Genomic DNA, 104,559 nt, shown 5'->3' with positions numbered 1-104,559 from the left:
TTCCCTTTAGGTTCTCCCTGTTTTTGCTCTCTTTCCAGAGTCTTCAGGAGGTTTTTTTGTTTGCTTGTTTGTTTGTTTTGTTCAGAGCTCATAATTTTTACCAGTATGAAAATTGATCTGTTAGGAGCTACTCTGCCATTATTACAAGCAGAACATCTCCTTTTTCGTTTTGTTTTTCTCTTTTCTCACTTTGTTTTGGATTATTGAATTTGCCTTTCTTCTCATACTCCTTTCTTTCCTTTTCCATTTGTTTGGAAGTTACATATTACATGTCTATTCTTTTTTATTTCTCTTTTGAGACAGGGTCTCACTCTGTTGCCCAGGTTGCAGTGCAGCCTCAACTCCACCTCCTCCCACCTCAGCCTCCCAAGTAGCTGGGATTATAGGTGCACACCATCATGTCTGGCTAATTTTTAAAAATTTTTTTGTAGAGACAAGGTTTCACCACGTTGCCCAGGCTGGTCTCAAACTCTTGAGCCCAAGCAATCCTCCCACCTCAGCCTCCGAAAGTGCTAAAATTACAAGCATGCACCACTGCATCTGGCCTGTATACATCTATTCTTAACATCCAAATTTTAGTTAGCAAAGTCCAAAATTAATTAATACTGCTACCCTCCTTCAAGAAACAAATTAAAAAATGGGCTGAGCACAGCGGTTCACACCTGTAATCCCAGCACTTTGGGAGATCCAAGGCAGGAGGATCACTTACCTCCAAAAACAAAAGAAAAACACAGGGACTGGCCAGGCACGGTGGCTCACGCCTGTAATCCCAGCACTTTAGCAGGCCAAGGTGGGCAGATCACTCGAAGTCAGGAGTTTGAGACCAGCCTGGCCAACATGGTGAAACCCTATCTCTACTAAAAATATAAAAAGTAGCTGGGCCTGGTGGCACACACCTGTAATCCCAGCTACTTAGGAGGCTGAGACACAAGAATTGCTTGAACCCGGGAGGCCGAGGTTGCAGTGAGCCGAGATTGCATCACTGCAGCCCACTCCAGCCTGGGCAACAGAGCGAGGCTATCTCAAAAAAAAGAGTTTCTTAGTAGTAAACTCCTTTAGTTTTGTTTGCCAAAAAATTATAATTATCATTCTCGAAACATTTTTACTGTATGTAGGAGCCTAGAGTGGTATCTTATTTTAGTACATCAAAGCTAATGTTCCACTGCCTTCTGGCTTCTGTGGATTCTGTCGAGAAGTTAGTCTGCCACCTTTTTGGTGATCAATCTATTCGTGCCCAGCCCGACTCTATTTTTTCTGGCCGCTTCTAAGATCTTTTACTTTGGGCGAGATGCAGCAGCTCATGCCTGTAATCCTAGCGCTTTAGGATGCCATGGTGGGAGGATAGCTTGAAGCCAGGAGTTCAAGACCAGCCTGGGCAGCATGGAGAGACCCCAATTCTGTTTCAATTTTTTTTAATTTTAATAAAAAATAAATAAGATCTTTTACTTTGGTGTTCTACAATCATATTATGCCACATATAGGTATAGACTTTTTTTCTATTTGGAATATTTGGTATTGATCAGAAATTTTGAAAAATTTTCTAGAAATTTCTTTTTTCCCATTCTTTCTCTGCCCTGTGTAACTCTGATGAGTTACACACTAAGCCTTCCATCTTTCTTTCTTTTTTTTTTTTTTTTTTTTTTTTAAGGTAAGAGTCTCACTCTCTCGCCCAGGCTGGAATGCAGTGGCACGATCTCTGCTCACTGCAACCTCTGCCTCCTGGGTTCAACCAATTCTCCTGCCTCAGCCTCCCAAGCAGCTGTGATTACAGGCACCTACCACCATACCTGGCTAAATTTTGTATTTTTAGTAGAGAGAGATGGAGTTTCGCCATGTTGGCCAGACTGGTCTCAAACTCCTGACCTCAGGTGATCTGTCCTCCTTGGCCTCCCAAAGTGCTGGGATTATAGGCGTGAGCCACCACACCTGGCCTAAAGCTGTTTGTTTGTTTGTTTGTTTGTTTGTTTGTTTGTTTTGAGACAGAGTCTCACTCTATTGCCCAGGCTGGAGTGCAGTGGCATGATCTCAGCTCACTGCAGCCTCCGCCTCCCATGTTCAAGCAATTCTGGTGCCTCAGCTTCCTGAGTAGCTGAAATCACAGGGTCGTGCCACCAGGCCTGGATAATTTTCATATTTTTAGTAGAGAAGGGGTTTCACCATGTTGGCCAGGCTGGTCTCAAACTCCTAAACTCAAATGATCCACCAGCCTCGGCCTCCCAAAGTTCTGGGATTATAGGTGTGAGCCACCACACCTGGCTTGTTTTTTTTATTTCTTTAAACATATTAAACAGGCTGGGTGTGGTAATTCATGCCTTAATCCCAGCCCTTAATCCCTCCCCTCTGGGGAGGCCTAGGCAGGAGGATAGATTGAGTCCATGAGTTCAAGACCAGCCTGGCAACATAGTGACACCCTATCTCCACACACACAAAAATTAGCCAGGCATGGTGGTGCACAGCTGTAGTCCTAGCTACTTGGGAGGCTGTGGCGGGAGAATCGCTTGAGCCCAGGAGTTCAAGGCTGCAATGAGCCATGATCGCATCATTGCACTCTAGCCTGGATGACAGAGCAAGACACTGTCTCAAAAAAATCAAAAAACAGGCTGGGCACGGGGGTTCATGCCTGTAGTCCCAGTCCTTTGGGAGACTGAGGCGGGTGGATCACGAGGTCAGGAGATTGAGGCCACCCTGGCTAACATGATGAAACTCCATCTCTACTAAAAATACAAAAAATTAGGTGGACGTGGTGGCATGTGTCTGTAGTCCCAGTTACTCAGGAGGCTGAGGCAGGAGAATTGCTTGAACCTGGGAGGCAGAGGTTGCAATGAGCCGAGATCGCGCCACTGCACTCCAGACTGGGCAACAGAGAGAGACTCCATCTCAAAAACAAAAAACAAAAAAACCATGTTATTTTGCTTTTGATAATTTTGTATTCTGAACAAAATTGTGGGTCTGATTCTGCTGTTTACATTGTCTCTTGGTTTTCACCCATGGTGCCTTATTTTCTTATGACTTTTGGGATTGTTGACTGGGAACCGCTTATTTTCCCTGAAACTTTGTCTCAGAATTCCTTAAGGCCGCCGGGCGCCGGTCAGGAGTTCGAGACCATCCTGGCTAACACGGTGAAACCCCATCTCTACTAAAAAATACAAAAAAAATCTAGCCGGGCGAGGTGGCGGGCGCCTGTAGTCCCAGCTACTTAGGAGGCTGAGGCAGGAGAATGGCGTAAACCCGGGAGGCGGAGCTTGCAGTGAGCTGAGATCCGGCCACTGCACTCCAGCCTGGGTGACAGAGCAAGACTCCGTCTCAAAAAAAAAAAAAAAAATTCCTTAAGGCCTGGAGTAAAGCTATGCTCTTTTTTTTTTTTTTTTTTTTTTTTTTTTTTTTTTTTTGAGACAGTCTTGCTCTGTTGCCCAGGCTGGAGTGCAGGGGTGCAATGTTGGCTCATTGCAACCCCTACCTCCTGGGTTCAAGTGATTCTCTTCCCTCAGCCTCCCAAGTAGCTGGGATCACAGGCATGAGCCACCACACCCCGGTAATTTTGTATTTTTAGTAGAGACGGGGTTTCGTCATATTGCCCAGGCTGGTCTCGAATGCCTGACCTTGAGTGATCTGCCCGCCTTGGCCTCCCCAAGTGCTGGGATTACAGGTGTGCGCCACTGCGCCCAGCCTCTATGTTCCTCTGGAGAAAACTTGTTTTTGCTTATAGTAGTTATCTTGGGACACCACCACCATGAAACTACTTTAAATAAAATTCCACCGTTTAGAGTGTTGAGACCACCTAAGCAGTACAAATTAGGACCAAATAGCTGTGTGAGGGCCAGTTTGTGGTCATTAATTTTTAAAGGAATTTTTTTTTTCTCCTACAACATGATAGTGTCAAAATAGGCAAATGGGTTTCTTTCTTTCTTTTCTTTTTTTTTTTTTTAGAGATGGGGTTTTGCTCTGTTGCCCAGGATAGAGTACAGTGGCACCATCCTCCCACCTCCTGGGTAGCTGGGACTATCGGCATGCACCACCACGTCTCGCTAATTTATTTTTTTATTTTGTAGAGACGAGATCCCCCTGCATTGCCCAGGCTGGTCTCGAACTCCTGGGCTCAAGCAATCCTCCCACCTCAGCCTCCCAAAGTGCTGGGATTACAGGTGTGAACCACCAGTTCTAAAAATGACAGCTCCATATCTGAAACGTTGGAGTCTCTGAACCACCCCTGGTTTCATCTCCCCTATGACACGTCATGGTGTGGAAGTGGGGAGAGTATCAGAGTAACCCACATAACACAGCCTGAGGCACACACTTCCCTCGGCCATTTGCTGTTCTGAGCAATGCAGTGTGGGAAGTCCTGTGGCTCTTCGGGGGTGCAGGGGTGGGTAGTGCTAAACAGGACAGCCTGGATGCAGAGGCAGTCAGGCCTCCAGGAGTCATTTCTCAACTCCAGCCTCCAGCCACCTCCCAAATGCAAAGCTGAGTGTGGCGCTCCTTGCTTATTCCATGGGTAAGGGCTCCCCCACCCCTCCAGGTTGAAGCCAAATTCTTCATCAGGGTGACCCAACCCTCCAGGGATCCCCAGTCTCATCTCTCTCCCACTCTGTTTCCCCCCATTTCCCACCTGGTGCTCCAGCCACACTGCTCACACTCCCAAACAGGCTCTTCTCCCTCATGCCTGGGCCCTCTCCCACACACACTCCCTTTGTCTGGAAGGTCTTCCCTAGCCCCCGTCCCTGATGGTTCTCTGAGTCAGCCAAGCCTCTTCTGAAAGCCCCCCGGCCCACCCAGGAGTTTGGGGTTTCTAAACTGTGTTTTCTCCATCCTGCATGTCCCAACCTGGGCCTACTGCCACTTTCCATGTCTGACATCCTTACAGGCTATAAGCCTGCTCTGTGTTTTTGATGTGCACCAACTCTATTAATAAAATAGCTGTTTCACATCTGAAATGCTGGAGCCTCCTGACAGCCCCTGCTTTCTTCTCTCCCACAGTATGCCATGGGAGGGATCTCCAGAGCCTAGCACAGTGCCTGGCACAGAATGTGTGCTCAGTAACTTGTTTAGTGATTTATAACCCAACGAGAAGTATCACAGATAATGGAGGAGTCTTTGCAGCTTGGAGTCGGTTCCAAGGCTGTTCTTCCTGCCAAAAACCAGAGCCAGATGAAGTCTCTTTCCTCCCAGACAGTCTGCAGAGCTCTTCGGAGCCAAGAGAGGTGGCGAAGCTCCGCGCCTAAGAGCTCGGCTCCCCGGCTTCTTTCCCAGGGACGATAAGTGACACACGGCCGGTGGAGTAGGAATGACGGGGCACGGGCATCCCTTTCTGCTGCAAACTGACTCTGGCTCCCTTCTGTGAAAAAGGGGCATAAAAATGTCTTCCTTGGCTGGGTACGATGGCTCACGCCTATAATCCCAGCACTTTGGGAGGCTGAGGCAGGTGGATCATTTGAGCTCAGGAGTTCGAGACCGGCCTAGCCAACATGGTCAAACCCCGTCTCTACTAAAAATACAAAAGTTAGCTGAGCATGGTGGTGCGTGCCTGTAATCCCAGCTACCTGGAGACTGAGGCAGGAAAATCGCTTGAACCCAGGGGGCAGAGGTCGCAGTGAGCCAAGATCGTGCCACTGCACTCCAGCCTGGCCAACAGAGCGAGACTCTGCCAAAAAAAAAAAAAAACAGGAATGCCTCCCTCATAAGTGTGTCACGAACACTGAATGAGCAGCAGCTCCAAAATGAGGATGGTTTGTGCGGGGGGTGCCCTCATGAACTGTAAGAACTAAGTTCTTGATTTTTCTTTCAAAAACAGATTTGTCCAGCATTACTGTTAAATATTCTTGCCAAAATAAGTGACTGTCCCATTGTAAATGGGTGTGAATAAGAAGGGACAAGTAGATGGATAAAATCAGGCAGACAGGCCCACAGTCAGCCTGACCTGCATTTGAACTTAACACTGAGGTGACTTGGGACAAGTCTCGACCTCTCCAAGCCTTGATTTCTTTGCCTGCAACATGGGGACATGAGAGTCATTTGGCAGTGTTGTGTGACACGTGGATGAAATTAAAATGTGGGACACTTTGTAGGAAATCACAAATAATATTATTAATAAAAGCAGAAAAAATGCAAGCCAGACTAGGTGAGACTTATCAGTATGGGGCTTGGGGACAACCCTGGAGTCACATTGTATAATTCTGGTGGTTTGGTGTTCCTCCAGACTTTTTTTCTTTTCTTTTCTTTTCTTTTTTTTGAAACAGGGTCTCACTCTGTCGCTCAGGCTGGAGGTCAATGGTGCAATCTCGGCTCATTGCAACCTCCACCTCCCAGGTTCGAGCGATTCTCCTGCATCAGCCTCCCGAGTAGCTGAGATTACAGGCTCGTGCCACTATGCCCAGCTAATTTTTGTATTTTAGTAGAAACAGGGTCTCACTGTATTGGCCAAGCTAGTCTTGAACTCCTGACCTCAAGTGATTCGCCCGCCTCAGCCTCCCAAAGTGCTGGGATTATGGGTTTGAGCCACCCTGCCGGCCTTTTCTTTTTTCTTTTTTTTATGGCCAGCTCTTACACAGAAATTTCCTCTAGACTTTAACTATAGAGTAAAGCATATGTGGTTGTTACTCAAGATGTAGCTTCTGTCATTCTGTTAGCTTTTTGCGGCTGTCATAATATTCCAGTTAACACACCCTTCCATGCCTTATTACAGAAGGGATCTGGGTGAGGCCCAATTACCATGTAGATTCTGGAATCCGGAGTGGGTGGCCTGAGAAGGCAGCCCCCCTAAGAAAGGGGACTCACAAGACATGTTCCTGCTTGTCTACAGCCCCCTTACTGTCTCCTGAGAAGATCCCACAGCACTGACCCTGCTCCATTCCAGCCAGCAGTCCTGACACCCCACCAGGGCCTGGCTCCTGGCAGCTGCTGAGTTTGTTGAGTTGATTTGGAGAATGAACCAGAAGCCCAGAGAGACTAGATCTCCCTTTCTCCAGAGGCTCCAAGAACCGAGAATTGAGCTTGGGCTCCAGGGCCAGCTCTGCCTCGGGTGGCCCATCACAGCCACATTTCCCAATGTACAGTGGTGGGGAGCGGGTCTTCAGTGGGGTCCTGTCCATCTAGCAGCCCACAGCTTGGGTCTCTTTGGATCCCTGTAGGCATACCACACATGCCCCAACCAGCCAACAGAAACTGCCTATCCCAAACCTCTCCCTCACTGTCCCCCTTCACCACATCACCTCCCAACCATCATCCCCAGACTCACCACTCACAATGCCCACCGTTCCCCACATCCTGTGGAATAGCACCCCCTGAGCACCAGGTCCTCCTGCTCCCATCCTCACTTTGTCCCAGGGCCTCTCCCTCCCGTACCTTCATCCTCTCTGGTCTTTCCTGGCCCCTCTAAACAGGCTCTGCTCTGACCTCTGCCCTCCCCACTGATCCAGGGAAACGGTCCTGGCCAGCATCAGGGGCCTTGCTGTCCTTATTGGGCTCCATTTCCCGGCCTGGCTAACCACTCCTTTCTTCTTGACCTTTCCATTGACACCCCCCACCGCCCTCTGCTGTCCGCTCTCCTCTACTGATGCCTCTTCCTCCACCTGTCCTCCTGTCGGTGGTCCCCAGAAGTCAGCCTCTGTCCCTTTCTCTCTTTGCTTTGGCCAGAAAATGATGCTCATGCCCTTGTCTTTGGCCCTGATCTCAGTCCTGAGCCCACAGCCTCTATATCCAGTTCTCTCCTTGGGGAGGCTGAGGCAGGAAAATCAACTCAGGAATGATCCACGACAAGCCCCATGACCAAAATCCCTCCCGCCCTGCCCTCCACCCTCAGTCCCTGACGTCTGGCCACCTGGACATCACTCTAGACACCCTTTCACACACACAATCAAAGCCACCAAGTGCCCTGCTCTGCCTCGGGTGGCCTATCACAGCCTCACAGTCTGGATCTCTCCGTGAGCCCCAGCATGTAGACGCTGAAGTCTCCGTACAGGTTACAGGTGATTCTTGGACTCATTTAAATTCTGGGGTCCTCAGAATAGGGGCAGCCTCTAACTCACTTCCCATACCAGGGCCCCCAGAACTCCCTCTACCTGCATGAAGTGGTGACTCAGTCCCTTCCCCGTGGACTCGCTGCCCCAGAACCGGCCTGCGGTAACCCATGCCAGCATGCCAGGACTACCAATTTATATCCCAGGTAGATAATCTATTAGCCATAATCTCAGATGAAAGGAAGATTTTGCCCCTTATGCAGATCTAATCTGTCTTTGTCACCACCCTTGCCTGATAATACAGGATTCCCTGAGGGCAGGGCAGAAAGCCTGGAGTTAGAAAGGGAAGAACAGAATGTTCGAGATCACCCAGTCTAGTGTCTCCTTTTACACAGAAGGAAATGAGGCCCAGAGAGGGGCAGACACTTGCTCCAGGACTCCAGAAAAGCAACAGGGGCTGGGATTGGTCTCCTGATTCCCAGGCAGGGGCAGACAGCCAGGGGTCGGGGCTTGGTTCAGCATTCTCTGCTGCCTCTTACTGTGCTCAAAGGTCATTTTAGGGATGGCAGACTTTCTGGTTAGCCTGTTAAGATCCTGGGAGGGTGTGGGAAAGAGGAGTGGGGTGGGGAGGGAGGAGGGGCTTCAGGGGTTATCTCCAGTCAGAGATATTACAGGGCTGCAGAGTGGACCAGACCTGGTGGAGAATTAGGTGCTGCTGGGAGCTCCTGCCTTCCACAGCATCCCAGCTGCAGGGAGCCTCAGGGACTCTGGGCCGTGCAGAGTTGGGGGCATTCCCCAGACAGCATCGCCATGGCCTGGAGGGAGCAGTTATCAAAGAATCAGGTCAATTGGGTGTTTGCTGGCATTACCTGTGTGTCTGTGGTGGTCATTGCCACGACAGTCCTTGCCATCACCCTGCGGCGGCCAGGTAGGTGCCTCCCCCCATCCCATCCTAAGTGGCTTCCCGCATCACTCACTCCTTATCCCCACTTCTGACTTACAGCTCTGACCAGCTTTCCATTTTTTTTTGTTTTTGCTTTTGTTTTTGAGACGGAGTTTCGCTCTTGTTGCCCCAGGCTGGAGTGCAATGGCGCGATTCTCGGCTCATTCCAACCTCCACCTCCCGGGTTCAAGCGATTCTCCTGCCTCAGCCTCCCAAGTAGCTGGGATTACAGGCACGCCCAGCTAATTTTTTGTATTTTTAGTGGAGATGGGGTTTCACCATGTTGGCCAGGCTGGTCGTGAACTCCTGACCTCAGGTGATCCACCCACCTCAGCCTCTCAAAGTGCTGGGATTACAGGTGTGAGCCATCACGCCAGGCCAACCAGCTCTTCTTGAGCCCTCGTCCCTACCAAGCCTCATTCCCCACCCGCAGTTTTTTCTCTCTTCCATCCCCCAACCCTACGTGACTTCATCCCCAGCAGAAAGTCCCGTTGACTTCATCTCCAGCAGAAAGTCCCGTTGACTTCATCCCCAGCAGAAAGTCCCGTTAACTTTTTTTTTTTTTTTTTTTTTTTTTTTTTTTGAGACAGAGTTTTCACTCTTGTCCCCCAGGCTGGAGTGCAATGGTGCAATCTCAACTCACTGCAACCTCCGCCTCCCGGATCCAAGCGATTCTCCTGCCTCAGCACTGCAAGTAGCTGGGATCACAGGCATGTGCAACCATACGGCTAATTTTTTGTGGGGTTTTTTTCGTTTGTTTTGTTTTTGAAATGGAGTCTCACTCTGTCGCCAGGCTGGAGTGCAGTGATGAGATCTCGGCTCACTGCAACCTCCACCTCCCAGGTTCAAGCGATTCTCCTGCTTCAGCCTCTCAAGTAGCTGGGATGACAGGCGTGCTCTGCCACACTCAGCTAATTTTTGTATTTTTAGTAGAGACGGGGTTTCACCATGTTGGCCAGGTTGGTCTTGATCTCTTGACCTCCTGATCTGCCCGTCTTGGCCTCCCAAAGTTCTGGGATTACAGGCATGAGCCACCATACCCGGTCCTTTTTTTCTTCTTTTTTTTTGAGACAGAGTCTCACTCTGTCACCCAAGCTAGAGTGCAGTGGCATGATATCGGCTCACCGCAACCTCCACCTCCTGGGTTCAAGCGATTCTCCCGCCTCAGCCTCCCAAGTAGCTGGGATTACAGGTGGGCACCACCACACCAGACTAATTTTTTTTTATTTTCACTAGAGACAGGGTTTCGCCATGTTGGCCAAGCTGCTCAAACTGCTGACCTCAGGTGATCCGCCTGCCTCAGCCTCCCAAAGTGCTGGGACTGTAGGCATGAGCCACTGGGCTGGGCCAATTTTTTTTTTGGTATTTTTAGTAGAAACAGGATTTTACCATGTTGGCCAGGTTGGTCTCAAACTCCTGACCTCAGGTGATCTGCCTTCTTGGCCTCCCAAAGTGCTGGGATTACAGGCATGAGCCACTGTGCCTGGCCCCCTCTAACTTTTTTTTCTTCAGTTGCCTGAAGACCATCAGATCTTGGCTTTCAGCCCAGATCTTCCTCCTGTGCCCTTCTTAGGAGTCACACAAGCAACCTCAAACTCAGCAGGCTGGGCTGAGCTCATCTCTAAGCCCCAACAGATGCTCACCCCTGCAGCCTCTCAGTGAAGGGCTCCTCCGTTCACACAGGTACCTGGAGTAGCCACCATGCCCCCACCTCATGCCTGTGCTCCTCAGTCCTGAGCCTCGAGGGCTCTGCCTTTCCACCCTCTGTCCTCCATCCCTCCGGCCCTGCCCTCTGAGAAGCTTCAAAGTCTCCTCCTGGACCCCTCTTACAAGGTCCCTCTGCCTGCTTTTGTCAGCTCATATTAGCTCTGCAACCCAGATCTTTCCAAGCAACCCTCGCTCGCTGCCCTCAGCACACACCAACTCCTTTGCTAAAGTTCAAGGCCATTCACAACCTGATCCCAACCTTCTTCCAATCTTACAATTTTTTTTTTTTTTGGGACAGAGTCTTGCTCTGTCGCCCAGACTGGAGTGCAGTGGCATGATCTGGGCTCAATGCACCCTCCGCCTCCCAGGTTCAAGCAATTCTTTTGCCTCAGTCTCCCCAGTAGCTGGGATTACAGGCATGGACCACCATGCCCAGCTAATTTTTGTATTTTTAGTAGAGATGGGGTTTCACGATGTTGGCCAGGCTGATCGTGAACTCCTGAACTCAGGTGATCTGCCTGCCTCCGTCTCCCAAAGTGCTGGGATTACAGGCCTCAGCCGCTGAGAAGAGTTGTTTGTTTGTTTGTTTGTTTTTGAGACAGTGCCTCACTCTGTCACCCAGGCTGGAGTGCAACCAGGCAGTGGCATGATCTCCGGCTCACTGCAACCTCTGTCTCCTAGGTTCAAGTGATTCTCCGCCTTGGCCTCCCCAGTAGTTGGGATTACAGGCACATGCCACCAAGCCCATCTAATTTTTGTATTTTTAGTAGAGATGGGGTTTCACCATTTTGCCCAGGCTAGTCTTGAACTCGGCCTCCCAAAGTGCTAGGATTACAGGTGTGAGCCACCAAACTCAGCCTTTTTTTTTTTTTTTTTTTTTTTTTTTTTTTGACAGTCTCTGTCATCCAGGCTGGAGTACAGTGGTGCGATTTTGGCTCACTGCAACCTCCACCTCCTGGGTTCAAGTGATTCTCCTGCCTCAGCCTCTCGAGTAGCTGGGATTACAGGCTCCTGCCACCACAGCCGTCCAGCTAATTTTTGTATGTGGTTACACCACATACAAAATGGTTTCACCGTGTTGGCCAGGCTGGTCTCCAACTCCTGACCTCAGGTGATCCACCTGCCTCAGCCTCCCAAAGTGCTGGGATTACAGGCGTGAGCCACCACCACGCCCGGCCCCCTCTTCCAATCTTTCCACATTCCACTTTTATGTTCCATCTCTACCAGGTCAATGGCTCTTCCTTCAGGCAACGGCACTCTCCTGAAGCCAAGCCTTTGCTTTCTCTCTGTCTGGAATAACCTATTCTTCCTTTTTTTTCTGTGAAATTTACACCCATCCTTCAAGTCTTCCTTAAGTGTTCCCTCCTCTGTGAACCTACCCCCCTTTCCTGACTGCCAGCCTGGTACTGAGGCCTCCATGGGCCCCAGGAGCCCGTTCATTTCCCTCTATTGCAGTACCAGTGAGTCTGAGCCTCACCGTCCCTCTGCCAGATGGGGTATTGGACACAGTGGGAGCCCAGGGAGGGTCATGGGATGAACATGAGTCTTGGGCTGGCGTGAGGACAGACGCTAACAGCCCCTTGGGATTCCTTCCAGGCTGTGAGCTGGAGGCCTGCAGCCCCGATGCCGACATGCTGGACTACCTGCTGAGCCTGGGCCAGATCAGCCGCCGAGATGCCCTGGAGGTCACCTGGTACCATGCAGCCAACAGCAAGGAAGCCATGACAGCTGCCCTGAACAGTAAGTCCAGCTGCCAAGACTGAGGCAGGCCAGGGCAGGGGATGGAGAAGACAGAGGGAGAGAAGCGAAGATCAGCCACTGGTCACTGTGGTGGCATGATGGCTGTTTACATGTCTCTCCACACAAGGAAATAGGGGCTCAGAGGGGTTAAGTGGCCAGCTCAAGGTTGTGCAGCTGACAAACTCTGAGTTTAGATTTAAACCACATGTCTGACTCCGAAGTCATGACTATATTGCCCTCTCTCCCAGCTACCCTTTCCTCGACCTGTCAGGGACCGACCTGTAAGGAAGCCTTTGCCTTCAAAGCCTCAAGAAGCCAGAAATCTGCACTTCAAAAATGGTTATAGTAACCAGTTGGCCAAGGCTCACGGTATGCACATTTCACACAGGTTCTCCTGGAACTACCATGCAACCTGTTTCATGGGTACCATTTCACAGGAGAAAAACAGAGTCTCAGAAAAGTTAGGTGAAGGCCGGGCGCGGTGGCTCAAGCCTGTAATCCCAGCACTTTGGGAGGCCGAGACGGGCGGATCATGAGGTCAGGAGATCGAGACCATCCTGGCTAACCCGGTGAAACCCCATCTCTAGTAAAAAAATACAAAAAAAAAAATAGCTGGGCGAGGGGGCGAGTGTCTGTAGTCCCAGCTACTCGGGAGGCTGAGGCAGGAGAATGGCGTAAACCCGGGAGGCGGAACTTGCAGTGAGCCGAGATCCGGCCACTGCACTCCAGGCTGGGCGACAGAGCGAGACTCCGTCTCAAAAAAAAAAAAAAAAAAAAAAAAAAAAAAAAAAAAAAGTTAAGTGACTTAGCCAAGGTTACACTCTCTGAAAGCAGTTAAGCGAACATTGGAGCGCAGAGTGGTCAGCCCCAGAGTGCACACTCCAAGCCACTGACCCCCACCCCCTCCTTCAGGGCTGTTGGGAAGCTCAGTAGATAACGTTCATGAACGTGCTAGTGAACTTTAAAGCAGTAGCTATAAAAGATGAAGGGAACAGTCCTCAAACCAGGACACGTTTCAGAAGACACAGGCTGCTGGCCCCACCCCCAAGTGATGCTGAGGCTGCTGGTCCCGAGATCACACTTTGAGAATCACTGCTCAAGCAAACTCCTTCCATTTCAGACAAGGAAACTGGGGTCTGAGGGCTGGTAGAATGACCAAATCAACCAAAGCAGGGATCTTTTGAGGTCATTATTAATAATTATGCTGAAGCAACAGAAATACACCAGACGGCCCCTTATACTAGTTAAGCAAGCAACTCCATATAAATAATTAACACTTAGTGAATGCCTAACCAGGGATATTTTATTGTTTAATTCTTGTAGACGAGGAAACAGGCACAAAAAGGTCAAACAACCTTCCCAAGATCACACTGCTGGAAAGCATTAGGGTGGGGACTGGAAGCCAGCAGTGTCAATTCACAGTCCGCACACAGCCACCATGCTCTCCTGCAGATGGGTAAAGCTGGCACGAGGAAGGCTAGTGACTGCATGTCCCCTTCCCTCCTGACTATGTGGCTCCCTGAGGACCAGGGCTGCTGCTATGGCCATAGGAAACCAATCCTTTCCTCTCATCTCTTGCTCCTTCTTCACTTCCCAGCCTCAAGCAAGTCAGCCCCCAGGTTCAGCCTCTGGAAGGCAAGTCACAACGTTTAAGGTGAAGAGAGTGTTTGTTTGTTTGTTTGTTTGTTTTGAGACAGGATCTCTCTCTGTCATCCAGGCTGGAGTGCAGTGGCATGATATTCACTCACTGCAACCCCCGCCTCCCAGGTTCAAGTGATTCTTCCTGCCTCAGCCTCCCAAGTAGATGGGATTACAGGAGCCCACCACCACGACTGGCTAATCTTTGTATTTTTAGTAGAGACAGGGTTTCACCATGTTGACCAGGATAGTCTTGAACTCCTAACCTCAAGTGATCTGTCCACCTCAGACTCCCAAAGTGCTGGGATTACAGGGGTGAGCCATCACGCCCGGCTGAGGAAGTTTTTTTTTGAAGCCAACACTAAAGGATGAGCAGGAGGTGCCGCAGTAAAGTTGAGAGAAGAGTGTTGCCAGGCAACAGCCCAGAGATGGGGAGGACAAAACAAATTAAAGCCTTGCTACCCAACATGTGGTCCGTGGACCAGCAGCACGCGCACCCCTGGGGAGTATGTTAAAAAGGCAGAATCTCGGGCTCATGCCTGTAATTCCAGCACTTTGGGAGGCTGAGGCGGGTGGATCACATGAGGTCAGGAGTTCGAGAACAGCCTGACTGATATGGCAAAACCGCATCTCCGCTAAAAGTACAAAAATTAGCCGTGCATGATGGTGGTGCATACCTGTAGTCCCAGCTACTCAGGAGGCTGAGATAGGAGAATCGCTTGAACCCAGCAGGCAGAGGTTGCAGTGAGCTGTGATCGTGCCACTGCACTCCAGCCTGGGCAACAGAGTGAGACTTCATCTAAAAAAAAAAAAAAAAAGAAGGCCAGGCACAGTGGCTCACGCCTGTAATCCCAGCACTTTGGGAGGCCAAGGCCGGCAGATCACGATGTCAGGAGATTGAAACCATCCTGGCCAACATGGTGAAACCCTGTCTCTACTAAAACACAAAAAATTAGCCAGGCGTGGTGGTGGGCGCCTGTAGTCCCGGCTACTTGGGAGGCTGAGGCAGGAGAACGGCGTGAACCCGGAAGGCAGAGGTTGCAGTGAACCCAGATCGTGCCACTGCACTCCAGCCTGGGCGACAGAGCAAGACTCCATCTCAAAAAAAAGAAAGCCGGGCACAGTGGCTCATGCCTGTAATCCCAGCACTTTGGGAGGCCAAGGCGGGTGGATCACGAGGTCAGGAAATCAAGACTATCCTGGCTAACATGGTGAAATCTCGTCTCTACTAAAAATACAAAAAAATTAGCTGGGCGTGGTGGCGGGTGCCTGTAGTCCCAGCTACTCGGGAGGCTGAGGTAGGAGAATGGCGTGAACCCGGTAGGCAGAGCTTGCAGTGAGCCGAGATTGCACCACTGCACTCCAGCCTGGGCGACAGAGCGAGACTCCGTCTCAAAAAAAAAAAGACAAAGCAGAATCTCAGGCCGTGCCGCAGACCTAGTGATCAGAACATGCATTTTTACAGTCGCTGGGGGATGTATGTGCACATTAAAGTTGGAGAAGCTGGGTGCCTGGAACTCAGAGAATGAAGGAGAGTGGAACGTGAGATGAAATTGGAAAATCTGGCAGGCCCTGATTGTACAGACCTCAAAGACTATAGTAAAGAGTTTGGGCTTCATGTTCAGAGCAATGGGGAGGTTTTCTGGCCTTTTGTAACAGGAAGTGACATGATCAGGTACATGTTTAGGACACTCACTCTGGTGGCTCTATAGAGAATAGACTTGCAGGGAAGCAGTGCTAGAGGTGAGAAGAATGGTCAGGAGTCGGGGAGAAAGCAGGAGAAAAGGCCCCTTCTGGCATCAGTTGTCTGTAATGCCGCAAGGGCCAAAAGCGACCCCTCTCCCCTCCACTACACTCTTCAAGTGTGAGTGCCCCTTGCATGGTTTTCTAGAGACTGCTTCCCATTAGAAAGGTCTGCGCTCCCTACAAGACTGAATTCTCGAAGGCAGGAGTCAGATGTCCGCCCGATTGAGTTAACTGTGTGAAGCTAAAAGATAATTCTGTATTGGTGATGATGTGCTGAGATGGGCAGCCTTGTGTACTACAGGTGAGGACAGGAATCAGAACAACTTTTCTGGAAAATAGTTTGATAACATGAGCTTTAAAAATGACCCCGTGGGCTGGGCACTGAGGCTCACACCTGTAATCTCAACACTTTGGGAGGCCAAAGTGGGAGGATTGCTTAAGCCCAGGAGTTCAAGACCAGACAGGGCAACACAGCAAGACTAATAGCAAAAATCAGAAACTACCAAAGCATCTCAGGAATGGGGGATGATCAGCTACATGGTAGTGAACACCATCAACCAGGGCTTTTGAAGCTTTTTGTTTCTTTGCCTTGTTTGCTCCAATGAGATGTATAAAAAAAGATCTGGAAATGTGTGATAATGTTGGAAAAAAACATAAAAAAATTATAAATGCAGTGGAATCTCAACTGTGTAAAAACTATGCATAGGGCCGGGAGCAGTGGCTCACACCTGTAATCCCAGCACTTTGGGAGGCTGAGGTGGGCGGATCATTTGAGGTCAGGAGTTCTGAGAGCAGCCTGGCCAATACGGTAAAACCCCGTCTCCACTAAAAATACAAAAATTAGCCAGGCGTGGTGGCACACCCCTATTGGGAGGCTGAGGCAGAAGAATTTCAAGAACTATTTGAAACTGGGAGGTGGAGGTTGTAGTGAGCCAAGATCGCACCACTGCACTCCAGCCTGGGCGATAGAGCAAGACTCTGTATCCAAAAAAACCTATGCATAGAAAAAAATGGAAGGAAAATCCATCAGAATGTGAAACTATGATGGAAGTGTGGGTGAATATTTTTCTCTTCTTCTGCTTTTCTGTATTTCTCAAATGTTCTGTAATTTGTAATGCTTTCATGATGAGAAAAAAAAGTTTTCTTTTTTTAAAAAAAGGAACTGAGTTTTTGCCTCTTCCACAGGCAACATCACGGTCCTGGAGGCTGACGTCAATGTAGAAGGGCTCGGCACAGCCAATGAGACAGGAGTTCCCATCATGGCACACCCCCCGGCTATCTACAGCGACAATACACTGGAGCAGTGGCTGGATGCTGTGCTGGGCTCTTCCCAAAAGGGTAAGGGTCTCTCTGGAAACCCTCCCCGGCCCCCAGCCCTCTGGCCCTGGGGCAGCATGTGCAGAGATCCCTCCCTGGGAAGCAAGTCCAGCCCTGACACGAGGTGCTCACTGCCTTGGCTTTCTCATCACAATGTTACAGATGCCCAGGCTCAGTGAGGACTAGGCGAGATGGGGAGCGTGTCAGTGCAGGTCCTGGTGTTCTCTCCTGGACACACAGGGGAGACAGCGGGCAGTACAGTGTGAACTGCAAAGTGTCACGCATGCTCAGAGTGCTTCCCCCTGTATCCACAGAACTGGACATAACATGTTCAAAGCCCAGCCCCACCCTTCCCCTCTGCGCCCCTTTACCAGTCACAGTCAGAATCCAGGCGTCACCATAATGCCTCCCTCTCCCTCATCCTCACGGCCACTCAATTGCTGCATCCACCAATCCTAACCCCTAACCCTGCCCCCATCTAGTCACAGCCACATTGTATCTCTCCAGGACCTCCCTCCTCATCGGCTTCCTGCCCCAAATTCAGCCCCTCCAGGCTTCCCTTGACTACCATGACCACACATACACACCTGAGGGATCTTTTCAAAACACCACTTTTGTCACGCCACACCTCTGTTTTAACCCTCCATGGCTCCCCATTGTCCTCAGGAAAAAGTATGATCTTGGCCTAGCTTTCAACATCCCTCTCTATCTTCCCAGCCTCATCTCCTCACCACCCTGAAAAGTACCGGGTCCTTCCTCTGCAGAGATTTCCTCCTCTACTCAAATGCACCTTCCCGGACGCTGCGTGACCTCCCTACAGGCTCTGGTGGTTTAGGACCCTCTGAGTCTACCCTGCTCAGGAACCACAGCCCCTTTTCAGCAGCTGCAGCAGCCACAAGCCCAGGTCCCTACCCGGCCTCTGTTTCCTCCCCGCAGGAGATGGGAATTCCTCTAGAGGCAGGCCCTTCTTCTCTGAGTTAGCTCTGTCTCTTCGAAAGGCCTTCCCCACACCCTGCAGGGATGTGGTGCTTGTCCTTCCACCCTCCCCTGACTCCACAGCGCGCGCGCGCACACACACACACACACACACACACACACACACACACACACACACCCTCTCTGCTCTCTGCCCAGGGAGTCACATCTTCCTGGTTCCTTCGCCAGTTCCCCAAGCCCTTGTCCCTTTCATCACAGGCATCAAACTGGACTTCAAGAACATCAAGGCCGTGGGCCCCTCCCTGGACCTCCTGCGGCAGCTGACAGAGGAAGGCAAAGTCCGGCGGCCCGTGTGGATCAACGCTGACATCTTAAAGGGCCCCAACATGCTCATCTCAACTGAGGTCAATGCCACACAGTGAGTGTTTGCTTCTCTGTCCCAGCTGTGTCCAGCCCTCTTCTGTCAACACCTACCACGGATGGGGATCTTAGCGGACCTCTGAGTTTGTCTCCAGTCATACTATATATAGCTTGACTCCTTCCCCAGGCCTCATGAATTCCAGCACCGCTGCTCACAGCACTCACATACAGTAGTTGCACAGTGCTCTACAGTTTACAAAGAGACCACATAAAAGAAGAGAATGTCTTTGATCTGATTCTTACATAGCACTGCCAGGTTAAGGCTTTCTCCCCATTTTGCAGATAATAAAGCTAACAATAGTGGAAGCTCAATTCGTTCAATGTATATTATGTGTCCCAGAAGCGTTTTAAGCACTTGACTCGCAGAACACCATTTAACTCTTACGAGAATGAGGTAGGTACTATTATTTCCATTTTATTAATGCAAGAACTATATATAGAAGTTAAAAGACCTGCCTAAGTCTAGGAAGTGGCAGAGCAAAGATTCAAACCCAGGCCTTTCTGATTCTAAGCTCCAGGCTCTTTCCCATCCATCTCTTCTTCCATCCATCCAACCAGCCAGCAATCCATCCATCTAGTATTTATTATTGCGCTTCTCAAGCTGAAGTGCCTTCCCAAAGTAGCAGTTTGGAAAATGTAATCAATGACCCAAGATAAATATGACCTGTCTTCTTGGAGTGCTAATTTTACTCAGTAGGTTTTTTTTGGTGGGCAGTGGGTGGCAACATAATTTGCCTATTAAAATTTGCATCTTTTGAAGAAGAAAAGTACAAAGAAAAAATTAAAATATTTTCATCAAGGCAAAGTTCAAATACAATTTTAGGCTGGGCACAGTGGCTCACACCTATAATCTTAGTACTCTGGGAGGCCAAAGTGAGCGGATCCCTTGAGCTCAGGAGTTTGAGACCAGCCTGGGCAACACAGTGAGACCCCATATAGAAAGCAAAGAGAGAAATATATGAAGGGAAGAAAAGAAGGAAGGGAGGAAGGAAAGCAGGAAGGCAGGAACTTTTTATTTTTTTTGAGACAGAGTCTCACTCTGTTGCCCAGGTTGGAAGGCAATGGTGCGCTCTCAGCTCACCACAACCTCCGCTTCCTGGGTTCAAGCGATTTTCCTGCCTCAGCCTCCCGAGTAGCTGGGATTTTAGCCATGCACCACCACGTCCAGCGAATTTTGTACTTTTAGCAGAGATGGGATTTCTCCATGTTGGTCAGGCTGCTCTCGAACTCCCTACCTCAGATGATCCACCCGCCTCAGCCTCCCAAAGTGCTGGGATTACAGGCGTGAGCCACCGCGCCCAGCAGGAGGGAAATTTTTAAAGAAAACCTGAGAAACTTCAGAGACTCCCAGCTGGCAGAGCTCAGATTCCCACAGGCTGGGGCTCTGAGTCAGTTTCCTGTCTATATGTGGATGTTTAAGAAGCCGGCCCTGCTAGAAGGGATGCTGTCTATGAGGTTGAGTTACCTGCCCAAGATCAGAATCAGGATCTGAACCCAGACTTCCCTGACTCCAAAGTCCACGCCCAATTTATGGGACCTGAAACAAGCCATTCTGTTCTTTGGGACTCTGCTTCTGACCTTATCATAGATCCAATAGGCCCTGCCACTCCCTAACACTGTGATGAGAACCCAGAGGAGAGTAAGGGGCCGCCGCAGCTCCGTGATACCAACGTCTCTGATTTTTTTTGCAGGTTCCTGGCCCTGGTCCAGGAGAAGTATCCCAAGGCTACCCTGTCTCCAGGCTGGACCACCTTCTACATGTCCACATTCCCAAACAGGACCTACACCCGAGCCATGGTGGAGAAGATGCACGAGCTGGTGGGAGTGGTACCCCAGAGGGTCACCTTCCCTGTGCGGTCTTCCATGGTGCGGGCCGCCTGGCCCCACTTCAGCTGGCTGCTGAGCCAATCTGAAAGGTGAAAACCACCAACCCACCCCCACCCTCCTGGAGGCACTGATACCCCCAGCAAGATCCCAGAAGCTCAGCTCATAGCTGGAAGGGTCTTAACGGTCATTTCGTCCAACCCCTGCTGGTGCTCATACCGTCTACAGGGTCCCTGCTTTCTGCTTGCATACCTCTGGTGACGGGCTACTCACTACCTCCTGCAGGAGGCTTTTCATTGGTGGGTAATTCTCTGCCCTCTGGAAAATATTTATACCAAGACACAATTTGTCTCCCCACAGCTTCCTCCAATAGGAGCCAGCTGTACCCCTGGGGCTACACAGATTGTGCCTTCAACCCCTGCCCTAGGATAGCCCTACAGGAATTTAGAGACTTCTCTGCCCCCACTATTCCCCCCTACCTTCCACAGTACTCCCAAATCTGCCCCCTCCCCCTCTTGATGCCTGATCTACCCTTCCACACCCTGCCCCATCTGTCCTGCCCCTTTCCTAAGACAGGACTCAGAAATAGACACTGCAAATGAGGAGGCAGGACCGGCTCCCCCTCCCTCCTGGGCCTCTGCTTTCTGTCATCTTTCCTGAATTCCTTCTGGCTCCTGCCCTTGGGAAGGGGTAGGACTCAGGGAGAAGTGGCGGGTGGGCGACTGGAGGACAGATGCTCTACCCTGGGCCCAGCTGACATCCAGTTCTGAGCACAGGAGTGGGGCTGAGGGTCTGCTGGGCTCAGACAGGCACTGAGTCAGCTCTCGTGGCCCCAGGTACAGCCTGACACTGTGGCAGGCTGCCTCGGACCCCATGTCGGTGGAGGATCTGCTCTACGTCCGGGATAACACTGCCGTCCACCAAGTCTACTATGATATCTTTGAGCCTCTCCTGTCACAGTTCAAGCAGCTGGCCTGTAAGGAGAGAAACTGGGAAGGGCGGTGTGGGCTGGATTCTGCATGGGGCAGCACTTGGTGGGCACTAGAGCAGAGCTGGGCAGAAGGGATATCAGAAGGGGGAAGGCCAGGATGGGACAGGAGGCAGCTGCATTTTGTGTGCCAGGCCCTGGGATGGTATGCTAAGCTTCAAACATACATTTTATTTTTATTTATATATTTTTTCGAGACATAGTCTGGCTCTGTCACCCAGGCTGGAGTGCAGCGGTTCAATCTCAGCTCCCTGCAACCTCCGCCTCCCGGGTTCAAGTGATTCTCCTGCACCACCACACCCGGCTAAATTTGTATTTTTAATAGAGACAGGGTTTCACCATGTTGGGCCAGGATGGTCTTGAACTTCTGCCCTCAGGTGATCCACCTGCCTTGGCCTCCCAAAGTGCTGGGATTACAGGCGTGAGCCACCTGCCTGACCCACACATTCATTTTATAGAGAAACTGAGGGATTCCATTTTATAGAGAAACAGCGGCTCAATACAGTCACTCAGCTTGTATGTGGCCCAGCAGACAGGAAACCAGCAAATTCCAAACCCCCCATTATTTCCCTTGGTGCACAGCTCCACTGTGGGTTACTCTAATGCTTCAGAGGCCTCCACTGTATTTGCTAAACAGTGATCAGATGCCACCGTCCAAACCCCTCATTCCCTTGTCCCCGAACCCAGAAGAGCCGCAGTTAAGCCATCTCAAAGGGGCCCCACAAGACTCTGCATTCCTGCCATGGAAGCCACCTAAGCGAGGGGGAAGGATACCAGCTCTGGGGCCAGGCAGACCTGGCCCCATCAGGTTCCACTCCCAGCAACTTTGCTTACTGCTTATAAGACCTTGGGCAAGTCACTTCTTCTAGTCTACAAAACAAGGAAAGGATAGCTACTTGGCAGGGTGCCATGAGGTTTAGAGAGGATGCCTGTAGAGCTGTGGCCTATAGAAGGTGTTCCATGAATGGCAGCCACTTCACTTTGGCAATTTGGGGCCCCACAGTGAATGCCACACGGAAACCAACGTACTACACGGGAGGCAGCCTGATCCCTCTTCTCCAGCTGCCTGGGGATGATGGTCTGAATGTGGAGTGGCTGGTTCCTGACGTCCAGGGCAGTGGTCAAACAGCAACAATGACCCTCCCAGGTAAGGTCTACCCTTCAACCCTGGTGCTCCTAGCTCATCTGCAGGGGTGTCCTTTGCTTGGGGCAGGTAACGCCAGTCTCTGTTGCCATGACAACACGGGTTTATTTACACCATACCCTGGATGCAAGGTGGGGCAGGGTTGCGGGAGAGGGAGAGGGAGTACAGTGATGTCAAGAGCACAGGGCTCCTGGCCTTCAGACCAGTCCTCAGCCACAGTGCTACGGGCAAGGCCGGCACCAGCCCCCAGACTGAGTCATGGGTAAAGGCCAAGAGCTGAAGCAAGAGTTTCTCACGCACCAGGCACATTTATAAAGCAACCCATCCACCTGGAGCCCAAAAATGGGTTGACAGATTCCAGAAAGGCAAGATCCTTGATGACTCCATAACTCCCACTGCCCCTTTAACAAGGGACTCTAAAACCTATGATAACCCAAATCCTAAACCCTGTTGCCCCTGCCGCCTCTTCCAGACACAGAAGGCATGATCCTGCTCAACACTGGCCTCGAGGGAACTGTGGCTGAAAACCCCGTGCCCATTGTTCATGCTCCAAGTGGCAGCATCCTGACGCTGGAGTCCTGCCTGCAACAGCTGGCCACACGTCCCGGACACTGGGGCATCCATTTGCAAATAGCAGAGCCCGCAGCCCTCCGGCCGTCCCTGGCCTTGCTGGCACACCTCTCCAGCCTTGGCCTCTTGCATTGGCCTGTGTGGGTTGGGGCCAAAATCTCCCACGGGAGTTTTTCGGTCCCTGGCCATGTGGCTGGCAGAGAGCTGCTTACAGCTGTGGCTGAGGTCTTCCCCCATGTGACTGTGGCACCAGGCTGGCCTGAGGAGGTGCTGGGCAGTGGCTACAGAGAACATCTGCTCACAGATATGCTAGAGCTGTGCCAGGGGCTTTGGCAACCTGTGTCCTTCCAGATGCAGGCCATACTGCTGGGCCACAGCACAGCTGGAGCCATAGCCAGGCTGCTGGCATCCTCCCCACGGGCCACCGTCACAGTGGAGCACAGCCCAGCGGGGGGCGACTATGCCTCTGTGAGGACAGCGCTGCTGGCAGCCAGGGTCGTGGATAGGACCCGAGTCTACTACAGGCTGCCCCAGGGGCACCGCAAGGACTTGCTGGCCGATGTTGGCAGAAACTGAGCACCCCGGGGTGGTGGCCCAGCGGGCTCCAGGGCGGAGGCTTCCCACGGGGAGGCAGGAAGAAATAAAGGCCTTTGGCTTTCTCCAGGCACTGTATGTGAGTCCTTGGGGGCAGGATGGAGTGGGAGTGGGCATGATGTGGCCACTGAGGGCATCTAGAGGGTCTGGAGGCTGGGGGCCAGATCATTCCGGTTGTCCAAGAGAAACTGCTCGCAAGCCTTGAAGGTGGTGTAGAACTCAGAGGAGAGGCCGGCCACATTGGTAGTCACATAGTTGAGAACACCTGGGGTAGCCTGGTTGTAGTAGGACACCTGCAGGGTGGGAAGCCAGGCTCAGGGGGACCGAGCTAGGGGAGGGTACTAGGAAGGGGTGGGAGCCCAGTGGGCACAGGCTGGTGGTGAGTCAGCCTTGCTCGTCTTCTGGGAGGGCAGAAAATTCAACCCAACTCCCCAGGGTCTTAGATTACACAGTTGGCCAGCATGGCTTCCTCCAGCTGATCTCCCCCAACCCTTCCGGGGGCGCTGACAACCCTGGCTTCCCGCCACCACACACGACATTGTCATCGTGCATCTTCCCAGCCAGCCAGAGGCCCTGGAGGGCAGCGGCTGCGTCTCCAGGGCCCAGCTCTGAATCTTGGCCATAGAGACACGTTAGACATTAGCCCAGGGATGGTTCTGAGGCGCTCATGGGTTCAAGCGTATGAATTCAGCAAACACCAGCTGAGTCTCTGCTGGGTGAGTCTCAGGGCCCGGCGGCAGGGCCCTAATAGAAGCTGTGAGTGGGGAGGCTGCAGTACCCCACCCTCACTTTCCCTCAGCCTCCTGCCCATCAACACAGACTACACTGCTGGGTTTTATGGGCCCTCAGAGCCCATATAAAGCCTTCCTAGATGAGAAGGGCTATCCAAGGGAATGACGAGTGAGATGGAATTTCAGTTCAGAAACCAGGCCTTCTGACTTCAGCACCCAGAGCTTTTTCCAAGACCATGCAGCAGCCTCTGACTTACCTCTACACAGATGAGATCATTTTCAGCCCCTGACACTCCAGGCTCCCCCAGGCTGGAAGGGGGAGCCTGCTGGGGGGCCCAGCTCTGGGACTATCCTAGCCCAGCAGTGCTAAGCTCAATATACGTGTGGTGTTGGGGTGGAGCCAGGCTGGGGGCGTGGTGAGGGGGACCGGCCTCACCTTGGTCAGCTGGTCCCCCTCGCGCCAGAAGCAGAAGCCTGAGCAGAGGGTCTCTCCACGTCTGTACTCTGGCGTCTCTCGGTGTGTGGGCAGCGTGACCGACCTCAGCGCGATGACATAGGGGTCCCTGAGTGAAGGAAGGGTAGCAAGGGGACAGGGGTCAGCCACAGAAGAAAGTGGGGGCCTGTTCCGCCCAACCAAAGCCCAGACCCTGCCCCCTCTGGCACAGATTCCTCACCAGGGGATGCAAGGCACATCGACTCTTAAAGCCCCGATGCGGGGCTCAGGGCCAGGCTGGAGGGAGGAGGCACCTGTGGGTTAGCACCAAATTCACCAGGAGCCAACCTGCCTCCACGGTGGACTTTCTGGAAAAGTCACTCTACTCCAACGCTCAGGGGAAGACTCGTGGGCTTTGGGATTTTTTTTCTGTCCCTGTCTCTCCAGCAAAAGAGATGTTTAGGCCCTCCAGCCCACACAGGGCTGTTAGAGGGAGGAGGCCAAGGACGTGGCCACCCGAGAAATATCCTGTCCAAGGCCTGCATCGAGGCAGCCTGAGCCACCCTGGGCAAGGGCAGCCCTGCTGTAGGGAATGTGACAAGAAGGGAAGCGTGTGCCCCTGTCCCCCATTTTACCCATGGTAAAGCCACAGCAGCCCAGAAAAGTCTAGTGGTGCCTGGGGCCCCACAGCCAATGGGAAGCAGAGCTCTGGCTCCAGGCTGATGGCCTTCCCTGGGAGGGAGATGCCGCCACCCTACCACTCCGTCCAGTTGTGTCTCCCACCCCACAGCAGATAGGCACACACCCATTGTCACAAGGCTTCCGCCTCGAGGCCAGGATCACGAAGTCCTGTGGCTTTGTGTGACCTCCAAGGGCAGGGCTGGTGACGTGGTAGATGGCATCGTCCTCGTCCACCTGCTGCACTAGCTCCACGCTCCTGTGGGGAGGTCGGGATCTCAGGGCCCCAGGAAGCTTCCAGCTCCCATGCAGGCAGCCGGTCTGCCCAGGCCCTGCCACAGTGCAGCGCCTGAGCAGCTTCTGTGGTGGGATGTCACCCCCCGTACTGCTCAGCAGGGACCAGCAGGAAGGCAGCAAGGCCCAGTCAAGATGGACACACATGTGCGTGTGTACACACAGGCACACATAGATGTGCATGCAAGTAAATGAACACATACACACAGACACGGGAACAAAGATGTGCACATACATGAACACACGTGGTCATATGTGCACAGGCACATGGACAGACACCAGTATACAGAGAGACCCACGTGTGTCTGTACATGTCTGCGCAGGTACAGACACCACAAGGATGTGTGATGATTTAGCAGTTGTTCTTAATATTTACTGAGCGCCCACTGAGTGCCAGGTGCTGTTCTAAGTGCTTTACATGTGTTGCTTAATCTCCATAACAGCCCCATGCAGTAGACACTTTTAGTGTTCCCATCTCATAGATGAGGAAGATAACCTGCCCACGGCCACAGAGCTAATAAGGAAGCAGGGCTGGGGTGTGTTCAGGCTATCAGGTGGCAGAGATGTATCCCCAGGCCCAGGCACCTGACACATACATGCATGGGCATACACAGGTTCATATCTACACGTGCATCCACACAAGGACACCCACACAGAGGCAGACATGGCCATGTCCAGACCCACCTCTTCCTCCCCAATCCCCTGCCCATACTCAGCAGTAGGCAGGGTATGGGGAAGAAACTAGGGGCTCTCTTTCCCCTCAGGCCACTCCCCCACAAATCCGATCAAGTATCAAGATTTGGTCTGGCCTTCAAGGCCCACCCCAGCCTCCCTCTAAGAAGCCCACCTATCACATGCACAACCGCCCTCCCCCTACACAACACCCACCACCACATCACCTCTCTGCCTTCTGGAAGGGGACAACCAGCAGGCCTGAGTCAGCTGGGCCAGGGATTTTTAAGGCAACATGGCCCTTTTTGCAAAGAAACCTTCAGCAGGAAGCCCGTGTATAAAGAGCTACAAGCCTGCTCGGGAGAAGACAGATGGGGTAGGAAGGGGAAGGCCAGTTTGTCAAAATACAATTCGCCAAACAACCGGCACACTGAGTTTCCAAACACACAGAACCTCCTTATGGAAATCCTCCAGAATGTAGGCTCCTCATAACAAGCGATTATCAAATAACCCCCCCAAGCCAGGGTGTTGGCAGAATAGAAAATGACTTTAAGGGGACTTGAAAAACACAAATTTTGCTATTTTCCTAAGAACATATTTATCTTCCTTGACTAAATTCGAGAAGATAGTCAGCCGAACAATTAACAAATTTGGAGGAACAAATGTATGTAAAGGAATAATATATTTCTATTCATAATCATTCATTATATTCAAAAATAACATATTTGTGAGGAAAATCAGCAAACTTAGTAAGTTCAGCAAACTGGCCATGCTATATCCCACTCACCCTTCAGCCTTCTGACTCCACCCCAAGCAGTTCTGGAAGCCCCTTTGGAAACACAGAACTCCAGAGCACATGGTTTGAAAATCAGTATCTCTCAGTGTGAATCCATGACCCACTCTTCTTAAAAAGCATGTGTTTTAAGAAGAGAGAAACTGAAGCCAGAAAGGAAGTGACTTTGACTTATCCAGCATCACACAGCTGGTTGGGACAGAAGCAGGACTTCAACTCAAGCCTCCAGCTCCAATTCCATGCTCAGTCTCTTCCCTAAGGGCTCAAAATGCCCACGACCCTGACCCCCCACCCAACATGGAACTCCAACCCACTGCCAGCCCCTGCTAATGGCCAGCAGGGCAGAGCATCATGGAGGATGACCTGCAGAAGGAGACACCCTCTCCCTCATCAGGCTGGAGAAGGGACACTGCCCTGCCCTCACCCTGGCCCCTCACCGGTAGTGCTTGTCCCACTCTGGCCTCCGACGCAGGTCCGAGAGCAGCAGGAAGGCCTGGGCTGCATCCACATGCACGACCATCTCCATGTGGAAGGAGAGGAACTTGTCATCCTCCAGAGTGTACAGGCGGACCTGCATGGGACACAGGGCAGCCTCATTTGCTGGGTGGTGGAGTGGACTGATGGGGATGCTGGAGGCTGAGGCTGGAAGCTCAGGGCTATGGCTGACTTGCTGTGTGACTGTGAATACACAGCTCAGCCTCTCTGAGTCTCAGCTGCATCCCCATGAATTCAGCACATTTGTGCTGAGAATCCAAGCCCTAGCGTCACAGGCAGGAGGCGGCTTGTCCAAGGGCACAGGCAGCTGGCAGAGCTTAGGTCTCCTGTAAGCCCGTGCCTGTTGGCTGCCCCCATCCCTGCAGCGATCACTGCAGAAGAACAGAGAGGAAGTGCCTGGTCAGACAGGAGCAGACCTGAGTGGCTGAGAACAGGAAGTGGGGCAGGCAGGAGAGAAGGATCTAGGGGTTCTCAACTCCAGGCCCTGCAGAGGTGGGTACGTTTCCATAACTGGACTGGTTTCTTGATCTCACCCAATTCTTTGAAGAGATCCTTTTTTGACATAAGTGGTATAGGAGAGTTCTTGTTGCTTGCCATCAGCCACCTCTGGTTCAGAGGAGAAAGGAAAATTGGGTGGGTGGGGTCAGCTACCTGATTGATCTCCGAGGACAGCACCCAGTTGTCCTTGGCCACGAGCATCCTCAGGGAGGAGACGTTATTGTAGCTCAGGTATACCTGGAGGAGCACACAGGTGCTACCACTACCATGCCCCCTTCCTCCAAGGCCCCTGAGCCGAGGCCAAGGGTGTGCCAGAGAGGAACCTGGACCATGAATGGGGGGCATGGGGGGCAGTGCTGAGGAAAGAGTCCTGGACTTTGGGAAGGGAGGTCCAGTCCTGGGCTTGGCTAGACCCACTGTGTGACCCTGGACAAGCTGCTCTGCCTCTCAAGGTCTCCGCTTCCACCTGCCAAATATGGACACAGGCAAGCTCTTTGCTAACGGTAGCAACCATGAGGTGTGTCATTCATATTCTGTTCTCCCCGGCCTTCCCCCAAACCCGTTCTGACAGGCAGGGAAGGGTGGGGGCCCCAGTGGGTCTGAAGACTGTTCCCTTGGAGCAGAGGGCCTTACCTGGTTGCTAGGGTCCCAGGGGACGGAGAGGGGCACCTCTGTCTGCTTACAGGACACAATGTACTTCCTGGGAAGGAGGGAAGATGACAACCTGGGTCCCCTGGACGTCCAGCACTTTCCACAGACTCTACTGCAGGCCTACTGTGTGCTAGGCCCTGTGCTGAGCCTGACAGAGGGGGAGACTCCTGTCTGTCTAGGGAGGCTGGATGGTCACACAGGACACAGCAGCTGAGAGCACACCAGCTCGGCTCCTACACCAGGGAAAGCTCGGAGGCGGGAGCGAGCCAGCAAGGAAGGGTGTGGCGTCTAAGGCTCGGTCCCCACACCCCACATCCTGGCTGACTGACCTCACCCTAATGCTGCTGTGTCCTCATCTGTGAAATGGGATCAGCAGTCACCCCTGCCTCAGGGGTCATCACAAGGAGAATAGTGCCTGGCACACAGTAGATGCTCAGTAAATGCTATAGATGCACGCTTTCTTATTAACAACAGCTTGTGATCCCTGGTGTGCTTATAGCCTCCAAAGTCCGTAAATGCTTTCACAGCAGAGTGAGACACACCTGGATTGATTGACTGATTGATTGATTGATTGATTGATTGATTTTGAGACGGAGTCTTGCTCTGTTGCCCAGGCTGGAGTGCAATGGCACAATCTCGGCTCACTACAACCTCCACCTCCTGGTTCAAGCGATTATCTTATCTCAGCCTCAGCCTCCTGACTATAGGTGCACTGGAACTACATGCGCCCACCACCATGCCCAGCTAATTTTTGTATTTTTAGTAGACACGGGGTTTTGCCATGTTGGCCAGGCTGGTCTCGAACTCCTGACCTCAGAGGATCTGCCTGCCTCAGCCTCCCAAAGTGGCTGTACCTCTTGAACAACTGCATCTCCTCTCTGAATGTTTCTTCATCTGCCAAGTGGGCATCAGAATCAATGGGAAGAACACAGGATTTAAAATTGGCAGGTTCAAATTCTGACTCTGCTGATGCTATTTGTGTGTCCCTGGGCAAGCCACCTAACCCCTCTGTCCCCAGCATCCTCGCCTGTACAACAGGCCAGAAGATAGCTGTGTAATGAGACCGAAACGAGAGGATGAAAAGGGCCTGGCCCAGGGCCCAGCGCACAGGCAGCTCTGAAGAAAAGCGAGCACCCTGGGGTCAGTGGAGCGTTCTGCCCACTACTCAGCCCCTGCTCACCTGTCTAGGCGGATCTTCTTTCTGGCACTGGCCTCTCGGTACCGCCGCTCGCCATCCTGGGGAAGAAGTCGGGATAGGCTGTGCTGTGAGAGGAGTAACCAGCTACCCCAACCCTCTGTCCTGTCCCCTCTCCATCCCCCAGGGCCCAAGGAGATCCTGCAGCCCTAACGTGGAGTTCAGGTGTCACTGGGGCAGCTGGAATCAAAACCTCCTGGCCAGGAAAGTGGGAAACTAAGCTGTAGCCCCAGCTCCCCTCAAACTCTGACCTGGGAACACCATCTCCCCTGGCCAGACCTCAGTTTCCTCCTCTGTAAAATGGGGATCCTTACAGGCCCCTTACAATGGTAATGACAGTCCACATTTATTGAGCACTTGCTACACACCAGCCACTCTTGCTACAAACCGGCCTTTCCATGCGGAATTGCACCAAATCCCTAAAACAACCCTCCGAGGCTGGGGCTAGTGCTGTGTCCATTCTACAGAGAAGGAACCTGAGACAACGAAGGGTGAGGGCTTGCCAAGGCCACAGGGGTAAGGGCCGAGGCCAGGATCAACACCCCAGTGGCCTGCCTCAAGCCCACCCTCTTTACCACCACATCTAACGCCCCCCAGTCCCAAGCACGACACAGAAAATGCCTGGGAAGCGGCTGTGGCTGTGACCCCCAGCTCCCAATCCCGAGGCTCTGCCCAACTCCACAGCTCACGCTAGGCTCTGGAAGGCAGGGGACCTCCCCCGAGGGAGGGAGCGGCCTCTCCAAGGCCTGGCCCACAGGAGGCACAGGGAGCATTTTGTTAGAGAGGACCTTTGCACCAGGCTCCCGACTGTCTTCCCGTGCCCCTTGCGTCGCTTTCACCATCCTCCTAACCGCTCCCAGGACGCAGCCAGGCATGGAGTCAGTACTGCATCTATCGCCCCACAGTCCTGTGAGGCAGGGACTGCAGACGCACCCATTTTACACATGGGGACTGAAAGCTCAAGGGGACATCACTTGAATGTGGTAGAGGCGAGGTTCCAACCCACATCTGACTCCAAAGCCAGTACTCTCCCAACCCTGTGGCTCATGACAGTCCATTAATCCCCAACCTCGAGCCAGACCCACACATATTCCAAGTTCTGTCAGGCAGAACAAGCCCGCCCTGCACAAGGGGCATCCCGGGGCTCACAGCCAGGACACTCAGAGCTGGCCATGCCCCAGCACAGGGGTAGGGTGGGCCCCTCACGCCTCTAGGCTGCAGGGGGCTGGCAGGCAGAGAGGGAGGGGAGGGGAGCTGCTGGTGGGGCAGGGCGCTGGTCCCACTTACCCCGGGCTGGGGCCGAATCCAAGGCAGCAGCTGGGGCTGGTCATCTGCGTCCAGGACCACAAAGGTCATAAAGGCACTGTTGATGTGGCGCCGGTGGGTCTCAGCCTGCTGGCGATAGGCCTCCACACATACGCCCACCTCCATGCTGAGGGGAAAGAGTGCGGCTTCCAACCTGGACAGACCTTCCCATGGGCCATGCCTCCTCCCCAACACACACACTCACACACACACATACACACACATGCATGCACACACATACACACACATGCATGCACACACACGCATGCACACACATACTCACACACGTATGCACACACACTCCTGCAGTTCTTCCAGCAACCTGGATCAGAGTCCCAATGACAGGATACCTGGGACCACACCCTCCACTAATGTTTACAGAGCACCTCCTGTGTGTGTCCGGCCCTGTGAGGATGCGGGAGTGAATAAACCCATCTAGTCCATGCCTCGTGGGCTAACGGCCAGGGGAGGAGGCAACCAACAAGAAAGCAAAGGTAGAAATATGCCATCATAAACCGCGAAGGGGCATGAGGACATAAACCAGGAGGTGGAGGTGCACGGCCTAATTAGAAAATGTTCATCATGTGCATATTTACAAGTGCTGTGGCAGCCTGGCTTCCAACAGCTCAGTTGCTGCTATTCATGTGTATCTTACCATCTTTATTTCTTTATTCCTTTATTTGTTTTTTGAGACAGTCTCATTCTGTCACCCAGGCTGGGGTGCAGTGGCACAATCTCGGCTCACTGAAACCTCTGCCTCCTGGGTTCAAGGGATTCTTGTGCCTCAGCCTCCCAAGTAGCTGGGATTACAGGTGTGTGCCACCACATGTGGCTCATTTTTTGTTTATTTAATAGAGACGGGGTTTCGCCATGTTGGCCAGGCTAGTCTTGAACTCTGAGCCTCAAGTGATCTGCCTGCCTCGGCCTCCTAAAGTGCTGGGATTACAGGCATGAGTCACTGCACCCAGTCACTTACCATCTTTATTAATTATAAAATAGCCACCACCATTCCCCCTCACTTGGGAAGTTCTATAATTGCAGAATGTGGACATTATATAGATGGGGAAACCAAGGCCTAGAACTGGGCAATAATTTTTCCAAGGATTCCAGATTCCTGGAATCTGCTAAAAACCAGGCTTCACAGCTCCTACGAAAGGGCTTTTCCCCTGCACCGCGGCAGAAATGTGTGAAGTCAGACTGCAAATAACAACAGTAATAGTAAGAGCAGCCGCAATGGCTGATCTTTACTGGACATTTTCTCTGGCATTCTACTAGCAACAGCTCATTGAATCCTCATAACTCTGAGGTCATTGTGATGAGCCCCATTTTATAGGTGAAAGAACCAAGACTCAGGGGGGTTAAGTTGCTTCCCAAGGTCACAGAGCCAGTAAGAGGTGGAGCCAAACTCGAACCCGGCAGCCTGGCTCTGATCCCTCACTTTTAATGATTAAATAATGATCTCTGAAATTCTCAAAAAATTTACTTATTTAAAGTCAGTTTTCATGGGAGTAGGTATCAGAATTCATTGCAAAGGCAACGACTCTGTAGACTAATTGTTTTAGGAAATGTGTGGGAAAGGGTTTGATAAACAACCAAACACTGGCAAGAAGTGGCCCTGTGATCTGAGCATATAGCGGTCCAGGCCTGGAGCCAGGAGCCAAGGAGAGGGACAGAGACACTGATGGGAGACAGTGGGAGACAGGGGCTAGGGGATCCCACAGGAGGGGTCCCTGACCCAGCCAGGGATAGGCAGGACTGGGAGCCAGGGAAGGCTTCCAAGAAGGGAACATCAAAGCTGAATTTCAGAGACAGTGAAGGAACCCAGGAGCCGGGCGAGGATTTAGACCCTGTCTGCAGGCCAAAGGGCTCCTGGACGGTTTGCAGTAGGGTCCTTTCTAGGGTCAGAAAGAGCCCTCAGCCCCGAATGGCCCTGGCCGCGCCCATCCCAGACCCTCACCTATGTTTGAAGGCATTGTTCACGATGGCTTTGAGCACCAGACGGTCGCCGACCTGGGACGGGCCTCGGAAGTGGAACATCTCAATGGCCTTCAGCGTAGGGTGGGCACGGCAGAGCCGACTGAGGAGGTTTGGAGGGGGAGACAGAAGGAATGCCCTCAGTGCTTTAGCCACTAGTTTGGGCCAGGTTTTTTTTTTTTTTTGAGACGGAGTTTCACTCTTATTGCCCAGGCTGGAGTGCAATGGCATAGTATCGGCTCACTGTAACGTCTGCCTCTTAGGTTCAAGCAATTCTCCTGCCTCAGCCTCCTGAGTAGCTGGGATTACAGGCGTCCACCACCATGTCCGGCTAATTTTTTGTATTTTTAGTAGAGACGGGGTTTCACCATGTTGGCCAGGATGGTTGCAAACTCCTGACCTCAGGTGATCCACCCACCTTGGCTTCCCAAAGTGCTGGGATTACAGGCATGAGCCACTGCACCCGGCCTTTTTTTTTTTTTTTTTTTTTTTTTTTTTTTTTTTTTTTTTTTTTGAGACAGGGTTTCATTCTGTTGCCCAGGCTGGAATGCATTGGTGCATCTTGGCTCACTCTAACCTCCACCTTCCGGGTTCAAGCAACTCTCCCATCTCAGCCTCCCAAGTAACTGAGACTACAGGCACACACCACCACACCTGGCTAATTTTTGTATTTTTAGTAGAGATGAGGTTTTACCTCGTTGCCAACCTGGTCTTGAACTCCTGACCTCAAGTGGCCTCGGCTTCCCAAAGTGCTGGGATTACAGGCATGAGCCACCACACTAGGCCAGCTTGGGCCGGCCTTCTACCCTAGTCCCATCCCCAGACCCAGCCTGGAACTACACATTCTGATCCACCTACTGCCACCCAAACCAGTGGCAGTTCTGCTCAGAGGCACAGAACTGAAGTCTCATTTCGTAGCTTAGAATACTGAGGTCTATGCATGGTGGGAAAGGAGCCAAGTTTGAGGAGACAGAAGAAAGCAGGGTTTGGGGTAAACCCCTTTCCCATTTTCCTTCCAACTTTTACACCTTGGTAGCTGCTGTTCCTACTATCTAGAAGCCCTCCCCTAACCCAAAGCTACTTGGCATTCAAGGCCCAGCTGAAGTGTTCTTCCTCCAGGCAGCCTTCCCTGACCATCAGCCTCTTACCCTCCTCTGGGATCTTCCTGCACTTATAGCCAAGGCTGCCCAAAAGAGCATTGCTTATGCACTGTCTCCCACAGGTTAAACTGGAAGAGGGGCCATCGAAGCCAGGCTCTAAAGAATAAGGAGGAATCCGCCTGGCTGGGAAGGGCATGGGTTGGGAAGGGCACTCCTGGTAAAGGGAACAGCAAAAGCAAAGTCATGGAGGTGTGAGAGTGTCAATTAGTGAAGGTCAGTTACCATAACTATAAAAAACACCCTGATATTTAGGGTAGAACAAGCCCCAGACAGGCACAGAGGTTATAGGAGAGAAAACAATTTTCACCCCTTGGAGGAAGGGAACAGTGAGAGATGGCTTTATGGAGGAAGTGGGCAGGATATTAGCAGACAAAGAAGAGTAGGGGAAACACAGCAGGAGCCTACACCAGGGGCAAAGGCAGGGGCTGGGAAAGTGGAGGATGGCAACACAGAGCAGCAAATGGCTTGATGTGAAGGGAACATAGATACTAGAAGGAGTACAGGTAGGGCCAGATCAAGGGGAGGATCTAGTGCCAGGCCAAGAGAGCTGTTGTTTCCCACGTAAAAGATGAGAGCTTTTTGCGTAGAACAAGAAATAGTCAGTTCACAAAAATTCTTTATCTGATTTGGAACAGCCAAGCTTCTGAAGCCTTGAATGCCAACCCTAAGCTGGGGTTTCCCCTCCAGAGGGAGGTGGCCAAGGGGAGGAGGAGGAGAAAGGAGGGGAGGCAGAGGCAGTACATTCTGCCCTCACCTGGCTGCAATGGTGGCCACATTCTCCATCCAGGCCATGATCTGGCCCCCAAAGGTGTTGCCCTGGTGATTGGCATGGGGAGGCAGGACCAGCTCCACGCTCTCCACACGAGTCTTCTCGGCCGGCACCATGTGGCTGCAGTCTCTGCTCTCCAGATCTGACCAGGGATGGGGTGAGGGAGGGAAGCGGGGAGGTGAGAACATTCCCAAGGGCAGCCCCTCCCCACAGGCAGCCCGGAGACCCCCACCACTCCACCCCACTCAGGTTCTTTTATTTATTCGGCACCAAGTGCACATGAGGCAGAGGGTGGCCCTGGGTGAGAGATGAGCCCATTCAGTGCCGTGGACCCATCACCAGCTCTGAGACAAGACAGCTGGTCTGAGTCTCAGCTCCACTCCAGACTGCCTGCATGGCAGTGGGCAAATCGAGTAATCCCTCTGAGCCTCAGTTGCCTCATTTGTAAAGGCAGATGTGAACGCTGACCCAACAGGACTGTGTGAAGATGAAATGTTATTGTTGTCACAAAGTGCTTGACTCAAGGCCAGTCGTAATAGCTCATGCCTGTAATCCCAGCACTTTGGGAGGCCAAGGCGGGTAGATCACTTGAGGCCAGGAGTTCGAGACCAGCCTGGCCGACATGGCGAAACTCTGTCTCTACTAAAACACAAAAAAATTAGCTGGGCATAGTGGCAGGCGCCTGTAATCCCAGCTACTCTGGAGGCTGGGCCATGAGAATCACTTGAACCTGGGAGGCAGAGGTTGCAGTGAGCCAAGATCACACCACTACATTCCAGCCTGGGTGACAGAGTGAGATTCTGTCTCAAAAAATAATAATAATCACAAAGTGCTTGGCTCCAGTAAATATGCTCTCAAAAAGGACGGGTTTTCCCCGCCCTCTGCCCTGGTATCCTTGGCAGCAACGGCATTAGGATATCCTTAGTAGGAGAGGCCAGGCAGTGAATGGGGCCTTGGGCTTCAGGGCAGCAGATGCTGGCATGCTCCACCAAATCCAAGGTGGTGTCATTTGTCTCCCATCTCCCATGGAGAGACTTCTTCAGGGAGGGTCCATCAAAGAGCTGGCATTGCCCTTGGCTTGGCTTGCAGACTCTCAGAGATGCCACAGACAGGGTCAGGGCAGACAGGAGGGGAAGTTGAGGGTGGCCTGAGCCAAGGTCTGGAGACAGGACGGGGAGGGTATTCACAGGGCAATGGGGCCTGTGGCTTAGCAGGAGCTGCAGTGGGTCAAGAGACAGTACCCAGTGAAGCTGAGTGGCCAGCCAGAAGGCCCAGTGCCAGGCAAAGGCACTTGAGCTGATTCTTAGGTGGGAGGGCTGTTAGGACAGAAGATATTTAGGAAGGCTGCAAGGGGATGGATGGATCAAGGGGGACTTGATGACTGTAGGAAGAGCTGGGCCTCCCCAGCTCCAGCCTCCAAGCCCAGCATAACCAGGGCACGTGGAACTCAGGGCACAGCTTGCTGCTTCCACTGGGCTTTGCAAGTTCTGCCTGCTCTCTCCCCACTCCGAGGAGATTTTCTCCTAAAGTCGCCTGCTTTTGGTTTCAAGGAAGACCCAAATTTGAACATTCTGGAGATGAGTAAACAAGTCCAAGGTCTCCCCTCTGGGCCTTTGCCCAGGCTGTGCCCTCTGTCAAGAACCCTTCCTTATATCCCACCTGTCAAAATCCCACCCAATCCAAAGTAGATCTTTCTGTACTGGTATAGAACAACCCCCAAGATATATTTCTAAGGGGAACTACAAGATACAGAACAGTATGTACTGAATGCCCCTTTTCAGGGGCTAAATAATACATGCTATGCTTAGATATGCAGGGAATACTTCTGGAAAGATACCCTAAAATGGGTAATAGTAGTTGCTTCTGGGGAGAGGACCTAGATTCTGGGATAGAAAGGAGTCTTGCTTTTTATTTTATATCTTTATATACACACACCTTATGTGTGTATGCATATATACACACACACATATACATAAGCATATATATATGCTTTTTACGTATGTTTTTAATATGCTTTTTATTTTATTTTATTTTATTTTTTGAGACAGAGTTTTGCTCTTTTTGCCCAGGCTGGAGTGCAATGGCACAATCTCGGCTCATTGCAACCTCCACCTCCCAGGTTCAAGCGATTCTCCTGCCTCAGCCTCCCAAGTAGCTGGGATTACAGGTGCCTGCCACCACACCCAGCTAATTTTGTATTTTTAGTAGAGACGGGGTTTCACCATGTTGGCCAGGCTGGTCTTGAACTCCTGACCTCAGGCAACCCACCCACTTCGGCCTCCCAAAGTGCTGGGATTACAGGCATAAGCCATTGCGCCCGGCCTATATATGCTTTTTTTATAGATGCATATACATAAGCATATATATATGCTTTTTTAAAAATCCTACAGAGTCTTCAAGGTGTAGCTCGATACTATCTTCCCAAACACCTTGGCTTCTGGAGACCCAAATGTGTTTTGTGGACAAAAAAGGGATTTCCACATGACCTAACTGCAGCTTCATGGTTCCTGGGAGCTGGTAGAGAGGCCCAAACACTCCCTTTCCCTAGAGGAGACCTCGGGACCAAGAGGGCTAGAGAGGCCCAGGGCCACCAGTGGGTGGAAGTCCCCGGAGCCTCCCTTCCTGCCTCTGCCCAGTGGGGGCCAGGGGCAGAGAGGCCATGCAGGACTCCAGCTACCCTCCCCATGCACGGCTGGCAACTGCTCACCGTCCTGAATGGCGCAGTTGGCCAGGAGATCCTTGATGGTGTCCGCATAGACAAGGCGCATGCGCCGGCGCTCGGCCGCCACACTGTGCTCCATCTTCTCCTCCTCTGTCCGTGGCGTGATCTGCTTCAGCTTCACCTGTCGGCCAGGGGACAGGGCGGGGGACACTCAGGGCAAGTCTCCTGAAATAGCACAAGGGCCTGTCCCCAGCACCATCCCATGCCCAAGGCTAGCACACGGCAGGCCTGGGCTGCTGCTCAGTTCCAAGGCTTCCTCCCTCTTTGCCCCATCTTCCTGCCTCCACGATGACCTGACACATATTCATCCTCCAGCTCCCACCCAGGTCCCTTCCTTGGGCAAAGGCTCAGAGGATAGGGAGTGTCACTGTAGGACACGCAGAATGGTGAGACCAGAAGAATCTTCGCTGGAGAAGCACAGGGAGAGGTGGGGGAAAGGAGTAGGGAGGTGGCTGGGGGTCCGAATGCAATGGGGGGTGGGCCTTCCTCTGGGAGCTGTGGATTCCTGCTGTGTCCCTCCCCATCCCCTCTGCCAACCCCCAACCTCACCACCCTGATCCAGACTTGCCATGGCAGGTGCCCAGGTCGCTGAGCAGCGTCCAGCAGCCAGGTGCACCCAGTTACCTTAGTGATCTCTCGGTGGGCCACGAAGGTGGCCAAGGCCTTGCACACATTCCACTGCTTCTCAGAGCACAGGTCCTCCGAGGCCACCTGGATGCCCACCTGGAGAGGAACAGTAAGGGCGAAGGAATGAGGGACAACATTGCACTCACCAGCGAGAAGGCCCGCAGCTCCGTCAGACAGCAAGTCCCAGCCCAGCCCAGGCCTCCGGAGTTTCTGCACCACCCACCAGGTCTGGGAGGCCAGAGATCTGAGGTAGGTTTTGACTCTGCCCTTGGGTCCCCGGGAAACCTTGGGCAAAACACTTCCCTTCTCTGGGCCTCAGTTTCCTCATCTACAAGGTGGGAGTGATCAGACCTACCCTTGTGGGATTGTTGAGAGGATTAAAATGAGACTATGTCTACAACAGGGCTTACTATAGGTAGAATGTTGGCTACATTTAAAGGATAGGCCAGTCTCAATGGCCTGTCATCCTAGAATTTTGGGAGGCTGCAGTGGAAGGATCACTTGAGGTCAGGAGTTCAAAACAAGCCAGGGCAACACAGTGAGACTCCTGTCTCTGCAAAAAAAAAAAAAAAAAAAAAAAAAACACACACACACACACACAAATTAGCTGGGTGTGGTGGCGCATGTCTGTAGTCCCAGCTACTCAGGAGGCTGAGGCAGGAATATTGCTAAAGCCCAGGAGTTCGAGGTTACAGAGAGCTATGATTGCACCACTGCACTCCAGCTTGGGTGACAGAGTAAGACCTCATCTCAAAAAAATAATAAAAATAAAAATAAAAGATCAAGAACAGGCACCTGGGAGTACCTGAGCATTTATGGGGTGCCCAGAGGCATACTCAGGACTACGTCACCCAGCCTCAGTGCTCTGTCAGGAACCACGGGCCCAGCTGGTGAAGTTGCCTGGGCCTGAAGTCCATAGGCAGGACATAGAGCCCTCCCCCACAGCTCACAGAGCCCTGGGCATCACCAGCAGTCCATTAACTCGACAACCCTGCCACATAGGAATCACGTTCCCTTTTGCAGATGTGGAGACGGGCTGTGGGAGGCAAGCTCATGGGCCAACCCAGCACGCTCCTGCCCCAGCTCCTCCTCCAAGATCAGGTGCTCCTGCTGCCTTCCCTCCATTCCCACAAACACTAGGCTGCGGAGGCTGGATGTGAAGACTCAGGGGCCTGGAAGTCAAGTCACATGCTGGAATCTGTGTAGCTCAGTGACCTGGGACAAGTCCCTTCCCCTCCCGGGCCTCGATTTTCCTGTCTGTGTTACGGGATTTGGAACAGGAAGATCCTTGGGATTCCCCTTGCTCTGCCAATCATTACAGAACTCTGCTGTTCTAATCAGGGCCCTGCGAGGGTGAGTGGCCCTGGGCTGCAGGGAGAAGAATGGATAGAGGAGGTAGAGGACCCACCCACGCACCCACTCCCAAGCAGTGCCCACCCCACACACCTCCATGCTGGAGTTGAAGGCCCGGTTCACCTTGGCCTTGATATTCACCACTTGTCCAACACTGGGGAGAGGAAAGCAGGAGGTGAGCCTTCCAGAGGGGCCAGAGTGAGGAACAGGGGCCTCAGATACTTGCAGCGCCTCTCTTGTGGGGAGCTGGCAGGAGAACTTCATGGTTTGCAGGGCATATTCACATCTGCGATGTCACCAAGTCCTCAAAGCCAGCCAGCAAGATAGTGTCAGCACCCCATTTCACAGATGGGGAAGCTGAGGCAGAGAGAAGTAGCATGATTGCACTCATCTGCTCCCCCGTTCCCTACTCCCTATTGTCCAATTAATGCCTGTGCTTCTTTCTGCACTTGGCTCAGTGGTCCCCTCCTCAGGGGAGCCCTCCCTGCCCTGCAGTGGCCCACCCACCAACAGAGGCCCTGCAGAGGCCCACCCACCAACAGAGGCCCTGCAGAGGCCCACCCACCAACAGAGGCCCTGCAGAGGCCCACCCACCAACAGAGGCCCTGCAGAGGCCCACCCTGCAGCACTCTCCTGGCAGACTGACCTCTGTCCCCCACAATTCTTAAGCTCTACTAGGGTAAGGGCCATGTGTTTTGCTCCCCATTGACTCTCCAAGGCCTAGCACATGGCACAGGGTAGGTGTCCCATAAAGGGTAGCTGACTGAATTAACGCATTCCACATGTACTGAATGTCTAGTGAGGGCAAGATGCTATAAACAAAGGGCGGGGAGAGAAATGGAAACATTTAAAGAATGCCTGCTAGGTGCCAGGCACTGTGCACTGCCCCATTGGAGCCTCAGAATAAGCTTGGCAGGTAGGTTTAAGAGAAACTGAGCATTAGAGAGGTGAAGTCATTTGCCCAAGGTCACCAAGCTAAAAACTGGCAGCACCAGGCTTCCAGACTGACTCTGTTGACTGCACCAGCCCCACTCTTTCCAGTTGCAACCTGTCCTTCTAGAATGATCCCCACATCCAAATGAATCCCCAGGCGAGCCTCCTAGCCTGGGCCGTGCCTCATGGAGGCGGCAGAGGGTGCCCAGCTGATGGACTGTGGGGAGGAGGGGCAGGAGGCTAAAGGCTGGCCCCATTCAATGGTTGTGTGATCTCCAGCAGGTCCTTTCACTTTCAAGGTTCGTCAGCCTTGGCTCATGAACATGGAGAGTGCCATGCCGACTTCTTTCTCAAATGACAGTCTCCTGGCCAAGTCTAGGAATGGTCCATTCCAAGGGGCCTGCTGGTCAAGGGGCCACCATGAACGCAGTGGGAATGGCCACACAGGCCTGCGTTCCAGTCAAGCTCCACCTTGACCATCACACTACAGAGCTGTGTGACCTTGGGTGAGTCACTTTGCCTCTCTGAGTCCCTTTCCTCCTGTGTAAAGTACTGCCTGTGGTTCTGAGGGTCAAGTGAGAGACAGTGGGACTCAGCCAAGCACCAGGCCTGGCCTACAGCAGGAGCTCAATAAATACCACAAGCTCACATTTGCCAGACATTTGTTGATATGATTCCTGTTCATTTTTTTAGTAACACTAATGATCACGGAGGGGAGGGTCATTTTTAGGAGATCTATGCTGACATAGTGACAGATGAAGCATCACGATGTCTGCATCTCACTTTCAAATCATTTAGCAGAGAGAGAGAGAGAGAGAAAGTGTATATATATTACATCTGTAATCCCAGCACTTAGGGAGGCCAAGGCAGGCAGATCACCTGAGTTCAGATGTTCGAGACCAGCCTAGCCAACATGATGAAACTCTACTAAAACTACAAAAATAAATGAAAAAATAAATAAGCCAAGCATGGTAGGGCACACCTGTAATTCCAGCTACTTGGGAGGCTGAGTCACAAGAATCGCTTGAACCCAGGAGGCAGAGGTTGCCATGAGTCAAGATTGCACCACTGCATTCCAGCCTGGGTGACGGAGTGAGACTTTGTCTCTTAACAAGAAAAAAAGTATATGTATTTATTTATTTGTCCATACATAGATAAAGCAAATTTAGAAAAATGTTAATTATTGGGTCTCAGTGGTGGTGATCATTGTACTATTCAACTTTTCTATATGTTTGAAAGCTTTCATGATCAAACATTAGGGCAAAAAATTTCTGTGGTCCCCCAAATAAAAATAAAAGTCTATTTTCTCTGGTGCTGAGAGGAATTTGTGATTTTTCCTCCTCTCCCTCCTTCTCTCTCTACCTTCCCCCAAAGTCAACCAGACACCCATCTAGGTTGCTAAGCTCCTCCTCCTTCCTGACTGCCCTCTGTCCCCACAGCTCAGGCCCAAATCGTATCCCTCCCCAGGGCCACTGCCCAGCCTCCTCAGGGGCCCCGGAGTTCCCGGACACCCCTCCAGGTGTTCTTCACAATGCAGACAAGCAACCCCCTATAAACAAATCTGACCTCCATCAAGACCTTCCCTAGGACCAATTTACTCTTAGGAGACAGAGGAACATGTTAATTGTACCACAGAAATTCAAACAGAAAACCCAGATGATGAAGGACTCTAGAGGTCAAATGGCCAGCTTTCCTCAACAAATACATTTTGAGAGAGAGACAGAGCGTGCCAGAGAGCTGGTGGAGGATTGGTGGGTATCTATAGAGTTTTTTGGTTTTTTGGGGTTTTTTTTGAGACAGAGTCTCACTCTGTCGCCCAGGCTGGAGTGCAGTGGCACTATCTCAGCTCACTGCAAGCTCTGCCTCCCAGGTTCATGCCATTCTCCTGTCTTAGCCTCCCGAGGAGCTGGGACTACAGGCGCCCGCCACCATGCCTGGCAAATTTTTTGTATTTTTAGTAGAGATGGAGTTTCACCATGTTAGCCAGGATGGTCTCGATCTCCTGATCTCATGATCCGCCGGCCTCGGCCTCCCTATAGAGTTTTTTTAAGAAGCAACCAATTACAATTATTTGCATCTTGACTTGAATAAAAAAATAACTGCAGGCTGGGTGTGGTGGCTCATGCCTGTTATCTTAATACTTTAGAAGGCAGAGGTGGGAGAATCACTTGAAGTTAGGAATTTGAGACCAGCCTGATCAACATAGTGAGACCAACACCACGTCTCTACAAAAACAAAATAATAATAACAAAATAAAATTTAATTAGCCAGGTATGGTGCCACATGCCTGTAGTCCCGGCTACTAGGGAGGCTAAGGTGGAAGGATCGCTTAAGCCCAGAAGTTCAGGGCCACATTGAGCTATGATGGTGCCACTGCATCCTAGCCTGGGCAACAGAGCAATGCTCCATCTTGAAAAAATAAATAACTGCAAAGCAAACAAAATAATAACAAATTCATGAGACAGTTTGGGCATTTGAACACTGACTAGTGATGTTGGTGAAAATTATTGTTAATTTTTTAGATGTGGTAATGATGTTAATGTTAAGGTTTTGTTTAAAAAGAATCCCTCTCTCAAAAAAAAAAAAAAGAGGGCCAGGTATGGTGGCTCACACCTGTAATCCCATCACTTTGGGAGGCCAAGGTAAGCAGATCACCTGAGGTCAGGAATTCAAGGCCAGCCTGACCAATATGGTGAAACCACATCTCTAATAAAAATACAAAAATTAGCCCAGCTTGGTGGCGGGCACCAGTAATCCCACCTACTCGGTACACTCAGACAGGAGAATTGCTTGAACCTGGAGGCAGAGGTTGCAGTGAGCCAAAATTGCGCCACTGCACTCCAGCCTGGGTGACAGAGCAAGACTCCATCTCAAAAAATAAATAAATAAATAAATATAAAAAGAGTTCTTAGCCCTTAGAGATACATTTGGAAATATTTTTAAGTGGCAAAAGCAGAAACAAAGAAACAAAAAAACTTCTTAATCTTTCCTCAGGTGTGTCCAGGCCTTCCCTGGCCACCAACCATGCTCCAGGCCCCTCCTCAGCTTGTCCTTCTTCCCGGCATCCTCTCTGGCTTTCCCTTCCACCCACAGCCTCCTCCACCCAGATTCACCTTCACTCCGCTGTGCCCTGCAGCAGGTCCAGCCATCGTGCATGTACCCCTAGCCCTCTCTATTCCTTGCTCCCCTAAGTAAAAGAACTTGTGCTGGCTACGGGAACCTGGAGCTGGCCCAGACACAGCTCCACTGGCTTCAAAGTATCACTATGTACAGAGCTGACAGTACTGAAGCCAGCTCAAATGCCTCCTCCAGGAAGTCCCCCCTTGACTACCCTCAGTGCCACAACACCTACCCCCAGACATATAGGAAATACAGCCCACTGGTTAAGAGCAAGGGCTCTGGGGCCATACTGCCTATCCTGGGTCCTCCATTAGATGTACCACCTTCAACAAGGTACTTCGTTTCTCTGTGCCTCAGTTTCCTCATCTGTAAAATGAGGATACTAATAGCTTTGACCACATAGTATTGTTTTGAGGATCAAATAAGTTAATATATTTTAAAAGGTATCAAAATAATGTATCAGTATTGGTGCAGTAATTGTGACAAAGGTACCCTACAAATGTAAGATGTGAATCATGGGGCACCTGGGTGTGGGGTATATGGGAACTCTCTGTACTATCTTTATTTTTATTTTTTTATTTAGCCTGAGATGGGGTCTCACTGTGTCACCCAAGTTGGAGTGCAGTGGTGTGATCTTGGCTCATTGCAACCTCTACATCCCAGGCTCAAGTGATCCTCCCACCTCAGCCTCCCAAGTAGCTGGGACCACAGGTGTATATCACCATGCCCAGCTAATTTTTGGTAGAGACAGGGTTTTTGCCATGTTGCCCAGCTGGTCTCAAACTCCTGAGCTCAAGTAATCTGCCTGTCTCAGCCTCCCAAAGTTCTGGGATTACGGGCACAAGCCACTGCACCCGGCCTGGTACTATCTTTAGAGATACAATGTTTTTATGAATTTAGAACTATTCTAAAATAAAAGGTATTACAAAGAAGGCCAGGCAGGGTGGCTCACGCCTGTAATCCCAGCACGTTGGGAGTCCAAGGCAAGCAGATCACTTGAGGTCAGGAGTTCGAGACCAGCTTAGCCAACATGGTGAAACCATGTCTCTCCTAAAAATACAAAACTTAGCTGGGTGTGGTGTCACACACCTGTAATCCCAGCTACTCAAGAGGCTGAGGCAGGAGAATCACTTGAACCCGGGAGGTGGAGGTTGCAGTGAGCCAAGATCACATCATTGCACTCCAGCTTGGGCAACAGAGCAAGACTCTGTCTCAACAACAACGAAAAAAAATTACAAAGCAGAGCCCTTTTTTTTTGAGACAGAGGCTCGCTCGCTCGCCCTCTCGCCCAAGCTGGCAGGCTGGAGTGCAGTGGTGTGACCTCAGCTCACTGCAACCTCCACCTCCCAGATTCAAGCAATTCTCTGCCTCAGCTACTCGGATACAGGTGCCTACCACCAAACCCGGCTAGTTTTTTGTATTTTCAGTAAAGATGGGGTTTCACCATGTTGGCCAGGCTGGTCTTGAACTCCTGACCTCGTGATCCACCTGCCTAGGCTTCCCAAAGTGCTGAGATTACAGGCGTGAGCCACCCCACCTGGCCCAGAGCCCATTATTGCACAGAATTTCTCACTGCGAATTGAATAACGTTCCTACATCTGCCTCCCCTGAAGATTGGGAGTTCCGGGGAAGAGGCTGTGCTCCAGTGGACTTTGCATGCCCAGTCTCAGCAAGGCCCCTGGTCCGGAAAAGGTGCTCATCTAATGTTAAGTGTGTGGTGAGGGAATGACTGACGACTGAAGGAGTGAGTACAGAGGCTGGCCAGTCTTCTTCCTTAATGGTGACACACTGAGCACCCAGTGAGTCCCAAATAAGCCCTTGGCACTTGACGTCCTAGTAGTGCTAATGAGTTTAGGATCAGGTCCAGAGACAAGAGCTCTGTGTGTGACCCTGCAGCCTGTCCTGAGCCAAGGGCTCAGCCTGCTCCTTGGATCCCAGAAGCAGGATCTATGGGCAAAGCTATGGGGAGGCAAAGCCCAGTGTGTGTGATGAATATTCTTCTATTCTGTACAGCCATAAAAAAAAAAAAAGAAAAGAAAAGGCCAGGTGCGGTGGCTCATGCCTGTAATCCCAGTGCTTTGGGAGGCCAGGGCGAGTGGATCACCTAAGGTCAGGAGATCGAGACCAGCCTGGCCAACATGGTGAAATCCCGACTCTACTAAAAATACAAAAAAATTAGCTGGGCCTTGTGGCAGGCACCTGTAATCCCAGCTACTCATGAGGCTGAGGCACAAGAATTGCTTAAACCTGGGAGGCAGAGATTGTAGTGAACCAAGATCATGTCATTGCATTCCAGCCTGGGTGACAGAGGGAGACTCCTTCTCCAAAAAAAAGAAAGAAAAAAGGCTACTTTGTTATTGAGGTACTGAGCTCCTCATCCCTGGAAGTATGTGAGCAGAGGTTGATGGCCCAAGCTTCTGGCTCAGACTTGGCCAACGCACCTTGTCTAGGGGCCTCCCTATAGCCCAATGACCAAGGACCCAAAGAGAATGCCCAAGCTCAAAAAGGCATTCACTGATTAAGTCTAACCCCTTCCATTTTGCAGATGAGAAAACTGAGGCCCAGAGAGAGAGATTGACTTCCCCAAAGTCACGCAGCACCCCACAATGCTATCTCGGCCACACCCTGGCTGAGGGAACACCCACCCACCCACCGCACTGAACAGCTGGTCAACTCCTAGCCCCCAGAAACATTGCAGAGGTGTTCATGCTTCCCCAGAGGCTGCCCCCATCTCATTTTCAGTCAGTTGAGTCAGGCTCCAGGCAGCACACAGGCTGACCAGGCAGGGAGTCAGGAGCACGGGCCCCAGGCTGATGGGAGAGAGACCAGAGGACCCTAACGCAGAGGGGCTACTTACCTAATGGTGTGCTCAAAATAGATGTCATCCATGGAAGCTGTGACACAGGGGCAGCCAGCGTGCCTCTCCGCTGGTGTCAGGAGAAGAAAGCCAGACATTAGTAGCCTCCCCCCACTACAGGCTTCTGCTCAGATGGTACCTCCTCAAGAGGCTTCTCCAGCCGCCCAAGTCAAGGCCACAACTCCCACCACATCCTGCCACCACCCTTCCTTATGCTCCCTCACCATGGACACCACCCTTGACCCTTTTCTGTATATCTGCTTTTCATGTCTATTTTCTCTTCCTCCCACTAGAGTGTAAATTACTTGAGGACGAGGATTTTTGCCTGTCTTGTTCATTGCAGTACCCCAGTCCTGGAACAGTGTCTGGCACATAGTATACACTCAGTAAGTAGCTGTTGAATGAGTGATCATGCCACACTGGCCTGCTTCTCAGCCTTCTGGAGCCCCCGTCCCTTCAACCACCTGTTCCCTGCCTGAGTCATTCTCACCCTCAGGACTCCACTCAGGTGCCTTAGCCCTTCAGGAATCCCTTCCCTGCCCCCAGGCCTGGGTCAGGGCCTCTGAAACAGTGCTGGGGGACAGTCAGGTCACGTGCCTGTCCCCCACCCCCACCCCACCAGGCTGTGAGCTCTGTGGGTTGGAGAACACCGGTGCAACAAAAGGAATGAAATGAAATGGGCTCGGTCTGGTGCACCTCAACTCAAGGGAAGGAGCGCCGCAAGGCAGGCAGTCATGGGCTTTGCTCAACAGCATCTCCGAGCCAATCTGAAGCAGCCATGTGAAAGGCTGCACTGTGTTGAGGCAGGGACTTAGGGCCTGGGACCAACACTCAGGGCTGAGGGGGTCTGAGTAAGAGAGAGGTGGGCTGTGCTGAGCGTTGAGACGTCGGAAAGGGCATTTCAGACAGATGGACCAGCATGAGCAAAGGCCAAGATGAGAAACAAGTGTGGCACTTAGGTGGACAGTGACCATCTCTGAAAGCACAGCCCCTGCTATGGGCCTGAGGGGCAGGTGGGGAGCCATGAGGAGCGCAGCCTCACCGGACAGGCAGGCCGTGGTGTCAATCCACTTGAGCAGCTGCCCGACACTCAGCTCGCCGCGTTGGTTGGTGTGGCAGGGCAGTACCAGCTGGCTCATCTGCACCTCCGTGGGGTTCCGGTATCCTTCGCCGTCTGCCATGGCACTGTCGTTCCCTGCACGTGAGGCTGACTTCCGGGATGTGCGACTGGAGAACACAGAGGCCAACCCCTGGGGGACAGATGGGGACAGAGAGGTCTGCTTGCTGCAGGGTCTCCCAGGTCTGTCCAGCCCTGAGAACTCAGGGTCTGGGGGAAAGAGAGTACCTAGAGCCACCTCCCACCAGACCCCAACGAGAGAGTGGTCACCACCCTGCAGCCCATGGTCTTGGATCCCAGGGAATCTGTGGATGCTGCTTCTGCCAAGTTTCCTTTTGGCCAAGAACTGCACATGAACACGGCCTTGCACCCGAGTGGGGCAGTGGAGACAAAACCATGCGGAGAAGTCAGTCCTCGTTTCAGCTCCTGGGCCAACTTTTTAAAGTGTTGCCTTAGATTTACCTTCGTTCTGGAAAGAGTCCCCTCTCGGTGCAGGGAGGCCTAGAGAGCTCCTTAGCGGTCAAGCCCAGGGAACTGTTCCTAATACAGTGTTTCAAGAAGCTGCTCTGATTTCATCCCCAAAGGGCTCCTTTCTTGGGCTCCCTCCATCTTCAGAGGCCATCAGGACAGCCTCTGTGGCCTGCTAATGTCTAGCACTTGGATCTATTGACGGGGAGGGCCGTGGGCAGTCACTGACCAGCTGTCTGATCCAGGGCTGGGTACAGCAGCTGCCAGCTGGAAAACTGGCTGAGAAAATTCTCCAACTCATGAATTAGAGCCGGGGTTTCTGCTTGGAGCCAGCATGTCTTACTCTGCAGGCAGAAGAGGTGGGGTGTGCCCATCAGTCCTTTGGAAGGGAGGAAGAGGGAAGGGGCTAGCAGCCTGCCATCCCTAAGTAGACCATGAACTCAAGAGCTGGGCACACCTGCATGTGTGAGAAAAATGAGGAGGGACAGGCATATGGGTTCCGATTCTCATGGCCAATGCCAATTGTGTGGTGGTGATGACAGTTGCCACTAATGTTTATATAGCGCTTAGGTGTCACATATTTTTACAAGCACTATATGTGTACTAATCCAATTTTATCCTCACAACAAACCTATGAGACAGATGCATTATTATCCTCATCCTACAGATGAGGAGCCCAAGTAAGTGACAAAGCTCAGCTGTGACCCCAGAGGTCTGCTGCAGTCTGAACTCCTACCCCCAATACTACACTGCTTGCAGGGCCTCCTGGGGCTGAGATGAGGAGTCCAGGGCCTGGGCTTGACTGTACTGGCAAAGAGCACCATGGCCCAATGGCGAGCCTGCCACGGCTGCAGGATGATGGCCGTGGCAGCTCTTGCACCTGGTCTATACTCCATAGACAATTCCCACCGATGAGCCTCCCGTAGCTAATTCAATCAATTCCAAATGCACCGAGGTAGCTTGTTCAAGGTCACTGACCCCTACGTGGTAGAACCAGGATTTGAACCAGGCCTGCCTGACCCAGAACGGCTTATGGGTTCCCAGAAACACTGTTTATTCCCAAGAGCCCCTGGGCAGGAGGCTGGGCACCAAGGGGAGACAGGAGGGCAGCCATCCCAGGAGCTCTCAGCCTGGGTGGAGGCCTACAGGGTGCCAGGCTGCCTGGCTTACAGGCTCTCACAGGTAGCTGGAAGGCTGATGTGGTTCAAGCAGCAGGACCCGTCGCCATGGTAACCACTGCCAAGGCACTTCCTGCTTGGTGGTGCACTGGGGGCCTGCATGGATACGGGTGGCTGGCTTTCCGGGTGTGGGAGCGGGTAGAGGGAGGAGGTAGGCAAGACTCCATTTGCCCACACTCTTCCCAAACCCCTCCCACAGTCAGGGGTACTGGGAAGAAATTCCAGAAAGAAGCCCTAGAGAGAGCTGAGGAAATGGGGAGACAATGCCCACTTGCAGAGGGCACCTGGGCAGACCAAAAGGGGCAGACTGCCTGGGGCAGACCACCTGGGGCAGACCGCCTAGGGTAGACTGCCTGGGGTTTTGGGCAGTCTGGACACACACACAGGGACGCCCACACACAATGTCCCCGCTTTACCAGCCTGGGCACGTCCACCTTTCTGAGTCCTCACAAGGATGAGAATGAGAACTACTGACCCATTTCACCAACAAGGGAACATGGACACAGCCCTGGACCAGCAGTCATGATGCCTGAGCTCTGGTCCTCTCTCTGCTTCTCACTTGGTCGACCCCTCCTCCCATGCGCTCCTGTTTCCTGTTCTGTGAATCAGGAGTCCTTACCTTTCTGTTGGACCCTATGCCATAGGAGCCAAGATCTGTGCCCTGCTCACTGGTTCATTCATTCACTTATTCATTCACCAAACACTTCCTCCGTACGGGGCCCTGGGCCAAACATGGAGAATACAACGACAAATTGGGCCTAGAGGGGCCTGGCACACAGGAGGACATTGTCAAAGGTTTGTGGAGGGACAACCAGAGATGGACTTGAGTTCAAATTCTAGCTGTGTCCCTCGGGTGCTGTGTGATTCTGAGCAGGGTCTCTCCCTTCCCAAGCTACATCTGTCACTCACCAGGTAGGACAGAGAATTGCTAGTCCCTAAGGTATCCCTGGTTCCAGGAGTCTGGGACCTAACTCAGCCTGGAATTTGCACACCCAGCTGAGATTCCCAGTGAGGAAGCTCTAGAACCCTGTCAGAATGGAAATACTGTGTGCGCCTCTGAGCAGGGCCCCTGAAGCACACTGAGAGACAAGCCTCGCAGTTGTTGTCCCCACCACTCCCCTCAAAGAGAGGGGTGCAGAAGCCCTGGGCTGGAGCACAGGCGGCAGAGACAGGGCAGCAGGTGGCCCCAGGCATAGCCTTTCAGACTCCACTCCTTCCTTGGGCTCCAAGGCAGTCTGCCCACATTAGGGCAGGCCAGGCCAGGCCTCTTAGTCCCAAGGTGGGCAGGCAGCCAGCCTGGGAGGCAGGGATGTGTGCAGCCCAGGCAAGGTTTGGCCAATGGGGCTCCAGAGCTGGGCCACTCCTCCCAGGGCCAGTCACAGGGAGAGCAGAGGCCCTGGATGGAGTCGTGGCCTGGGAGGACAGGCAGGCTGAGCCAAGAGAGCTGCCAGGGTGGCGGGGGCTGAACTACTGCAAGGGTAGGAGGGCACCCAGAGGTCGGAGACAGGCCCTCTCAGACAGCAGCTGTGCCAAGTGCTGGCCCCAGGCCCTGGCAGACCTGGCCAGAGTTGATCATGCTAGACTAGGCCCCAGCTTGCCACACCATGGGCTCTGTGTCCCTCCTCCTGAGCCAGAGTCATGTCACAGACCTGCGGGGTCAGGGCAGGAGAGACCCCCTCACCCAAGCCCTTCACAGCCTGGGGGACTAAGGCACAGAGGGAAAAGCTGGCCCAGGGCCACCCAGCTGTGGGGGAGCCAAGATAAGCCCCCCTGGGTCATGGCTCCTTCTAGGCAAGTTGACAACAGGCCCGCAGGCTACTGGGGCTGGAAACAGGCCCAAGGCTTCACCTTGGTATCCTCCCTCTGCCCAGTATCCAAGTCCCAATGATTCGACCTTAAACAGGCCTCTGGTCTAACTCCTTCCAGCCTCCACACAGCACCAGAGGGATCCTTCCAAAAAGCAAATCCAACTCAACAACTACTGCTTACTACGTCCTGCCTTTCGGGGAGACCTGGTCCTCATAACTCCACCCCATGGGACTTTGCTCTGCCCCTTAGGCGCACACAGACCTTTCTAAAGAGCAAGCCTCACCAGGTACTTCCCCTGCTCAAGACTCTTTGATGGCTCCCCACTGCTCTCAGGATCAAGAACCAGCCACTGTAGCTCCTGCCACTCACCCTAGCAGCCACTCTCTCAGCTCCAGACCATATGCATTTCCTGAGAGCACCACTCTCACTCCCGCTGTCTTCCCCCACCACGAAGGTGCCGCTTCCACCTAGAATCCCTTTATCTTCCCCGTCTGCTAAGTGAGCCCTTCCTCATGCTGCGTCTCTCTTCCCCAGGGAGAGTTACAATGCCCCTGCAGCCTCACCATCTCCATCACGGCACTGACCAAGCTGGGTAGTCACTGTCCTCATAGTTGCCACCCCCATCAGACAGATGCTTCCACAGGACAGGGACACAGGCCTGGCACAGAGTCAGAGCTAAATAAATGCCCATGGAAGACAGAAAGGAAAAGACTAATGGCCTGAGAGCTGAGACTCGCAGTGGGAGGAAAGTCTGAGGTGCAGAGAGGTCATAAGGAACAGCAAAAAGGAGAAACAGAACGGCTGTGGTTCAGGTGATGGGAATGTCAGGGTAAAGGGTTCAGGTGATGTGAACACTGGGGCAAATGAGAGCAGGTGGGAAAATGCTCCACATACCCGGATGGGCAGAGACAGAGGGAGAGGGGCTTGGGGGCCAGGCCAAGAGGTCCCCAGAAACCATGGAAGACTCCTGGAGAAGGCATGGACTACAGTAATAAGCCGGCTGCGATCACAGTGACTGCAGGCTCCATCTGGAGCAACAGGCCTGGTGCAAAGGAGACCTACCTGCCCTGAAGGGGAGGAGCAGGCCTGGGTGACCTCTGGAGTAACCCACCATGACACAGGCTATGCACAGGCCTTGGGCATCAGCCTAGCTTGAGTTCAAGTCCAGTTCCACAACTAACTTGGATAACCTTGAGCAAGCTGCTCCACCTCTATGGGCCTCGGTTTCCTGTCTGTAAAAATTGGATTATTATACTCACTTCCAAGAATCATCATAGAGAGGAAATTAAACAACACCAAGTATATGAAGCTCCTAGCACACATATACCCTGTGGTTAACATGTATTGAGTGCTTACAATTAGCATTACAAAGCTGAGTCTGTGCTTCCTACAGACACACAGCTGGGAGGGACCCAAACATAGTTCAAAGTAGACTGTTGCCACAGTGCTTTCTACCCATGAGCTCACCAGAGCCTCCCAGCAACCCTGTGCAGGGCAAAATTACGAGCTTGTTTGAGAGGTTCTGTGAGAATTCAAAAAGCCGGTGATTATGGAGCAGGGCTTCAAACCCAGGGTGCAAAACTGCAAAGCCCCTGTTCCTCCCACTCTCCCGCCCCTGCCTCTCACAAGGTACTAGAAGGCGGGCCCCAGGGGCGGGCAGGGAGAAGGGGCCTTGCACCCACCCCGGAGCTGTGGGCCAGGCCCCATGAAAGGCCCCATTGTCTGAACCAGGTCACTCTGAGCAGTGTGAGGGAGCTGACTAAATTCCATGCTCTGTCCCCACAAAGGTGGCCCCAGCCCCCTTCCCCTCCCCCAGCCTCTCAGAGAAACCGAAGGGCAGCCTCCTGGCGCTTTCCCCACCAGCAAGGCAGGAGTATGTGTCAACATTCCAAATCTCCTCTTTTGGCCTATTCTCTACCTTCGTCCCAAAAAAGGCTCTGAAGCAGCTTACACACACACCCGGGACACACACAGGATGCACGTGCACTAGGAACCAAAATGCAAACAAATAAAGTTAAGGAACCAAATAAGAGAGAAGAGGATTGTTATGAATCCAGATGCTGCCAAAGAGAGCTACATTGGCCTTGAGGTTCCCAGCAGACAAGGCAAAAAAGGGTAGTAGTGGTGGGCAGCAAACTTATGGGTAAAAGAGGGAGCATATGTCCTCAAAGCTAGCCCCAGGGGTAAGAGGAAGGATATCAGGGGGCTGTTTCACAGGCTTCTGATTGTCATATAATATTAGATCATATCTTCATTCTATTTTTTTAAAAAAATAGATTTTTCAAAAAAAAGGGAAAATCTTAATTTTCCTTTAGCTACTGAGTGTGTTCACACTTAACATTCTTCAAGATTTGGGAGCTGGAAAGGTAGAGAATTGAACCAACATTTTTATGAAGCTCCTCCTATATGTATTCACTTGGTGAACAGTTATTGAACACCTACTAAGTCTCAGGTCCTATGCTAGCAGTTCTCATATGTATTACCCCAGCAATTCTTGTTTTTGTTTTTTTGGTTTTTTTTTTTCAAGATCATAAATTAAATATTTTATTTTTACAAGTGAAAATAAAAATTAAAAAAATAAACACTCCCCTTTGGGCTTCCAAATGGTAGGTGCTTCTTTCACTAGTACCACAATATGCTTGTTGTTCATTCTCCTTTCTACCACACTGATTTTGCATCCAAGGAAAGAAGGCCTGGATAGAGGTCATAATAAAAAATAAATAAATAAAATAAAATAAAATAAAAAAAAAAAACTTTCTCCGCCTAAATCTGAATTCCTGGTGAGAATCTGAAAATCTTCACTAAGAGGTTATTCAGGTCATGGACTGTCATCTGCCTGTGAATCTGGATTTAGAAAGATGATATCTTTTCCCAAGAATCTGTGGCAGACAGGAGTTAACCTAAAAGGCTTGAGGTTTATCCATCGTGCTGACGTGGTCAGTCAAGTAGTGTGATGGCTTTTCAGGCGGTGGGGCCTGCACTGCCATGGGTATCTCGGTTTGTCCAGGAGATGCAGGTCCTTTCACAAGATTCCCATCAGCAATAAGAGACTGGAGACACTCATTCCAACATTGCATGGAGACAGCTATGTCTTGCTGACCCAGACCCTGCCATTGCTGTTTAGGGTCACCAGGCTAAGGCTGAGCCCGATTCTTAAGGCCAGTGTGTTTGTTCCAGCACTGCCAGGCCAGTGTGTTTGTTCCCCTTGTCACCTTGGCATCTTCCTTGGTATGGGGGTCAGAAAGGAGTCTGCATATGTGACAGCCCCACTCACAGAACTGGTACTGTTGACACAGGACTTCTAAGTGTCAAAGGAAGGAGAGAGCTCTCCCTGCACAGCCTGGATAGGTTGAAGCATCATGACCCCTGGTGCCTGGCTCATGCAGCCCCGAGAGGGATCCCAAGGAACCAAGGACATGTAGAATGGGAGAAAAACCAGTACACAGGGCTGTTTGCTACTGAAAAACTTGGAAAGAGGAACAGGACCAGAGCTGCGTGGGGCAGTACACAGGCGGCTTTGCTCCAGCCTCACAGTCACGTGAGGTCTCTGGCCTGGGCCTGCTGCCAGGAAATTCACGGGACCCTTGTACATTACTGGTGGGAATGTAAAATGGTTGAGGTGCCATGAAAAACAGTTTAGCAGTTCTTCAAAAAGTTAAACATAGAAATACCACATGACCCAGCAATTCCACTGCTAGTTATATACCCAAAATAACTAAAACAAGTACAAATACATGCACACACATGTTCACAGCAGCACTATTCACAGCAAGCAAAAGTTGGAAACAGCCCAAATATCCATTAATAAATGAATATATGAGCAAATTGTGGTATTTGTGTATATCTATATATGTATCTTAAATGAATGGTTATTCAGACATAAAAATAAATGAAGTACTGATATATGATAAAACATAGATGAATTTCAAAAAGATATACTAAGTGAAACACACCAGACACAAAAAGTCATATATTGTGTGTATCCATATTATTGGATAAATCCACAGAAACAAAAAGTTGACTGGTGGTGGCCAGGGGCTGGGGGCAGAGGGAAATGGGGAAAAACTACCTAATGAGTAAGGGATTGCAGGGCTTTGGTGTGATGGAAATTTTCAGAGCTAGACAGAGGTGGTGGCTGTACAACACCATGAATGTGCTGAATACCACAGAACTGGCCACTTTAAAATGGTTACGTTTACATTATGTGAATTTTACTTCAATTAATTAATTTTTTAATTATTAAGAGAAAATATTTTTGGCACATATCAAGTCAGTCTGGTAATTTAAATTAAATAAGATGTTAAATGCCAGTTATATTTTAAGGGCAAAATATGGTGAAAGCAGAAAGCAGAGTGTATAGCCTGGTCTCTGACACATGGTAAGTGATTGTAAAAAGGTGAGTTTTATTATTAGATATCTAGGCCTTAGTTTCCTCATCTGTCAAATAGGGTATTTAACCAGAGAGTCTCTAAGATTCTTTCCAATCCTAAAAGGGTTTGGCTTACAGGAAGAACTCCTTAACAAGGTCTCTGAGGCCCTTCATGGACCACCCCTGCCCACACCTCCAGTCTCGCTCATACTGAAGCCATCCTCACAAAATTAATCAAGCTGAATTGCTAAGTTTTTAACAAGAGTGTAAGCTGTAAGTAAAGCATAGCTAAGCATTAACCAGCTTACCCTATAGCCCACTTTCTTATAGCTACTTATTGCTTAAAAGTCACATAGCCCCTAACTTTTACAAGGTCCTAACTTTTACAGATAACATCTCTAACATTAAAAAAAACCTCAAAGTTTCTATTTTGAGATATTTACAAAATCCTGCCTTGTTTTTTTTTCTTTGTTTTTTTGTTTTGTTTTGTTTTGTTTTGTTTTTGAGGTCTTGCTCTGTCACCTAGGCTGGAGTGCAGTGGTGTGACCTCAGTTCACTGCAGCCTCCACCTCCCAGGCTCAGGTGATCCTCCCACCTCAGCCTCCAGAGTTGCTGGGACTGCAGGCACGTGCTACCATGTCCAGCTAATTTTTTGTTGCCCAGGCTGGTCTGGAGCTCCTGAGCTCAAGCCATCTGCCCACCTCAGCTTCCCAAAGTGCTGGGATTATAGGCGTGAGCCACTGCACCCAGCCCCAAATCCTGCATTTCAATGGGTCCACTGTCACCAGCCAGTCTAAAGACTCCGTCCAAAGAAGCAACTCAACACAAGAATGCAGTTTCTTCCTTTCCCTGTCTCATGACTCCACCCCTCACTCCCCGGCCAATAAGCAACCCCCAGCTCCTCCAAATTCCTTTAAATACCCTAGTCCAAGAAACTCCCCAGGAAGGTGGATTTGAGGTTCTCTCCCACCTCCTTGTTTGGCTGCCTTTTGATTATGAAACTTTCTCTGCTACAGTTCCTGCTGTTTTGGTGCATTGTTCCATTACTGCACACACAGCAGACATGAACCTCGTGGTCCTATATAGCACCACGGTGTGACCCAGCTATACTGGCTTTCTTTCAGGTCCTCAAGTGCAGCTTGCCATCTCCCAGCACTGGGCCTTTGCCTGTGCCACTCCCTCTGTCTGGAACACTTGTCCTGCTCTGCCATCTCTGTAATGCTCCTTATCCCTCAGCACCCCGGGCACCTGTGTACCTGGTTTCTGCAGTGCTCTCCATTGTGACAAGGTTCAATTAATTGTGGGGGAATTTGACACCAGACCAGAAGATCTACAATGCAGAAACCCTCTCTTTCTACTTCTGGTATCTCCAGGGCCCAGAGGGGACAGAGCCTAGTCGCTGTGGACCAAACGCATGAGATTTTTTTCAGTGCGTTCCCAGTTCTCACTAGTGTCACCCCACGCTGGCAGGGAGAATATGGACCTTGAGGTCAGACAAGGTTATCCACTAGAGGCCCTGCTCCCATCCCTGCCCCCTCACCCCATTCTAGAACTGTGAGTCCAAATGTCACCTGCCTCCCTCCACCCCCAAGGGTAAAAATAACCTTGTCTGAAACCTGACACCTACCCTCTGCAGGTCATCTTGAGAACTCCCCCTGTCCCAGAGGTGACCACCAGGGGCCTGGGGGAGTAGGGAGGGCATTTCCTGAATGCTTTCCCATTCACATCTCATTTGACCCATGAGCAAATATGTGAGGTGCTATCACTGGTGAGGTACACAGGGAACCCGCGCTCGGAGACATCTCAAGTCCTGCCTAAGGTCCCCAGCCAGAGCTTGAGCGCAGCCCTTTCCTCGGCACTATGAGGTGAGTAGGGCTTTGCAGACTGATTACACCTGCTTGGTTGTATGGGTGGAGAAACTGAGGCCCAGGGAGCTCTCTGTCTAAGGTCTTAAGTGAAAGGGCTTAATTAGGCATACTTTGGGCAAGTTATTGAGAAGCTGTTTCCTCCTTGGTTAAAGAAGGACAAGCACTCCCACCCAGCTCCATGCAAGAGCTGCATGCGGATGAAAGGAGAGAACCTAAAGGCACCTGGCTAACTGTGCAGTTCTGTGCACACGTGAGGGAGCGGTGTCAAGGAGGCTGGAGAGGACGCAGCAGCTGGGCTGGATGGGGACTTGTCTTTCCTAAACAACCAGACTCTGGCAGCGTTTGTTCTCACTTTGGGAAACGGAAATGTGGGAAGAGGGGTTGCGGGGGGACAGTGGGTTCTTGAGACAGGTAGACTGCATTTGAATCCCAGCCCCACCCTCAGTACGGGGAGGTGGGTGGGGATGGTGGGGAGGTCTCTGGGCAACTTGCTTCCCCTCTCTGTATTCATTCATTCAGCAAGTGAGCAACCCCCGTCCCCGGACCAGTTTCCTCATCTGTAAAATGGGAATCCCAAGTACTTTGCAGACCATCGTGAGGTGCAGAGGAGGGAACGTGAACAGCTTTGTAAGTTGCCATGGTCCTGCTTTCCTTTTATGCCAGCACGTATTGAGAGACTGTCAGGCCTGCAGGGAGCGGGGAGTGTGGGCAAGCCCGAGCCCCGCCCTCACAGAGCCAAGGTCTAGATGGGGAGACAGCCACTGAACAAGAAGTTCCCTAGGGGATCTGCTGTGCCAAGGGGCAGCAGGGCTGCAGAGTGTGAGCAGAGTCTGACCCTGTGTGCAGATGGACAGGAACCTGCAGGACAGGGGTCAGGCTGGGTGGCCCTGGGTTTAGCTCCTCCATATTGTTTGGGCGCTGCCCTGCAGCATGCCCAGAACTAACAACCTAACAGGAGCAAGTGTTTCAACCTCTCCGGACTCAGCTTCCTCAGTTTATAAAACTGAAAGTTGTGGGTGTACAGGTAAGATTGAGAACAATCATTCTCCCTTGTATATTTAATTAATATAGCCAAGCACTGTACTGAACTTTTTTTTTTTTTTGAGATGGAGTTTCTTGTTGCGCAGGCTGGAGTGCAATGGCACAATCCTGGCTCACCACAACCTCCACCTCCTGGGTTCAAGCGATTTTCCTGCCGCAGCCTCCCGAGTAGCTGGGATTACAGGCACGCGCCAGCACGCCTGGCTAATTTTTTTGTGTTTAGTAGGGACGGGTTTTCACCATGTTCATCAGGCTGGTCTCGAACTCCTGACCTCAGATAATCCACCCGCCTCGGCCTCCCACAGTGCTGGGATTACACGTGTGAGCCACCACGCCCAGCCACTGTTTTTTTTTTTCTTTTTGGAGACAGTTTCACTCTGTCACCCAGGCTGGAATGCAGTGGCTCCATCTGGGCTCACTGCAACCTCCACCTCCAGGGTTCAAGCTATTCTCCTGCCTTAGCCTCCCAAGTAGCTGGGATTACAGGTGTGTGCCACCATGCCCGGATACTCTTTGTATTTTTAGTAGAGATGGGGTTTCACCATGTTAGCCAGGGTGATCTCGAACTCCTAGCCTCAAGTGATCCTCCTGCCTTGGCCTCCCAAAGTGCTGGGATTACAGGTGTGAGCCACTGTGCCTACCCTGTATTGAATATTTTTATGCATTATCTCTTTTAATCATCACACAGCCTTAATACCTGAATGTTGTTATTATTCCCATTTTACAGATGGGGAAACAAAATCTCAGAAAAGTTAACTTGCACATATACACACACAAAATCACACAGCCAGGAAAGGGCAGAGCTGGGACATCAACCCAAGTCTGCTTACCGCAAAAGCTAAGGCTTCTTGACCACTTTGTACAACTGTCTCTCTCTCATTTGGCAGGCAGTTTGACAGTTGCTGCTGCGTCCCAGGCATCTGTGACAGCCACCGGCCCTTCCTTACCCAGACATGCCAGGCCAAGACCCACACCTGGAGCCAGGACTTCCAAGAAGCTCCCCACCCCGTGTACCCTCATATCCTCTGCAGGAGGCCAGCACCCTTTTCCAGCATGGTCCAGGGTCAAGGCACTTTCCAGAACACTGTCCCACTGGGCCACGGTCAGTGAGGAAATTGCAAACTCTGAAGGAGCTGAAAACTGTGCTTTATAAAATCCTCAGCTCTCAGAGTGGGAGGAAACCTCACGTTCAGCTAGATGGGCCCCTCTCAAGTGCAGGAATCTCAGCCGCCACACTACCTCTGGTGGCTGTCCAGCATGAGCTTGTTTGCTCCCAGAAGCAGAGGGCTCACTCCCTTCCAAGGGAGACCCTTCTGCTGAAGAGTAAATCTGCCGGTTCTTCCCTCTGTCCCACTCACTAGCTGCCTCCCTGTGGCTTCCTCCCTTGGGGTTATTTGCCACCTCCCACCCCCTACCTCCAGCAGACCCCAGAAAGTGACCAGAAGCGATTAGAACACAGGCAGTCTGATCCCAAGTATGAATGACCCCCCATTCCCGTGTGACCCCCTCAGGGGAGCTGCTTTGACAGCACCCAGTACAGAACCCACGTTCACAGGCAGTCACCCCCATGCCACAGGCCCTGACAGTGGGGTGAGCTGTTCTGGGGTTGTGAAGACAGATCCGGCCTCTCCCCTCCTCAGACCCCTTTCCTGCCCTCCCTGCCAGACAGCCAAGGCTGCTGCCTGTGCTGCCTCTGGGTCACCATGGCCAGGCAATGGACCCGGGCCCCGCCATCTTGCAAGCAACTCCATTTACCCTGGAGCTGGGCACAGCAGCTACAGGCATCACAGTTCCCCTTCAAGAGAGCAAGAGAGAGAGAATGAGAAAGAGCAGAGGGAAGGGAGAAGAAACCAGAGTCAGAGAGAGAGAAAGGAAAAGCGGCAAAGACAGGAGGGAAGGAACAATGCAGAGGTCAGAGTGAGAGAAAACTAGAGGCTGGCAGGGAACAAAGCTGGTAAAAGAGAGGTGAGCAGGAAGGGAGGAGAGGCTCCAGACCTCTCCCACTGTGCACATTCCTCCTGCCTGAGCTGCGCTTCCCTGGCCAAATTCTGGCTGCAGCCAGGACTTCCTGCCCCAAGAAACCAGCAGCCCAGTGGGCCCCTTCAAGGCCCCAGCAGCTGTTCCAGGGTCTTGCGGGCCCCTCCTGCTGGGGGATGATGTCCTCTTGCTCCCCAGAAAGTGGGGCCCCCTCTCCCAGCCCCTCCAGCAGCACCTCCCCACTCAGCACCCCCCTCACTCCCCCTGGTTCCCAGGGCCCTCCTGCCTGCCCAGGCCTGCCATCCTCTGGCTCTCTTCCTTCCCACCTTACCCAGCTTCCCCTTGCACAACACAACAACACTTTCATTTTCCCAGAAGTGTTCAAGAAAACATTCCTGGGCAGAGCAGAGTGGTGGGAGAGGAGCTGTGATTCTCCTCACTGAATGCAAGCCCTTACACTGCAGGCGTTGCAGAGCAGGTCTCAGAACAAGGTTTAGCAGAGAAACACTGACCAGTGGGGCTGCTTCTAAGCCCCAAGCTGCCAAATCTGGGCATTAGGAGGTCCAGAGCTGAGCACAGCCTAGTCTCTGGCAGAAGCAGCTGCGCTCAGCAGGTGTGCCAGCAACTCTCTACGGGGCACCATCCACACTCCAGATGCCGCCTTCAGCCTCAAGCTCTCTGGCTGCAAAGTAGCCCTATCAGACCTGTCCCAATTCCACTCCCATCCCCATATTTTCCTACACTGTCTCAGAGGAATTTGAGCCTACAAAAAGGTTTATTGAAACAATCAGAAGGGTGAAGAGAAAGAGAGAAGAAAGAAAAAAACAGGATGGCATGGGGGCTGGCAAAGAGGGCAGCAAGGCCCAAGGGCTTCAGACTGTCTGGCCAGATAACCCTAAGCCATTTTACTTGAGCCACTATGAACCTCAATGTCCACATTTGTAAAATGGGAATAAGAATATCATAGTTGGCCAGGCGCGGTGGCTCAAGCCTGTAATCCCAGCACTTTGGGAGGCCGAGACGGGCGGATCACGAGGTCAGGAGATCGAGACCATCCTGGCTAACATGGTGAAACCCCGTCTCTACTAAAAAATACAAAAAAAAAAACTAGCCGGGCGAGGTGGCGGGTGCCTGTAGTCCCAGCTACTCGGGAGGCTGAGGCAGGAGAATGGCGTGAACCCGGGAGGCGGAGCTTGCAGTGAGCCGAGATCTGGCCATTGCACTCCAGCCTGGGTGACACAGCAAGACTCCGTCTCAAAAAAAAAAAAAAAAAAAAAAAAAAAAAAAGAATATCATAGTTATCCAGCCTGAGTGACAGAGTGAGACCCTGTCTCTTAAAAAAATAAATAAATAGAGAGAGAGAGAGAGAGAGAGAGAGAGAATATCATAGTTGAGATTCAATGAGGTTACACATGTAGAGTGCTTAGAACAGGATCTGACTCATAGGAAATGCCCAAAACTACAACCCTTCATGTTGTGAAAAAGCCAAGGCAGGCCTGTAACCCAAGCACTTTGGGAGGCCAAGGCAGGCAGATAACTTGAGGCCAGGAGTTCGAGACCAGCCTGGCCAACATGGTGAAACCCTGTCACTACTAAAAATACAAAAAAATTAGCTGGGTGTAGTGGCAGGTGCCTGTAATCCCAGCTACTCGGTAGGCTGAGGCGGGAGAGTCACTTGAACCTGGGAAGTAGAGGTTGCAGTGAGCCAAGATTATGCCACTGTACTCCAACATGGGCAACAGGGCGAGACTGTCTCAAAAAAAAAAGGCCGGGCATGGTGGCTCACGCCTGTACTCCCACCCAGCACTTTGGGAGGCTGAGGCAGGAGAATCGCTTGAACCCAGGAGGTGGAGGTTGTACTGATCTGAGATCACTCCACTGCAGTCCAGCCTGGGTGACAGAGCGAGACTCCGTCTCAAAAAATAAAAAGAGCAAGGTGTTGTAGAAAGACCCAGGAAACTATTCCAGTGAGGAAGGGCCTAAACAGGTCCCAAGGGTAAGTGCTGTGACTGGCCAGATGGCCTTTGCAGAGCAGTGAGGGTCAGATGGAGCCTTTCAGCCCTGGGCTATGACAATGGCATCTGCTTTCCCTCCTGGCACTGCAGGTGAACACATCCTCTCTACCAAGACAGAATTCACTGGTTCGCGGTTCATTTCAACCGACAATCAAGATGTTGAATAGGACAGAGTCTGTGGCACTCCACGAAGACTCCCACAGACGCCCACATATGGTCTAACCAGACTCCATGACTGCTGGGAAGCCTTTGCATTTCGCAGACCCCCAAGAGGCTCAAGACACCTCATGAGGGAAATGGATTCTTGGGATAGAAGGCAACGATCACTAGAAAGCAGCTCGGGTTCACTGAGAACAAGGCATGCTGGGCACACAGGAGCAGACCGTTGGGTTAGGAATGGACATATTTGCATTTGCATAGACCCAGAACATTATAAGTGCTCAGTAAAAATGTGTTCAATGGAACCTGGGAGCTGTCTCCAACTATGTACCACATGTGCCTGCTCCATTCAACATGTGATCAAATGGCTTACCTGAAGATGCACCTGATCCTAGATGACCACTTGAAAGGTTGTAAAATATAAACTTAAAACCAAGCAGATGAAAATGAAAAAGACTCATTCTATCAACCTGCATTTAGGCTTTTCTGTTGCTATCACTTTTTAAGTTGTACGCATGCTGGGGTGGCTCCAGTTTAATAGTTGTTTATGGGAAAACAGCCTTATTATTTCATCTGTCCACACACTTAACAATGACAATTCCTGCTGTAACCAAATGGGCACCCTGTGGCTGCTGAAGGCTTCACCCTGTGGTGAGGGGTTGGGAGGCGAAGGGGGTGCATTTAGGGAAGGAATGACTCAGTCGCAGGGAGGAGACAGCCCAAGACTGGCATTTGGCAGGCAGCATGAAGCCCAGTCCTGTGAAAGGGAAAACAGAGGGAACAAGGAGTGGCTTAGGATGACAACCAGGCTGTCAGAGGGACAGTGAGTGGGCCAGGCTGCGTGTGGCCTGGATGTCAGGCCTCTGGCTGCAAATCCGAAGGCTGGCTGGATTAGAGGACAGAAAGAGGCCTAGTAAAGTGTAAAACCAAGACCTCAAAGGGGTGGACAAGGTTTGGAAGGGGCTGATTCTAGCTGGGAATCAACATAGATCTTTTTAAAAACTCCCACTGCCAGACACAGTGGCTCATGCCTGTAATCCCAGCACTTTCAGAGGCTGAGGTGGGTGGATCACTTGAGGTCGGGAGTTGGAGACCATTCTGACCAATATAAAGAAACCCCATCTCTACTAATGATACAAAATCAGCCAGGCATGATGGTGCGCACCTGTAGTCCCAGCTACTTGGGAAGCTGAGGCAAGAGAATTGCTTGAACCTGGGAGGTGGAGGTTGCAGTGAGCCGAGGTCACACCATTGCACTCCAGCCTGGGCAACAGGAGCAAAACTCTGTCTCAAAAAAAAAAAAAAAGAAAGGTGCTGGGAACACCTTAAACAGACATAGTGTCTTCTCACATGAACAGACAATAAACAAAAGAGGAACAAGAAGAGTGAAAAGTCCTATGAGAAAGAAAAAATGGGATGTGACAGAGAGAAGGTGGTGGACGGGGAGGAGCTTCTTTAGGCTGTGTAATCAAGGAGGCTTCCTGGCTAGGATCCGAAGGAATGACGAGAAGGAGCAATTTCACAAGACTGTGTGCAGGGTTGCGGGCAAAAGAACAGAGAGTGCAAAAACCCCAAGGAAGCGCGGGGACCCGCTGTCAGGAAGAACGAGGAGGTGTTGGGAGAGAAGCACCTAAGAAATGCAGAGAGCAGACAGGGCGCCTATCCCTTAAGGTCTTGTAGGTCCCAGTGGAGCTTGGATTTTATTCCAAGTGTGAGGGGAAGAACTGGAGGCTGTAGGGGAGGGTGGTGGTCTGGCCTGCATTGTAAGATCACTCTGCTGTTGTGTGGAGGTGAACTTTAGGATGGAGAGAAGCAGCAGGCAGACTCCTCAGCAGGCCACCGCAGTCAGGGGAGAGGGCTGGCTGGGCAAAGAGGTGGAGCCAGGATGTATTTGGGAGGTAGAGGCAACAGGACTTGCTGAAGGACTCCACGTGTGTGAGAAGGGACGGGGTGGTGCCGGTTGGAGTGGGTGGTTGAGGGAAGCAGCAGCTACAGCTGCGGGCAGTGTAGAGGGAGGGATTGCGAGGGGTTAGGGGACTTGGTGGTGGAGATGATGGGAGGCGGTAGGCAGGATAAAAATTAGGAAAAAAAGGCCAGGCACAGTGGCTCACGCCTGTAATCCCAGCACTTTGGGAGGCTGAGGCGGGCGGATCACCTGATGTTCAGAGTCCAAGACCACCCTGGCCAACATGGTGAAACCCTATCTCTACTAAAAACACAAAAATTAGCTGAGTGTGGTGGTGGGTGCCTGTAATCCCAGCTCCTCCAGAGGCTGAGGCAGGAGAATCACTTGAACCTGAGAGGCAGAGGTTGCAGTGAGCCTAGATCGCGCCATTGCACTCCAGCCTAGGAGACAGAGTGAGACTCCATCACAAAAAATAAATAAATAGGAAAAAAGTAAAAATAAATAAATAAGAAAGGAGGATCCAAGCTTAGAATGAGTGACTGGCAGATGGTGGTACTGGTTACTGAGTTGGGGGAGATCAGTGTAGAAATAAGTAGGGGACAAGAATTTGTGAGATCCTATTGAACATTTAAAGAGAGAAGTCAAGGAACTCAGGCCTGGAGCTCACTGGAGAAGAGGCTACACCTGGAGACACTAACATATATGGGTATTTAAGATCCACAGGATTGGGGCCGGGTGTGGTGGCTCACGCCTGTTATCCCAGCACTTTGGGAGGCCGAGGTGGGTGGATCATGAGGTCAGGAGATCGAGACCATCCTGGCTAACACGATGAAACCCCGTCTCTACCAAAAATACAAAAAATTAGCCGGGCGTGGTGGTGGGCGCCTGTAGTCCCAGTTACTCGGGAGGCTGAGGCAGGAGAATGGTGTGAACCCGGGAGGTGGAGGTTGCAGTGAGCCGAGATCGTGCCACTGCACTCCAGCCTGCGCAACAGAGCGAGACTCTGTCTCAAAAAAAAAAAAAAAAAAAAAAAAAAAGATCCACAAGATTTTGAGACCTTGTAGTAAATGAAAGAAGGTTGCCAATTTTTGCTACTCCTCCCGTTGAAAGGTAGAATCTAACTTCCTCCTCTTGAATCTGAGTCATTTTTAGTGACATTTCAACAGTGACTCTGAGACTAGATCATGACACACCTTGCAGCTTCCCCCCAGGCCTCTTAGAACTCTTGCTCTGGTGGAGCCAGCTGCCAGGTAGAAAATCTAACTATCCCAAGACTATCATATTGAAGAGGCCACACGTGGGTGCTCCAAATGACAGTCTCAGCTAAGCCCAACCTTTCAGCCCTCCCCTCTGAGGTGCCAGTGAAGGCATCATGGAGCCCCCAGTTCAGCCCATCCACCACTAAGTGCCACCAAGCAGCCTCCATCAATGCCACATAGAGCAGAAGAACCAGCCAGCCCAGCCCTGCCAGAATTCCTGACCCACAGAATCACAAGATGTAATAAAACAGTTGTTGCTTTAAGCTACTAAGGTTCAGGGTAGTTTGTTACACAGCCACTGTAACTAGAACAGATATCATCCAAGAAGATGGGTTGACAGAGACATTCACACTTAGCTTTTTTTTTTTTTTTTTTTTTTTTTTTGAGACAATCTTGCTCTGCCGCCCAGGCTGGAATGCAATGGCACAATCTCAGCTCACTGCAATCTCCACCTCCCAGGTTCAAGTGATTCTCGTGCCTCAGCCACCCAAGCAGCTGGGATTATAGGCACGTGCCAATATGCCCAGCTAATTTTTGAATTTTTAGTAGAGATGGGGTATCACCATGTTGGTCAGGCTGGTCTCAAACTCCTGACCTCAAGTGATCTGCCCGCCTCGGCCTCCCAAAGTGCTGGGATTACAGGTGTGAGCCACCATGCCTGCCCTTACACTCGGCTATTTAGAAGTCAGGTGGGGAGGAGGAACCTGCAAAGGAGACTGCGAGGAAGCAGTCAGTGAGGTGGGAGGACCCCAGAAGAGTCTGGCTCTCCAGAGGGAAGGGGGCCCTGCTGAGGCATGAGCTCTGAGTCAAGGCAGATGGGGAAACAAGCTATCACTGATTTTTGACAGGAAGGAAGGAGGGAGGGGGAAGAGAGGAGTCCAGTTAGAGTGAATTAGGGAAAGAATGAGAGGTAATACAGTGGGAACAGAGAAAACTCTTTCCAAAATGTGTGTGGGAACAGGGAGCAAAGAAACAAGGTAGCAGCTGGAAGGGGCTTTGTTTGCCTAGAGGCTGCAAGATACTAGAGCTGGTTGGTTCATCTGGGCCTGGGACAGATACAGTAGGAGGGATTCTACTGAGACAGAGAGCTTTCTACAGGACAGGGGCCATCTAAGAATTGCCTTCACAGAAGCTCAAAGATCCCTTTTCAGAAATCTATGACTGCTATTTATCATGTACCTACTGTATGCCAGGTCTAGTCCTTGGGGGCCTTTAATTCTCACTCTGAAGCAGGAATCCTCATTCCTTATTTTACAGATGAGAGAAAGGAAATGGACAGGGAACAAGGAATGGGCCACCCACGCACTCCTGGCCAGTAAAAGGCAAAGGGGAGACTGGACCTGGATCCTTCTGACTCCAGAGCCTGGCAGGAGTGCGGCAGAAGGGACATCAGCTGGAGGGAGATCAGGTCACCCAACAACTGGAACTTCTGATACACGGCCTGGGACTTTGGACACCTTGTATCAGTTGCCTCCCTGCACTCCTACTTTCTACGCTACATGAGCCTATAGGAAAAGAGCTCACTGCAGAAGTGGTTTCTGACCTGTGGATCCCATCCAGGCAGTGGGATCCGCCGGGTAAAGAGTATCACTGCCACCACTCCCCATCCAGAAGGCCTGCCTTCCTGTTTGCCCAGCTGAGAACCAGTCTGCACAGACACACCTTCTCCTCACTTTGCTGCCTGGAAGCTCTAATTCAGTCTTCAAATGCAAAGGGAGGGTGGGGACCAAGTAAACTCAAAGGCCAAGGAGGGCCTGGGGTGGTATGGGGGAAGACGGTGCTGAGATGCAAGGCTGTGCTTTTCCCCTCGGACTCTCTTCAGAGGGGGCCCCTCCCTTGGCCCCAAAGTCATTTAATGCTTGGGTCCCTTCCTCTCCCATGTTCGCCCTGCTCTCAAAGCCTATAGGCACATGTACATCTGATCTCTTAACACCCCGTCTCTGTAAATACCTGCCATGGCATTAAGCTACCCGGCACGAAGAGGCTCCAGTTGGAGGGACCATTATCACCCCCACATCTCTATGCTATGAATGAGGAAGCTGAGGCTTGGGAAGAGAGCCAGTCAAGAACCAGCCAGAGTCTTCCGGCTTCAGACCTCCCACTCATCCCTCCCACCACTCATGGAGCTGTATCCCTGGAGAAGAAAAAGATGAATTGGGTTTCTCCATACCCTCCCTAAGAGATCAAAAGAAAACTCAAACCCACCTGCTTCAGCTCAGCCCAGGTGTGGTGCTGGAAACCAGAGGCTGCTTAAAGGAAGTCCCAAGGCCACTCCCCTTCCGACCTCTCACCGAGTCCAGGCCTGGAACAGGGCCACACCTGGGCAGGGCTACACCCCAGGGCAGATCACAGCCTATTCTAGAGGTCGTAAATAAGACAATGCCAAGGAGTGGAGAGACCTGAGATTCCCCACCCGCAGCAAGCAACTTGAATGTGATCCTCCCTAGGCCACAAGCCCAGGTGCTGTTAGCCAAGCTCCGACCTACCAGGCTTCTGAATAGCAGATGAGGTAACGTTGCATACAGCTTTCTTCCTTTTTGTTTTTGTTGTTGTTGTTGTTGTTTTTCTTTTTCTTTTAGAGACAGGGTCTTGCTCTGTCACCCAGGTTGGAGGGCAGTGGCACCTTCATGGCTCACTGCAGCCTCTACCTCCCAGGTTCAAGCAATCCTCCCACCTCAGCCCCTTGAGTAGCTGAGACTACAGGCACACACCACCACGCCTGGCTAAGTTTGTTTTTGTTTTGTTTTTTTGGTTTTTTTTTGAGACGGAGTCTCACTCTGTTGCTCAGGTTGGAGTGCAGTGACACAATCTCAGCTCACTGCAACTTCTGCCTCCTGGGTTCAAGCGATTCTCCTGCCTCAGCCTCCCGAGTAGCTGGGATTACAGGCACAAGCCTCCACACCCAGCTAATTTTTATATTTTTAGTGGAGATGGGGTTTCACCATGTTGGCCAGGCTGGTCTCGAACTAATAACCTTAAGTGATCCACTCCCTCTCAGACTCCCGAAGTGCTGGGATTACAGGCATGAGCCACCACACCAAGCCTAATTTTTTAAATTGTATTTTTAGTAAGACGAGGCCTGTGTTGCCCAGGATGGTCTGGAACTCCTGGGCTCAAGGGATCCTCCTGCCTCTGCCTCCCAAAGTGCTGGGACTACAGTCATGAGCCACTGAGTCTGGCCCATAGACCTTTCTAGGCTGTAAAAGAATACACACATATAGTAATAAGAAACTCCTTGAAGACAGCGGCCGTGTCTCATGTGTCTCTGGAATCCTGGTGCATCCTTACTAAGCACCTACTAGGTTTCAGGCCTTTCTATACATTATATAAAATTGCTTTGTATCCATAACACCATTCATCCTCACCAAAACCCTGTGAGGGACAATTATTCCTCCTGCACAGAAAAGGGAACTGAGGCTTGGGTTCTAAAAGACTTGTCTAATGGCACTCTGCCAGTGAGCGATAGAGCTGAGATTTTGCTTTTCTCAATACCAAAGCCATTTCTACTCACTGGGCTGCCTCTCCAAAAGTTGCTTAAACTGGGTGCAGTGGCTCACACCTATAATCCCAGCACTTTCAGAGGTCAAGGCAGAAGGATCACTTGAAGCCAGGAATTCAAGACCAGCCTGGGCAACATGGTGAAATCCCATTCTGGAATACATTTTTTAAAAATTAGCCAAGCAGCCGGGCACGGCTCGCACCTGTAATCCCAGTGCTTTGGGAGGCCAAGGTGGGCAGATTGCCTGAGGTCAGGAGTTCGAGACCAGCCTGGCCAACATGGTGAAACCCCGTCTCTACTAAAAATACAAACAATTAGCCAGGCATGGTGGCAGGCACCTGTAATCTCATCTACTCAGGAGGCTGAGGAAGGAGAATTGCTTGAACCCAGGAGGCAGAGGTTGCAGTGAGCCAAGATCGGGCCATTGCACTCCAGCCTGGGCAACAGAGCGAAACTCTGTCTCAAAAAAAAAAGAGAAAAAGTAGACAAGCATAGTTGACACATTGTTCTTTTGGTTGCTAGGTCAGGTGTACCAGTTACTTGGGAGCCTGAGAGGGGAAGCTACAGCAGGAAGATCACCTGAGCCCAGGAATTCAAGGCTGCAGTGAGCTATGATCACACTACTGCACTCCAGCCTGCACAACACAGCGAGACCTCGTCTTGGGAAAACAAAAACAGATGCTTAATAATTCATGTCCACTGATAATAATTGGTTAATGCATCATTTGCTGAGGACAAATTATTACTACTGAAGAAGCACTAGGCAGGATATACATATTACATGGCCAAGGGGGTCAAGGAGGGTGCCCTTAACTCCCTCATTTCTCTGTGGACCTGGCACATCTCTCACATACAGGTGCCTCTGCCTGGATCATTCTTCCAAACCCAGAAAAGCTTTTAGGGCTGACCTAACCCATAATCTCCTCCAGGGAGCCCACCCTGACCACTGAGCTGGTGAGGGGCTATCTTGGTGCTTCCCTCTGTCACATCCTGGCCGTGCTGTGCTGCCATAGTAGGTTTGTATCTCCCTCTGTCTCTCCATCAACCTGAGGGCATCTAAGGACAGGTCTAGTGTGGCTCATCCCTGTGTCCCCAAAGTGTCAGACTGTGGTCTGCCCCAGTCCGTCACTGCCCCAATGTCACCTCCAACCTGCAAGGCTGCCCCTGGGAATGGCAGGAGCACACAGGCCTGCAGCCAGGGAGCTGGCAGAGGACCCAACCAGCAGCACCATCTGTCCCTGGAGCCACGAGACAGAGCAGGCATAAGGCAGAGGTGTCAGTTCCTTGGCTCAGCCAGGTCAGCCCAGGACAAGGAGAGGAGCTTCAGCACCCAGGGCCCCTGCCCAGCTGGGGCGTGGGGTCAGACAAGGCTTTGAATTCTCTAATTAGATCACAGTAGCTTAATACCAGAGCCTTGGTTTTCTAACCTGTAAAGCCAGATAAATACCAGAAGCCTTGCAAAGCTGTTGGGAAGTTTAAATATGCCCAACACTTAGTAGGTCCGCAACAGAAAAGTTTGCTTTCACCATCTCATCTGACCAACTGACCCTGCCATTGAACCACTGAGAAAACTGAGGTTCACATGAGATGGAAAAAAAAGAAAGAAAGAAAGGAAGAAAGAAAAAATATTCACCATGGCCAATTATGTGCCAAGTTCTCCATTTTTCCAACATCTCTAATCCTGCCAACAATTTGGCATGATCTGCAGGAAGAGAACTGGTTCATATTAGGAAACTGATGCCCACAGAGATGAGGTGAGTTAGTGCCTCTAAGGCAGCACCCTTTTCATCGTCAGGCTGAGTGACGAGCAGCTCTCCGAAGGCTCCCGGGATGCCAGCTTGGCCCCGCTCCAGCCCAGGCACAGGTGAGGGGCAGTGGGCAGCCTCCTTCGACGCTGAGGTGTGTGGGGTGGGGTCAGCTCAGCCTGGGGCCCTCAATCTACACTGTCAGTGTGCGAGGGTGGGCAGAGGAGGCTGGGATGGGGTGGGTCCACATGTAACAGTGAGGCCACATTCTGGGTGCACAGAAGTTCCAGATGCCCCCTAGCCAAGACAAGGGCTGGAAAGGGGGACTCAGTCTAGCAGATGAGAGCTCTGGGTCTCTCGCCAGGTGTGTGAGCCCAGGCACATCACCTCACTTCTCTGTGCCTCGTCTCTCACGGGGGCTGAGCCTTTCACCCACCTCCCTGTTGTGAGGAGTCAGGGTGAATGGGGAGGCAGCTGAGACCTTCAAGGTGCTGGCCATACAGAGAAGAGGAACCACGATGATGTGTTTCCCTGGGTCGCTGAGCCCAGCACGCAGGGACTGCATACCTTGGCACTAAGCCTGGGGACCAGAGAGCCCTCATGGCTCTCACAGTCAGGTAGGCAGGACAACATGACTCACAGCGCTCAAAAGCCCAAACTTAGCCTACGAGGCCTGGACCCCCAGCCTGCAGGTCCTGGAAGCCTCCCCTCAGCCTCTTCCAACTGTTCCCTTTGCTTCCTCCACTCCAAGTGGAGTGAGGAGTCAGCAGCAGGGGCTGCTGGGCCCCTATTCAGTTGATCAGATGCACCAAGCTCGCCCCAACCTTGGAGCTTGCAAATGGATGCTGTTCCCCTTGCCTGGAATGCTCTTCCCCCAGATCGTCCCGAGGCTGCCTTCTCAGCTGCTAGGTTTCTGCTCAGCTGTCGTCTGCTCAGAGAGCTCCCCCCTGGCCCCTCATCATTCTCTCACAGTTCCCTGTTCTCCAGACAGTCTAAATTTAATCCCAGCAATGCTACTTACTAGCTGTGCGACCTCAGGCAACTTACTTAACCTGTCTGTCTCAGTTTCATCTTTAACACAGACACAATTATCTACTTCACAGAGTTGTTATAAGGAATAATGAGTTAATGCAGGCATGGCATACAGCTAGCACTTGTATGGCATTTACTCTTATTACTACTATTCACAGCATTTATTGCAGATTTTCAGCATTGTTTATTTGAATACCTTCTCCCTATCTCCCCTGCACTAGCTGTCAGCTCCAGGAGACAGGCTGCATCATCGGCCACAGCATACCCGGCACCTGCTACCTATTAATCCCCCGGTACAGTAAGTACCTGTGGAGGGAACAAGTGAAGCATGTACACCATCCTGAGGAGACGTCATCAACTATAGGGACAGGCAAGATGAGGATTCAAAGGGGAAATGATAGCTGAGCTGGCTTTTGAAGGATGAAGAAGAGTCCTCCACTGAACAGGGAAAAGTTGGAAGCTTTTCATCTCAGATGTGGAATAAAACAAAGATGCCCACTTTCACCACTTATATCCAGCATAATACTGGAAGTCCTAGCCAGAGCAATTAGGCAAGAGAGAGAAATAAAGGGCATCCAAATTGGAAAGCAGGAATTTAAATTGTCCCGGTTTGCAGATGTCATAATCCTATACACAGAAAACCCTAAATCCTCCACTAAAACACTGGTAGGAATAATAAATTCAGTAAAGTTTCAGGATCAAAATCAACATACAAAAGTCAGTAGTCTTTGTTTTTTTTTTTTTTTTTTTGAGACGGAGTCTCGCTCTGTCGCCCAGGCTGGAGTGCAGTGGCTAGATCTCAGCTCACTGCAAGCTCCGCCTCCCAGGTTTATGCCATTCTCCTGCCTCAGCCTCCCGAGCAGCTGGGACTGCAGGTGCCCACCACCTCGCCCGGCTAGTTTTTTGTATTTTTTAGTAGAGACGGGGTTTCACCATGTTAGCCAGGATGGTCTCAATCTCCTGACCTCGTGATCCGCCCGTCTCGGCCTCCCAAAGTGCTGGGATTACAGGCTTGAGCCACGGCGCCCGGCCAGTAGTCTTTCTATATACTAATAGCAAACTATCTAAAAAAGAAAATCTAGAAAACAATCCCATTGACAATAGCTACCAAAAATAAAATAAAATGAAATAAAATAAAATACCTGAAGGTAAGTTTAACCAAAGAGGTAAAAAGCCAGGAGTGGTGGCTCATGCCTGTAATTCCAGCTACTCAGGAGGCTGAGGTGGGAGGATTGCTGAGCCCAAGAGTATGAGACTAGCCTGGGCAACATACAAAACTCCATCTCTTTAAAAAAAAATTTTTTTTTCAGTGCTCACATGGGTAGATAAAGAATTCTAATTTTCTTTTTTTTCTTTTTTTTTTTGAGACAGAGTATTGCTCTGTCGCCCAGGCTAAAGTGCAGTGGCGCGATCTCGGCTCACTGCAACCTCTGCCTCCCGGGTTCAAGCAATTCTCCTGCCTCAGCCTCCTGAGTAGCTGGGATTACAGGTACGCACCACCATGCCCAGCTAATTTTTGTATTTTTAGTAGAGACAGGATTTCACCATGTTGACCAGACTGGTCTCAAACTCCTGACCTTGTAATCCACCCACCTAGGCCTCCCAAAATGCCAGGATTACAGGCGTCAGCCACCACCACCGGCCTAAGTATAAATTTTTTTAAATTTTTTTAAATAAAAAAAAAATCAGCCAGTTGTGGTGGCACATGCCTGTAGTCTCAGCTACTTGGGAGGCTGAGGCAGGAGTATCATTTGAGCCCAGGAATTCATAGCTGCAGTGAGCTATGATCAGACCACTGTACTCCAACCTGGGCAACAGAGGGAAACACTGTCTCTTAAAAACTAAATAAAGGAGATGAAAGATCTCTACAGTGAAGGCCAGGTACTGTGGCTCACGTCTGAAATCCCGGCACTTTGGGAGGCTGAGGTGGGTGGATCACTTAAGGTCAGGAGTTCGAGACCAGCCTGGCCAATATGGTAAAACCCTGTCTCTACTAAAAATACAAAAATTAGCCAGGCATGGTGGCACACACCTGTAATCTCAGCTACTCGGGGGGTTGAGGCAGGATAATCACTTGAGCCCAGGAGGCAAAGGTTGCAGTGAGCCAAGATTGCCTGGGTGACAGAGTGAGACTCCATCTCAAAAAAAAAAAAAAAAGATCTCTACAATGAAAACTATAAAACATTAATGAAAGAAATTGAAGAAGATATAAATGAAAAGATTCCACATTCATGGATTGGAAGAATTAATGTTAAAATGTCCATACTACTCAAAGCAATCTACAGATTCAATGCAATCCCTATCAAAATGCCAATGACAGTCTTCCCAGAAATAGAAAAAACAAGTCTAAAATTCATATGAAACCACAAAAGACCCCAGATAGCCAAAGCAATCTTGAGCAAAAAGAACAGAGCCAAAGGCATCATACTATACTACCTGATTTCAAAATATACTACAAAGCTACATTAATCAACAGACATATAGATCAATGGAACAGAATAGAGAGCTCCAAAATAAATCTACACATTTACAGCCAACTGATTTTCAACAAAGGTGCCAGAACACACACTGGGGAAGGGACAGTCTATTCAACAATTGATGTTGGGAAAACTGGATACCCACATGTAAAAAATCAAATGAAATGAAATCAAGAACTGAAATCAAACCCTTATCTCTCACTGTATAAAAAATCAACTCAGGCCAGGCGTGGTGGCTCATCCTGTAATCTCAGCACTTTGGGAGGCTGAGGCAGGCAGATCACTCAGTCAAGAGTTCGAGACTAGGCTGGCCAACATGGTGAAATCCCATTTCTACTAAAAATACAAAAGTTAGCTAGGTGTGGTGGCATGTGCCTGTGATCCCAGCTACTCGGGAGGATGAGGCAGCAGGAGAATCGCTTGAACCTGGGAGGCAGAGGTTGCAGTGAGCCGAGATCATGCCACTGCACTCCAGCCTGGGCGACAGAGCGAGACTCCATCTCAAAAAAATAAATAAGAAATAAAAAATAAAAACTCAAAATGAATTAAAGACTTAAATGTACGACCCCCAAACTACAAAATTACTGGAAGAAACATAGGGGAAACAGTTCATGACGTTGTGCTAGGTAAGAATTTTTTGGATAAGGTGTCAAAAGCACAGGCAACAAAAGCAAAAATATATGTGATTTCTTTATACTAAAATAATTCTGCACAGCAAAGGAACCAATCAACAGAGTTAAGAGACAACCTACAGAATGGGAGAAAATATTTACAAACTATACATCTGACAAGGGGTTAACACTCAAAATATACAAAGAAGTAAAACAACTCAATAGCAACAACAACAACAAAAAACTAAAATGGGCGAAAGACCTGAATAGGCATTTCTCAAAGGAAGATACACAAATGTCCACCAGGTATATGAAAAAAATGCTCAACATCACTAATCATCGTGGAAATGCAAATCAAAACCATAATGAAATAGCATCTCACACCTGTCAGAATGGCTACTATCAAAAAACCAGAGCCGGGAGTGGTGGCTCAAGCCTGTAATCCCAGCACTTTTGGAGGCCAAGGCAGGTGGATCACGAGGTCAGGAGTTCAGGACCAGCCTGACCGACATGGTGAAACCCCTTCTCTACTGAAAATACAAAAAATTAGCCAGGCGTGGTGTCACAATGTCTGTAATCCCAGCTACTTGGGAGGCTGAGGCAGGAGAATCACTTGAACCCGGGAGGCAGCAGTTGCAATGAGCCAAGATTGCGCCACTACACTCCAGCCTGGGAGACAGAGCGAGACTCCGTCTCAAAAAACAAACAACAAACAAACAAACAAAAACAGAAGACAATATGTGTTGGCAAGGATTCGGGGAAAAGGCAACCCTTTGACACTGTTGATGGGAGTGTAAATTGGTACAGCCATTATGGAAAACAGTACAGAGGTTCCTCAAAAAGTTAAAAATAGAATTACCATATGATCCAGCAGTCCCACTACTGGGTATATAGCCAAAGGAAATGAAATCAGTATGTTGAAGAGATACCTGCACTCCCATGTTTATTGCAGCACTCTTCACAATAGCCAAGATACAGAACCAACTAAGGGTCCACCAGTGGATGAATGAATTTTTTAAATGTAGTATAAAGCCGGGTGTGGTGGCTCAAACCTGCAATCCCAACACTTTGGGAAGCCAAGGGGAGAGGATAGCTTGAGGCCAGGAGTTCAAGACCAGCCTGGTCAACATAGAGAGAACCCATCTCTACAAAAACTTAAAAAAAAAAAATAGCTGGGCACAGTGGTGCATACCTCTAACACCCAGCTACTCAGGCGGCTGAGGCGGGAGGCTTGCTTGAGCCCAGGAGCTCAAGGCTGCAGTGAGCCACAATTGCACCACTGTATTCCAGCCTGGGTGACAGAGCCAGACTCCATCTCAAAAAAGAAAAAAAAAAAAAAAATATATATATATATATATATATATGTATGTATGTATGTACACACACACACACACACACACTATGGAATACTATTCAGCCATAAAAATAAAATAAAATCCTGCCATTTGCAACTACATGGAGGAACCTGGAGTATGTTATGGTGGGTTTTTTGTTTGTTTGTTTTCTTTTGTTTTGTTTTGTTCTTGTGTGTGACAGGGTCTGGCTCTGTTGCCCAGGCTGGAATGCAGTAACTTCAGCTCACAACAACCTCCACCTGCCAGGCTCAAGCCATCTTCCCACCTCAGCATCCCAAGTAGCTGGGACTAGAGGCGCATGCCACCACACCGGGCGATTTTTGTGGTTTTTGTAGAGATCGGGTTTTGCCATGTTGTCCAGGCTGGCCTCGAAGTCCTGCACTCAAGCGATCCGCCCATCTCAGCCTCCCGAAGTACTGGGATTATGGGCATGAGCCGCCTCCCCGAGTATGTTATGTTAAGTGAAATAAAGGCCAGGCACAGAAAGACAAATACCACATGACCTCACTCAGATGTGAATCTTAAAAAGTTGATTTCAGGCCGGGCGCGGTGGCTCAAGCCTGTAATCCCAGCACTTTGGGAGGCCGAGGCGGGTGGATCACGAGGTCAGGAGATCGAGACTATCCTGGCTAACATGGTGAAACCCCGTCTCTACTAAAAATACAAAAAACTAGCCGGGCGTGGTGGCGGGCGCCTGTAGTCTCAGCTACTTGGGAGGCTGAGGCGGGAGAATGGCGTGAACCCGGGAGGCGGAGCTTGCAGTGAGCCGAGATCACGCCACTGCACTCCAGCCTGGGAGACACAGCGAGACTCTGTCTCAAAAAAAAAAAAAAAAAAAAAAAAAAGTTGATTTCATGGAAATAGAGTATAATGCTGCTTATCAGAGGCAGGGGTTGTTAGCGGGGATGCAGAGATCTTGGTCAGAGGATGCATAATTACACTTAGGAGGAATAAATTTCAAGAGACCTATTATACAGTAAGGTGATATAGTTAATTATAACATATTGTATTCTTGAAAAATGTAGAGTAGATGTTCTGCACTATCACCAAAAAAATGAAAACGATGTGAGGTAATGCATCTATTAGGTTTAATCATTACATAATGTATATATACTTCAAAACATCATTTGTACATGATAAAAACATAGATTGTTATCTGTCCATTTATTTAAAAAAAAATTTTTTTTTGAGACAAAGTCTTGTTCTGTCACCCAGCCTGGAGTGCGGTGGCGCAATCTCAGCTTACTGCAATCTCCACCTCCCAGGTTCAACTGAGCATATCCTGCTTATTTTTGTATTTTTAATAGAGATGGAGTTTCTCCATGTTGGTCAGGCTGGTCTCAAACTCCTGACCTCAAGTAATCCACCCGCCTCGGCCTCCCAAAGTGTTGGGATTATAGGCATGAGCCACCATGCCTGGCCCATTTTAATTTTTTTTTTAATAAGGTAATCATTCGCTTATGCTATGCATATTAAAATAACATTTTGGAGAGAAAAAAAAAAAAAAGAGTCCTCTAAATAAATTAAGAACACTAAAAGTGGGCCGGGCATGGTGGCTCACACCTGTAATCCCAGCACTTTGGGAGGCCAAGGTGGGCGGATCACCTGAGGTCAGGAGTTCGAGACCAGCCTGGCCAACATGGTGAAACCCCATCTCTACTAAAAACACAAAAAATTAGCCAGGTGTGATGGCACCCACCGTAGTCCCAGCTACTCAGGAGGCTGAGGCATGAGAATCGCTTGAACCAGGGAGGCGGAGGTTGCAGTTAGCTGAGATGGCACCACTGTACTTCAGCCCTCCAGCCTGGGCGACAGAGTGAGACTCTGTCTCCAAAAAAAAAAAAAAAAACACTAAGAGTGTCTGCCCATAGCTGAGCCTGGGGTTCACATATGGCTCCTGAACAGGCTGATGCTACACGTTCAAGTCTCACCTCTTCCTCCAGGAAGCCTTCTGGGACCAACTCAATCTGCTTCTGAGCACCCGTGGTCACTCATTCATTCAGCAGTTTTGGGACTCCTTGTATATGATAGGTCCATCATTTTATGTCTAAGGTCTCCCCATCTCCAACACAGAGTAGGGTCCTCAGGAGAGACGGGACCCTGCCTCTCACTGTCAGGATCAACCTCATGGTGGCAGACAAACCCTTCACAAACATTTCACAGCCCCAGGATGTCCAGGCTGGCGAGGACCTCAGGGATCACCCAGCACCCTAAGGACTAGAGAGAGGAACCCCTGGCCAAAGGTCACACAGTGAGCAGTGGGGTGAACATCCAATCATTGTGCCCTGAACCTCCCCACACTCTGAGTTAGACCCCTTATGAAGCTGAGGAGGTTGTGGCGAGCTCTCCAGCTGTCCTCAGGTTCAAGGTAAAGCAGTAGGATTGCATTGTGCGGTTGGAGGTTAATACAAAAATTAGCCAGGCATATTGGTGGGCACCTGTAATCCCAGCTACTCGGGAGGCTACTCGGGAGGCTAGGCAGGAGAATCCCTTGAATCTGGGAGGCGGAGGCTGCAGTGAGCCAAGATTGCACCACCACACTCCAGCCTGGGTGACAGAGTGAGACTCCGTCTTAAACCAAAAACAAAAACAACCAGCCCCATCACCATTTCTGGAGTGAAAAAAGCTTCTGAACCCCACTGAGAGCTGACCTGGGCCAGGCTAGACCTGAGGCTGGGCAGAGGCTCCCAGACCTCCCAGGACCCCTGCCCACCTCCTACAAGGGCTCCAGTTCGTCCCTGCTAGCCCAGAAATGTGAGACTCAGTGCCCAGTGTAGACTGACGTCTTGGATAGGGAAAGGAGAAGAGTTCTCCACGTGGAGAGGCAAGGATTGAAGCAGGACAGGGAGACCTTTCTGGCACCACCACACTGGCACTCAGCAGTTCTCCCAGCCCCGAGCATGGCAGCAGGCTGGCCACTTCATTCAGTCACCCACTCACTTGCTGGGTACCCAGGGACGAGTAGGGACCAGAGCCCTCGAACTCCAATGCTGACTCTGTCTACAGTGCCACAGGACACTGAAAATGGCCCCCAACCATGCAAAGTGGAGTTTGTGGATTATCTGACACCCCCTCTTCTGTTTCCAGTTTAGTCCCTATTAAAGACAGTTTGGTGAGTTTGTTGTTGTTATTGTTGTTGTTGTTTTGAGACCACTCTGTTGCCCAGGCTTGAGTGCAGTGGTGCGAACTCGGTTCACTGCAACCTCTGCCTCCTGGGTTCAAGCGATTCTCCTGCCTCAGTGTCACGAGTAGCTGGGACTATAGGAGCGCGCCACCATGCCCAGCTAATTTTTGTATTTTTGGTAGAGACAGGGTTTCACCATGTTGGCCAGGCTGGTCTCAAATTCCTGGCCTCAAGTGATCTACCCGTCTCGGCCTCCCAAAGTGCTGAGATTACAGGCATGAGTCACCACGCCCGGCTTGGTGGGGCTTTTTGTTTGTTTTTGTTTTTGTTTTGAGACAGGATCGCACTCTGTCATCCAGGCTAGAGTACAGTAGCATGGTCTTGGTTCACTGCAGCCTTCACCTCCCAGGCGGGCTCAAGTGATCCTCCCACCTCAGCCTCCCGAGTAGCTGGGTCCGCAGGTACGTGCCACCATGCCCAGCTTTTTTTTTTTTTTTTTTTTTTTTTTTTTTGTATTTTTGGTAGAGATGGGATTTCACCATGTTGGCCAGGCTGGTCTCAAACTCCTGAGCTCAAGCAATTCACCTGCCTCAGCCTCCCAAAGTACTAGGATGACAGGTGTGAGCCACCATGCCTGGCTAGGGATTGTTTATTTGTTTGCTTGTTTGCTTTTCATTAAAAACAGCTTTGGCACCAAGCCAGAAAATGTTCCTAAACCCTCTTGTATTCCAGAGGAACTAAGGGAATTCGAGAGAAATCCAAAGAGATCCACCATCCAGGCAGTGGTGCAGAGGTGGCAATCAAGGCCAGAGTGTTCTTAGCTGACAGGAGGCCACCTGTGTCCTCAAGAGCCCAACTTCCACCCCCAACACCCACCTCCACCCCCAGACTCAATAGAGGCAGTGCAAGGAAGCTGAATGCCAGCTGGGCTCAGAGTCGGGACATGTGGGTTGGAATCCCACATCTGCGCCTTCCTCTGGCTGAGCCTCAGATTCCTTAAGAGCTCAGACTCTGGGGCCAAACTGCTGGGTTCAGATCCCAGCTCTGCCACTTCCTACCAGTGTGATCTTGAGCAAGTCACTTACCCTCTGTGAGATTCCTTATCTGGGATACAGGGATGATAACTGCACCTACCTCATAGAGAACTGAATGAGTTCATATATGCAAAAAAGCTATGTGAAGATTGGTTACCATTGTTATCTCTGTAAAACAGTGATAATGATATGTCTCTTCCCCAGCGCCTTGCCCCCATTTACTGATGAAGGAAAAAGTCATAAAGGGTTAAATACAACAAGGCATAGGAGAAGATACGAGCAGCCCCTCCCACCTGGGAGACACTCTGCCCTGCACTCAGATGACAAGAGCAAGCGGCCCTGCTACTCAGATCCCACCCTTGGCCTCACTGCTGAAAAGCTGCCTGTCCCCATTCATTCATTAAGCATTCCCTGGCCTCTGGCCACACCCATCCCTGTGCTGGGTACACCAAGAGCAGCCTTGTGTTGCTCCCTGGCTGGTGGGAGGGATGTATGTGCCAGTCTAGCACACAATCCAGTATGAAAACGAGTTAACGCAGAGGCTCGTGGTGCCATGAGAAATCTGGGAAGGACTTCCAGAGGAGGCAGCACCTGAGCTGAGATCTGAGGACTCAGAAGGAACTTGCCAGGGAGACAAGTTTGGGGAGATGCAGGAAGGCTGGGGGTAGCTCCAGCAGAAGACACAGCAAGTACAACATCCCGGAGGAGAGAACAAAGGTGGGACACCGAGGCCACGGAGAGCAGCTTGATATGGCTGAGGCAGAGACAACAGAGGGGTAGGGATGGTGGAAGGAAAATGGAGGTGTGGGCAGGGGCCAGAGTGCCAATATCCCTTTGTCTCAAGTAAGGAATGTGAAAATCATCCTCAGGTAGCTGTCTGAGCAGGTGAGGAGTCAGCACATTTACCTTTTAGAAGCATCCCTCCAGTGTGGAGAGTGGACTGAAAGGGGCTGACATGGGATGGGGCAGCCAGGGGAGACAAGATGCACAGGGTCCGGTTCGGATGCTGAGTTCTGCAGTGGCTGTGCAGATGGAGGGAGGGAACGGATAAGACATTTATTTGTTCCAGCCCCTTTAAAAAAAAAAGGCTTTTCGGCCGGGCGCGGTGGCTCAAGCCTGTAATCCCAGCACTTTGGGAGGCCGAGACAGGCGGATCACGAGGTCAGGAGATCGAGACCATCCTGGCTAACACGGTGAAACCCCGTCTCTACTAAAAAAATACAAAAAACTAGCCGGGCGAGGTGGCGGGCGCCTGTAGTCCCAGCTACTCGGGAGGCTGAGCCAGGAGAATGGCGTGAACCCGGGGGTGGAGCTTGCAGTGAGCTGAGATCTGGCCACTGCGCTCCAGCCTGGGCAACAGAGCGAGACTCCGTCTCAAAAAAATAAATAAATAAATAAATAAAAAGGCTTTTCCTGGAAATATCCTCAGAGGTCAGCCACACTACACCCATTACAACCTCTGGCAGTCTGTCCTGAGTCCATCTCCATACACTCCATCCACTGCCAGGCGCTGCTGGGCACTTAGGTCTGCCGTGTGCCTCCGCACCTAATCTCAGCTCCAAAGTGCAGAGAAAAGTTCTCTTCAAGGTCACTTTGCAGGACAGCTTTCCGCAGCCCTCATGTGATCCTGTGCTTGCTCTCCCAAAGAGGTTCCACTCCCCGAGAACGCCCACCTCACCCCACCACACATACTCACTCCCACACATACCTCACACCCTGTCTCTCCCACCAGCTCTGTAGCTTTGGGGGTCCTGAGCTCTGAGCATGAAGCACCGCAAGGCCATGGAGCTCAGATGTTCCCCAGAAACACGTACAGAACTCTGCAGGGAGAAACATACGCCCACCAAATAGAATTCCAGAGGCCAACACTTGCTGAAGGTGATTCCACTGAGCACAGCCAGCCCGTAGGGGATCTGACAGCCCCTGGGGCCTGTTTGGAGACTGCTGCTGATAATAAACCAGCCCAGGGGCTCTGCGATTTCTCCTTCCAAAAGAGCTAGAAAATGGCCCGTGGAGAGTGTGAGGAGATGCAGAGCGTATGAGTTAAAATGGAAACGTCAATCTCTTTCTGGGTGCCCAGCCTCCAGAGCCCTCCCGCTGCCCCAGCCCACCCTCCATACCCGTCGCAGGTGATTTCCGACATTCTGGATCATCGCGCCGGGTGGCCGGGGAAAGCAGCACCCTCCCAGAGACAAAAGCTGGTCACCTGAGCAACAGCCAGGCCCCACTCCAAATGAAGCCTGTGGGCCTCTCCTGCTCCTCCTCCCCAGCTCCTGCCCGCCCACCAGAGCCAGCTGTTATCACCCCGTGTCCCGCCTCTCTTCAGACTGCCCTCAGCCCCCCTTCTCCTAGGAGCCCTGCACAGAAAGCTCCAGTGCCCGCCTAGCGGAGAAGAAGGACAGGGCTGCCAGCTAGGCCACAGACACGTCAAGGAGCCTGTGCCCGCCCACTGGGCACCCAGCCCCAGTCAAACTCCAGGCACCCCCAATCCCAAAGCCCATCATCCTGCCAACAGTGTCTCTTGGCTCTGTGATCACTCCCAGGGAAGGGGGCTGGCGGGGGGGTCCAGGTCCCTCATCCCAGCCAGCAGATAGGCAAAACAGCCATGAGGCTTCCATCCATCCACAAGGGGTCAGGCTGGAAGGTGGCAGGAGGCCAGGGAGCTGCCAGCAACCTCCCGGAGAGATACCAGACCCACCTGCTAGGATTCTTCACCCTGGGAGCGCTGCCCACCAGCTTCTCAGCTCCAGGCCGCAGGCATCCAGCAGTTGCTGTTTGGGGACAGGACACACCCCTCACTTCCTTTAAATAGGCAGTGTGACTTTTCTAAAAGTGGCACCTGCCAAATTCCACCCCAGCGGCCATGCAGGCTTCAGCCCCTTGGGACACCCACTCCAGTTTCTCTGTAGCCACCACCAACTGAGAGACCACCAGCGTTTTCCCTTCTCTCTCTGACTTCTGCCCACAGGCTTGATCAGGAGGTCTTGACACTCACGTTGGACTAAGGACAGGACAATGAGTGCTTGGTGGCTAAGGGAAGTGAGGGGTGGGGAGGGGGGCAGGGAAAGGATTCAGGCATGGGGGCTGGGATGGACAAGTACATGGAAAGTAATAGCATGCACCCCGTAATAACCAAGCACCTGCCGTGTGCCAGGCCTTGGACTGGTCCTCCTCCAACCCCACTGGCAAGATTCCTTAGGAAGGGTAGGTAACATGCCCCAGGTGGCACAGCCAGTGAGTGCACAGCCCAGCTGAGACAGCCCAGCTGGATTCCGAGGCCACAGCCTTCCTTCCATCCTCAGGGCCTCTCGCTCATTCACCACAGATCTAATCATGCCTCCTCCGGGCCTGTCTTGCCTAAGAGGCCTGGGTTCTCCTTCTTTCACTAATGTACCACGTGACTCTGAGCAAGTTCCCTCCTTTCTCTGGGCCTCCCTGCTCCATAAGTCAAGGACTTTAATAATGTTCATCCCCATGAGCTCAGGCCTTGCCCTCAAACAGCTTGTCAGTGGTCAGCCATTCCGTGTCTACAAATGAGAAATTAAAGTCACACCTTAAAAGACTGCAAGATGGCCCATGGATGGCCCTGAGGATTGGGGCAATCCTGGAGGCTTCCTGGAGGATGTAGTGCTAGACCTGGCCTGAAGACTGAATGGGCTTGGATAGGCTAAGAAGAGGGGTGAGGTGGAAGGCCTGACAGGCACAGAACAGGAGGCAGTCACAGGCTGTGAGGAGCATCGCCTTGCAGGAAAGCTGGGAACCTGTCATGGGGGTTCGAATGCCAGACGTTGGGGTTTAGGCATCAAGGAGCCTCTGAGAATGACGGAATGATGAGTACACTCGACATGAGGAAAGCCATGTGAGGTAGACTGGACAGGTATCATGAGACTTCCCTGGATGGTAAGGAAACCAGCCCAAAGAGGGGACAGTTCATCTTACTGGGTCCCCAAGATAGCTTGACAGGCAGCCAGGGCAATTTCAGAATCCTCCCTCTGCAGAAGGAGGAACGAAAACCCAGAGAGCTCCTGGCCCCCAAGCCTACCCTCTCTCCAGACAACTGCAATGCCTCACACTCACTGGATTTGGCTCACCCCCACATCTTACTTATGGCTAAACTGAGGTCCGGAGGAAAGTGAGCCTCCCAAAGACACACAGTGAGGAAGTTGGCTAGAATCACACTCCTGAACTCAAGTCCAGAGCCCTGTCCACCCCCCACACAGCAAGGTATGAAATGAGAGAGGCTTCCGTTAGACTAACAAGAGGACTTCCAGAAAGGCTGAATCAATCTTAGTGTCAGGAACAAGCAGCAGAGAGCTAGATCTTTCAACAGGGCCCCCTGCAGCCCACGAAGGTCCCTCTTCTCTCTCCGCTGTCTATTACAGAGCTCACTCCTGTGTCACCGCAACAGCTCTGTGCAGTCTGTTACTCCAGTGAATGTTCCCATGGGTATATTCACTCCTTTCCAACTCCTCCAGGAACCTCCCAAGGGCTTGGACCACATCTTACCCATCTCTGTGCCCCTTCCCTCCACACTGCAGACTCGGACACTCTGTGCAAGAGGCATGAAACACACATGGTTGGATCACAGTCCGGAACAGTGGATCAAGAAGAGGTCTGTGGTTCTCAAACTCCAGCCTGCACCAGAATCACCTGGAGGGCTTGTTAAAATACAGATTGCTAGGCCCTGTCCCCACAGTTTTTGATTCCGTAGAACTGAAGTAGCACCCAAGAATTTGTGTTTCTAACAAGATCCCAAAGGATGCCAATGCCACTGATCCAGGGACCGTGCTTGGAGAACTGGCGAGCTAGGTCAGCCCTCCCATTTTACACACGGGGACAATGAGGCCCAGAGATTTTTTTTTCTTTCCTTTTCTTTTTTTGACAGAGTCTCACTCTGTCACCCAGGCTGGAGTGCAGTGGCACAATCTCAGCTCACTGCAACCTCCACCTCCTGGGTTCAAGCGATCCTCCTGCCTCAGGCTCCTGAGTAGCTGGGGTTGCAGGCACGTGCCACCAGGCCTGGCTAATTTTGTTTTTTAATATTTTTTAGCAGAGATGGGATTTCACCATGTTGGCCAGGCTGTTCTCGAACTCCTGACCTCAGTGATTTGCCCACCTCGGCCTCCCAAAGTGCTGGGATTACAGGCATGAGCCACTATGCCCAGCCAAGGCCCAGAGATTTTAAAGGCAGCACTTGATGGTATGTCACTGTCATCATCATAGTCACTGTCATTATAACCCTGTCATTACAGCCCTTTTCAATGCTCAGCACTGTGCAAGCACATCGTGTATGTTATTGCCTCTAGGCCTCACCCTAAAAGGAAGATACTATGATTATTATTTTCCTGTAGAGGAAAAAATGGAGGCAAAGAGTATTAAGTCATTTGTCCAAAGTCACATCAATGGGTAGGGAACATCGGGACTTGAACCCTGACCTAAGTCCAAAGCCCACAAATTTACCACCACCCTCCTCAACCTGCTTACAGCTTATGCTGACCAGCCAAAAAATTCTCTAGGGGCTCCCAAATCCCGCAGGCTCATCTCTAGTGTGAGGGGAGCTTGTGGTGCCCTCAGCCCAAAGGCCCAGTCCCTGAGTGGGCCTCTGGGGAGTCTCACATCCAGAGAAAGCCTGCCTCTTCACACCTGTGAACCCAGAGGATTTTCTCTTTCAAACACTCCTTTTCCCAGACTACAACCTTCTTCACCTGGCCCCACGGATCAGGCCTTTCTGGCTGGAGGCCAAACATCTGCATTAATTCTTCTGGTCCATGTCTTAACTCTGCCTCCCCACTCAGTGACAAAACACAATGAAATTATCTCCACTTATATTCCACAGTGATTCTAGGTTGTCGCTGTCAGGCACGGGTCTGTCTCTCCCACCAGACTGGGAGCTCACATGAGCAGGGACCTCTTCTGAGTCATCTGAGTCTCCAGCACAAGGCCTGCCCAGAGGAAGGGTTTAGTGACTAAGTGAAGAATAAATGAATGAATGAGTGGGTTTAAGGGCAAAAGAGGAAATGAATGAGTGAATAAATAACCAAACTCCCAGGAATTCCCTCTCCTGGGTCTTTGGCCTTCCCAGACAGGACCACAGACTCTCTGGGGAGGAGGGACCTCTGACACCATCTACACCAACTTCCACTTACAGTACTGTCCTAGCCGAACTCCTGCAGCTCCTACCAGAACCTACAGCTCCACACACACACAAGGGCCAGAAGGGTCTTGCCATGACTGTGGCTCTGGGCTGCTCAGAACAAGGCTGCTCCTCTCTCCTGTCCTCCACTCAGCCCTGGCCTCCCTGTCCAGACTTCTTTCTTCTGATCCCCTAATGCCATTAATAGAAGTGCCCACTGCTCCCTCACACCCCTGGAGTGTCCTTTGTTTCTTCTGTTCCCTCCACCCCGATGCCCATTTAATAAGTCTACATCTAAACCCTGCCCACCATCAAGGCCAGCTCAAATGCCACTGCCTACAGGAAGCCTTCTTGGCCCCTCCCAAGTGGAATTACATTCTCCCGCTATGTGCCCCAACGCCTGTGCACACACACAGACACACACACACAACACACACACACTTCACAGCCCTTTCTCGGAGGATTTTCTCTTAAACTGGACTGATTTGTGGTAATTCCCCCTTTTTGACCTTGAGCTAGCCAGCATCAGGGATGGGACTGACCCATCAGAGTATCCTGGCCCCTCCGCCTGAACACTCAGGGCCTTGAACATAGTAGAGGCTCAGTAAGTGTCCAGAAAATGAATGAATGAGTAACTGCAAAAGAATGAAGGAATGTATGTGTGAGTGAAAAGAAGTAAATGCATGTGTAAATGCATGCTCAAGTGAATGTGTGGACGCAACAACGTTCTCATTCCCTCCTGTTCTCCAAACTAAAAACTCCCAGTTGCCCCTGGCCCCCTCCTAGGGGCCCCTTAGGCATGGCATGACAGAATAAAGGAAGTTGTGGGATAAATGTGGGGGAGGGGGACAAAGGAAGGAAGGATAGAGGAAGGGGTTAGTGATACCAGCACTAGAGGAAGTGGAGGTGACCTGGCTTCAAAGCCTGGCGCTCCTCACAGCCCCGTTTCTTTATGGAGAAGCTGGGGCAAGGAGAGCAGTGAGAAGCCAGGGGAGGGGGAAAGAAGATACAGCCTGGTGGGGATGGAGGGCGGGAACGCCAAGTCCGGGAGGCCAGATTCAGGATGGATGAGCAGGCTGTGGGGCCCAGCCCTGAACTCATCCTGCCTAGGGGCCTCAGATATGCCCTCCCTCTCCGTCTCTCACCACCTCCTCCTTTGGGGACTGGAATCCCCTCGCTGGCCCAGTTGGCCTTCTGGATCCAGAGTGACTTCCCAGATTTGGCACTGGCTCTCGAATTGCTCACAACGGGGGCTAGCACTCCTCCCAGCCGTCCCGTCCCCAGATGAGTCAGCAGAGGCTGCACCCTCTGGCCTCTGAGTCTTGCGCCCCAAGGTCCTCTCCGGAGCTAGCCTCTGCAGCGCGTCGTGCCGGGTGACCCCAGCCCGCCCCAACCCTAGTGAGAGACCCATCCCAGCGTAAATCCCAGGGTGCTTCATGCCCCAGCCTGACAGCAAGACCGTGCAAGGCAGCACCTGTCTGTCTGGAGGCCAGCGCCAGGTTACAGGTTGATCTCCCCAGGCAGCGTGCTGGAGCGGAGGAGGAGCCCAAGAAACGTGGCCCTTCCCCGGCGGTGGGCAGGGAAGCGGCTCTTACCCAAAGGATGGGAGGCTCCGCCCCGGCGGCGTGCAGGGCAGAGGCCGAGGGAGCCCGCTGGGGGCGTCGGGGGAGCGAGTCCGCGGGGAGGGGCTCAGAAACAAGCCCGGTGCGACGTCCCAGAGCACAGCCGGAGGCAGGAAGCTGCGGACAGGCTGAAGGGAGGCGCGGAGGCGGCGGCGCTGCAGAGTTCCTGGACGGCTCTGCCCCTCCCGGCCCCTCCCCGGCGCGGCTGCGGCACCCGGGGCTGCCCAGCCTGCACATCACACAGGCCCGGGCCCCGCCGGCGCCAGGCTCCCCACCCGCAAGGCGTCAATCCCCGGGCGCTGGGCACAGGCGGAAACGCGGGCGGCCGCACCAGGCAAGGTCCGGGCGGAGCGCCCCTGAGCCGCCTTCTGCAATGCGGAGCCGGCCACTCAGCCTTCCAAAGGGATATTTGCTATTCGTTCACACCTTGACTGAGCACCTACTATGGGCCAGACCCTGCACTGTGTCCTGGGATGACGTTCTGAGCAGGATGCACCGTCCTTGCCCTCGTGGGTGTTGATAGAAAGGGGGGAAAAAAGTGGATAGTTTTGCACAGCACAAAACAAATGCATACCGCCCATGTCTTTCCTCAGAGAGAAGCTAGACTAGAGCTGGCAGACGCAAACGCGGTTGGTAAGAGACGGTGGTACCCCTCCCTCCCCCGTGTATGTATTGTTATGTAAGAGATGATATGAAATCTACAATGTGTGATCACCGTCTCAAAAGAGCCGCGCAGAAAAACGTCCATCAGGCCGGGCGCGGTGGCTCACGCCTGTAATCACAGCATTTTGGGGGACCGAGGCAGGTGGATCACCGGAGGTCAAGAGTTCGAGACCAGCCTGGCAACCATGGTGAAACCCCATCTCTACTAACCATACAAAAAATTAGCCGGGTGTGGTGGCAGGCGCCTGTAATCCCAGCTACTGGGGAGGCTGAGGCAGGAGAATTGCTTGAACCAGAGAGGCAGAGCTTGCAGTGAGCTGAGATCGCGCCACTGCACTCCAGCCTGGGCAACAAGAGCAAAACTGTTTCAAAAAGAGAAAAAAGAAAAAGAAAAACGTCCATCATTGTCATGTTTGGGATCTAGGCTCAGCTGGCAAACTTAGAAGGGTCCTGACAAAACACAGTGGTGATCCCTTCTAAGAAGGAAGTGAATCCCCGGAGGAGGAGACACTTGGCAAGTACAGTGCATTCCACACACCAGAACCAGGGATTCAGAGGGGGCTAGGCATTCCAGGCACCCACAGAGGCTGGCACCTGAATTCATCCTGCCCTGGCAACTCTGGGGAGAAAAGGGCAATTTATGTACAAAGAGAGCAGCCGTTCTGAGCTTGGCCACCTGGGGCCCAAGCAGTCCTCCTGTGGAGGGCCTCTCAGTGTAACCAAAACGGGGGCCTTGCCTTTGTCACTTGCTTCCACCATCTTCTGAGAGCACGGTAAGGGTTCAGTGTCATGGCAGAATGATGAACACCCCGTGCGCAGGGCTTTGGCAGCACCCTGGATGGCCACTCCAGCCATCTCTTGCTCAGCTGTCCTCATCAGTGTTGGAGTCTCAACTCAGCAGAGGCCCCAGGTGTCAGCAACAACAAAGTGCCTACACTCCGGGCCGAATAAAAACCCCTTCCTTCTTTAATCCGGTGCCTAAGGAGTTTTGTCTGTGGCTCGTTCTGTTACAAAAGGACATCTTAGATCACTTTCCAAGTGCAAGTGAGGCACATGTGGGAACACCCAGAAACATATGGGGCAGGTGGACTGTGCTGAGAAGGGGAATTCCCACACTGGCAAGATGAATCTGGTCTGCATAAACCATGATTTAATTTTAATGTGCCACTCTCATCAAGTGGTGAATCCTGAGAATACTCAGATTAACCATATTGGGTATACTGTTTTGTAATCTGCTTTTATCTTTTCATGATTTTCTTTCTTTTTTTTTTTTTTTCAATCGTAGAGATGGGATCTACCCATCTGTCCGGGCTGGACTTGAACTCCTGGTCTCAAGTGATCCTTCCTCTTCAGCCTCCTAAAGTGCTGGGATTATGGGCGTGAACCATTATGCTGAGCCTTTCCATGATTTTTATTGCTACACAGTATTTCTTTATGTGGATTTATTTCCATTTATTTAGCCAATCGCTTTCCTTTTCTTTCTCGACTCACTGCAACCTCCGCCTCCCGGGTTCAAGCAATTCTCCTGCCTCAGCCTCCTGAGAAGCTGAGACTACAGGTGCTCACCATCATGCTCAGCTAATTTTTGTATTTTTAGTAGAGACGGGGTTTCACCATGATGGCCAGGATGGTCTTGATCTCCTGTCCTCGTGATCCACTCACCTCGGCCTCTCGATCTCCTGCCCTCGTAATCCATCCACCTCAGCCTCCCAAAGTGCTGGGATTACAGGCATGAACCACCACTCCCAGCCTGTTTTGTTTTTAATAGCTTTATTGAGATATAGTTAATTAACTGCACATATTTAAAGTGTGCAATTTGAGTTTTGATATACTTATATAATATATACATATGCATATAAATTACATATATATACGTGTGTGTGTGTATATATATGTATATATCTCCATCATCTCATTCGTCACCATGTCAAGGTAATGAACATATTCATCACTGCCAAAGTTTCCTCATGGCCCTACACTGCCCACTTCCCCACATCCCCAAGCAAATAACAATCTGCCTTCTCTCCCTAGATTAGTTTTCATTTTCTAGAATTCTATATAAATGGAAGCATACAGTATGTATTATTTTTGTCTGCCTTTGTTCACTCAGCATAATTATTTAGTAATTCATATGTTTTGTTGCATATATCAATAATTTGTTCTCATTTATTATTGCTGAGCAGAATGCCATGGTATGAATATAACAATTTGCTTATCCATTCGCCGATTGATAATGGATTTTTGGTTTTTTCTAGTTACTGGCTAGCATACAAATAAAGCTGGTATGAGCATTTGTGTTCAAATCTGTGTGTAGGCGTGCGCTTTTTTTTTTTTTTTTTTTTTTTTTTTTTTTTTTTTTTTGAGATGGAGTTTCACTCTTGTGGCCCAGGCTGGGGTGCTATGGCATGATCTTGGCTCACTGCAAACTCCGCCTCCCAGGTTCAAGTGCTTCTCCCACCTCAGCCTCCCAAATAGCTGGGATTACAGGTATGCACCACCACGCCTGGCTAATCTTGTATTTTTAGTAGAGATGGGGTTTCTCCATGTTGGTCAGACTGGTCTCGAACTCCTGACCCCAGGTGATCTGCCTGCCTTGGCCTCCCAAAGTGCTGGGATTACAGGCATGAGCCACTGCGCCCAGCAGACGTGTACTTTTATTTGTCTTAAATAAGTGCCTAATAGTGGCATGTAGTCCCAGCTACTCAGGAGACTGAGGCACAAGGACTGCTTAAGCACAGAGCTCAAGTCTTGAGTAATAGACTCAATTGCTTGGGTCTGTTTTTGGACTCTGTATTTTGGTTGTGTTAATCTACATGTCTACTGTTTTGTTTTGAGATGGAGTCTTGCTCTGTCGCCCAGGCTGGCATGCAGTGGTGCAATCTCAGCTCACTGCAATCTCTGCCTCCTGGGTTCAAGCAATCTTGGTGCCTTAGCCTCCCACGTAGCTGGGACTTCAGGTGTGCACCACCATGCCTGGCTAATTTTTTTGTATTTTTAGTAGTGACAGGGTTTCGCTATGTTGGCCAGACCGCTCTCAAACTCCCGACCTCAGGTGATCCACCTGCCACGGCCTCCCAAACTGTTGGGATTATAGGAGTAAGCCACGTCACCTGGCCCTATATGTCTATGTTTAAGCCAATACTACATTTCCTTGATTACTCTATCATCTTGAAATCAAGTAGTGTAGGTCCTCCAAGTTGGTTTTTCTTTTTCAAAGTTGTTTTGACTATTCTGAGTCCTTTGCATTTTACTTAAATTTTAGAATCAGCTCATCCATTTCTTTTTTAAAAGCCTGCTTGGATTTTGGTTGGGATTATGTTGAATCTATAGGTTAATTTGGAGAGAACTGAGATTAATAATTTTGATTCATGAACATGGTATATCTCTCTATCTATTTAGATTTTCTTTAATTTCTCTCAGCAGTGTATTGTGATTTCAAGCTACAGGTCTTGCATATCTTTTTTTTTTAAGATGCATTTATTCAGCATCATTATCAGACCATTACATTTAGCAATCAACAGCAAGGGTGCAAAAAAAAATCTGCATTAAAACCCTTTGTTGGAATGCTTTACACCTTCCACAGAACAGGAACTAAAATAACCTGTTAACACAATTAGTGACAAATACAGTCCTCAAGTTTTTCACCCATACACATAAGTATGGTCTAAACCATGTCTTCTTTGTAGCAGCTAGGCCCTGCTAGGCTGAGTTCACAAATCTGTTGTAACCCGTAGCTTCTCTGTCCCTTCTCTGGCTCTCCTCTCCTGCTAAGCTTTCTTTCCTGTCAGTAATTAAAATCTTCTGCCACTGGCATAGCTACTGTTGCTACTGGAACTGTCATAGCCACCTTGGTTTTGTGGTTAGGCAAAGTATTGGCCTCCACCACCGTAGGGGCCAGAGCTTCTGCCTCCAAAGTTTTCTCCCTTCTTGGGTCCAAAATCCGAAGAATGATTGTTGTAATTGCCAAAATCACTATAGCTTCCACCACTTCCAAAATTGCTTCCATCATTACCAAATCCATTATAGCCATCCCCACTGCCACCATATCCACCACCACCCTGGCTGCCACCAAAGCCACCATGACCACTAAAGTTTCCTCCACGACCAAAGTTGTCATTCACACCAAAACCACCTTCACAACCACCACCAAAGTTTCCAGAACCTCTTCAACCTCTTTGGCTGGAGGACGCACTAGCCATCTCTTGCTTTGACAAGGCTTTCTTAACTTCACAGTTGTGGCCATTCACAATATGGTATTTCTGAACGACAGTCTTATCCACGCCGTCATGGTTGTCAAAAGTTATAAAGGCAAAGCTCCTTTTCTTGCCAATGCCTCGGTCAATCATGATTTCAATCACTTCTATTTTTCCAAACTGTTCAAAATAATCTATTAGGTGATGTTCTTCAGTGTCTTCTTTAATGTCACCAACAAACATCTTTTTCACAGTTAAGTGGGCACATGGTCTTTGAGAATCTTCTCTTGAGACAGCTCTCTTTGTTTCCACAACTCTTCCATCCACCTTGTGTGGCCTTGCATTTGTGGCTGCACCCACCTCCTCCACAGTGGCATATGTGACAAACCCAAAGCCACTGGCGCACTTGGTGTTTGGATCTCTCATGACCACATGGTCCATGAGCATTCCCCATTGCTCAAAGTGGCTCCTCAGGCTCTCATCAGTTGTTTCAAAGCTCAACCCTCCAGTGAGGAGTTTCTGCAGCTGTTTGGGCTCTTTAGGAGACTCTGACTTAGACATGATGGCAGGGGGAAGAGAGAATTTAATGATCCAGGTCTTGCGTATCTTCTGGCAAATTTGTCACTAAGTATTTCCCATATTAATACTATCATAAATGTACTTTTAACATTTCCATTTCAAGCAGAAGGTTATCAGCATGTAGAAATACAATTGATTTTTGTATGTTGAGTATGTGTCTTGAAACTTACTAAACTCACATACTTTTAGCAGTAGACTTGTAATACGGTGAAACCCCGTTCTACTAAAAATACAAAAAACTAGCCGGGCGAGGAATTTTCTTTATAGATGACCATGTTGTCTGCAAACACAGTTTTACCTCTTCATTTCCACTCTGTATGCCTTTATTTTTATTCATTTATTTATTTTTAGATTTCTCCCAATTTAGAAATTTATTTATTGTGTAGAGATTAACTCCCTTCTTTATTCTGGATAGCATCTTCTTTATTCTGGATTTCATTATCACAGTTCCATAGTATGATTACACACTCTAGCATGACGTTGAACAGAAGTGGGAAAAGCAGGACATCCTTGCATTGTTTCTGATCTAAGGGAGAAGGGCACTCACTCTTTCATAATTAAGCATAACATTAGAGAGAGATTTTTTTGTAGATGCACTTTATCAGGTTTCAGAGGTTCCCTTCCTTCTATTCCTAGTTTGCTGCAAGTTTTTGTCATGAATAGATATTGGATTTCACCAAATGCTTTCCTGTATTTATTGAGATGATCATGTGGTTTCTCCTTTTTAGTAAATTAACATGGTAAATTACACTGAATAATTTTCAAATACTAAACTAATCTTTCACTCTTGGGATTATGCATTGTATAATGATGTATCTTACTTTTTATATATTAGTGGTGTTGATTTGTTAAAATTTTTTGCATCTATTTAATTATGGATATTGTTCTGCAGATTTTTTTCTTTGTAATAATTTTATCTGGTTGTGGTATTGGGGTGATGCTAACCTCATAGAATGAGTTGGAAAGTGTTACCTTCTTTTCAGTTTCCCAAATGAGTTTGTGAATTGTTATTATTTATTCCTTAAATGTTTGATAAAATTCACCAGCAAAGTCATCATTATGTGAAGTAAGCTTCGTGGGAAACTTTTGTTTGTTTGTTTGTTTGTTTGTTTTTTGAGACGGAGTCTCGCTTTTTCACCAGGCTGGAGTGCAGTGTCATGATCTTGGCTTACTGCAACCTCCGCCTCCCGGGTTCAAGCGATTCTCCTGCTTCAGCCTCCCAAGTAGCTGGGATTACAGGCACGAGCCTCCACGCCCAGCTAATTTTTGTATTTTTAGTAGAGACTATGAAATCTAAAAATAAATTTCACTATGTTGGCCAGTATGGTCTCAATCTCCTGACCTCACGATCTGCCCTCCTCGGCCTCTCAAAGTGCTGGGATTACAGGCATGAGCCACCACGCCCAGCTTCATGGGAAATTTTTATACTACATGTTCAATTTATTTAATAGATATAGAGCTATATAAGTTACCTATTCTTTAATGAGCTTTGGTGCTTTGTATCTTTCTCGACTTCATCAAAAATTTCAAATTTATTGGCATAAAGTTACTCACAGTATTTCCTTATTACCTAGTTAATGTCCATCAATCTGTAGAAATCTATCATTTCAGAGATTGATAATTTATGTCTTCTTTCTTTTTCCTAATCAGCCAGTTGCTCAATTTCATTAGTCTTCTCAAAGTACCCAATTTTTGTTTCATTGATTTTTCCTATTGCCTTTTTGTCTTATGTTTATTAATTTCTACATTTATCTTTATTATATCCTCTATTCTGCCACTTTCTGGTTTTGTAAAGATGGAAGCTTAGGTAATTTATAAGAGACCTTTCCTTTTTTCTAATTTAAGTGTTTAATGCTATGTAATTTCCTCAAACACTGCCTTAGCTGAATTAACTTTTTTCTTCTTCTTCTTCTCCTTTTTTTTTTTTTTTTTTTTTTTTTTTAGACCATATTGGCTCTGTTTCCAGGCTGGAGTGCGGTGGTGCAGTCTTGTCTCACTGCAACCTCCACCTCCCAGGTTCAAGTGATCCACCTCAGCCTCCTGAGTAGTTGGGACTTCAGATGTATGCTACTAGGCCCAGGTAATTTTTGCATTTTTTATAGATACGGGGTCTTGCCATGTTGCCCAGGCTGGTCTCTAACTCCTGAGCTCAAGTAGTCTGCCTACCTCAGCCTTCCAAAATGCTGGGATTACAGGTGTGAGCCACTGCATCTGGCCAACATTGTATTTTCACTCAGGTTGAAATAATTTCTTATCTCTCTTATGACTTCTTGACCCATGCATTATTTCTAACTGTATTATTTTATTTTAAGAATAAATTTAACCAATGAGGTGAAAGAGCTGTACACTGAAAACTCTAAAAACATTGATGAAAGAAGTTGAAGAAGACACAAATAAATTGAAAGATATCCCATGTTCATGAACTAGAAGAATTAATATTATTAAAGTGTCCATACTACTCAAAGCAATCTACAGATTCAATGCAACCCCTATCAAAATACCAATGACATATGTTCTCACTACAAATACATAAATATGTGAGGTAATATGTATGTTAATTAGCTTATTTGGCCATTCCACAATGTATATATATTTCAAACTATCATGTAGTATACCATAAATACATATGATTTTTTTTTTTTTTTGAGACAGAGTCTTGCTCTGTTGCCAAGCTGGAGTGCAGTGGCACAATCTTGGCTCACTGCAACCTCTGACTCCCTGGTTCAAGGGATTCTCCTGCCTCAGCCTCCCGAGTAGCTGGGATTACAGGCACATGCCACCACGCCCAGCTAATTTTTGTATTTTTACTAGCACAGGGTTTCATCATATTGGCCAGGATAGTCTTGATCTCATGATCTGCCTGCCTTGGCCTCCCAAAGTGCTGGAATTACAGGCATGAGCCACCATGCCAGGCCACATATGATTTTTATGGGTCAATTTAAAAAAATAGGCTCTAGACTGTGTGCAATCTATGAACAATACAAGAGGACTTATTCATCTTGGCCCTAGCACCTGGCACCATATCCCGACCAAAGTATGTGCTCAATAAATGTTTATTGAGTAGCTTGTGGAGCAAGCGAGACGAGACCTAGACTGAAAGTCAAAAGACCTGTGTTTGAATCCAGTTCTGCCACTAACCAGCTCACTACGCTTGAGCCTACGAGTTTGAGACCAGCCCGAGCAACATGGCAAAACCTCGTCGCTACAAAAAAATCAAAAAAATAGCCGGGCGTGGTGGCACCCACCTGTAGTCCCAGCTACTTGAAAAGCTGAGGTAGGAGGATCACCTGAACCCACGGAGGTCGAGGCTGCAGTAAGCCATGATCACACCACTGCACCCCGGATGACAGAGTGAGACCCTGTTTCAAACAAAACAAAACAAAACAAAATGTATGTTACTTTTATTTTATTTTTATTTTTTATTTTATTTTTTTTTTTTTTTTGAGGCAGAGTGTAGCTCTGTCGCCCAGGCTGGAGTGCAATGGCATGATCCTGGCTCACTACACCCTCCACCTCCTGGATTCAAGCAATTCTCTTGTCTCAGCCTCCCGAGTAGCTACAGGTGTGCGCCACCATGCCCGGCTAGTTTTTTTTTTGTTTTTTGTTTTTTGTTTTTTGTTTTTCTAGACAGAGTCTTGCTGTGTTGCACAGAGCTGGAGTGCAGTGGTTTAATCTCAGGTCATTGCAACCGTCACCTCCTGAGTTCAAGTGATTCTCCTGCCTCAGCCTCCCGAGTAGCTGGGATTACAAGTGTGTGCCACGACATCCAGCTAATTTTTGTACTTTTAGTAGAGATGGGGTTTTACCATGTTGGCCAGGCTGGTCTCGAGCTCCTGGCCTCAAGTGATCTGCCTGCCTCAGCCTCCCAAAGTGCTAGGATTACAGGCGCGAGCCACCGCACCTGGCAGCATTTACATTATTATCAGCTATGAGAATAGCTGATAAATAACTAATTTACTTCAGAGACAAATTAGGTACTATCATTTCCCTTCCTTTCTTATAGAGCAGTTTGTTTTTCCCAGAGTTTCCACTTTCTTTTCTCTTGTACTGTTTTCCTTAAGTTATTCTCATTCATTAGGTCTGGACACTTGCACTTCTCTGTGCTCTATCATGTCAGATGGTCTAACGGATCCCCTTTTTATCTTCTCAGAGCCCTCCATCCTCCTAATCAATCTGGCCTGGTTGCTTTCTAAGTTTACTGGTATGGTGATCATCAGTGCTGTTCACAAATACCCTCATTCATTACCACCTTCGTTGGTGGTAAACCATTGAGATTATGGGGGTGTTTGTTAACTCTTCATAACCTAGCTTCTCCCAACTGATGTGGAAATTGGTACCAGAAGTGGAGTGGCACTGTAACCAAACCTGAAATATGGCCAGGCATGGTGGCTCACGCCTGTAATTCCAACACTTTGGGAGGCCGAGGCAGGCGGATCATTGGAGGTCAGGAGTTCAAGACCAACCTGGCCAACATGGTTAAACGCTGTCTCTACTAAAAATATGAAAATTAGCCAAGCATGGTGGTGCACACCTATAGCCCCAGCTACTCGAGGGCTGAGGTGGGAGAATCGCTTGAGCTCAAAGGCGGAGGTTGCAGTGAGCCAAGATTATGCCACTGCACTCCAGCCTAGATGGCAGAGGGAGAGTCCACCTCAAAAAAAAAAAAAAAAGGGGGCTAGCAACAGAACATTAGTAGTGTGTATTGGTTGCTGTTGGCTATATTTGGCAAGGTACTCCAAAAATTATTAGCCTCAGAAAATAATTGGCCAGTTTACCAGCAAGAATGAAATGAAACAGAAAGAATCCAGAAATCAGGATTTATAGGATTACTTCTCAATCTCAATCTGTAGCAGATGAACATGAAGGGATTTTTGAGTAAAAAAGCCTAAGCAGAAGCAGAAGTATTGCCGTCACCCTCTTGTTAAAACCTCTAAGTGTGGCCAGACACTGGACCAAGCCTGTAATCCCAGCACTTTGGGAGGCCGAGAATCGGGCGGATCATGAGGTCAGGAGATCGAGACCATCCTGGCTAACACGGTGAAACCCCCATGTCTCTACTAAAAAATACAAAAAACTCTAAATGCATAGCCGGGCGAGGTGGGCGGGCACGGTGGCTCAGCCTGTAGTCCCAGCTACTCAGGAGGCTGAGAGCAGGAGATCGAGACCATCCTGGCGTGAACCCGGAGGCGCAGCTTGCCGTGAGCTGAGAGGAGAAATGGCGTGAACCCGGGAGGCGCACTTGCCAGCTGAGATCGCCGCACTCCAGCCTGGGCGACAGAGCGAGACTCCATCTCAAAAAAAAAAAAAAAAAAAAAAAAAAAAAAAGAGTATAGCATCCAGTAAATCTTTCAACTGGACAAAATAATTCCGAGAAAGGGAGCTAAAGAGGTGGCTTTCCCACTGTATCAGGTCCAGGAAAACAGAAACTAAGGAATCTCAGACACAGGTGATTTAATGTAGGGAACTGGTGTTACACAGATATTGGGAGTTTGCAAAAACAAAACGGGGATATCAATATCACCCTGATATTAGTAACTGCAAAAAGCAGCTGCCACTCCTGGGACTGAAGTAGTCAGATAATAGTAAGTGCCAAATCAGGGGAATAAAATGGAAGAGGCGTGGCTACCAGAACCTAAGTGCTTGGAGGGGAGGCCCTGGATGGCTGCTACAGACCTTAAAGGGTCATCACACGGCTGGTGTGTGGACATCTGAGTAGCTGGGGATGTGACCTCTGGGGAAATGGTCTTCACACCGCTTAGAGGTGTGGCCAGATGGCACTGAAACTTCTGAGGGGACTGGATATGGCTGGTGCTGAGACAGCCAAAAGAAGCCAGAGGCTGAAGCCATCGCTGTCCCTTGTTGCTGAAGGGAAGTCCTGTTTCTCCTCTTACCTCAAGATCATCTGCCAGTTCCTCCCAGTGGAAGAATCTAACAGAAAGCCAACTGGCAAGGATACCTGGGAAATGGTGGTTTGCTGAGTTTTGGTCAAAACAGACCATAATACACAAGGGTGAGCTTAGAGCTGGGAGACTATAGGAAAACAACCAGCACACCCAACAAAGGCTGCTGGACCAAGATACACACATTTAAATCAAGGAGGGGCCAAATGCAGTGGCCCACGTCTGTAATCTCAGCACTTTGGGAGGCCAAGGCAGGAGAATCTCTTGAGCCCAGGAGTTCGAGACCAGCCTGGGAAACATAGGGAGACTCCATCTTTACAAAAAAAATTTTTTTTTGTAAATTAGCCAGTCATAATGGTGCACACCTGTGGTCCCAGCTACTTGGGAGGCTGGAACAGGAGGATTGCTTGAGCCTGGGAGGTCAAGGCTGCAGTGAGTTTGATCTCGCCACTGCACTCCAGCCTGGGTGACAGAGTGAGACTCTGCCTCCAAAAAAAATCCATTCTGACTATTTTCCTTTGTAAATGTGACACAGAGACTTCTGATCATCCCCTAATATCTAATGTTTTTCTTCTTCACTATTAGAATCCTGAATTTTAACCGTGCATATGTCACTCAAAATAAAGACTGCATGTGCCTGCCTTCCCTGCATCTAAGTGTGACCAGAAGATATGCAGATAACCAAGATCTGACCAGTAGGATGTCAATGAAAGTGGTGTATACAGCTTCTGGGATGCATTCTTAAAGCAGGGAGGGTCATGCCTTTCTCCCCTGCTATCTCCTCCTTGCTACCTGGAATATAAACATGTTGGCAGGTGCCCAAGCAGCCATCTTGGACCATAGGTGAAAGCAGCATTTTGGGGATGGTGGAAACTCAAGAAAGAAGCAGCCAGGTTTCTGGTGGTCATGGAGATGTTATACCAGCCTGAACTGCCTGTGTTTACTGCATGTGAGAAAGAGGAAGACTTTTACCTTATTTGCCTTATTATTACGTAAACATTTGCCTTACTTAAGCCATTGATATTTGAGGAAGTCTGTCTCTTGCAACTGAAACTAATCCTAACACAGTAAGTAATCTGGATTATTTTTTTCTCTCCAGAAGCTTTTAGGGGTTTCTCTTTATCATAGGTTTTCTGAAGTCTTAATGATGTTTCTAGATGTGAGCCTCATTTCATTCATTCTTCTGGACACTTGGTAGGCCCTTTCCAACTATAGATTTATGTCCAGGAAATTCTTTTTTTTTTTTTTTTTGAGACGGAGTCTCGCTCTGTCGCCCAGGCTGGAGTGCAGTGGCCGGATCTCAGCTCACTGCAAGTTCCGCCTCCCGGGTTCCCGCCGTTCTCCTGCCTCAGCCTCCCGAGTAGCTGGGACTACAGGCGCCCGCCACCTCACCCAGCTAGATTTTTGTATTTTTTAGTAGAGACGGGGTTTCACCGTGTTAGCCAGGATGGTCTCGATCTCCTGACCTCGTGATCCGCCCGTCTCGGCCTCCCAAAGTGCTGGGATTACAGGCTTGAGCCACCGCGCCCGGCCTGGAAATTCTTTTATATTATTTATTTGATAAGTTCCTCTGTTCTATCCCTGAATGCCTATTAGTTTGTTATTGAACTCTTTATATCTCTTATCTTTCCACTGCTATTTCCATTGTTTTGTCTCATTTTAATTTCTGGAATATTTGATTTTCATTAAAAGATGATTTTACTTTTCTATTTTAGCAGTCATACTTTTTACTTTTCAAGGATACTTTCTTTTGGTTGCCATTCTTGTTTAGTTTGTTCTTTTTTCTATCTTTTTTTTTTTTTTTCTGAAACGGAGTCTCGCTCTGTCGCCCAGGCTGGAGTGCAGTGGCGCGATCTCGGCTCACTGCAAGCTCCGCCTCCCGGGTTCACGCCATTCTCCTGCCTCAGCCTCCCGAGTAGCTGGGACTACAGGCGCCCACAACCGCGCCCGGCTAATTTTTTGTATTTTTAGTAGAGACGGGGTTTCACCGTGGTCTCGATCTCCTGACCTTGTGATCCGCCCGCCTTGGCCTCCCAAAGTGCTGGGATTACAGGCGTGAGCCACCGCGCCCGGCCAGTTTGTTCTTTTTTCTATCTTTTTTTTTTTTTTCCCTGAAACGGAGTCTTGCTCTGTCGTCTATGCTGAAGTCCAGTGGTGCAATCTCGGCTCACGGCAACCTCCGCCTCTTAGGTTCAAGCGATTCTCCTGCCTCAGCCTCCTGAGTAGCTGGGATTACAGGCACGCACCACCACACCAGGCTAATTTTTGTATTTTTAGTAGAGATGGCGTTTCACCGTGTTTGCCAGGCTGGCCTCAAACTCCTGACCTCAGGTGATCCACACACCTTGGCCTCCCATAGTGCTGGGGATAGTGTGAGCCACCATACCTGGCCAGTCTGTTCCTTTTTCTTTTGTTTTTGTTTTTTGGGGTTTTTTTTTGTTTGTTTTTTTGGGTTTTTTTGAGACAGAATCTCTCTCTGTTGCCCAGGCTGGAGTGCAGTGGCGTGATCTCTGTTCACTGCAACCTCGCCTCTCCCGGGTTCAAGCAATTCTCCTGCCTCAGCCTCCTGAGTAGCTGGGATTACAGGCGAGTGCCACCATGCCCAGCTAATTTTTTTTTTTTTTTTTTTTTTTTTAGAGACAGGGTTTCACCATGTTGATCAGGCTGGTCTCGAACTCCTGACCTCATGATCCGCCCGCCTCAGCCTTCCAAAGTGCTGGGATTACAGGCGTGAGCCACCGGGCCCAGCCAGTCTGTTCCTTTTTCAAAGCATCTATTCAAAGATGGCTTTGAATCTCCAATTTTAGTATATGTGCTGCCAAAGCAAGCATGACTTTGAATCTCTCTGAAGACATTAAGTATTTTAGAGTTCTCTTCTGTCTCCTGAATGAGTTCTGTTTCCTCTAGGGTTATTTCTGACCTTTGCTTTATGCAGACTTTTCTCAAATGTATGCTGATGAGCTGTCAGTTCATATTTCAGAATGAGACAATAGATTGGGAGCTCTGTCTGAATAGGGTGAGGCTTACTAGTAGGCAGATTCAGGATTTGGGGTAGGAAACAGGTCATGATGCTGGGAGACCCCAGAGGGCTTTTTACAAAGGTCTTTTTTCTGGGACTATCCAATTTATTTGGAGGAGAGTCTTCAAATGGTGTTCCTGTGTGGTAGATACCTAGTTTCTGGGCATTCAGATGCAACAGGACCTTCATTGAATCCCTAACTCTCTGCCCAAGTCTTATCCTCACCTTCAGTCCTGTGACTATTGGTATATTAGTCCATTTCCACACTGCTGTAAAGATACTACCTGAGACTGGGTAATTTATGAAGAAAAGGGATTTAATTGACTCACAGTTCCTCATGGCTGGGGAGGCCTCCTGAAACTTACAGTCATGGAGGAAGGCAAAGGGGAAGGAAGGCATGTCTTACATGGTGGCGGGAGAGAGAAAGTGAAGGGAGAACTGCCAAACACTTATCAAACAACCAGATATCATGAGAACTCCCTCGCTGTCATGAGAACAGGATGGGGGAAACCACCCCCCGATTCAATCACCTCCCCCCAGGCCCCTCCTCCAACATGCGGGGATTACAACTCGAGATGAAATTGGGGTGGGGACACAGAGCCAAACCATGTCAGTCAGTTCTGCAAGACATACCACCTTCCTCCTTAGCTGCATCCACCTCCGCAGTACACTAGGCTACCCCTCTATCTCTTTTATGTCTTTTATATTGGTTAACTGCTACAATTTGTTGAAATTTCTTATTTACTGATATCTTTCCCTTTCAGCCTCTTCATTATTGTGGGTTTGTACCTTTTTATTTTCTTTGCTGTCATTTTAGTGTAGTCTTGTTAAGAAGGGGAAATTTTAAAAATAAATAAATATTGTCAGCTGGGCCCAGTGGCTCACACCTGTAATCCCAGCACTTTGGGAGGCCGAGGCAGGTGGATCACCTGAGGTCAGGAGTTTGAGACTAGCCTAGCCAACATGGTGAAATCCTGTCTCTACTAAAAATACAAAAAAATTAGCCAGGCATGGTGGTGGGCACCTATGATCCCAGCTACTCGGGAGGCTGAGGCAGGAGAATTGCTTGAACCTGGGAAGTAGAGATTGCAATGAGCTGAGATCACGCCATTGCACTCCAGCCTGGGCAACAAGAGTGAAACTCCATCTCAAAAAATAATAATAAATAAATATTGTCAGAACACCATTTTAAACTCAATTAGTAATAATATTCAAACAGCCTGAGACTATATTTTTGTCATCTTTAAAAACAACAGGCCAGGCACAGTGGCTCACACCTGTAATCCCAACACTTTGGGAGGCCAAGGCAGGTGGATCACTTGAGCTCAGAGGTTCAAGACCAGCCTGAGCAGCATGGTAAGACCCCATCTCTACAAAAAAAATACAAAACTTAACCAGGCATGGTGGCACCCACCTGTGGTCTCAGCTACTCGGGAGGCCGAGATGAGAGAATCACCTGAGCCTGGGAGGCAGAGTTTGCAGTGAACTGCAATCACGCCACCGCACTCCAGCCCGGGCAACAGCGCAAGACCCTGTCTCAAATAAAAATAAAAATTAAAAAATAAAAACAACAACAAAAGATCATTGCATTATCAATGAAAACTTCTAGAACTCTTCCTATGTGAATC

At 50.2% G+C, this 104,559-nt stretch overlaps 2 protein-coding genes and 1 pseudogene across 5 annotated transcripts; 1 reads left to right on the top strand and 2 right to left on the bottom strand.

The window, feature by feature from the left end:
* Positions 1-8,606: 8,606 nt before the first annotated feature.
* FAM151A (family with sequence similarity 151 member A) lies at positions 8,607-23,592 on the top strand. 3 transcript variants are annotated; one of them, XM_050803120.1, is made up of 9 exons: positions 8,798-8,880; positions 10,469-10,578; positions 12,199-12,342; positions 16,912-17,064; positions 18,238-18,397; positions 20,091-20,315; positions 21,060-21,199; positions 22,215-22,358; positions 22,828-23,592. In XM_050803120.1, exons 3-9 carry the CDS (start codon positions 12,234-12,236, stop codon positions 23,499-23,501), a joined length of 1,605 nt encoding a protein of 534 aa, XP_050659077.1. In that variant the 5' UTR covers positions 8,798-8,880; positions 10,469-10,578; positions 12,199-12,233; the 3' UTR covers positions 23,502-23,592. The 3 variants fall into 3 exon arrangements, with proteins under 3 accessions (XP_050659072.1, XP_050659077.1, XP_050659076.1); XM_050803119.1 differs by having other exon boundaries at positions 8,814-8,880; positions 9,508-10,578; XM_050803115.1 differs by lacking the exon at positions 10,469-10,578 and having other exon boundaries at positions 8,607-8,880.
* On the bottom strand, positions 21,378-83,151 carry ACOT11 (acyl-CoA thioesterase 11). 2 transcript variants are annotated; one of them, XM_050803110.1, is made up of 16 exons: positions 82,943-83,151; positions 47,822-48,029; positions 46,780-46,849; positions 39,963-40,023; positions 38,514-38,612; positions 37,875-38,010; positions 35,153-35,309; positions 33,222-33,341; positions 31,247-31,391; positions 29,945-30,000; positions 28,747-28,813; positions 28,267-28,350; positions 27,558-27,691; positions 25,489-25,620; positions 24,687-24,813; positions 21,378-23,812 (listed from the first exon to the last, which is right to left on the bottom strand). In XM_050803110.1, exons 1-16 carry the CDS (start codon positions 82,973-82,975, stop codon positions 23,657-23,659), a joined length of 1,785 nt encoding a protein of 594 aa, XP_050659067.1. In that variant the 5' UTR covers positions 82,976-83,151; the 3' UTR covers positions 21,378-23,656. The 2 variants fall into 2 exon arrangements, with proteins under 2 accessions (XP_050659067.1, XP_050659071.1); XM_050803114.1 differs by lacking the exon at positions 28,267-28,350 and having other exon boundaries at positions 82,943-83,095.
* Positions 83,152-93,031: 9,880 nt separating this feature from the next.
* On the bottom strand, positions 93,032-93,994 carry LOC126962424 (heterogeneous nuclear ribonucleoprotein A1-like; annotated as a pseudogene).
* Between the last annotated feature and the right edge of the window lie 10,565 nt (positions 93,995-104,559).

Source organism: Macaca thibetana, chromosome 1 (genome assembly GCF_024542745.1).
Source record: "Macaca thibetana thibetana isolate TM-01 chromosome 1, ASM2454274v1, whole genome shotgun sequence".
NCBI classification, from domain to species: domain Eukaryota; kingdom Metazoa; phylum Chordata; class Mammalia; order Primates; family Cercopithecidae; genus Macaca; species Macaca thibetana.
This window is presented reverse-complemented; position numbering and strand designations above follow the sequence as displayed.

Excerpts from the sequence above, each read along its gene's own strand:
- FAM151A (XM_050803115.1), top strand. The coding sequence starts at position 8,763 with ATGGCCTGGAGGGAGCAGTTATCAAAGAATCAGGTCAATTGGGTGTTT. Across the intron at positions 12,343-16,911 it reads CATGACAGCTGCCCTGAACA|GCAACATCACGGTCCTGGAG; the intron begins GTAAGTCCAGCT and ends CCTCTTCCACAG. Across the intron at positions 21,200-22,214 it reads ACAGTTCAAGCAGCTGGCCT|TGAATGCCACACGGAAACCA; the intron begins GTAAGGAGAGAA and ends GGGGCCCCACAG.
- ACOT11 (XM_050803110.1), bottom strand. The coding sequence starts at position 82,975 with ATGATCCAGAATGTCGGAAATCACCTGCGACGG. Across the intron at positions 48,030-82,942 it reads TCGGAAATCACCTGCGACGG|GGGTTGGCCTCTGTGTTCTC; the intron begins GTATGGAGGGTG and ends TCTGTCCCCCAG. Across the intron at positions 30,001-31,246 it reads GGATTCGGCCCCAGCCCGGG|GATGGCGAGCGGCGGTACCG; the intron begins GTAAGTGGGACC and ends CTTCTTCCCCAG.